This window comes from Podarcis filfolensis, assembly GCF_964270895.1.
Source record: "Podarcis filfolensis genome assembly, chromosome: 6".
Taxonomy (NCBI): Eukaryota; Metazoa; Chordata; class Lepidosauria; order Squamata; family Lacertidae; genus Podarcis; species Podarcis filfolensis.
The window spans coordinates 6,271,799-6,411,944 of NC_139609.1; the positions used below are offsets into that span (position 1 = coordinate 6,271,799).

Sequence of the window (140,146 nt, forward strand, 5' to 3'; positions counted from 1 at the left end):
GTTTTCCAGCCAAGTAATGTGCTAAAAAATGCATATAACTTATGGTTACCAGATGTCCCCATTTCCCAGGAACAGTCCCCAGATTTACAAATCTTTCCCCGGACAAAATCCGTCCCTGGAATGTCCCCAGATTTCATTTAATGTCCCCGGATTTATATTTTAAGTGTTGTAGATTTATTAGTAGGGAATGAATGTTGCATGATTGGTCCAATGGCACAAGACACATTATATGGGGACATCCAGCGAGGCAGAATGGTGGGTGCCATGGCAGCGAGCAGTTCCTGAAACCAGCCAGAGCCAAGTGTGCTACCAGGCTGGCTCTGGGCTGCTGAGACTGCCGCCGCCGCCACTGCCGAGGGGGAACCGGGCACGCCCGGTGTGTCAGCTGGGGGAACCACTGACCCCTCCTGCGACCCAAATTGAGCCGGGAGCGAGAGCACCTGGCCAACTGCCCAGCGGCACTCCAGGGCCAGAAAAACTCTGGAGCTGATGCAGGGAGAAGGAGGAGAGGAGAAGGAGAAGGGAGAGGGAGAAAAAAGGGGAGCCCTGATCTTGCCGAGCTGCTGCCACCGCTGAGGAGGAAAGGTAGGAGAGCACTGGGAGGGCAAGGACACGTGGCCGAACCCAGGCCCGACCCGAGCCTACTCCACGGTGGCTAGCGCTCCATGAGAGCAGGCCGGGGCCCAGAGGAAGGCTGCGTGACAGAAGAGACCACAGAAGAGAAGATATTAGTTCTTATTTTAAAAAAAAACAAAAAATATGTTAGTAATAACTTTTTTTCCTCTTTAAAAAAAAAAAGTGTCCCCAGATTCTTTGGAAAAAAAGATGGTAACCTTAATATAACTAGTTGAAAGTGTGCCTTCAAAATATTAGTGCAATTCACATGCAGATTAGTGTAAATAGCATGCGTTATCACTATCTTCTCCCTCTTCAGTCTTTGCAAGCTGAGTTAATATTTCTGTGGACTGAAAAAAGAAGTCGGGGGGAGGTGGATTGTACGGATGCCAAGGTTTCAACCTGGCTGGGATCCAGTGCAGAACTATTAACCGATCTGCCACAAGCATTCAAGATCCTCATTACCAGTGGTCACTGAGGTCATCAGACTTTGCTCCTCCTCTCCCTGCCCTCCCAAGGTGGCACAGGCGAATGAGGGAAAATTCTCACAAGCACAAACTCGACCCTGTGGGATAGATTTGTAATTGGACCCCCTGAAATATTCTCCCAGAATGTAGCACAGGAACGAGGAAAGGAAAGAACCACCATCACAAATAGGAACTTCTGAAATTACGTGGACAATAATTATGACAATTAGCTGTAACAGAACTAGAAATAATTACTCTGAGGAATGAAGCATTGCTGACAAAGACGATGCAATGTATTAATTCAGAATTATGTAATAATTGGGCTCATCCAACCCAGATTTAGTTATGCTGAAACCCATCCGCTTCAATGGGTTGGCGTGTGCCTAATTCTCTATTGGATACCAATCATTTTAACACCCCAAAGCTAAGAAATGCAATAGATAACTCATATTGACACTGCTAACCTTTTATTACCCATTAGACACCCTCCCCCAATGAGGAATTGCATACAGAAGTACCAGTATGCTTAAACAGGAGGGTCATCTCGTCATAGTGTTCAAAATGTAATCTGTCTGCCACCAACTCCTTCTCCGCCCCCCAATCTTTTTCCTTGCCCCATTTGTCTCCTTGTCGTTCTGTCTCCTTGTCCAAGAACATTTCTTCAGCCACTTTAGAATGGATCTTGTCTTTGAGATGAGCAAGTTTTTGGCATCAATGTTGCAGTATGGTGTAGTGGTTAAGAGCAGTAGACTCGTAATCTGGTGAACCGGATTCGATTCCCTGCTCCTCCACATGCAGCTGCTGGGTGACCTTGGGCCAGTCACACTTCTCTGAAGTCTCTCAGCCCCACTCACCTCACAGAGTGTTTGTTGTGGGGGAGGAAGGGAAAGGAGATTGTGAGCCGCTTTGAGACTCCTTAGAGTAGTGATAAAGCAGGATATCAAATCCAAACTCTTCTTCTTCTTCTAATGTATTCAGGTGAGCAAAGCTTCTTTTAAATATAACATGGAGTTCTGTGCCCACTGTGTTTTGTTTCTTCTAAAGCATCTGTAGTCTTTGATCACATTGACTGTGGAATAACAAAGGCGTTTTTGAGGAGCCTTCGCTAAATCATAGAGGGAAGGAGGGTTCTGTGGCCCAGGATCTATTACAGACACGGATGGGGAACCAGTGGTCCTCCAGACATTGTTGGGGGTCAACACTCATCAGGTCAGCAACCATAGACAAGGATCAGGAATGATGCGAGTTGCCAGTAAACAACATCTAAAGGGCCACAAGTGACCTATCCCTGTGTTACAGAACGATGGACTATGACCTGGGAGACCAGGGTTTGAATCCCCACTCAGCCATGAAGCTCGCTGGGTGACCTTGGCCCAGTCACAGTCTCTCTGCCCCATCTACCTCACAGGGTTGTCGTGAGGATGAAATGGGGAGGAGAACCATGTGCACCATCTTGAGCTCCTTGGGAGGAAAGGTGGTATACTATAAATGTAATAAATAAAAATAAACTCACTGAAGGACCCCTCTTCTGTCCAGTCCTCTACAAAGGACAGTTATCTGGTTCAGAATGCTTGGAGGTTAAATGGAAACTTAATAAATTGACTGTCCACATTTGGTTGGTGACCTTCAGCAAAGGCCTCGCCTGCATGGAAATAACCACTGTGCCCAGTTCACAGAAGCACCAGCCCCTTGTCAGTCTGGTGACCCTACTTACTTTGAATCATTCCTTCCTGCTAAGCAGTCCTCCTTTCTGCACCTTTCTTCCTTGAACTCCCTGCAGCCTGGGCCATAGTTAAACTTCTTTGTATAGATAATTTGGAGGTGGCATCTCTCTGCAACTCCAGGTGATAGTCCCACGCCCCCCCCCCTCTGAAACATAGGCACAAAATTGGGGAACACGCTAAGGTAAGGTTACCAGATTTTTTTCAAAGAATCCGGGGACACTTTTTTAAAAAAGAGAAAAAAAAAGTTATTAAAAAAAGTTATGTTTTTTTTTTTAAAGAACTCATATCTTCTCTTCTGTGGTCTCCTCTGTTGCGCAGCCTTCCTCTGCGCCCCGGCCTGCTCACTTGGAGCGCTAGCCACTGTGGAGTAGGCTCGGATCGGGCCTGGGCTCGGCCACGTGTCCTTGCCCTCCCGGTGCTCTCCTACCTCTCCCCCTCAGCGGCAGCGCAGCAAGGTCAGGGCTCCCCTCTTTCTTCTCCTTCCTCTTTCTCTCTCTTCCTTCTCCTCTCCTCCTTCTCCCTGTGTCAGCTCCGGGGTTTTCCTGGCCCCAGAGCGCCGCTGGTCAGTCAGCCAGGTGGCCGGGCGCTCTCGATCCCGGCGCGATTTGGGTCACGGCGGTGGGGAGGCAGAGGTTTCCCCCAGTTGACACGCCGGGCATCACTGGTTCTCCCTTGGCTGTGGCAGCGGCGCCAGTCTCAGCAGCCTGGAGCCAGCCTGGTAGCGCAGTTGGCTCTGGCTGGCTTCAGGAGCTGTTCGCTGCTGTGGCGCCCGCCATTTTTCCTCACTGGACGTCCCCATATGATGTGTCTTGTGCCGTTGAACCAATCACGCAACATTCATTCCCTACTAAGAAATCTACAACACTTAAAATATAAATCCAGGGACGTTAAATGAAATCTGGGGGCATTCCGGGGACGGATTTTGTCCGGGGACAGATTTGTAAATCCGGGGACTTTCCCTGGGAAACGGGGACATCTGCTAACCATAAGTTATATGCATTTTTGAGCACATTACTTGGCTGGAAAACTGCATTGCAAAATTCGGAGAAGTGCAAATTTCGAAAGATTGCTGTGTTTCACTTTGCCTGGGAAACGGGGACATCTGGTAACCATAAGTTATATGCATATGGTAACCATACGCTAAGGATTTGGGAGGGTAGGAAGGTACAGGCAAGGCAAGGCAGAGGCACCACAAGCCCAGCAAGTTAAAAGCCACACCAAATACAACAGGGCTCTTTCCACCACCATAGATTGAGCCTTTGCCTCTGACTCAGAAGCACCTTGGGTGGCTCCCTGGATCTCTGTTTCCACATTCAGCACACAAGACAGTAAGGACACCACCCTCATAGTAAAGGGCGACTGAAGCATAGTGAGAAAATGTGCTTCATGACAGGAACACATTAATCATAATGCTACTGATACGAGGTAGCAGAGTCTTTTAGTGAACAGTAGAAATTAACAAATGGTAGGTTTTTTGATTATTTGGGATATGAAAGGGGGGAAACAGCTGCAGGGAAATTCTTGGGCTAGCCTATGCAAAAAGGACCTGGCCAAGTTAGGACCATTAATGAACAATGCAGGGCCATTGAGGGCCATTGCAATGCAAGCGAGCTGTCGTTCCCCACTGGCCTGAGGTGAAGACAGAAACAGGGGGTTTGGGTGTGATGTCCCAAGAAGAGTTTGGGGTGTGGAATGGCTGAGAAAAGAGCAAAAAGATATTAGTTGGCTGGCTGAAGGCAGAAGTGGTCTGGATTCCAGCACTGCTGTGGGGAACAAGCTCCTCTTGAGATGACCATGCTGTAAGAACTGGACTCCTTCTATGTAGACTAAAGCTGTAAAGGTAAAGGGACCCCTGACCGTTAGGTCCAGTTGCACATGACTCTGGGGTTGCGGCGCTCATCTCGCTCTATAGGCTGAGGGAGCTGGCATTTGTCTGCAGACAGCTTCCAGGTCATGTGGCCAGCATGACTAAGCCACTTCTGGTGAACCAGAGCAGCGCACGGAAACGCTGTTTACCTTCCCACCGGAGCAGTACCTATTTATCTACTTGCACTTGGTGTGCTTTCGAACTGCTAGGTGGGCAGGAGCGGGGACCGAACAATGGGAGCTCACCCCGTCATGGGAAATCAAACCTCCGACCTTCTCATCGGCAAGCCCTAGACTCTGTGGTTTAACCCACAGCGCCACCCGCACAGAAGGCTATATCAAGTGCACCAAGTATTCTTCCCCCAGTTTCATTTTAATAATATAATATAATATAATATAATATAATATAATATAATATAATATAATATAATATAATATAATATATAATATAATAATACAATACACACACACACACACACACACACAAGAAAGCTCCATTTTTTTGTTTTGATACAATAAGATTGCTATATATCAATCCATATATATGTCTCTGTGTATATATATAGTATTAAAATGAAACTGGATACAAGAAAGCTCCATTTTTTTGTTTTGATACAGTAAGATTGAGGTCTTTTATATATATATATATATATATATATATATATATATATATATATATATATATCAGATGTTCTCCCTACAATTTGCAAAGGGCGTAGGAGTTGAACATGATCCAGCCAGAAGTGAGCAAGGGATCCCATTGATTTAGTTCTCCCATCGAAATCAAAGTGATCAGAAACTGCAACCTTACTTTTTAAGAGTCAGGCCCTTTGATTCTTAATGCTTTGGTAAAAGTGGTCGTAATTTTCTTGCGAGGTATCCTTGGCCTCAATTGCTCACCGTCGATGCGCTGGCTGTCGTCTTCATTCTTATTCACATGTGCCATAGCTTTTCAGTCTTGCGTTCATTAGCAGTGATTTGTCTTATGTAAAAAAAAAAAATTCTTTGCCTCCGGCATAAGTGGTGGGAAATAATCTTTTTTTTAATTATTATTGCTCCATTGATGTGTGTCTCATCTGCATTTTTGGGAAAACATTGCCTCCTGTAAAGGAAGTAATCATGCACTGGAGACAGACAGGTACAATTTGCCGTCTTCCTTCTGGGAATTTACTTTATTAGCTTCCTTGAGCTGGCCTTTACCCTTTTGGCCTGGTCATGTATTGCCTCACAGATCCCAGTTGCTTGTTGATACAGTTCCCAAACTGAATACAGTCATACCTCGGGTTACAGACACTTCATGTTGCGTTTTTTCGGGTTACGGACCGCCGAAACCCAGAAGTACTGGAATGGGTTACTTCCGGGTTTCGGGGCTCACGCTAAATCGCGCTTTGTGCATGCACAGAAGCGCCGAATTACAACCCGCGCATGCATCCCGCACGGATCATGTTCGCAACCCGAGCGTCCACTGTAGTCAATCCTTCTTCCCAGGGAACCCTGGGAATTGTAGTTCTGTGAGGGGAATAGAGGGTCCCCTAACACCCCTCAACACTAGGCATGGGCAAACTCAGCCCTCCAGATGTTTTGGGACTACAACTCCCATCATCCCGGACCACTGGTCCTGCTAGCTAGGGATGATGGGAGTTGTAGTCCCAAAACATCCGGAGGGCTGAGTTTGCCTATGCCTGCTCAACACCTTTAAGGAACTACATTTCCCAAGAGTCTTTGGGGGGGGAAGTCGTGACTATTTCAAGTAGCATGATACTGCTTGAAATGTTTAGCAAAGATATGGCCCAAGGCTGTGTGCACACTATACATTTAAGGCATGTTCTTTCCCCCAAAGAATTCTGAGTACCATTGTTTACTCCTCAGTTACGATTCCCAGCATCCCTTAATGTGCTGAGAATCCTCTGAGGGGGGAAATATGCTTCAAATGCGCTTAAAAAATATAGTGTGCACACGTCTAAAGAATGTAGGAACCCTCAAGGACCATGCGATGGTTACTATTATTAATATTATTATTCATTAAATTGGTATTCTGCCCTTCATCCGAAGATCTCAAGGGGGAAGACAGCATAAAAATGCAAAATAAAAACACAAAATACATAATAAAAACAAGGACAAACCAAACCAATAACCTCCCTCTCCCACAAACCCATTTAAAAGGACATAGGATATCAGTCAGCCAAAGGTCTGGTTGAAGAATGCTTTTGCCTGGTGACTAAAGGTGTATCATGAAAGTGCTTGCTGAACCTCCCTGGGGAGAGCATTTCACAAATAGGGAGCCACCGCAGAAAAGGCCCGTTCTTATGTTGCCATCCTCTGGGCCTCTTGTGGAGGAGGCACACAAAGAAGTGTCTCAGATGATTATCTCAGGTCCCAGATCTGTTTGTACGGGGAGAGGTGTTCCTTGAGGTATTGCGGTCCCTGAGCCCTTTAAGGCTTTATAGGTCAAACCTAGACAGCATCTTAAAAAGCAGAGACATCACCTTGCCAACAAAGGTCCGTATAGTTAAAGCTATGGTTTTCCTAGTAGTGATGTATGGAAGTGAGAGCTGGACCATAAAGAAGGCTGATCGCCAAAGAATTGATGCTTTTGAATTATGGTGCTGGAGGAGACTCTTGAAAGTCCCATGGACTGCAAGAAGATCAAACCTCTCCATTCTGAAGGAAATCAGCCCCGAGTGCTCACTAGAAGGACAGATCCTGAAGCTGAGGCTCCAATACTTTGGCTACCTCATGAGAAGAGAAGACTCCCTGGAAAAGACCCTGATGTTGGGAAAGATGGAGGGCACAAGGAGAAGGGGATGACGGAGGATGAGATGGCTGGACAGTGTTCTCGAAGCTACCAACATGAGTTTGACCAAACTGCGGGAGGCAGTGGAATTAGGAGTGCCTGGCGTGCTCTGGTCCAGGGGGTCATGAAGAGGCGGACACGACTAAACAAATCAACAACAACGTCAAAATCAACACTTTGAATTGGGCCTAGAAATGTGCTCAAACCATCTTGCCCGGGGATGGGGTGGGGGGAGCAACCTGGTCTAGAGGATACACAGTGAGTGATTTCTTCAGATTCTGTTCATTTCATACGGGGATGGAGGAATTTGACCCTCCAGATGTTTCTAAACTCCAACTCCCATCATCCCTGACCATCTGTTGATGGAAGCTGGAATTCCAGCTTCTGATACAAGGCAATTTGGAAGCAACTTTTAAACAACAAGCACTCTCTGGAAGTAAAGATTGTCTTTGAGGTGAGGCTGGAGCAAGGACAGATCTGGATCTTTCAAATTCCAGCGGCCAAAATTTGGGGCCCTCTGTTTTCCATTCTGTGCATCCCCATAGTTGTGGTGCCCTGCGACACCCCCCTCAGATTGGCACCCTGTGTGAGGGAACCAGTCGCGCTGCCCTAAATGCACCTCTGGCTGGAGTGTGGTGTAGTGGTTAAGAGCAGTGGACTCGTAATCTGGTGAACTGGGTTCGCGTCCCTGCTCCTCCACATGCAGCTGCTGGGTGACCTTGGGCCAGTCACACTTCTCTGAAGTCTCTCAGCCTCACTCACCTCACAGAGTGTTTGTTGTGGGAGAGGAAGGGAAAGGAGATTGTTGGCCGCTTTGAGACTCCTTAGGGTAGTGATAAAGCGGGATATCAAATCCAAACTGAATAAAGGTAAAGGTAAAGGTACCCCTGCCCGTACGGGCCAGTCGTGTCCGACTCTAGGGTTGCGTGCTCATCTCGCTCTAGAGGCCGTGAGCCGGCGCCGTCCGAAGACACTTCCGGGTCATGTGGCCAGCGTGACGAAGCTGTACCTGGCGAGCCAGCACCAGCGCAGCACACGGATACGCCATTTACCTTCCCGCTAGAAAGCGGTACCTATTTATCTACTTGCACTTAAGAGTGCTTTCGAACTGCTAGGTGGGCAGGAGCTGGGACCGAACGACAGGAGCTCACCCCGCCGCAGGGATTCGAACCGCCGACCATGCGATCGGCAAGTCCTAGGCACTGAGGTTTTACCCACAGCGCCACCCGCGTCCCTCTAACTGAATACATTCTTCTAATGTATTCAGGTGAGCAAAGCTTATTTTAAATATAACATGGAGTTCTGTGCCCACTGTGTTTTGTTTCACTCTGAAAAACATGCAATCTCTGGTATTGCTGTCAGCTAGATTGTTGCATGGGCATGGCCGGCTGCAATGGGAAAGTAAAAAACTTTAACTGTCCATCTGGAATGTTGCCCAGGTGTGCTGCCCATTGCCATGGAGCGGATTATGGGCAGCAGATGCTGCAGCCAGCAGAAGCCAACGAGAAACAGCAGTTGCATTTAAAGCGATCTTTGAATGAGTAAACCCAATCATGAGTCTTTTTTGTGCTTCACTCCAAAATAATAATAGTGCTTAGCACTGATATAGTCCATATACAGTGGTACCTCGGGTTACATATGCTTCAGGTTACATCCGCTTCAGGTTACAGACTCCACTAACCCAGAAATAGTACCTCGGGTTAAGAACTTTACCTCAGAATGAGAACAGAAATTGCATGGCGGTAGCAGGAGGCTCCATTAGCTAAAGTAGTACCTCAGGTTAGGAACAGTTTCAGGTTAAGAACGGACCTCCAGAACAAATTAAGTTCTTAACCTGAGGTACCACTGTATAGAGTGCTGAAAGAGCTTCGCCTTCATGATGCTACAACAGTATTGTAAAGTAGGCCAGAAGCATGATCTATGCATTGCAGATCATAGAAGTGGGGAAGGGAACATAAGGGGCTGAGGCCGACAGCGTCTTGCCCATTGGGGGAAACAACTAAATGTTGCAAAAATAATGCTGTGGGCTGCGGTCTCCTTTCAAGTATGTACAACAGGTACCCTTTCTGAGCATGTGAGCCTCAGAGCCCATGATTGACACCTACCCCACACCCAGTCTGTGGCAAGCAAAGACCAGGAATAGGGAGTGTGTAGGGGTGTGTGTGCACACTTTACCAGGTCCCAACCTCCAAGGGGTTTGGCTTGGACCACAAAGGGGAAAAACTACAGTAGTAGTAGTAGTAGTAGTAGTAGTAGTAGTAGTGGTAGTGGTAGTAGTAGTAGTACAGTGGTACCTCAGGTTACATACACTTCAGGTTACATACGCTTCAGGTTACAGACTCCGCTAACCCAGAAATAGTGCTTCAGGTTAAGAACTTTGCTTCAGGATGAGAACAGAAATTGTGCTCCGGCGGTGCGGCAGCAGCAGGAGGCCCCATTAGCTAAAGTGGTGCTTCAGGTTAAGAACAGTTTCAGGTTAAGTACGGACCTCCGGAACGAATTACGTACTTAACCTGAGGTACCACTGTGCAGTCATACCTTGGGATAAATATGCTTCAGGATAAGTATTTTTGGGTTGTGCTCCACGGTGACCTGGAAGTAACGTAGCGTGTTACTTCCAGGTTTCGCCGCTCGAGCATGAGCTCAAAATGACATGCGGAAATGCGGAAGTAGCAAAATGCGATCTGCACACACACAGTCGCGTCTTACGTTCTGTTCAGGATGCGAACGGGGCTCTGGAACGGATCCCGTTCGCATCCCGAGGTACCACTGTAGTAGTAGTAATAATAATAATACAGTGGAACCTCGGCTTATGTACTGTCCTCCCTACGAACGTTTTGGGTAACGAGCTCTGCTTACCTGGAAGTAGATGCTCCTGGTGGCGAACTTTGCCCCAGGATGCAAGCGGAAGTTGCGTGCCAGCGGCGTGGCGGCAGCAGGAGGCCCCATTAGCGAAAACGGGCCTCATGTTAAGAATGGTTTGGGGTTAAGAACAGACCTCCAGAATGAATTAAGTTCGTAACCAGAGGTACCACTGTAAGAATAATAACAGTAAATTATTCTGGGTGGCTTCCAACAAAATATTAAAAATACAACAAAGCATCAAACATTAAAAACTTCCCTAAACAGGGCTGCCTTCAGATGTCTTCTAAAAGTCAGATAGTTGTTTATTTCCTTGACATTTGATCGGACGGCGTTATACAGGGCGGGCGCCACTACCGAGAAGGCCCTCTTCCTTACACTGTAGCTTGTGTCTGGGGATGTTTGTGTCTGGGGATTTCCCTGTATCTGTGTTCTTGTGGGGAGGGTGTCTCCAGCGACATTTGTAAGAGTCAATCAGAAGAATACAAGCAACATACAGTGGTACCTTCGTTTGCAACCATTTTGGATTACAACCACGTCAAACCCTGAAGTGTGTGTCCCTTTTTTTTTTATTACAACCCCCCTTTTTTTTTGAAGCCCCATTGGCGAAAGCGCGCCTTGGGTTACAACCTGTTTTGGTTTATAACTGGACCTCCGGAACGTATTATGGTTGTAAATCAAGGTATTACTGTACTGCAAAATAAGCAGCCAGCCCTGGCCCTCCCCTGGAAGAAAAAGAGAGTATTTGCACAGGAAACTTGCTTGACAGGCAAGAAAGAAGCGCTGCTCAGCCATGAGACTAGACAGGACTGCTCTCAGACCAGGTGTGACTTCCCAGAAAGCAGCTCTTCTCTCTCTCTCTCTCTCTCTCTCTCTCTCTCTCTCTCTCTCAAACTCCCTGCCTTAGGTATAAAAGTACCCAAGCCTACGATACAGAATAATGCCAAGGGTGACTGTGGGTACCCAGGGCAGTTGCTTCCTCCAGGTGTTTTAGGCCCTCTACTGATTATTCCTCAGGACCTTGGGCCCTCCAGATGTTCACAGGATTGTAGAGTTGGAAGGGACCCCAAGGGTCATCCAGTCCAACCCCTGCAATGCGGGAATATTTCAAGGAACGTGGGGCTCAAACCCGCAACGCTGAGAGTTGGCACTCTCTGCCAACTGAGCTAGCCTGGGCAGTTGCTGAACAACAAACTCCCACCAGCCCTACAGAGAACAATCAAGGGCCAAGGCTGATGGGAGTTGTAGTTCAGTAACATCTGGGGGCCCAAGTTTCCCTACATCTGTTAGGTAAGGAAAGTACTGGATATATCTACTGCTGGGGCAAAAAGTACATCATGCTCTGCAGAGAGGGAAGCACTGTGATGTACTTTAAACTATGTAGTTGGACCCTGTCCTGTGTATATTCCCATGGGAGGGATAAGAGAGCAAGAAGAGCAAACAGACTGTGTTTTGTCCCTTGCAACCAAGAGACAGGTACTTTATACTCGCTTGGTTTTTATTTTGGAGCTGTGAACCCGTAAGGCAAGCACAAGAGATGACTATAGTTTGGCTTGCAACAGCATCAGTTAACCACACAGGTGCAGCTCAGGTAAACTGTAGAAAAAGCTGGACAGGACTTGCAAAATAGCAAAAAGAAGAAAAGTAAAGTAAGCTGTTGGCACCTGTCTGTCTCAAGAGACAATACAGGTCACCTTTGGGGGTGAAGCATCAAAGTGACCTCCCTGGTGCAAAAGCATATGGAGGTCCTCCTGGGCTGCCCAGACGACAAGACCTCTTGGCCTCGCTTATGTGGCCCAAAGGAAAGCAGAACAATAGGACTGGCTCCAGCTTGGCTGCAGGAGTTGCTGGAAGGAGGCCTACAAGGCATCATTTTAGGGACTCCACTCCAGACTTGTGTTGTGTTTACTCCTTAGCCTTTTCTTCTCCAGATATCCCGCAAGGCAGCAGAAGTTTACGATCAGATGGGTTGCCTTCCCAGGTGGAGGAGCCCCACCGGCCCCCCATGTCCCTCTAGCAGCCTGTGGGTCCCCAAATGTTTTGGGACTACAACTCCCATCACACAGCTAGCAAGGCCATAGCTCAGGGATGATGGGAGTTGTAGTCCAACATCTGGGGACCCACAGGTTGAGAACCACTGCACAGTCTACAGCATGTGCCGAAACTGCCCTCTTGACTGTTGAACCCTCTACAGTGGTACCTCTGGTTGCGTACTTAATTTGTTCCGGAGGTCCGTTCTTAACCTGAAACTGTTCTTAACCTGAAGCACCACTTTAGCTAATGGGGCCTCCTGCTGCTGCCGTGCGATTTCTGTTCTCATCCTGAAGCAAAGTTCTTAACCCGAGGTACTATTTCTGGGTTAGCGGAGTCTGTAACCTGAAGCGTATGTACCCGAGGTACCACTGTATTGGTCTTGTGCACTCAATCTGCCCAAATCTGTCTTTGCATGCTTGGCAAGTCCATATCTCACTCTGGGTTTAATACCCATCGCTACCTTCACCTGGTTCATCCGGCCAGTCGAAGCCGTTTCCCAGCTCCTAGGAGCCACAGGAGCTGAGTGCAGGGTGGGGACCAAAGGTGGACAAAAACAACCCCAGAAGGAGCCTAACGTGTCCTGCACTACCAGAGGTGATACCTGTCCCATAAGTAATTGTTGTTGTTTAGTTGTTTAGTCGTGTCCGCCTCTTTGTGACCCCTTGGACCAGAGCACGCCAGGCACTCCTGTCTTCCACTGCCTCCCGCAGTTTGGTCAAACTCATGTTGGTAGCTTTGAGAACATTGTCCAACCATCTCGTCCTCCGTCGTCCCCTTCTCCTTGTGCCCTCAGTCTTTCCCAACATCAGGGTCTTTTCCAGGGAGTCTTCTCTTCTCACGAGGTGGCCAAAGTACTGGAGCCTCAGCTTCACGATCTGTCCTTCCAGTGAGCACTCAGGGCTGATTTCCTTCAGAATGGAGAGGTTTGATCTTCTTGCAGTCCATGGGACTCTCAAGCGTCTCCTCCAGCACCATAATTCAAAACCGCATAAGTAATAGGGGCCCTGAATTCTGCGTTTTCCCTCGTTTCTTCTCTAGCTCGCTTTCATTTCCTCTCCGCTCGCCAGTCCGATCACCCGCACGCTTTACGCGGGAGCCAGCCCGCTTTAGCCTATGGGATTTCTCTCCGCGCGCTTCGCCCCGGTCTCGCCTCGCCGGCGCGGAGAGGGAGGCTGCGCCGGAGGCCGGCCGTGCGCTGCGCCGGGGCGGTTCTCCGGGCGGTTGGGCGGCGCGGAGGCGGCGCTGGCTGGCCGTGCTCCGCCCGCGGCTCCTCCTCCTCCTGCGAGAGGCCGACGGACTTGTCGGCCGGGCGGCGGGCACTGGGCACTGGACGGGCTCCTATCCGTGCGCCGCATCGTGCCCTTCGTCGCGTCTCGCTGCTCAACATGCCCAAGCGGCTCTCCCGGGCCCGGCCGGGGCTGCCCGCTGCCGGCGCCTTGCTCGCCGCCTCCTCCTTCCGGCTGTGGCTGCTGCTGCTGCTGCCCGTGCCCGGGGCGCTCGGCGTCGGCCTCTACACTCCCGACGACCCGCTGGTGGTGCTCTCGGCGGACACCCTGGAGCGCAGCATCTTCAACTCCAGCAGCGCCTGGGTGGTCGAGTTTTACGCGTCCTGGTGCGGCCACTGCATCCACTTCGCCCCCACCTGGAAAGCGCTGGCCAACGACATCCAAGGTAAGGACGGCGACTTGGTTGCCGGAAGGGTGGTGGGACACCTGTCGGTGATGGCTGAATGGGAAGGAAGGGCACTCTGCACGAGCTCAGAGGCGCGCTTTCTCTTGATGCGCGCTGCCCGGTGATGGTTCTTGGAGAGGACTTGGAGACGCAAAGAAGCCACTTGCGGATGCCCCTCTCCCTGCGGACCCTGGGGGCGCCGGCCCTTCTCCTCGTTGCGTGGGAGCTCCTTTGCGTTTTTATTTGCATTTAAGCCTTCCTTGTTTGGGCAGTTAGCCCTCGAATCGGCTTGCGCCTCTTGCAGCGCGCGCGCGCAAACCTCGCGGTGCCCAGGAGCGCCGACTTCCTGGTGCGGTTTTCCCCTTCCAGCGTTACTGCCTCCCTGCTCACTTCTGAGTCTCCCCTTCTGCGCCCACCCAGTATCGAACTGGCAACGTTGACTGGAGAGACACGGCTCTTCCAAAATATTCAAGGCTTCTCTCTTCTCTACCCCTGACGTGCTCGATAAAACTTTTTTTTAAATATAATTTTTATTAGTTTTTTTTTAACATATCATTTTCAACAGTAATTAAACATACTTTTACATCTTATTCAAATTTTTGACTTCCATCAATCCTGTCTGAAAAATTTCCAATCTAATCTCTCAGTATGCATTTCTTATCTTCCCTATTACATTTCAAACTCATAACCACTATCTCTATCTTTTTCTACTTTGTAACACTTCATATATTTCTCCTTACAAAACTTCTTGTAGTCCTACTAGCGTAATTTGTTGATTACAGTTGTTCTTCAAATAATTCATATACTTCGTCCAATCTTCTGTAAATCTCTGGTCCCGCAGGTTTCGAATCCTTCCTGTCATTTTGTCCAATTCTGCATAGTCCATTAATTTAATCTGCCATTCTTCTTTCGTTGGAATTTCTTCTTGTTTCCATTTCTGGGCTAACAATACTCTTGCCATGCTTGATAAAACTTAAGCAAAGTAGAAACCTGTAAGCGGTGGGGAGGGAAGTCAAGATTCACTTTTGGAGGGGAGCAAGGAAGAGCGAATGGTGAGGGCAGGCAGCCTTTTAATACGAATTGGGTCCCTCCACTTTCCCCAGCAGTTGGGGCAAAGCAGGAACATGACCAGAGAGAGGCCCTACATGTGGCCAGCTTTTCCCCTTTCCTGCTCCCTTGTTGTTCAGCAACTGCCCAGGCTAGCTCAGTTGGTAGAGAATGCGGCTCTTAATCTCAGCATGTACCACGTTACTTGAAATATTCCCGCATTGCAGGGGTTGGACTGGATGACCCTTGGGGTCCCTTCCAACTCTACAATCCTGTGAACATCTGGAGGGCCCAAGGTCCTGAGGAATAATCAGTAGAGGGCCTGAAACACATGGAGGAAGCAACTGCCCTGGGTACCCACAGTCACCCTTGGTGTGCCAGTGTGGTGTAGTGGTTAAGAGCAGTAGACTCGTAATCTGGTGAACCGGGTTCGATTCCCCGCTCCTCCACATGCAGCTGCTGGGTGACCTTGGGCTAGTCACACTTCTCTGAAGTCTCTCAGCCTCACTCACCTCACAGTGCGTTTGTTGTGGGGGTGGAAGGGAAAGGAGAATGTTACCCGCTTTGAGACTCCTTCGGGTAGTGAAAAAGTGGGATATCAAATCCAAACTCCTCTTCTTGGTATTATTCTGTATCGTAGGCTTGGGTGCTTTTATAGCTAAGGCAGGGAGTTTGAGAAAGAAAGAGGATGTCACACGCTTCTTTCTTGCCTGTCAAGCGAGTTTCCTGTGCAAATGCTCTCTTCCTCTGTCTGCTCTTTTTTTTTTTTTTGAGAAATATTTATTAAAGTTTTACAAAAACAAATATACAAAAACACATAATAAGAGAAAAAAAGAAATAAAAATAAACACACATAAAAAATAAGAAAAATTAAAAACAATTCCATTTTTGATATCTTTAAACTCATTTGCTTGTTTCCTTGACCTCCTCACACCTCCCCTTCTTGTATTCCCATTTAAATAATCAAATCAGCAAATCCTTACCCTCTTTCATTTATCTTATCTCTATAACTTAACATTTTATAACTCTGTATTTTCATCCATTATCAATTCATTTTTGCATATTCTTATTAACTTTGTTGCTAATACTACTTATTTCCAATCCAACATCATTTTAATTATGTTTTTACCTATTTATAACCCTTTTTCCATATTCTCTTAAAGCATTACAGCTGGAAACCACTTAATTTTTATCCAACATCATTCTAACATTCATTAATTTTACAATATTTCTGTAGATAGTCTTTAAATTTCTTCCAATCCTCTTCCACCGACTCTTCTCCCTGGTCTCGGATTCTGCCAGTCATTTCTTCCAATCCCATATAGTCCATCACCTTCATCTGCCATTCTTCCAAAGTGGGTAAATCTTGTGTCTTCCAATACTTTGCAATAAGTATTCTTGCTGCTGTTGTAGCATACATAAAAAAAGTTCTGTCCTTCTTTGGCACCAATTGGCCGACAATGCCCAGAAGGAAGGCCTCTGGTTTCTTCAGGAAGGTATATTTAAATACCTTTTTCATTTCGGACTTCCGGAGGCGGCGCGAAACCGTGATGGCGGACCTCTTCGAGCTCTGAAGAGGGGCACCGCAGAAAAGGGTTGTTCGCGACGGCGCAGCGGCAACCCATCAAGATAAACCACGGGCAGAGTGAGTCCGTGGCCGTGGGACCCGGCGGGCACCTGGAGCGACCCCGAAATCACAAAAGGAACCCCGTAAGGGGCTCCGGAGTGAAGGAGGGGGAGCGGTGCTGTGGGTTCATCGCTCTTTCTGCGGAGGCGAAGCCGCGCGGCTGTCACGGATGAGCGCTGACCTTTCTTCCAAGAAACATCGGGCTGAAACATCAAACCCGTGAGTAAGGACCCAAGATCCTACAAATTAATTTGGAAAATTTGGCTAAAAACGGGAGACGAGAAAGAGGAAGTCCGTCTTCCGGCACTGCCTTCAAGATCAAAGCAGACGGTCTAAAGAGCGGAAAGCGCTGTGAACAGGGAAGCTTTAAAGCTTTAAACTGGGACTTTCGTGCACATTTGAATTTTCCTTTTAAAGAATAAATACAGCATAAATTTGACCTGGAGCGGTCCCCCAAGGGGCAAGGGAAGATTCTAACCCCAAATTCCCGGGTGGCCGGGTAAAGTTGTTTAAACTGCGGAACTGTTGCAAACTTCCAGATACTTTTGTAACTGGAGAGTGTAATTTTGAGCTTACTTAGCTGAAGTGGATACAATTGCAGGCACCTTGCTGGAACTTTGTTACATGTTTAAAAGTGCCCTGCAGGACTTTTTTCTTAGTGTGCTGGAACTAATTTGCCTTTAAAATTGTTTTTAAAGTTGGAACAAAGGGACTTTAATGGCGGAAAAGTTATCTTCTTCTTACTAAAACTTTGGTGGCACTCCCCCTAGAGGACATTGGGAATATAGAGGCCTGGGAAAAGTTTTTCTGTTTATCTTCTCTCAATAGACTGTTTTTAATTTTGGGCTTGCCTTTCCCATGGGACTACAACATTTGACCTTGAACATTGACTGATGAGTGGCACAGGAAAGACAAGAGCAGCCAAAGCTAAAGAAGCTAAGGAGAAAGAGAAAGCAAAAAAGCAAGCACAGCTTTTGCAAACAACTTTAACTCAGGGACGTAGATTATCAGTTCCAGCTGTGCTTGCGACACAAAAAGTAGAAACCGAAAAGCCTGAAAGATCTGAAGAGGAAGATATGGCAGCAGGAGGAGCTGAGGGAATACTGAAACAAGTTTTGGAACAATTGTCAGCAATAAATCAAAAAATTGATAACCAATCAATAAAAATTGATCAAGCAACATCCTCGATCCAGAAATTGACAGATCAGGTTTCCCAACATAACCTAGCAATTGAAAAATTGCAAGGAGCAACAGAAGAGAATCGTAAACTGGCAGGGGAAGCCGCTCAAATTGCAACATCAGCTAAAAAAGAAGTCGAGGAAGTTAAAGCGGAAGTCAAGCCTCTCCATAAACAGATAGGGGACCAACAAACCTATCTCTCGTTGGTGGAATTGAAAAATCGCGAGACCAACCTCAGGCTAAGGGCAGTCCCAGAAATTGAACAAGAAGATCTGATTGGACTTTTGACAACAGAGTTTACAAAGTTCTGGGACTTAAAAGAAGAAAGTGATTTCAAAATTGTATCGGCTTTTCGGTTGGGAAGATTAGTAAGAAAAGACAGGTCCAGAGACTGCTTAATAGCTTTGAGATCAAGGGAAGAGAGAGACAAAATACTAGGCCTACATTTCAAAAACTCAATTGTGATACAAGAGAAAAGGGTGGAAATTTACCGAGATATTCCTAAACAGTTATTGGACTTGAGAGCCACCTATTCAGAATTGGCTAAGTTGCTGAGACTCAACACAATTCCTTATAGGTGGGAGTTCCCACAAGGGCTATCATTTACTTACAAACAGAAGAAGGTTAAAATAAGATCACCAGAGGACCTACAAAAGTTCCTGCACGACCACGGAGAAGATCTCCAAAAAGAAGCAGCAGCTAATCGGCCTATACTCAACCCAGGTGGAGCAACACCTGCACCTTCGGAACCAGAGGAGAAAGAAGACACACCGCTCTAGGTGTGGCAGAATAGTTCAGGATGTCTCTGCGGCTACTCAGTTGGAATATAAATGGCGGAAATTCCCCGGAGAAAAGAAGGAGGTTATTTCACATATTGAAGAAAGAACAATTGGACATTATTTGCTTACAAGAAACCCATGTGACCAGGCTCCACAGGAAGGTTTTGGTTAATAAAAGACTAGGCCAAGAATTTATTTCGTCTGACAAAGTAAAGAAAAGAGGAGTGGTGATTTATGCCAAGGAGAGCCTGACACCTAAATTTTTATTTAAGGATGAACAAGGAAGAATTTTGGCAATTGAAATTCAAACCCAAGGAGAAAAAATATTGATATTAGGAATTTATGCCCCAAATGACGGGAAATTAGAATTTTTCAAGAAGCTGCATGAGACGCTGCTGGACTATCTGGATTATGCTAACATCATAATGATGGGAGATATGAATGGAGTGGTGTCTACACATATGGATAAGTCTTACAACCAGAACTTAACATCAGACGGCAGACTGCCTAAAACTTTTTTCGAATTGACTGACAATCTGGATTTGATCGACATATGGAGGACAAAGAACCCCCTAGGTAAAGAAGGAACTTTTTTCTCTGAGGCCCACCTGTCCTGGTCAAGGATCGACCAAATCTGGACTTCCAGGGGGCTGGCACCTAAGACTAAAAAGGTGGAAATCTGCCCAAAAACATGCTCCGACCACAACGCCTTGAAAATAGAACTTAGATTAACTCAACCCGGTTCCTTCAGATGGAGAATGAATGACACACTACTAAGAGATCAAGAGATTGTGAAAAAGGCCCAAAAAACATTAAAGGATTATTTTGAGATAAATCTGAATACTACAGTTGAAAAAAGAACGATTTGGGATGCAAGCAAAGCTGTTATGAGAGGGTTTCTGATACAACAGAATATAATTAAGAAAAAACTCTGGAAAGGAAAGAAGGACAAAATACTGGAGAAAATACACCAAGGAGAGAAAAAACTGAGAACCAAACCAAAGTCCAAGGAGGTGCTGAGAGAAATTAAATTCCACCAAGCAGAATACTCAAAATTGATCAATCAGGAGATTGAATGGAAAATAAAACAGATGAAGCAAAGATCCTTTGAATCAGCAAATAAATGTGGAAAGCTGCTAGCTTGGCAGCTGAAAAAAAGACAAAAGCTAAATACGATAACAAATCTAGAGATTGATGGAAGGATAGTACAGAAACCAGAAGAAATTAGGAAGTGTTTCCACAGATACTTCAAAGAACTGTATGCACAGGGGCCCCAGAAAGAATCAGAGATAGATCAATTTTTAAAGATAAATGGACTATCAAAAATAACTCAAGATAAAAGATCAATCTTGAACTCTACAATAACCTCACAGGAAATTGAAGGTGCCATTCAGAACATGCAACTAGGCAAATCTCCAGGCCCGGATGGGCTTACCTCCAAATATTATAAGGTTCTGAAGGATTATTTGATACAACCTTTGTTGGAGGTATGCAACCAGATCATGGATGGGAAGAGGGCACCAGAAACGTGGAAAGAAGCCTTCATCACATTGATACCTAAGTCAGAATCTGAAAAGACTCAGCTTAAAAACTACCGTCCTATCTCACTCCTAAATGTGGATTACAAAATATTTGCAGACATTTTGGCAAATAGACTTAAAAAAGTTTTAAATGAAGTAATTCATAAAGACCAAGCAGGCTTTCTCCCTGGTAGACATTTATATGAGAACACTAGAAACATCATTGACATTTTAGAACTTTTGCAGACTAACAGGAACACAAGGGCGGTGTTAATTTTTATTGATGCGGAGAAAGCTTTTGACAATATATCTTGGATGTTTATGAAGAAGAACTTGGAAGGGATGGGAGTAGGACGGGGGTTTGAGAATGGATTACATGCAATCTATTCAGAACAAAAAGCTAAATTAATAGTGAACAATGTGGTGACGGAGGAATTTAAAATTGAAAAAGGGACACGACAAGGGTGCCCTCTATCCCCTCTGTTATTTATTTCAGTCCTGGAGGTGCTACTGAATATGATCAGAGAGGACCGGTTGGTACAAGGGATAGAGGTCGGAGTGAAACAATATAAACTGAAAGCTTTTGCAGATGACCTAGTTTTGACACTGCAGGAGCCAGAATCCAGTACAAAAAAAGTTCTTGAACTTATATCTGAATTTGGTCGGGTGGCGGGATTTAGGTTGAATAAACAAAAAACTAAGGTTCTGACCAAAAATTTAACAATTACAGAAATAGAGGGGTTTCAGAGAGAAACAGAGCTGAATGTGGTTAAAAAAGTGAAATACCTTGGGATCTATTTGTCCTCCAAAAATTTGAATTTATTTAAGGATAATTATGAGAAATGTTGGTTGGAAGTTAAAAAGGATTTAGAAATTTGGTCAAGATTGAAACTTTCCTTGTTGGGAAGAATCGCAGCTATAAAAATGAATGTGTTGCCGAAAATGTTATTTTTGTTTCAAACCTTACAGATCGTGGACAGAGTGGATTGCTTTGGAAAATGGCAGAAGGATATATCTAGATTTATCTGGCAGGGCAAAAAGCCCCGAATAAAGTTCAAAATATTAACAGATTCAAAAGAAAGAGGGGGGTTTGCCCTGCCGGACCTGAGGTTGTACTATGAAGCTGCAGCCTTCTGCTGGTTGAAAGATTGGTTTTTGTTGGAAAACACTGATGTCCTAGATCTGGAAGGTTTTAATAATGCTTTTGGTTGGCACGCATACTTATGGTACGACAAGGTTAAAGCACATAAATTGTTTAAAAGCCACATTGTCAGAAAAGCAATTTTTGCAGTCTGGATGAAATATAAAGACTTACTAGAGAGTAAAACTCCGAGGTGGTTATCACCAGTGGAGGCCAAGGCCCGAAAAAGACCCAATATGGAGGCCTACTGGCCGAAATATTGGGAACTAACTGAAAAAATTGGAGACAATTGGAAGTTGCAGAGCCAGGATAAACTAAAAAATAAGGTGCGAGATTGGCTACATTATGCTCAAATTCAAGAGGTTTTCAAAATGGATAAAAAAGTTGGTTTCCAGGTGGAAAAGTCGAAACTAGAGACAGAATTGTTAGAACCAAAGACAAAGCTGTTATCTAGAATGTATAACTTGCTGCTTATGTGGAATTTACAGGATGAGACAGTTAAATCTGCTATGATTAAATGGGCACAGGATGTTGGACACAACATTATGTTTGAAGACTGGGAAAGGTTATGGAACACCGGAATGAAATTCACGGCAAGTACTGCCTTGAAGGAAAACATTATGAAAATGATATACCGGTGGTACATGACCCCAGTCAAGTTAGCTAAGATACATCACCTGTCTGACAATAAATGTTGGAAGTGTAAGGAAGCAGAGGGGACTTTCTTTCACCTCTGGTGGACATGCCCAAAGGTTAAGGCTTTCTGGGAAATGATTTATAATGAGTTGAAAAAGGTATTTAGGTATACCTTTCCCAAGAAACCAGAGGCCTTCCTGTTGGGCATGGTGGACCAGAAAGTGTTAAAGAAGGACAGAGCTTTGTTTATGTATGCTAGTACAGCAGCAAGAATACTCATTGCAAAGAACTGGAAGACACAAGATTTACCCACGCTGGAGGAATGGCAGACGCAGTTGATGGACTACATGGAGATAGCTGAACTGACCGGCAGAATCCGAGATTTGGATGTAGAAACAATTGAGGCGGACTGGAAAAAGTTTAAAGACTACTTGCAAAAGTATTATAAACTGTATGAATCTTAAGATTGTGCATGATTTGGAAAGGATACGCTTTAGCAATCATGATTAAGTAAATAGTAAATCAAGTGATAAAAGAGAAAAGGAGATAATATGAATTGAACATGTTACGTTTATTTTAAAGGTATAAAAATTGTGATATAATATATTGAATTTAGATACATAACATGTAAAAGTTACAATAAGGTAGGACATAAGGTAATAAATTGCTGACAAGGTTAATATAAAGAACGCAGAATCGGAAGGGGTGGGGAAGTCCAAGTTGGGATTTATCTTTGTTTTGATTTTTATTGGTTTGTTATAAAAAAAAAAAAAAAAAAAAAAAAAAAAATGGTTTCTTGTAAACTCCTCATTTGCTTGCAATGTACAAAATTTGGAAAGAAACGCAATAAAAAATACTATTAAAAAAAAAAAAATAAATACCTTTTTCATTTCATTATATATCGTCTCCCAGAAAGCCTTGATTCTTGGGCACGTCCACCAAAGGTGAAAGAATGTACCTTCAGTTTCTGCTCTTAGGAATACGTTTTTGTTTTGTTTTTTGCCAACAACTGTATCCCCACACCTCTCTGGGTTGTGTAGATTTCTTCCCTTGTGGGCATATGTCCCCATGAACTTCGTGTTGCTTTACGGTGCGCTTCTCTTTTCCTTGGGGCTGATTCCGCTCTCTTCCTGGTGGCAGATAAGCTGCTTAGGTATTTCAGTGTTTCCTCCTCCTCCTCCTCCCATTGTCATGTCAGTTTCTGTGTATCTTTTTACATCTCTACAGAAAGCACGGGAGGATGCTGCGTTTAATTACCAGGATCTTATCAAAACTACCGCAAGGCCTCTTGCCGGCTGCTAGCCTAGCTTAGATGGCTTTCAACGGGCGTGAGACTAAATGTAGGGAGGACCAGTGTGTCATGGGCTACATGGAGCACCAAGGTTCCGGGTTCAAGTCCTGCTTGTGGACTTCCTGGAAGCGGCTGGTTGGCTTGCTGTAGGAAACAGGATGCTGAGCCAGGTAGACCTTTGATATTTCTGCCCTGCCAGGGCTTACAGTTCATTTCTCTGCATCCCAGAACCGCTCTTGCTGTTCCTGTGTGCAACTAACAGCAACTGGGTCCTTCAGCAATAGCAGATTTAAGTCAGGCAGCTGTGAACATGTACCAGTGCTGGTGCTATTACTAGAAGTAAATATAAAGTACTCCAAGGAATATATGATTTCAATCAGGATAGGCCCCCAGATGATTATGGACTCCAACTCCCAGAATCTCTTGTGCTTGTTCATGCTGGTTGGGCCTGGTGGGAGTTGGAATTCTTTTAATTATTATTTTAATAATAATTTTTTAATAATTTTTTTTTAAATTTTTTTAATAATAAAAAGGTTTAACTGAACAACATACAATTAAAATAAAAAGTAGAAAACCTCCAAAAGGTATGTTATGACATTATAAGAGTTAACAATTCCAATTCCATATATACTGATCTAATGCACAGGTGTTATTATTTTCCAAATACATATATATTTATAATCTATTGTATTTTGTATAAATACATTCCAGATATCATTATATTTCTCCAAAGTCTATGTTATCTATAAGCAATCCGTTCATAAGTTGCAAGTGTGGTCATATCCATTGATTAAATGGAGCTGTACCCTTATCACGCCCCCCCCAATCTTCATTATTATTTTATTTACAATTTTCAGTTTTATACATTTCAATGATTTTGCAATCATGTTAACATTTCAAAAGTCGACTTCCTTCCTCCTTTCTGCGGTTCCTTATTTTTTTAAAAAAAAACACTTTCTGCATATTCCAATTTAACTTAATTTACTCATTTATTCATCTACTTTAAATATATATGCTCTTATAAAACTGCAGGTTATTACAATAATCCTGCCAATGTTCTTATCTGTTTACAGTTTATTGGGTAAATATGCAACAAACCATTTCCATTCTTTTATAAAAAGTTTGTTATCTTGATTTCTAATTTTTTTCGGTAAGTTTTGCCATTTCTGCATGTTCCACAAGTTTTCGTATGCATTCTTCTTTCACCGGGACTTTTTCTTTCCATTTTTGAATAACAGTATTGTCGCTGTAGTCGCATACATGAATAAATTTCTATACAGTTTGGGTAGTTCTGTCCCTATAATTCCCAAAAGGAAAGGTTCAGGGGTTTTTTTTTACAAACGTTATTTTAAACATCTTTTTCAGTTCATTATATATCATTTCCCAGTAAGCTTTAAGCTTACTACAAGACCACCACATATGATAAAAAGAACCTTCTTTCTCTTTACATTGTAGCTGTACCCTTATCTTTCCAGGGCATCATTTTCCGTCTAAGAAACCATTTACGTTGTCAGCTTCCAAATAGTAGGTGTCCAGTTCAAAATAATTCTTCCCTCTGAAAATACTCTTTTGAACTCTGAAAATACTCTGTTGAAAATATAACCCTCTGAAAACACTGACATGCAACACCTGGAGGTTAAATTAAAGGAAGCAGCTGCAACCCTAACAAGGAGTTAATGAAAGCAATGCAGCTACCTGAATTTGCCAATTACCTTCTAGGTCAGGGGTCAGCAAACTGGGCCGGTGTCTCCAGCACCGATTGCGTGGCGGGCCAGAGGGTGGGGGAGCGCATGTCCATATACACTATTTCCAGCGCACTTCTGGGTCGGAGGAGCACCGGAAATAGCTTGTGTGCATGTGCATGGGCCTCCTCTGACCTGGATGTGCACTGGAAATAACGCCTGCGCATGTGCAAATAACGCTTGCGCATGCGCGGATAACGCTTGCGCATGCACACAAGCTATTTCCGGTGCTCCTCCAACCCAGAAGTGGGCAGCTGCGCCGCGCCGCGCCGGTAAGAGCGTGCGGCGGCAGTACTTTATTGGAAGGAGAAAAATAATCATTTCCTTAATAATGATTTAAACAATTTATTTAACTAAAGCAAATAACATTATAGCATATGTATCCATGTTTGTTAACTGATGTGGTTAAACTTTTTTTTTTAAACCAACTTAGACTAAGTTTTCAGCACACCTGAAAAACTTAGAACAAATCCTTATCTCCTGATGAATAGCCTTTGGACTATAATGTAACTTAAATAGAAAACTATCTTTAGAAAGATATTTCCTCCAAAAGCATTTTATTTTAAAAAATCTGATTTAAAAACAAAAACAAAAAAAAATTGTTAATTTAAAAAAATCCGTTGTTTTTTTTTATAAAAACAATCATTGATTTTTATCCACCCTGCTTTCCACAAACGATTCTCCTGAGCTGCTACTATAACATTTCTGCATCTAAAGAGATGGGTATCTGTCTCAAGAAGCTGCAGCCAACCAAGAGTTCCTTGGGGGGGGGGGGAGCACATGCATGTTTATTTATGATCAAGCACTGGCCATTGGCCATGATCCCCATGGATATTCTCCAGTCTTGTGTTCCTTCCCTGCAGCTTCTTTGCCGTGCTTCTTGTGTTGTGTTGTGTTGCTGTGTCCTTGTTCTGCTTTGGTGTGATTCGATAGGGCTAGAGCAGGAGAGCTTTCAACATGTACATGTTTTAATTATTAGCATTATCCATATGCACAACTGCAATTTAAACCTAATGACGACACCTCATAACAAACGTAGCTAATTTAATTCATTCCAACAAATCAGAATATATACAGGCAACTCCCAGTTTACGTGGGGGTTATGTTCCGGGGCACCGTAAATTTGCATTAAATCACATTTGAAACACGATCAGAGAAGCCTGTGAACACTCGCTAAAGCTCTGGAAACCCCTGAAAAGCCAGTTTAGGAAACCAGTGGCACAACAGTTAGTGCCGGGGGTCCTGGAGTTGCACTTGCAAAGGTTCGTGGGATTTCTAAGCACATTTTTCGCCCTTTCTGGGCTCTCTTAGGGCCGTTTTTGCTGTTTTAAAAGTCACTTCCGGGCTCGAGACGATATGTGCATCGACTGGACGTGCACCAATTGGTCTTTGCCTCTTATATAGCCATAGCTATATTAAAAGGGAAAGCGTAATGCTGGCGGTCAACAAAAGAGGTTTAAAGACTGTCTCAAGGCATATTTTTAAAAAATGTAGTATAAGCACTGACAACTGGGAAACACTAGCCTGCGAGTGCCCCAATTGGAGAACAGCTTTTACCAAAGGTGTCATGGGTTTTGAAGACACTCGAACTCAGGACACAAGGGAGAAACACACTTGGCAAACCCTCACCGTGATCAACTCCTGCCCGGAAACCAATGTCCCCACTGTGGAAAGACGTGTGGATCCAGAATTGGCCTCCACAGTCACTTACGGACTCATTGTTAAAACCGTGTTTATGGAAGACAATCTTACTCAGCAAAGAAAGAAGCAGATATATCAATGGACTTAGAACTTTTATAGTTGTCGTGTGATTATTTCTACAGGATAGGGTTAAACTGCATCATAAATTCTCTTTGAGTTATGACTTCATTAATTTAATGTGTAACACTGATTGTTCCTGCTGTGCTATTTCTGTTTTGGACTGCCATTCCTTTCCCTAACCTAGTTGAGCAGTTCTTACTTGTGTTTCAGTAAGTGAGTGGCTTTGGCTTTGCGGTTTGCAGTCTGTTGTGTCTCTTGTCATATCATATCAAGGTGTCTTCGCCACAATCCTTTTCCTCTTGTACTGAAACTCCTGTCTGGATTCGGCATGTATCTGGAGACAGTTGATGCTTGCAGGTTCTCTAGTGAATCAGTAGCCAAGGTGCAAGAAATGCATTTGGATGTGATTGAGGCATCCGATAGTGATCTATAGAAAGGTTGTGCATTTCTGTCTATGGAAGTGTGCAAACCTAACCACCATTTTGGCTTCTGTGTGTCATTTGACTGAACCGTGGTATCTGTTCGTATCTTGAAACTTTTGGATCTAATGCCCTATATGCCCTATACATTTAAAGCAGGATCCTACCTTTTGGCACGGGAACTGTAGTTTCTTCAGGATCCTAAGCATTGTTAGAAGATCCCCATTCAACTCGCAGAGCTACAATTCCCAAACTTCCCTTTGAAGAGGGATTGATTCTTCAGCCGCGCTGTTTAAAGTGGCATGATCCTGCCTTTAATGTATATTGCAGATGGGGCCCAATTGTCTTGTACAATGCCCAGAGAGGTATTGTTATTGGGCAGCTTGTGAACTGAATGAATGTGATCAGATCTTGAATTCAAATCCTGATATGATCTCACTCGCTGATCTCAGGCAAGCCACTGCGTCTCAGCCTCAGTTTCCCCTCCACCACCCTGATTTCTGTATGGAGAAAATATTGACATACCATGCGTTACTGAGATAAAAAAATTATGGCATATGCTTTGGACAAAAGCAGTTGACTTCTCTGGTCAAGAGTGAGCGACCAGGGGCTAAAGTTTGCTATTGTTATGCACAAATTCTAAAAGTGAGAGGCGCAGGATTCTGTCTTGGGGCTCGGCTATTCCCTTATCTCTGCTAATCTGAGCTAGCAGAGATTTCAAACTAAAAGCGATATGATCGCATCTACTGTCAAGTCATATACATAGTTGCATGAAACGTATTATTGTTGCTTTAGGCTATCACAAAAAAAGACAACCACATTTTCTTTGGGATTTTTCTTGCTCTGTCTAAAGTGATTAACTACTGTCATAAGACAGATGCGTCAACTCTTGCCAAAAAAACACCTATCTGGAAGTTTGTGAAATGTTTACAGTGACGATAGAAGTTAGATCAGCTGTTCTAACCTTACAGGTTAGATGATAGATCATCCACTGTTAACACGTAGTAAATAAAAAAAGGTCAGAGCTGGACTTCTAGGAGCAACCTGTTCTTCTTGTTTGATTAAAGCAGGCAGAACATTCACGTTGTCTGGAACACTGATTATTTTAGGGCCGGTTTGCGCATTCACCCCTATTGAATGGGAATGGACTTCCTGAATTGAACTTCAGGCTGCAGATTAGGACATTTTATGTTTAAAACACACACACACACACACACACACACACACACACACACGGGGCTTACCTTTGAAGGTGACCCGGAAACTGCAAGTAATCCAGAATGTGGCAGCTAGACTGGTGACTGGAAGCGGCTGCTGAGACCACATAACACCGGTCCTGAAAGACCTACACTGGCTCCCAGTACGTTTCCGAGCACAATTCAAAGTGTTGGTGCCGACCTTTAAAGCCCTAAACGGCCTTGGTCCAGTATACCTGAAGGAGCATCTCCACCCCCATCGTTCTGCCCAGACGCTGAGGTCCAGCGCCGAGGGCCTTCTGGCGGTTCCCTCACTGCGAGAAGCTAAGCTGCAGGGAACCAGGCAGAGGGCCTTCTCGGTGGTGGCGCCCGCCCTATGGAACGCCCTCCCATCAGATGTCAAAATAACATCTAAATAAGACATCTAAATAAATAAATAAATAAATAAATAAATCCATCCATCCATCCATCTAAATAAGACATCTGAAGGCAGCCCTGTCCAGGGAAGTTTTTAATGTGTGACATTTTAATGTATTTTTAATTTTTGTTGGAAGCCGCCCAGAGTGGCTGGGGAAACCCAGCCAGATGGGTGTGGTACAAATAATAAATTACTATTACTAGTACTCTCTTCACATAAGGCTGCCTCCTTATGTGATGTTTACTATATGCAGGCTGAATAGGTCATATTTTCTAAAGGGGAACTAGGACGCTCACCAGAGGCCTGAATTGCTGTAGTCCAAAAAAAAGTTCTACTGTTGGACTCTGCAGAATGCTTGAACCAGCTGGTGCAGGCCCTCTCAGGAGGCCTGGGAAGACTCCAGGACTAGAGGATTATTACTTCTGTATGCCGCCTTGTGTAGGGATCAGCAGGGTGGCTCCCATATTTCCCAGCACCCCATTTACCTAGCCAATGAGGGCCAGTTCGTGTAGTGGCCTGGTGCGTTCAGTTCTGCCCACACTGTGTGTGCTAAACCTCTCCCTAATAAAATGGGCTTTGGCACACGGAAGTTTATGTTTCGATAAATGCGTTAGCTTTCGCAATGTTGTGCGGCTCTCCTCAGGCTGACCTTACAAGTTATTTAAGAGGGTCGACAATTCTGAGCTAGGTGGCTCAATGGTCTGATTCGGTATAAGGCAGAATCTTAAGATGGAAGATTGGATGCATACACATTTCAAACCAAATTGAAGCTGAATTGGCAAACTTCCACCAGATTTCCACCGCAGTCTTGCAAATAATTATTCCTAATGGTTCCCCTCCCTGCTCTGTTTGACGGTGCTGTTCTCTTGCTGCATTGACAGTAGCCATCCATACTATATTCCCAATTCCATCTGTACTGGTACAGCTGCTACCTTGGTTCTGTCTTTATTTGTGGTTTAAATAAACCACAATCAACCTCTCTGCTTTGTGGCCTAGAAGTCTTCCCTTGAACCACGATACCCTCATATAAATCAGTCTACTTGTGCTTCTAAGCTGAAAGTCCTGATTCAGTTCATTAATTTTAATCAATTCAACTTGTACCACACTTAACTCTGAGCAAAACGACTCCGTCTTGGACCGATGCTGCAATTAAAACACGTGCCGTTAAAAACTTTGCATCCAGGCTGTTTCTTTTTACAAGGCTGCACTGCAACCACATTACTTTTTATCTGTGCAATCTCATAGCCTTCGGTTCCCTGCTTCATGATTAGTTATGTGTTTTTGGTATGCTGAAGCTAGCAGTTTTATGCACTCTTGGGATTAAAAAAAAACCTTTTATAGAATTCCCTTGAAATGCTTACTTCCTTCTTCTCTATGCTCTCAGCAGGCCTCAAATCTGGTGGTGTTGCTGCCACCCAGGATATAGTTTGGAGTGTATTTCCAGGGCAAATGCATAAGTTTTTACTCTTTTCATGTATGTTGTGTTTCAAAATGGAAGCAACCACCATGGTTATGAATTCTGCAGCCAGGGAATATGTTGTGTGTGCAACATTAACGCACCCTGTGTGCCCAGGACAGTCTCACACCCTTAATGCCTACATCCCCACTTCTTATCCTGCCATTCTTTGGTTTGGATATGTGCACAGAATACTTTCCACCCATATATACTTTTCTCACGGATTCGACTCTATTTCCAAGATTCGAATACATATATATTTTGGCTTTGAAATTCTTGTCAACTTGGTTTAAAGCAGTCACGACTGCAGTTAAACAGCCAAGTTTCAGTCATTTATCTTTATGCATTTTGACACACACACCCTGGCTTTGCACAACAAGGATCTACCAATAAAAGAAATGGGATAGATTACTGTATTTTTCGCCCTATGGGACGCACTTTTTCCCATCCAAAAATGAAGGGGAAATGTGTGTGCGTCCTATGGGGCGAATGCAGGCTTTCGCTGAAGCCTGGAGAGCGAGAGGGGTCGGTGCGCACTGACCCCTCTCGCTCTCCAGGCTTCAGGAGAGCCCCACCGCCGCCAGCCCCACAAGCTCGGGGGACAGCGGGGAGGCGCAGCGCGCCTTTCCCGTTGTCCCCCGACTTGGTTAGAAGGCTGGCGGGGGGAGAAGCCTGCTCCTCCCCGTCGCCAGCCCCGCAAACTTGGGGGACAGCGAGAGGCGCAGCGCGCCTTTCCCGCTGTCCCCCGACTTGGTTAGAAGGCTGGCGGAGGGTTTCCCCCTCCTCCAGCCCCGCAAGCTCCCAGAGCCATGCCAAAGCTGCACGCAGCTTCAGCATCGCTCTGGGTCCCATTCTGGGGGCTGGCGTCGGGGGAAGCTGGGGGGGGATAATTCCCCCCTTTATTCCCCTCCCCCAAATCTAAGTGCGTCCTATGGGCCGGTGCGTCCTATAGGGCGAAAAATACGGTATTCATTGTGGATGAAACAGAGCCTTTTCCTCTTGGACAATGAACGTGTGTTCGAATGTTGCAGGCGGAGCCATTGTACTTTGCCTGTCAAAAACCACTTGCTCTCGGACGCATCTTTCCCAACTCTTCCTGTCCTTTATCTGTAACATCTGTGAAGTGTGGTGAACTTTTACCAGATGTTCAGAAACTCTCCATTTAGACAGAAGCTACGCTGCCCATTTTAAAATGGCAAGCAGGCCTGTTTCCAAGGACATACCCACCCTGTGCCGGGAGACGGTTGTGGATTCCCTGTTCGAGACTTCAAGGTGATATGATGACACCTTTGCATTTGAGCGACAATGTCTCCGCCCTGCTATTTTCGGCTTTCCTCGACTAATGCCTGATTGCACCCAGAGAGACAGTGAATCAAGACACACGTTTGCCCCAGTGCAGACATATCTCCTCCCTCTGCCAGCTGCAATTTGATTAGGGACCTACACAGAACAAGGTGCTGTAGCTTTGTTTCTCTTGCCGCAGCACCCACTCTTAGAAACTTCACACCTGAGCAGCATAGCTGATATCGAGCTTATGCTTTGGGTGAATAAATGGCATTGTGGGGTCAAGGTGGTAGAGGGGCAACAAAAGGATTACGTTATTATTATTTACGGGACCGCCTCTCCTGGTATGCCCCGCAGAGGACCTTAAGGTCCATGAATAACCATAGTTTAGAGGTCCCGGGCCCTAAGGAAGTCAGACTATCCTCCACCAGGGCCAGGGCCTTTTCAGTGATGGCTCCGACCTGGTGGAATGCTCTGTCCCAGGAGACTGGGGCCCTTCAGGATTTCACCTCCTTCTGCAGTGAAAGCAGCAATCCCTCTTGCTGTTCTGGCTTCTGGGATAGCTGCGCAGCCTGCATTCGCTCTATAATACGTACATACATTTCCCCTTACTTTTTAGGAGGGAAAAAGTGAGTCTTATAGAGCAAAAAATACGGTAGTTTTCTTGCATTTCCCCTCTTCCATCCTACAGGTTTTGTTTCCCCAAAGGAGGAATGCATCTGTCCAAAACATGGTGGAGGAATTTGGGCATCAGGCTGCTGATGTATGGCTACATTATCATTTACCTCTTCCATTATTCTCTAAATTAAGAGGTGGCCTGGCGTGGCCTCAGATCTCGAGGCACCTTGCTTTATGGCCTAATAGCAGGGGTCAGCAAACTTTTTCAGCAGGGGGCCGGTCCACCGACCCTCAGACCTTGTGTGGGGCCGGACTATATTTTGGAGAAAAAAAGGAACAAATTCCTATGCCCCACAAATAACCCAGAGATGCATTTTAAATAAAAGGACACATTCTACTTATGTAAAAACACACTGATTCCTGGACCGTCCATGGGCCGGATTTAGAAGGCAATTGGGTTGGATCCGGCCCCTGGGCCTTAGTTTGCCTACCCATGCCTAATAGGTCCAGAAATGTGTTGCCAATCACTTTGTTATTTGATTGCCTCAATTAGGGCTGTCTGAACCACTTTGCAGCTGTGGAAATTTCGCCATCTCTGGGGTGGAGTGCATCGGCTGATCAAAAAGGTCCACTTCATTGCTGCTGTTCTGGGTCAGGGCAGGAAGTGAAGAACATTTCCATCCCTTTGAGGTGGCGAGAGGAGATTGTAAGCACGGTGACTTGATTCTGCCTTCGAGTGGACTGAGTCAGCCCTCTTTCCTTTACGGGAAGAGATCCTGCAGCTTGGCAGTACAGTGGTACCTCGGGTTACATGCACTTCAGGTTACATACACTTCAGGTTACAGACTCTGCTAACCCAGAAATAGTACCTCGGGTTAAGAACTTTGCTTCAGGAGGAGAACAGGAATCGTGCTCCGGCGGCGTGGCATCAGCAGGAGGCCCCATTAGCTAAAGTGGTGCTTCAGGTTAAGAACAGTTTCAGGTTAAGAATGGACCTCCAGAACGAATTAAGTACTTAACCCGAGGTACCACTGTATGTCTCAGCTGAGTGGCGGCAGGCATACGTCGCTGCATTTCCATCAATAGGGCAACTGGCGCTTCGAGGTGGTTTGAAACCCAAAGGCCTATGGCGATTCTTGTCTCGATCAAGTTTGTAATGCTGATTCTGAAGCCAGTGCTGGCCAGAACGTGGGTTTTACAGAGGCTTCTTCTGCTGTCCCTTCTGCATAAACCAGGGGTCAGCAACCTTTTTCAGTCGTGGGCCGGTCCACTGTCCTTCAGACCATGTGGTGGGCCAGATTATATTTTGGAAAAAAATAATGAACGAATTCCTATGCCCCGCAAATAACCCAGAGATGTATTTTACATAAAAGGACACATTCTACTCATGTAAAAACACCAGGCAGGCCCCACAAATAACCCAGAGATGCATTTTAAATAAAAGGACACCTTCTACTCATGTAAAAACACGCTGATTCCCGGACCATCCGTGGGCCGGATTGAGAAGGCGATTGGGCCGGATCCAGCCCACGGGCCTTGGGTTGCCTACCCCTGGCCTAAACCATGATCAAAACTCAACATAAATTAGCACCCAGTGGTACGTTAGGAAAAGGTGTTAATCACCACAATTCCTGCTGCCTACTTTAAGGAAGTGTCTGCTGTGTTGACTTCCTGCTAAAACAGGTGTGTGTGTGTGTGTGTGTGTGTGTGTGTGTGTGTAATATGCCAGCTTCTTTCAGTCCCAGCCAGCATGGCTCATGGTCAAGAATGATGGAAGTTGTAGTCCAATCACATCTTGAGGGCAACAGCAAGATGCCCCCCCCCAGTGCTAAAGGACCTAGCTTACTCCGTCTTTCCAAAGCCCCTGAGGGGATTGTATGAGTGAATGGGTTGCCTCAAAGAAGGGAGACAGGTTTTTCTCCCATTTTGCAGAACCGAGGGAGAATTGGGCATGGCGAACCCCCAGACTTTGAGGAAGACATATCTCTCTGCTCAGCACGGGGAGATAGGAAATTGCTGCTTGAGTTTAGCATAGCTGTGGGTAAATGCAAATGAGTGTTGCTTTGGGCACCAGGAAGTTTGTTGTCTTTGGTAAGAGATAGTTAACCTGCGGAACTTGCTGCCGGGGGATGTTGTGATGGCTGTAATTATATTGTATGGCTGGGTTTCTTTTCTGTTTCTTTTAAGTGTTGACATACATTTGTGGATGATGGGTACGTTTATGGTTTTGAAAGCCAGGATGACCAGGGACTAGATTTCTGTTTTATGGTGTTCCTGATCTGACGGTTAGAACCTGAGGAGAAGACATTCACCCTAGAGCAGACTTCCTCAACCTCGGCCCTCCAGATGTTTTTGGCCTACAACTCCCATGATCCCTAGCTAGCAGGACCAATGGTCAGGGATGATGGGAACTGTAGTCTCAAAACATCCGGTGGGCCGGGGTTGAGGAAGCCTGCCCTAGAGCGCTGAATCTGTATTTTACAGTTGGAGCATTGTGCCAGTGCTCGTCTTAAGATGATGAGCCCAAACATTTTCCAAACCTTTGCTTTTAGGCTTAGACTTCCTAATCTCACCCACCGGGAGTCTACACAGTAGTTTTTGTAGCCGATACATTTCTGCTTCCAGTTGGCTTGTCAGTCAGCATAGATGGTCATGTCTCTTTCAACCCACACTCTAATAACCTGTTTTAAATGTTATCTGCCAGACATACCATGATTTTGGACTTCAGGAGCCCACATCATTACAGACACAGGCTGTTGGGAGCCTGCTGTGATAAGGCAGGAATGGGATTGCCTCAGCAGCTTGGAACTGCTTTGCAGTGTTTTGGAATGATGAGATAAATTCGTTATGAGTGTTGTAAGCTGAAGCCAATTTAAAAACGGGCAGCAGATTTTTAAGAATAAAAGTTAATTGCATTTAGGTATTCAATGTATGACCAGTGCCAATTGTATTCATCCAGGAGGCAATGCTTGCTTTAAGATCATTTAGGACAGAGTCCCGCATTCCAGGGGTTTGTGTTAGATGACCCTAATGAATAGCCCTCCAACTCTGCTATTCCTGTTCTATGATTCTACGAATCATATTGACTAATATGTGGGTTCAGTCAGTCAATCAAAACTCACAGTACGAATCTCCAGGTGAAAGTTGTTGTGCACAAAAATGCTGCAATAAATGTGTTAGTCTCAAGACGTGGGTGGCGCTGTGGTCTAAACCACTGAGCCTCTTGGGCTTGCCGATCGGAAAGTTGGCGGTTTGAATCCCCGCGATGGAGTGAGCTCCTGTTGCTCTGGCCGGGCTCCTGCCAACCTAGCAGTTTGAAAGCACACCGGTGCAAGTAGATAAACAGGTACCTCTGTGGCGGGAAGGTAAACGGGGTTTCCTTCACGGTGTTCTGTTGCACCAGAAGCTGTTTAGTCCTGCTGGCCGCATGACCCGGAAAGCTGTCTGTTGACAAATGCCGGCTCCCTTGGCCTGAAAGCGAGATGAGCGGCGCAACCCCAGAGTCACCTTTGACTGGACTTAACCGTCCAGGGGTCCTTTACCTTTACCTTTTTACCTTTGCAAGACTCTTCGTTGCTCCAGCTTTCCAAAGTTTCTGTGGCTTGGACTTTGAGATCACAAGGAGAGGGTGTTCTTCAACTACAGAGGAGTCTCTGGACTTGTTCACACACCTCCCTAAGCCAAAGTTGAACCATAATTTAACTTTATTAAACCATAGTTTATTAAGCTAACCATGCTTAAACCACAAGACACTCCATAGACAAACAGTTTTTCTTGTCCCCCCTCCCCACCTGATACCCCAAAAGCCCTTTGCAGCACCCCCACTTTGCCATCCCCCTTCCCATTGGCTGAATGAAAGAGCAGGGGGATAGGAATCTTCTCACATTTTCTTTTCCCACGGCCATTCACAGTCAATTCCCTTCCTCCATTAAAGAAACACTCAAAAATCTTAGCAGTGTAGACCACAAAACATGATCTAACCAAAACTGAGCAAGGGATCCCATTGATTCCAGTGATCTCACCCTCCCATTGAAATGAATGGGACCAGTGACTGCTTGTGCCTTTAGTTTTTAAGAGACAGATTTAAAATTTTCAGTGTTTTGGTAGCAGATTATGGTCCCCACAAGTGGCTGTAATTTCCTGACCTTTATGTCTCTCCATTGATGTCCTGGTGGTGTTCATTCTTATTCATATGGGCCATACCTTTTCAGTCTTGCATTCGTTAGTAATGATTTGTGCTACATAACCTTTTATTTGCCTCAGGGATAACTGGCAGGGAAATAATCTTTTTTCTCTGCTCTATTGATGCGTGTCTCATCTGTGTTTTGGGGAAAGCATAATCTCTTGTCAAGGAAGTCAATCAATCGGTGCAACGAAGACAAACAGGTACAATTAGTTGCCTGCCTTGTAGGGCAGGGACCAGCAACCTAAGGCCCATAGGCCACAAGCAGCCCACGGAGGTTGTTTAACCAGCCCCTGAGCTGCCCCCAAACTGAGCTGCCTGCTCGGTGGGTCCCCCCGTGCTGCGCTAAACTGGCACGGGGACTCACTTCTGCGGCGCTGGAAATTGCGTCTGCGCAGACGCAGACACTGGAAATTGCGGGTTCGCGAGCTATCCAGTCCACGGAGGGATCTCCACTGGAGTGAACCGGTCCAGGCGAGGTAAACCTTGCTGCCCCCCTGTTGTCGGGAGTCCCCTTTTCAGTTTCCTTCCAATGGGATGTCAGTGAAACAGAGGGATCGGGTGCTGCTGAAACACCCTGGACTTCTCCACTGATCATGCCTTGCCCTACAGATTCAATTTCCACTCCGCGCTTCAGAATCTATGTTTCTGTGTGCGTGTTTCGAAAGAATCCATTGGTTAATTGCTTCTCCATTCAGCAACGGAAAGGTCCCACGAATCTAACTCTTGCAAATGCTGACTACTATTACTTTTAAATTGATGCTGTATGGGAAGAGGGGGGTGCACCTCTCCAGCTTCTCTCTCATCTGTGCATTTCATGGAGAAATGACTTCTAAAGTGACTTTAAAAGTCAGAGTTTACTCAGAGTGCGCCTACTGCCAAACGTCTCTGGTGTGAGCGGGCTGACCTGTAGTGTTTATTCTCCAACCCAGAATCTCTGAGGTCAGTTGGAGCTGGAGCTGGATTCGAGGTGTCGAGAGACTGGGGGCTCCATCTACACTTAAGGTTTGAAGGATGCCGTACCACTTTGAACACTTGTAGCCTCCCCCAAAGAATCTTGGGAACTGTAGTTTTTTCAAGGCGCTGAGAGTTACTAGAAGACCTCCCTGAGCTACGGTTTGCAGAGTGATTTAACACCCCAGGGAACTCTGAAAATGGTAGCTCTGTGAGGGGAGTTGAGGTCTCCTCAAAACTCTCAGCACCCTTAAGCAAACCACAGTTTCCAGGATCCCTTGGCGAAAGGCACGCCTGGTTAAAGGGGTATGACATTGCTTTCAACGTGTAGTGCAGATTGTGGCTGGTGTTTTACAGGCAGAATACATATACTGCCTTGCCCAGACAAGGTTAGGAGGCTGGGCTCCTATTATTTACTCTTCATAATGTTTCCCATTTGCTGATCTTTCAGTGTGGCGTCAGCTGTTGACACAAGGCAGAGGGAACCTTCGCTACCTTGTTTGCTTGCAGCAAACCTTTTTATTTCAGCAAGATTACACAGCCATAAAATTTAGTTATTTATGTTTGCTTTTAAAGTATTATCTATGTTTTTATTTAAAGTATTATCTATGTTTTTATGTCCCAGCTCCTGCCCACCTAGCAGTTTGAAAGCACCCCTAGGTGCAAGTAGATAAATAGGTACCGCTTTACAGCGGGAAGGTAAATGGCGTTTCCGTGTGCTGCTCTGGTGCCGGTTCGCCAGAGCAGCTTCGTCACACTGGCCACGTGACCTGGAAGTGTCTGTGGACAGCGCTGGCTCCCGGCCTCTTGAGCGAGATGAGCGCACAACCCTAGAGTCTGGCAAGACTGGCCCGTACAGGCAGGGGTACCTTTACCTTTACCTTTTATGTTTTTATTGATAATTTTACGTGTGTGCATTTTTCAGTTTTGGGGGATTAAAAATCTGCTTTATCAATAATTTTATTGTGTACAGTCATACCTCGGGTTACAGACGCTTCGGGTTGCGCGATTTTGGGTTGCGCACTGCACCGAACCCGGAAGTACCGGAACTGGTTACTTCTGGGTTTCGGTGCTTGCGCATGCGCAGAAGCACTAAATTGCACTTTGCGCATGTCAGGGAACTGCCATCGGAGCCCGAGGGAGAGGGAGGGCTCCAGAGGGGTTCCAGAGAGCGTCCCGGGAGGGAGAGAAGCAGCCCATCTTCTGGGGAAGGAATTCAGCGTAGCACCAGTGGAGAAGGGGGGCAGATGGGGGAATCGGCGAGGTGGCTCCATGACTCCTCGCCGGAGACCAGCGGGGAGAGTAAGGGTCCTCCGCTGCCCACACCCTCCTTGCGCAGAAGGCTTCCGTGCAGGGAGAGTAGGCGGCGACTAGGCGTCAAAGAGCTTCTTTGCTGGAAGAAGTTCAAGAAGCGCCCACTGACAGATTCTGCCAGCGATTGAGACAGCCACGGGTGAGAGGCTGTCCAGACAGAAAGGGTTCACCCAGGTAACCTAGCCAGGTGTGGCGTCGATTTACGCACGAGCAACCCCTAGAACCATTACAGCGCAGAAGCGCCAAATTGCGGTGTGCGCACACGCGGCACGGCGGGTTGCAAACGCTGTGGGTTGCGAACGTGCTTCCCGCAAGGATCATGTTCGCAACCCGAGCATCCACTGTCCTCTGCTTAAAAGTGCTTTGTGATTTAGCATCCTCTCAGTCTTTCTAAATTGACAAATACCCAGCCTGTCCAATCCAGGGGCTTCATTTTGCCTTCCAATTGTAGGGGGCAATGTTGCATGCACCTGTTTCAGGTAGCTCATCTGGACTTGACTGCTTCTTTGGAATTTCCCCAGCATTAATAAAGCTTCCGATTGCCTGTGCACCCCCACATCCCCCTGCCATCTACCCCCCACCCCAATTGGGCCCACCTAATTTCCACAGCTGCAGAGTATAAAATGTGCAGGTCTTGCTTCAAGGGGGAAGCTGGGACAAACATTCCGGGTTTGTTTGTTTTTAAAGAGATGTTGCCTCATTAGGTAAATTATCTTTGTGGCCCTGAAGGTCTTCACAAAAGCACATTTGGCATTTTGTGCCACTTTCCTACAATTTATCTTTTCCAGTACCATGCTGGTGCTTTGCCTTTCCTCTAGCTTTCCTCATTCTTGTGTTGTCCATCAGGAACTGCCTTGGTAAGCTAATAATTTATGGGAACCCCTCAAGTTGGGGACGATTTGGGGAAGGCTGAGTAATGTGTTGTGTTCAGAATGGCGCACGTCCGTGGTATGTTTCAAAGTCCTTTTTTACCGGCATCAGGTCATTATGATTACCCCTATTAGGTTAAATGAGGAAATGGAGATCAAGAGAGTTGCCCGACGTCTTGCTGAGTCAGTGGCAGAGATGGAAACGCAAATGCTTCTCCCGTAGGAAGTGATAATTGGCATGTTCTTAGTCCCAGGCTACAGCTCTCGTCATCTGTGGGAAGGACAGCTTGTATTCTGCATGGAATCTGAGGGAACAGAAGCGAAGCAAAATGACTCACGGTGGACGTTGCAATCTCCCTTGCCTCTCTGTAGTCTTGGTGTTCTGCCACTCTTGCCTTCTACTGCTCTCCTGGATGTTTCTCTCATCCCCTTGTCAAAATTTGGATTGTAAGCACCTGGGGAACAAACACCGTTCTTCCGTGTATGTTTATTGTGGACACCGAGGCTGTCTAAGTTATTGTTGGCATCCACCTGTCTTGAGAGATAATAATAATAATAATAATAATAATAATAATAATAATAATAATAATTTATTTGTACCCTGCCCATCTGGCTGGGTTTCCCCAGCCACTCTGGGCGGCTTCCAACAAAGATTAAAAATACATTAACATGTCACACATTAAAAACTTCCCTGAACAGGGCTGCCTTCAGATGTCTTCTGAATGTCAGGTAGTTGTTTATCTGATGGGAGGGCGTTCCACAGGGCGGGTGCCACCACCGAGAAGGCCCTCTGCCTGGTTCCCTGTAGCTTTGCTTCTTGCAGTGAGGGAACTGCCAGAAGGCCCTCGGCACTGGACCTCAGTGTCTGGGCTGAACGATGGGGGTGGAGACGCTCCTTCAGGAGCCGAGGAGTGTGCCTTCAGGGCTGAAGTCAAATTGCTGCATGGCCGCACTGAAGTGACCTCCCAAGGGCACAAGCCTGGGCAGTGTGTATGGAGGTCCTGGGCAGCCCAGGCAACAAGCCTCACTGTGGATGTGGTCCAGAGGAAAAGCACTAGCTTGGCTGCAAGCGTACAAGGCACAATCTAACCATCTTAGGGATGCCATTCCGGAATTGTGTAGGGTTTACTGCTTAGCCTTCTCTTCTCCCAAAGATATCCCACAAGGCAGTGGAGATTTAGGATCAGAGTTTTCCTTCTCCTAGATGGCCTCCTTTCCCAGGAGGACAAGCCCCATCTGCCCCTCACTTCCCTCTACAGCACATGCAGAAACCAACTTTTTGACCATTGGACGTGCCATTGGTCTTGTCCGCTCAACCACCAGAACTGCAGGAAGTCCATAACTCACTGAGGGTTTGAGTTCCATCGGCTGCCTTCACCTGGTTTAGCAGACCAGGTTGGGTCAGGGTCAGGGTCAGGCCGCCCCACGTGTCACCACTGAGGGGGGTGACACAATGCTTGGCGTCACTCACCACGGGGCCTGCAGCATGCCTGAGCCACGTGTCTCTCCTGGGAGTAACGCGGTGGCTTGAGCTCCCGCAGGCTCTGCACTGCCCCAAACAGTCCGCCCGCTGCCTCCCCCTCAGCTGTAGGGCGGCCAAGTGAAAGGAGGCAGGCAGACTCCTTGGAGGCCCCACGGTGTGTCCTGCCCTGGCACGCCCCACGGGCAGCTGACTCGATTGACTTGCTCCGCTGCTGGGTTGGGTCCTGCACAGTAGCCGGCCCTGTTCCTGTCAAAGTTGGCAGAAGTAAAAAACGCACATCAGAGGTGCTGCAAAGAGAAGCTCTTGCTTCTCACAGTAGCAATCAAGTCTGACCTGGCAGAATTAGTGGTATCGCTTGACCATGCTCCATTGGTGCATGGAGACTTCCTTGGCTAGGTGTGGTCAATCTCTCTCAGCAGTTCCTCTCAGTCCCTCCAGAGCTTTGCTGGTGGAAAAGGGGTAGAGTTCCTGCCTGAGGTCAAGGGTTTGAGACCTTCTGCTGCCTTCAGTTGTGCCACATGCTGGGTTAGTTTCTCCTCCTCATCCTCTGTGGCCAGGCTGTACTTCTGTATGTTTCCGAGCACAATTCAAAGTGTTGGTGCTGACCTTTAAAGCCCTAAATGGCCTTGGTTCAGTATACCTGAAGGAGTGTCTCCACCCCCATCATTCAGCCACGACACTGAGGTCCAGCACTGAGGGCCTTCTGGCGGTTCCCTCGCTGCGAGATGCCAAGCTACAGGGAACCAGGCAGAAGGCCTTCTTGGTAGTGGCGCCCGCCCTGTGGAACGCCCTCCCACCAGATGTCAAAGAGAACAACTACCAAACTTTTAGAAGACATCTGAAGGCAGCCCTGTTCAGGGAAGCTTTTGATGTTTGATGTATTACTGTATTTTAATATTTGGTTGGAAGCCGCCCAGAGTGGCTGGGGAAGCCCAGCCAGATGTGCAGGTTATAAATAAATTATTATTATTATTATTATTATTATTATTATTATTATTATTATTATTATTACTATTTTCTTTAACTCTCTTTCCTCCGCTCTCCAGCTGCCGCTGCTTCCTTTCCCACCCGAACGCTCCAAATTACACAAAAACCTAAGCGGGGAGAGGGGGAAGTGGCCTTTTTGCTTAGGGATAATGCAAAGCAACCAGTTCTGTTTATTTATGTTAGAGCATCAGTACCCTGCTTCTCAGCCAGAAAGGCTCCTGGAGCAGCAATAAATTAAAACAGCACAGTCCCTGCCCCACAGGCTTGCAAACTGAAATGACACAGAAGGGAAAGCGGAAATCAAAGCCGGGCACCAGTTCTTAAAACTGCTGGCAAGCTGCCACGTTTCAGGGGGAAGGAGGAGCCTGATAAAGCTGATGGATTGATCCCTCCTTCCCTTAGGACAGTTGAAGGGGCAGCCATCAACTTCTGTAATTTATTTTGGTTATAGTTGGACGGCAACTGAGTTGCCTTTGCCTTCCTACGCTTCTGGGCCTTGAAAATGAGCATGCCGTCAAAACAAGTAATTAGCGTAAAGACCCTCCACAAAATGCACAGTTTTGCATGAAGAGTAAAAGTTTATCTAGATCTGCTTCATTTGCATGATTATTGAGCCTTGTAGAATTGTAGTGAAAAGGTTGCGAGGGTCGTTCAACCGCCTGCAATGCAGGAATCTCAACTTAGAATCATAGAATCATAGAGTTGGAAGAGACCACAAGGGCCATCGAGTCCAACCCCCTGCCAAGCAGGAAACACCATCAGAGCACTCCTGACATATGGTTGTCAAGCCTCTGCTTAAAGACCTCCAAAGAAGGAGACTCCACCACACTCCTTGGCAGCAAATTCCACTGTCGAACAGCTCTTACTGTCAGGAGGTTCTTCCTAATGTTTAGGTGGAATCTTCTTTCTTGTAGTTTGGATCCATTGCTCTGTGTCCGCTTCTCTGGAGCAGCAGAAAACAACCTTTCTCCCTCCTCTATGTGACATCCTTTTATATATTTGAACATGGCTATCATATCACCCGTTAACCTCCTCTTCTCCAGGCTAAACATGCCCAGCTTCCTTAGCCGTTCCTCATAAGGCATCGTTTCCAGGCCTTTGACCATTTTGGTTGCCCTCCTCTGGACACGTTCCAGTTTGTCAGTGTCCTTCTTGAACTGTGGTGCCCAGAACTGGACACAGTACTCCAGGTGAGGTCTGACCAGAGCAGAATACAGTGGCACTATTACTTCCCTTGATCTAGATACTATACTCCTATTGATGCAGCCCAGAATTGCATTGGCTTTTTTAGCTGCCGCGTCACACTGTTGGCTCATGTCAAGTTTGTGGTCAACCAAGACTCCTAGATCCTTTTCACATGTACTGCTCTCAAGCCAGGTGTCACCCATCTTGTATTTGTGCCTCTCATTTTTTTTGCCCAAGTGCAATACTTTACATTTCTCCCTGTTAAAATTCATCTTGTTTGTTTTTGCCCAGTTCTCTAATCTGTCAAGGTCGTTTTGAAGTGTGATCCTGTCCTCTGGGGTGTTAGCCACCCCTCCCAGTTTGGTGTCATCTGCAAATTTGATCAGGATGGGAAACTTGGGAACCTTGAATGTGAGGTTCCAAAATCTCTGCACATACATTCGGTGTAGGGCCATTTGATGGGTGTGGTAGGTAGATAGATGATAGATAGATGATAGATAGATAGATGGATAGATAGATAGATGATAGATAATTTATTATGGTCGGAGACCAGCTTATAAAACACACTTGGGGGTACAGTCACAGAAGGAAAACAAACAATTAAAACATTGTACAATAAATTTAAAAACAATGTACAACAATAAACTACCGCAGGGAGCTGACCCAGAGTCACCCATAGAACAGAGTTTGGGGATTTTCTTAACAAACTAGTTTGAGTTGGGAGATGGTCTGCGCCTACACATCTGTACACAGAATCTGGCGACCATCTGGGTCGCCTTCTGATCTTTGCCTAACAGGAAAAGGTTCGAATTTTTGCTTTTCCGGGAGGTCAGCGAGCCTCACCAGTAGGGGATCAGTGGTCTTGCTACGGGCCTCTTCATAAAAGGGACATCTAAAGAACAAGTGCTCTGGGCTTCCTATCTCCCCCAATGAACAGGTGCAAAGTCTCTGAGCGTATGGGACTTTTTTAAAGGCTCCTTCCAGGACCGGTGAGGGCAAAGCCGAGTTTCTGGCGAGTGTAAAGAAAGAAAGAAAGAAGAGATAAGCTGCCGGTGCAGCTATATATATCTCGATTTCTCCAATTTTATTGTCGGGGAACCTTGAGCAATCCCATTGTCTCTCGGTGTCTATGATTCTTTGCCTGACTGTAACTTTAAATATATATATATATATATTATTAAGTTTTCCACAGTTATACCACATAACAGAACAGATAACACAAAGAGGAAGGAAAAAGAAAAGAAAAGAAAAGAAAAGGGGGGGGAGTACATCAAAAAAGAAAACAGTACAATAAGCATCTTATCCACCACCATAAAAGAAATAAACAGTAAAAGCGAACTTAATCCTTTAAAAGCCCACACTTATTTACATATTGGTTGACTTCCTCGATTCCCTCCCTTATGAATTTCCTTGTGTCTGTATGTAACAGCTTTCCAATATCATTCTTAAACCAAAATATTTCCAGTTATTATTTAACTTATTCACTTTTCTTAGTTTCTAAACCCCATTTATTTAGTAAATCCTATTTTAATCCTAGGCCTATTTGGTACTTTCAAGTGATTTCTAATTTTTTATATTACAGTATTTATTCAAATAGTCTTTAAATTTCTTCCAATCTTCTTGGTATTCCTCTTCTATCTGGTCGCGGATTCTTCCAGTCAGGTCAGCTAGCTCCAAAAAATCCCATCATCTTCATCTGCCAATCTTCCACAGTTGGTAATTCTTGTATTTTTCAGTTCTTAGCTAGTAAAATTCGAGCAGCTGGCGTGGCATACAAAAATAATTTAACATCTTTCTTGGGCAGTTTCAGACCTGTTATCCCAAGAAGAAAGGCCTCTGGTTTCTTAATAAATGTATATCTCAACATTTTTTTCAATTCATTATAAATCTTCTCCTAGAAGTCTTTCTGGGAGGTCCACCACATATGAAAAAAGGTACCTTCTTTTTCTTTACATTTCCAGCAAAGATTATCACTGTTGTGGTAAATCTTTGCTAGTTTTACTGGTGTTAAGTACCACCTATACATCATTTTCATAACATTTTCCTTTAACATCGTACATGCAGTAAACTTAACCCCTTTCTTCCATAACCTCTCCCAATCCTCCAACTTTATATTATGTCCTACATCTCCTGCCCAATCAATCATTACCGATTTAACTTGTTCATCCTTTGTATGCCACTCCAACAACAAATTATACATTTTAGACATATTCTGCCTGACCGTAGCTTTTGCCTGGCCCAACCCCAGGCTTAGAAAGGCTTGAGAGGCAATGGGTGTGGTAACTGAGGCCAAGTTCCGATGAGTTCAGCAAAGCAATTCCAGTAAATCTGTGCCTGAGCTGGGATTTGACCTCCAGCCTTGTAGGTCCACGTGCAGCCTCTGGCTTCAAGGTTGTCTGGGCCATGTAGTTTGGCCACGGATCAAGCATGTGGATGGGTGAGCATCTTTGCCACTCCCATGAAACAAGAGTAAGGCGTGGCAAGGAATGGGAATTTTAACAAGGGCTTCCTTAATCTCCAAGGCAGTTGGGACCAAAAGCCTAGGGTGGAGCAGCTGGGATTTGGGATGCTGTTGTGACTCCCTGCTAGGGTGGCGACTGAGAGTGTCTCCTGATGCAGTTGGTTCGCAATGTGCCATCTGGAAATAGTTCTCTTGGTTAACACCTTCTGCTCTTCCCTGTAGGAACATGTCCTGAGCCTGAATTTGCATTCCTTGTATTTGCTCAACACAATGTTTTGACTGATGTCGAGGGAATACAGTGGTACCTCAGGTTACAGACGCTTCAGGTTACAGACGCTTCAGGTTACAGACTCCGCTAACCCAGGAATAGTACCTCGGGTTAAGAACTTTGCCTCAGGATGAGAACAGAAATTGCACGGCGGCAGCGGGAGGCCCCATTAGCTAAAGTGGTGCTTCAGGTTAAGAACAGTTTCAGGTTAAGAACGGACCTCCAGAACGAATTAAGTACCTAACCCGAGGTACCACTGTAATGGAATGAAACTAAAGATGGCAGGGTCAAGACTGGAGGCCCAGAGGCAAGCAAGATGTTGAGCAAACTTGTGGGGTTGGGGGGGAAAGCAGTTCAGTCTGTGCCTGAGGAACCAGCTCAGAGTCAGCTCTTCTGGACCAGGGTATTCCTTGTAGATGCAATATGGCACATGTGGCTCCTACGATTTTATTCTTAGAACATCCCTGCAAGGTAGGCAGATTATGAGTGGTCCGAGGTTGCCCACTGGACTTCATGGTCCAAGCTGCAACTTGAATCCAGGTTTCCCTGGCCTTAGTTTAACATTTTAGTAACACATGAAATGAGCCTTATCTGGGTCAAGCCAACTGTCTGTCTGGACCAATATTCTTCCTCTGTCAGGCCCAAATCCTGATACTTTAGGATTTTTAAAAGTGCTAAGCACATATGGAGCACCACTGTATTTCTTGCTGTTCTTCTTAAGCCTCTTGCAAGTATAAGATATGGGGACAGTGAAACCTCATGAAAATCCAGGTCAAATAATCCCTGCAGTAATGTCCAAATTAACATATTTTCTAACAGATCGAGAAAGAAGACAATTTCTTGGCAAAACAGCAGAAGTGTATTGATTATAGTAAGAGATACGGTTTTGAGCCGAATAAGATTTATGGATTTATGATGTGCTAATATTTGTGAAGGAGCGTTATGGAATATATATCATTTCTTACGAGGTAGATCAAGGACCTTAGAATGCTGCTTTAGAATTATTTTAACATGGGATCACTGCCGGTAGGAAGATTAAAGCATATCTTTTGGGTAAGCGTTTGGTTAGTAACCTTATTGTTAAGTGGTTATTTAGAGATCATGGTTTTGTTGTTTAGTTATGATAAAGAATCTTATTCATTTTGTGTTATAATTACATATGCTGCTATGATAAGAAATAAATAAGTAAGAAATAAATAAGAAAATGGGAGGGACCCAGAAGGTCATGATAACAGTCGTGGGGTGCAGGAGCCAACAAACTTCCAATCCCCACAGACTTTTGTTCTTTTCAAAAAGTGTATTTCTGTTGCCCATCATCGGGGATTTTCTGGGTTATTGGTACTTCCTAAAATGTGGGTCTTTGATGGTTTGAACCTTTTCTATGCATTAGAATGGGGTTCTTGACCAACTTTATAAGTTGATCCCATCTTACACAACTCCTTATTAAATTGCCACACACACACACATGTCTGTCCATAGAGAGTGACAATTTCAATGTCTAGATAAATATATAGAGTTGTATAGTCTGTATGTGAACTTCAGCCTTTCCGGCCATTAAAAGCTCTCCAGTCATCTCCCAGGTCATGGTCTCCTCCTCCTCTTTGATTTCATCCTTCTCCTTACTCCTCTTTCAACCTTCACCTTGGTTGGCTTGCAGGGCCCCTCCTCCTCTTCACTTCTGTTCCTGCTTCTCCTCCTACCTTCTGTTCCCATGATCTTCCTTCCTAGCCAACTCTTTGCCTCTCTGGGACATTAGGGAGGCTCAGCCAGTCTCCGTCATAAGCTAAAAACCACATGGAAGATAATACTAGTCAACTTTGTTCCGGTAATTTTTCTGTACTGTGGAAGAATGTGCAGAGGAAAGGAAATAACGCCTGCTGTCTGTCTGTCTGTCTGTCTGTCTGTCTGTCTCTATCTATCTATCTATCTATCTATATCTATATCTATATCTATATCTATATCTATATCTATATCTATATCTATCTATCATCTATCTATATATCATCTATCTAAAATACAGTGGACGCTCAGGTTGCGAACGTGATCCGTGCAGGATGCACGTTCGCAAACCGCACCCCCGTGTCTGCGCATGCGCGAGTTGCAATTCGGCACTTCTGCGCATGTGCAAAGTGCGATTTAGCACTTGTGAGCATGCGCGACCGCCAAAACCCGGAAGTAACCCGTTCTGGTACTTCCGGGTTTCGGTGTGTCCATAACCTGAAAAAACGCAACCTGAAGCGTCTGTAACCTGAGATATGACTGTAATAATTTTTATTCTCCTGTCTGTATCTTATTCCCCCTACAGACTGGAGACCTGCTGTGACTCTGGGAGTCCTAGACTGTGCTGAGGCGAGCAACCAGAAAATCTGCTCAGATTTTGGGATCACCGGCTACCCAACACTGAAGGTAAAGTTGCCTTAGGGGTAGGTGAGGGCATGTTCAAGGGTGGCGGCACTGCAGCTAGTTCAGCTGGATCCTCCTATTGCGTTTAGGGTTGATGCTGAATGCCCTATGCCCTTGCAGAAGGGTAGCAGGAGAGCAGGAGCCCCCAAACTGAAGGAGAGGGCCCTTTCTGTAAAACCAGGCCTTTGTTCAGAAAGCAAAGCAGGAAAATCTGGTTTGCCTGTTTAAACGGAGAGATTTGATCAATCATGTTTCTATGCTGCTTTCTCAAATCGGCTTACAAACAATAAATAACAGCAGCATAACAAAACACAAAAGAACACCACAAATGCAATGTAAATAATATAAAACAATAGACAAATTATCAATAAAATAATTGCAATCTATAAAGCAAAACAGCAACTAAACAATAAGCCAAACATCACAATTACAGCAAGTCATGTTATATGATTAACAAATCATTTATAATCTATAAAACAACGTTAACAGCATTAACAAAATAGCAACTGGGAGGAAAAGCTAATTGCTGTTAAGTTCACACATACACTTCCCATGCCCCCATGATTCGTAATCTTCCACTCTGTTCAGTTCATTAAAATATGCATAGAATACACACAACACCCATTGCTAAGCCTTCTCAGTCCAACACTGCTCCTGCTGGGGTCCTCAGGCCATGGGGCAGACTGTGGGGCAGGGCTGGTGGGAGCCAGTGAGCTTGTAGGCACTGGGTGCTGGTTGAAGGTCCTGCTCACCTATCTCATCTCAGTAATGGAGCCGGCTCTTCTACTTCCCTGACAGCGAGGATGGATGGAGCAAATAGGGTTACCTGTGTGTACCTGCAGGAACCCTTCCTAAACAAAAGATCTCCCTTGCAACGATGTCGTCAGAAGCGCCTATAAACTTTTACTAGCCTACCTGCCCTCACATACCTGTGTTAGCCAATTGTGATGATGATGGCAGGGAGGAGAACCGTGGCTCTTCTGGTTTACAAAAGCTTCCCCACCTAGCTATCTGGAGAGGTTTCTGACTCACCTGCTTTGCCAGGCAAGCAGAGTGGATTTATTTTTATTTTTAGCAAGCATTTTTATTAAGAGGATAGAAGCTGAAAACAGCTGTGTTTAATAGAAAGCAACTGAACTGATTTTGAAGTTTAAGCACTTTGCTTGTATGCAAAATATTTTTTGAAATTGTTGCTTCCAAATTTTTTTTATTAGTTTTCCAAATTGAAAACAAACAAATAGAAAAAAGAATCAAAAAACAAACAAACGTTTATCCTAATTGTAATAGTTCCACTTTTTTTAACATTGTTGGGTGACTTCCTCGAAACCCCCTGGCTGAGTTTCCATATAGATCATTGTAGCAGTTTTCCGAAACTATTTTCACTAAAATTTACTTAGTCAATTAACATCTTTCTTTCTTTTCATTTTAACTTAACATAGTATTCTACAACATCACATATTTAAATCCTAGGCCTATCTGATACTCGCAAGTAAGTCTATTTAATTTATTTTAACGTATTTAGCTAAGTAGTCTTTGAATTTATTCCATTCCTCTTGGTACTCCTCCTCCTTCTGGTCGCGGACTCTTCCGGTCAGGTCGGCTAGCTCCCAAAAGTCCATCATCTTCATCTGCCATCCCTCCACTGTTGGCACTTCTTGTGATTAAAATTGTTGTTGTTAATATACTGCCCTTCATCTGAAAGTCACAGGGTGGTTTACAACATAAAAACGCAAAATACATAACATAATAACAAAACAAAAAAATCACACACACACCCCAAATTTGTTGCTTATAGGTAATCCTGTGTTTGCCTTCGTTCCCATGGTCTAGGAATGCAGTAAGCATCAGGGCTGGTTCATATGTGCAAATTGGCTTGTTTTCTGTTTCTTCCTCTGACCATAGCCTGACCATAGCACTGGGCTTGAGAAACTCCCCCATTCCCTTACTTCCACCTGCATAATAATAATAATAATAATAATAATAATAATAATAATAATAACAACAATAACAATAACAACAACAACAACAACAACAACAACAACAACAATTTATTTTTTTATACCCCGCCCATCTGGCTGGGTTTCCCCAGCCACTTTGGGCGGCTTCCGACAAAATATTAAAATACAATGGTCTGTTAAACATTAAAAGCTTCCCTGAACAGGGCTGCCTTCAGATGTCTTCTAAAAGTCAGGTAGTTGTTGTTCTCTTCTGGTGGGAGGGCATTCCACAGAGCAGGAGCCACCACCGAGAAGGCCCTCTGCCTGGTTCCCTCACTTCTCGCAGTGAGGGAACCGCCAGAAGGCCCTCGGAGCTGGACCTCAGTGTCTGGGCAGAACGATGGGGGTGGAGACGCTCCTTAAGGTATACTGGGTCCGTTTAGGGCTTTAAAGGTCAGTACCAACACTTTGAATTGTGCTCGGAAACGTACTGAGAGCTGGGAGGAGGATTTGTCCTTCTAAATGGACATTCATTTGCTGCCCCTACTGCTTCCAGATAATGGACTCAGATGTAGGGATGCTGCTACAGCAGTTCCACAGGAACGATTGTGCGAGTGTTTTGTGTGTTAGAAGTTAGAACTGGGAATCGGACACGGCCTTAAAAAGCCTGATGCAGTTGCACCAACAATGTCTGGTGTCCTTTTGTGCAGTATCTTGCCTCTGACCCTCTTTCTGTGTTTATTGTCAAGCCCCCATGACTGGTTTGTAGGAAGAAGCCAGGCTCATTCCTGCGGGGACCTTGACTACATTGCTGGGTAGGAATAATTAGTGTCTTTAGAAAACCTTGGGATAAGTGCCAAAACCTCACCAGAAAATGGTTAGGCTTGAAATGAATTGTTCCCAGCTCTCCTAAGGGAAGAATGTTCCTCAGATGCACACTCATTAGCATTTATATGGTCCTTTTCCTCGGGGCATGAAGATTTTCAGAGTATTTCAGCTGCTCTTGCAACATTATTGTAAGGTAAGGTAAGCCATAGCGCATTTGGAGTAAGCTTTCGGGAACAATGGCTTGCATAGTTAAAGCTGTTTTCAAGAATGAGGTGAGATTTGAACTGGGAACTTTCTGGACTCGTGCTCATAACTGCTATGATGATTTGATGGAGCTGTGTGATCTGTCCCGGAGGCATGTACTGGAATCCGCTGAAAGGAAAGTTAGGGCAGCCCCAAGGAATTCAGGCACAGAGAAACCATGGCTAGTCTAATGGCATACTAAGATGGATGCATTGTATCAAGAAATAGATGCAATGCATCCATCTTAGTGTGCCATTAGAATAGCCATAGTTTCTCTCCGCCCAGAAACTCTCCTTTCTACATGGGCTGCGTGGGGTAGCAATCCCTTCCCTAACCTTCCGGCAACATTATATGACACACGCCAGGGATGTGTGTCATTAGGTAGGGTTGTTCTGTATTAAACCTGGAATGTATTGGTGCACAAAAACGCAACCGTTGGCCTTCAGAGAAGAACCCGGGAACCTCCATTTCCATCTACAGCATGTAAAGTACAGTCATACCTTGGGCTGAAGTAACTTCAGGTTAAGCATTTTTGGGTTGCGCTCCGCGGTGACCCGGAAGTAACGGAGCGCGTTACTTCCGGGTTTCGCCGCTCATGCATGTGCAGACGATGATGTCACGCGCATGCGCAGAAGTGGCAAATCGCGACCCGTGGACGCGGGTTGCATTCGCTTCAGGATGCGAACAGGGCTCTGGAACGGATCCTGTTTGCAGCCAGAGGTACCACTGTAAACCATGAGCCCTCAGCCCTCGCGATTACGGAACAGAACCTTAAAAATTCCTGGGAATTTCTGCTAAAGAGCTAGGTGGCTTTTCAAGGTGGAACCCTCGGTGGAAAGAAATGCTCCCGACTCCAGTGTAAAGCTCACCCCCTCCATTCCCACAGTGTGGGGTGCAACTTGCCGCATGTCTTGACATTATAAAGCTGCTTTGTTTTCTAGCCAGCAGGAGCCAATGTTTCTGTCTGGGGTCGCAGCAGTCAGTGAGAAAAGGGACCCATCGCCCAGTGTGACCTGGGAGGGTGATGGTGGGGACTTGACAGGTCTTCTATAAACCTGCCACTTTAGCACGATTTTAATCTAATGACACATTAGATTCCCTGGGAGAGGGTTAAGGCCAAACTAGATATAGCTCAGGACATAGGCACCAATTCCTAGGAGCCAAGGCAGTCTCGCGCGCACCACCCCCCAGAATGTATTTTTTTAGGGAACAGAGGCAAATGGCAACTTAGGAGGGTGGAGACTGATAATAGGGGGGAAGACACTCACCCACCAGTGCTGGCGCCTAGACCCATCAGAGGAGTGTTAAATGATTAAATTAAACATCTTTTAAGTTATATACTTTTTTTTTTAAGTGCAGGAGACCCTATTCAGAGATCTCCAGCACTGGTTTCCTCCCTCCCTCTCTCCCACTTGCAAGTGCTTTTATTCTGCCGCTTGCTAGAAGCCTTCTAAGATCTCCGGGGAAACCTGCTGATGTGGCACTGACCTCCGCTTTCCCTTTCGCTCACGCACTGTCTACTCCTGCAAACAGATTTCAGGGCCAGCCCATTAAACAAACATTGACTTGGATACCTTGAGGCAGGTAGGAAGTAAACACACAGCTGGCAGGGAAAGCTTGAGGATGGAGTGAAAGCTGAACGAACCACATAAAAGACAGCAATCAGGGAGCAGAATAAACTGTCACCCAGGGAGGGCAGTCAAGGAGACCTCACTGAGCTGAAAATATTTCCCACAAAACAAACCATTTTCTGTAAGGGAAGAGCTAGCAAATGTAACAATTACCTTCCTCGATCGGACCAAAGCATTTCGTTTCCAAGGTAATTGCTTGGAGCGTGGGCTGTAGTGTCTGCTTTCGATGCTGCAGGTAAGGTCCAGGTAGAGCCTCTACCTGAAGCCCTGGAAAGAGCTGCTGCTTGTCAGTCTAGCCCAGAGGTCGCTAGCCTGCCGCTCTCCAAATGCTGTTGAACTACTACTCCCATCAGGCCCTGCCAGCATAGCCCAATGGCCAGGGTTGCTCGTCAGCAACACCTGGGAGGGCTGCAGGTTAGACCACAGTACTGGTTTGGACCGCAGTGAGATGGATGGGTTGGGAAGGAAGCATCTTCCTGTGTTCCTAGGCCTAATAGGGCAGGAGCAGATAACCTGTGGCCTCAGGCCTAATTTAATGAGGCTGTGCTCATTAATGAGGCAGTTGCTCGTCAGCAACACCTGGGAGGGCTGCAGGTTAGACCACCGTACTGGTCTGGACCGCAGTGGGATGGATGGGTTGGGAAGGAAGCATCTTCCTGTGTTCCTAGGCCTAATAGGGCAGGAGCAGATATCTTGTGGCCTCAGGCCTAATTTAATGAGGCAGTTGCTCATCAGCAACACCTGGGAGGGCTGCAGGTTAGACCACAGTACTGGTCCGGACAGCAGTGAGATGGATGGGTTGGGAAGCAAGCATCTTCCTGTGTTCCTAAGCCTAATAGGGCAGGAGCAGATAACCTGAGGCCTCAGGCCTAATTTAATGAGGCAGTAGGAGCATGGAGGGAAGCCCAAACGCAAGCAAGCAGTTTGGGCAACTGTCAAGAGCAGTCGGCCCTTTCCCCGGAAGCCTGAGTGTGAGAGAAGTGGGTCGCAGAAAAGGAGAAAGGATTTCTTAGCCCTCTCTTGGTTCTGGTCCTCTCTGCTGCTACCACGAGGCCCATTGATAGCTCACCCCTCGACATATAACATGCCCCACAACAACACTTTACCCACTCGCAGCTCCCAGCAAATGTCACTAACTGCCTTCAGCAGTTTCGGCAGAAGGCTCAGGTTTGTGTGTAATCCTAGTACAGTGGTACCTCAGGTTACAGACGCTTCAGGTTACAGACGCTTCAGGTTACAGACTCCGCTAACCCAGAAATAGTACCTCGGGTTAAGAACTTCACTTCAGGATGAGAACAGAAATCGTGCAGCAGCAGCAGGAGGCCCCATTAGCTAAAGTGGTGCTTCAGGTTAAGAACAGTTTCAGGTTAAGAAAGGAGCTCCAGAACGAATTAAGTACTTAACCCGAGGTACCACTGTAATCCCGGAAGGGAGAAAAGCGAAGGCAAGCACTATTGTTAAAATTCTTTATGTATGGTTTCAATATGTAGGGGCTGCAATATTCTGCCCCTTATTATTATTATTATTATTATTATTATTATTATTATTATTATGCTTTAACAGAGTTCTTTGGAGATGAAGGTTTCTCAAAATGTGATTTGTTTAAAAATTGGACTGGGGATATGAATAGGCGAAAAAGCCCCCTTTCAAACTTCTCTGTCTTTCTGGGGCCTCCACTGTGCACTCTGGGGCTCCTCTCAGCTTGTGCTGCTGCTTAAATATGTGGGGAGAAAGGAACTCAGCTTTGGAGTTCATTCGATTGTGTGCCTCTAGACGTGCTGTGTTTGTAGCTACAAGCTCTGTTTGTTCACTGGGACCTTTGCCAGGAGTTAGACCGCCAAGCGGATTTATTTCCGCCGCGCCCCCCCCCCCCCGCCTCCCTTTTGGCTCTGAGAGTTTTTGTTCTCTCTCTTTCTCTGTATTGTTTGTTTTCCCCCTAATCAGCCTGTGCCTAGAACCTCCAAGGCAGGATTCCTGCAGCGCTGGAGGAGTGTACAAAAAAAGAAAGGAAGATCTCCCTTATCTCGGACTGCTTGTTCCTTTCTGAAGGTCTCGGAGCACTGGCTGTCCTAGATTAGCTGCACTTGACAAAATTCCCACAGCCAGAGCTTGAAGGTTTTTACTCTGGCCAAAGCTTGTGGCCCATCAAGCCCACAGGCTACTGATTTTGGTTGCCAGCCCTTCCACATTTAGGTAAAAAGGTAACCTCTGGATGGTTATGTTATAAGAAAAATACCTCTAATTCCCTTGTGGGGTATCCAGAGCTCCTATAGAGACCCTCAGAAGATCTCTGTCGGTCGGAGAGAAAGCAAAGGTCAACCAGAGTATATTGAAAGCAAAGTGGCTAGTAAGCTTGATCTTTATTAAAGGAAATAAACTGTTGCAACAGGGTCCCCGCTCATGTGATGGGAATTTTGAGGTCTTAGATATATGTTAAATGTTCATAAGTGTACCAACCAAGTATGTACATAGATCATCACAGGAAGACCGAACTGAAACCATTTTGATTCCCAAACTGACCAGATGTTTTCTCTGCAATGTCAAAGGAAAATGGAAAAGCCTCCCTATTGTCTTTTCCTTCACAAATCCTGTCTTTAGGGCACATTTAAGGTATGAATAGGGTGTGAGCCTGTGACCTGGCTCAGGAATTAAGTATTTATCATTACAAAAGAATGGCCGGGCTCCCCAGGCAATCCAATCAAGTGACCATTAAACAGATAACCTGGCAGACAGGAGGTAAACAAAGCACTCAGATTTCTTCTGTAGACCGCCCTTTCTGTGATGTAGGTATGATGTATCTGGGGTGGTGGTCTTGAGCTACACCCCTTCTGTGATGTATGTATGATGTTTCTGGGGGTGGTCTTGGACTCCAGGGAGGGAATTTAAAATGTCTGTATAAGGGCAGGCACACTTTTGTTCTGGGTTCTTCCTCCCTCCTGCATGTGAGGGGAGCACCTTGTTGCAACAGATCAATAAAGATCAGGCTTACTAGCTGCTTTGCTTCTCAATATACTCTGGTTGGCCTCTATTATTTTCTCCTACCAATAGGGAACCTACGTAAGGACTCTATATGGGCTCTTGGATACCCCATAAGGGGGAAAGGGCAGATTTATTTGTTTACAACACTCGCCACACACAGGAGGGAAGAGAACACCTAACAATGGTGCACAAGCCCTTATAAAGACTTTTGAAATTGCCTACCCTGTAGCCCAAGGACCCCCCCCCCAAACATATATCACAGAAGGAGAGGCCTCCAGCAGAATCTCCTGTCTGCCTGATAATGCCTTGCTTGATTGCATTTTCTGGGTAGCCTGGCCATTCCTTTGAGATGGTAAATACTTTAGTTCCTGAATCTCTTACGCATATTGATAGTTTGCTCAGCTTAACAGATTCATGCCAGACTGTATTTGAAAAGGGAGAAACACTCTGTCCCAGCTCCTGCCACCCTAGGAAGTTTAAAAGCACGTCAGTGCAAGTAGATAAATAGGTACTGTTGCAGCGGGAAGGTACATGGCGTTTCCATCATAGTGTTCTGTTGTACCAGAAGTGGTTTAGTCCTGCTGGCCACATGACCCAGAAAGCCATCTGTGGACAAACGCCGGCTCCCGCGGCCTGAAAGTGAGATGAGCGCCACAACCCCATAGTCGCCTTTGACAGGACTTAACCGTCCAGGGGTCCTTTACCTTTTTGAAAAGTGAGGTGTAAGCCCCTACAGTCCAAAGACAATCAGAAAGCTTTTTCCCATTTCCTTCCTCCTTGCAGAGAAATATTTGAGGTCAATTTGGCAGAGTCAAAATGGCTTCAGGATTGTTCTCCTGTACTATTTCAGACAGGTGGTTTATATATTTATGTATGTGTTTGCCTTGTACATTTATGAACATTTATTCTATATTTGAGACCTTAGACTTATGATAAAAGTTAAGTCCCATCAAAGGCGACTATGGGGTTGTGGTGCTCATCTCACATTTCGGGCCAAGGGAGCCGGTGTTTGTTTGCAGACAGCTTTCCGGGTTGTGTAGCCAGCGTGACTAAACCGCTTCTGGCACAACGGGACACCCTGACAAGTGTCAGAGCACACGGAAACGGCATTAGGTTTCCTGAGGCCCTGCTTGGCTTGGCGGGTTGAGCTGGTCTGGTTTAACGGATCTGCTGCAGCTGCAGAACAGGATGGGCTCAGTTCCTCGCACCCTTGCTCCTTCTCTTTCCCTTTGCCAATCCTTCCTTCCCATTGGCCGAAGCAAACTGTGCGCTCTTGCGTTGCTCAGTGGCAGTTGGAGCAGGGTTTTGGAAAGCAGGGGTTTCGCCATCTCATTTTGCAACGCTTGATATTTCGTTCTGTATTCAGTGGTTTTGCAAAACCAATTGCTAGCAGTCAAACGGCATACCACCAAATTGCAATCTAAACTCTACCCAACCCCAGCCACCAATCTACTGGCATGTACAAACAGCAGCATAATGTATCCACATTAAATACCCGTATTTTTCGCTCTATAAGATGCACCAGACCACAAGACGCACCTAGTTTTTGTTTGTTTTTTTTAATAATTTTTATTAACTGGCCAATCACATCAAATTAAATCACATCACATAAATTCCAAATTACAAAGCCAAATTTTTAAATTTTGTTGGGGGAACCCATACTTCAAGATCCAAAGGGGGATTCAGATCATCTTCTTATTACTGTGTTAATGTCCAAATCAGTCCCAATCAGTCCAAACAAAATTCATAATTCTATCCAGTCTTATCTTGGTGTTTCCACATCATATCTTGTTCATATAATTTCTATTTTTCCTTTACGATCTCTTCTGTTAGTCTCCTTAAGCCGATAAGCAAAATAATAATCCTGTGTGGATTTCCCATTCCTCCACTAAATCCGGATGGTTTCCATATATCTCCTTCGTAGATAGCATCGCTCTTTCCATCATAAATTTGGCATTTGTCGCTCTTAAGTCCCACCGAGAAGTTGATCCACGATATGTAAACAACTCTATTCCTCTCTTTCTCCTCCCAGACCCAAGAGCTCCAACAATGCCTCCCAAAATGGCGACGGCATTTTTAACTGCATCATTCCAAAACTCTTAGCTTTCCAGCTTCATCTTGAAACATTGCTTTGGTTCGAAAGTTTATCTCCACACAGCCTTAAATCCACAGCTTAAGTCCTTAGTTTCTGACTCATTAGGGGAGGGGATTCTTGTTAAATCACATAAGAAAAAGGAAGGCAGGTTTTTTCCCCCCTCCCCCCTCAGTCATTTGTACCGTATCTTGACGTATCTTCTCATATTTTATTCTTGTCTTGGTATCAGAGATCTCTTCTGTCAGCAGTCTTTACTCTCCTTTTTCCTTGAAGCATGTGCAATTTATCTCGTCCAAATTGTTTCTTTTGAAGATGCTTGCAACTAGCGGCGCGAATCAGGGACGGCGTCCAGGAGTGCCGGAATCCCACAGGAGGGCTTTGTGCCTAGTGCCCCCACCCCCACAAATTCGGGGGTGGTATAGGGTGCAGCAGGCAAGGGCCGTCCCCCCCCCACAATCCTGGGGGGGTTAAGGAGGCTAATTACCCCCATCATAGCCTCCAAATTACCTTGTGTGGGTCGGAAAGATGTTATTGTCATTCATCTTCCAATGCGCCACCTAGTGGCCCCCCCAAGACGCACCTAGTTTTTGGAGGAGGAAAACAAGGAAAAAAATATTCTGAATCTCAGAAGCCAGAACAGCAAGAGGGATCACTGCGCAGTGAAAGCAGCAATCCCTCTTGCTGTTCTGGCTTCTGGGATAGCTGCACAGCCTGCATTCGCTCCATAAAATGCACACACATTTCCCTTTACTTTTTAGGAGGGAAAAAGTGAGTCTTGTAGAGCAAAAAATACGGTACTATACTCATACCGTACTCCAACACGCAGTGCTCTCGCAGAAAAAGTCAAATGGGGGCAGGCGAACTTGAGGAACTTCCCTTTTCTGGGGAAGAGGAAGAGGGACGCAATTTGCTGTTCTCGGGGGTGGAATCTGATAGTCTTTCATAATACAGCTCCCTGTGCGAGGCCAAAATTTGGCGACCCCAAATGGATCTTCTCAATTACGGACCTTCTCCATTTTACACCCCCTTGGCTTGGCACCCTGTGGGGGGCAAGGAACGCCTGCCCCACGTTGCTATTCTTCTCCAAAAAGTCCAGGGATTGGCTGCACTCATCCTCTTTTCTAGCTCCATATCTGCTTAAGAGGCGGGTGATCTCACCAGGTTTCAGCCTTACAACTCAGCCATTTAGGCAATTGGAGGCACAGTAACAGACTTGACAGAAGCGAATCTTTAAAAGCAAAACCTAACCGTAGGGTCTCTTTCCTTCCAGTTTTTCAAGGCGTTCTCCACGAAGCCCGAGGATGGCGTCAGACTTCACCGTACGTATCCTGAAGTCAATTCCTACCTAAGCTAGAAGCCAGAAGTTATGGCTGGAGTTTAGTTTACCAGGCTGGGCCTGCCTAGAGAGGGGTACCCATTCACCATCCTCCAAGCTCATGAATCAGAAGGCTTCTGGAGGAATTATAGGGTCCCGGTAATCAACGCTGGTGGTCACCCTCCATAAAATGTCCCCTAGGTCGTTGATGGGTGTGGCACAATCTCTTTGAACGTTCCCACCCTTTCCTCTCCGTGGTGTCTCTTAATTTGACCAGGAAATGTCAACATGTCCCGCATCTCAAAATCAGCAGCGTGAGACCAATTCCACGCTTTCGTTTTCATTTTTGTCTCAGGATTTATATTCCCCTCCAAATCAAACTTGAGATGGGGCTTCTTTGTCTCCCTCTGTTTCCAGGCAGATTAATGCATTTCCTGGAAGTCCTCCACTCTCGTACTGGGCCTGTGTGTCTGAAGGCACACACATAATCATAATCAAGAATCCCATAATCAAGAAAAGAAAAGCACCCAATAGGCCCTGGCTCATAGCTGTCAACTTTTCCCTTTTTTTAAGGGAAATTCCCTTATTCCGAACAGGATTCCTCGCAAGAAAAGGGAAAAGTTGACAGCTACGCCCTGGCTGCTTCCATTTGAACCAAAGGGAGGATAGGATCATGCTCCTGTTCTTCCTCACCTGCGGAAGGTTCATTATGGCAGAGTTTGAGAAATTCTGCATGAGGAAAGTCTCCAAAATGATTCATGCTTTCTGGAAAGGGAATCCCCATGCAGGCATGAAGACCGAAGATTGCACTTTGGAAAAAAGATAGTATCTGTCTGACATGAACCACGTAGGAGTTAAGTTGGGAGTGGTTCCCTGGCTGTGTTTAGGTCTAAGCGTAGGGCTGTGCATATGGGTGGCAGCCTGGCACAATGTTTATCTCGTATCCAGGCAGCATTTATTTTGTCTCGAGATTCCCAGGCCCAGGTTGCTTCCTGCCACCGAAAGGTAGAGTAAGGAGAACGCCTGACTTTGAGTAACACCATCCCATAATGATCCCAAGGAATCCGACATGAGAGAAGCTGCTGTTGTGCATTTCCTAGGATATGGCAGGTGCAGGGGGCATGTAGGCTGGTGCAGAGCTCCTGGCCGGAATTGTGACCTGATATGCTTTCTTCCTTGTACAGATAAAGGAGACGACATTCGGAGCCTCACAGAGTCCATCATCACCTCAATAGAGAGCCATAGAGACCTGTGGCCTCCTGCCTGCCCACCACTGGAGCCAATTAGGTAATTTGGGTGGAAAATGCATCATAGCATGAAAAACAATTATAGCAATGCAAAGCCTAGCATGGGCTTTCCCAGACTTGTGAGTTCACTCACCCTTTGCAAAATTTCCATTGACTCCCTCTTAGAGGGGTAAACTGAATAAAGTCAAGAAATATCAGTATCCAATTGACGTTTATTAATCCCTATTACTAGGAATCATAAAATGTAAAAAGTAAGGGAGGCAGCTCTAATGATACCATGCTTCTTCACCTCTGTGCTGAGATGGCTGCACCTGATGCACTTTAATAAGTGTATAAGGACTGGGCTTATGACTTTGAGAATACTGTTGTATTGTGGAATCTTAGGATCAAATACAGAGGTTCCTCATTGACAAGGGAGGTCCAGTGTGGACACCCATGCCCCTTAACTCTGAAGCTTATAGTTTCTATTTATTTTACATGCTATACCTTGTAAACTTATTTCCACCCCAGGTACTTTTTACCCCCTTTCAGACCCCCTAGGTCTCCATTCACCCCCTGCACAGTCCCAGCGACCCCAGGGGGTCAATATCAAGCACTTTGGGAAACCTTGTCCTGGTATGTTTAACAGCAGCAGCAGCAAGGCTCTACTATCTGGGATGCTTCTAACATTTCTATGTCAAGCAGGTTTTTATACCTTAAGAAGAAAGAGAATCAATTTCAGATTCAAGACTTTGAGGCAAGGGGATTACATCTGTTAAAAATCCCCCACAAACCTCCCAAATTTCAACCCATTTATCTTGACTCACCCATGTGGGGAAAGAAGCAGTAACGGGAGCTATGACACAGGTTTCTGTATATTTAGGTCCTTGAGCCATACCTTTTCCCACATGAGGACAATAACTATCTCAGAAGCTGCTGTTTACCAGAGGCCCATGTGCCTTTTGAATACAGCTGGAAACAGGAGGTCTAGATTGGTGCATATTCCACATGTGAGCTGAAGTAACAACTAGGAGGAGAGTTGTTTTTCTTTTCCATCCATCCTATCTCCCGCCTTATTCCCAGACAGGGACTCAAAGCAGCTTGGCAGCTTGCAGCTATAAACATAGAAATAAAAAATCTTTAAGAACCGTAAGTGAAACACTTGCGGAATCAAAACTATATATGAATATATATGATCTATTAGAAATATACAGATAATTGCAATAACAACAGCACCAGCCCTTTCATTAAAAGCAGTTAGTTCTCAAAAGACTTCCTGCTTGGTGTGTGGGACTGAATGTTAGACATAGGTGTTGCTGCAATTTAGGGTTGGCTTCTGCGTAACATTCCACGATGGTGTTTTGAATTGTACACACACACACACACACACACACACACACAGAGAGAGAGAGAGAGAGAGAGAGATGTAGATATAGATAGCTTACGTACTGTATATACTTGAGTATAAGCTGACTTTTTCAGCACATTTTTTATGCTGAAAAAGCCCCCCTCAGCTTTTACTTGAGTGAGGGTCCCTGGCGGTGGCGGCAGAGGAACGAGCAACCTGAAAGCAGCCCTTTCGGCAGCACCCTAGGTAAGCAGGGGGATGGGAGGGGCTGGGGGGGGAGAGAGAAACCCCTCTGTCGTGTGCACATGCGCGCGCACACACACGCACTCCAGCCCACCAGGAGGTTTGTGGTGTGGTGAACCAGCTTATACTCAAGTCAATAAGTTTCCCCAGTTTTTTGTTTTTTTTATAAGATATTTATTAGAATTTTCCATTTTATACAAACAAAGAAAAATTAAAAAGAAAAAATAATAAAAACTCATAAAGTTCATAGCTTATTTTTCAGTAACATATTTCCCTGACCTCCTCATACCTCCCCTTCTTGTATTCCAGTTCAAATTGTTTTTCCAGCAAATCCTTATCTCCTAACATTACAATTAAACCCCTTATTTTCTATCCATTTTCTTAAATTATTGTAACTTAAACTCTTAATTATATACAAAGAAAAAAGGGACCATTTTTTCATATTCTTGTGTGCCATTACAGCTAGAAACCACTTAATTTCAATCCAACATCACTCAACATTCATTAATATTGCAATATTTTTGTAAATAGTCCTTGAATTTCTTCCATTCTTCTTCTGCCGACTCTTCTCCCTGGTCACGGATTCTGCCAGTCATTTCTGCCAATCCCATAAAGTCAATCAACTTCGTCTGCCATTCTTCCAGAGTGGGTAGATCTTGCATCTTCCAATACTTTGCGATGAGTATTCTTGCTGCTGTTGTAGCATACATAAAGAAAGTTCTATCCTTTTTTAACACCAATTGGCCGACCATGCCCAAGAGAAAGGCCTCTGGTTTCTTCACAAAGGTATATTTAAATACCTTTTTCAATTCATTATAAATCATTTCCCAGAAAGCCTTAATCCTAGGGCACGTCCACCAAAGGTGAAAAAATGTACCTTCATTTTCTTTACATTTCCAACATTTATTATCGGGCAAATGATATATTTTTGCAAGCTTGACTGGAGTCATGTACCACCTGTATATCATTTTCATAATATTTTCTCTTAAGGCATTACATGCCGTAAATTTCCCCAGTTTTTTGTGGTAAAATTAGGTGCCTCGGCTTATATTCGGGTCGGCTTATACTCGAGTATATACAGTATTTCATTGATGGCTTCAGGCTCCCAATGAATCTGACTGTCATGCGTCAGCCCCAGCTGGCTTATGGAATCATAGAGGGTCATTTAGCCCAACCCCCTGCAATGCAGGAATCTTTTGCCCAATTTGGGGCTCAAACCCACAGCCCTGAATTAAGAGTCTCGCTGTGCAAAAGGTGGGAGGTTTCTCCAGTGCTTCCCCCCCCCCCGGGGGACGCAGGGGTACGCATACCCATAAACAGGGCCTAAACCCTGATTGAAATGGATCTAGAAAACCCGTTTCCTCTCAGAGTGCCTGGATCTGGCCCGTGACCAAAAACTAAAACAATAAAACCAGGTAAAGGAAAGAGCAGGAAATATTTCAAAACGACAAGAGGAACCAAGTGTCCACATACTGAAAGCCACACAGAACAGAAGTGTGCTTCACTGGGGTGGGAAAGTAAACGGCATTTGTTCATCGATGACTGTCAAGCCTTTGTTTTAGTGTTACCTGCTGCAGGCTGTTGAACTCCAAAGAGCAGCTGAGCAGTTCAGTTCCAGAATGCAGCAGCTTCCTGTTCCAGTCCTCCTTTGTGCATCTTAAGTGATTAGTCTTCAGTCCAAGTTTATGCGTTTGGTCTGGAGATACAATTATCCACTCAGCGTACATGTGCTGATGTTCCATTCATCTCCTGCAAGGAAATGGGTGATTAGAGGAACTGACCTGTTAACAGAGCGGAGCTATGCATGTTTTAGAAGGCTTATGGCTCACAAACTCAGAGCATGATTCTAACTTGCCCAGGCTGCATAGAGCGTTTGGAGAGGCTGGCTTCTAACAATTACCGTATTTTTTGCTCTATAAGACTCACTTTTTCCCTCCTAAAAAGTAAGGGGAAATGTGTGTGCGTCTTATGGAGCAAATGCAGGCTGCGCAGCTATCCCAGAAGCCAGAACAGCAAGAGGGATTGCTGCTTTCACTGCACAGCGATCCCTCTTGCTGTTCTGGCTTCCGAGATTCAGAATATTTTTTTTCTTGTTTTCCTCCTCCAAAAACTAGGTGCGTCTTGTGGTCTGGTGCGCCTTATAGAGCGAAAAATACGGTATTTACCGTTTACCGAAGCACCTAATAACTATCCGGTTTTCAGAAAATGGTCGGTTTCTAGGGAAATTGTTTGCAAGCCATCTTGAGGCTTTCACACATCACGTAAGCAGACCAGAATCGCCACCCCCTGGGGCTAATTTTATTTATTTTAATAAAGTATCCATCATCCCCCAATCTCATAAAAATATCAGGGTGCCACAACACAACTCTCTCTCTCACACACAATACAGTGGTACCTCGGGTTACATACGCTTCAGGTTACATATGCTTCAGGTTACAGACTCCGCTAACCCAGAAATAGTACCTCGGGTTAAGAACTTTGCTTCAGGATGAGAACAGAAATCATGCTCCGGTGGCGCGGCGGCAGCAGGAGGCCCCATTAGCTAAAGTGGTGCTTCAGGTTAAGAACAGTTTCAGGTTAAGAACGGACCTCCGGAACAAATTAAGTACTTAACCTGTGGTACCACTGTAAAACATAAAGCACCATTAACGATAGTGCAAAGTAATCATTAAAAGGACTTAAATTATAAAAATGTCCCCAAGAGATGCCCAAAAATCAGTATCAGGGGTACAATATCAGGATCTTTTTGTGGCTTTAGAAATCACAGCACTGACAGGCAATGGAGATGTAAGGGGGCGTATTCCTGCATTGCAATGGGTTAGACTAGATGATCCTCAGGTTCCCTTCCAACTCTACGATTCGATGAATCTATGATATTATGGAGGAGGAGAATTCTGCACTATTTTGGGCTGCAGCTCCGTATCTCTTGTAATGTATAATTCCACCCTGGCATGCACAGGCAACAGCTGTGAAGCCTTTTGCGCCACTGATCTCCACGCCAAGAAAACAACAACGAACCACCTGCTAGATTTCTCTATTGGGCTGCTCTCTTAAAAACACAAAAATAGGATCGGTAAAGAAAAGGTGTCAACCCAACCATCCCATAATAATCCCTCACAGGGCCATAGGTCCAGCTAGATTAAAGGATAGGTACTGTTCCATACTGTGCCCAAGGGGAAAATATGAGAATCCGGGAGGATCTCCTCCAACGGCGGGGAAGTTGAGATGTCTGAATCTGTGTGAAATAATTGTTTGCCCTGTACTTAAAGCAGAGTTGCTCAGCGTGTGTGTTTCTCTTTATCTTTTGCAGTACGGCAGAACTTCACGACTTCTTCCACACAAACAACGTGACTTATTTGGCCCTGATATTTGAAAAGGAGGACTCCTTTTTGGGCAGAGAGGTGACTCTTAATTGACTGGTTGACAATCTATGTTGCAATCTATGTTGCAGCAGCCTAGCTTTAGAGAAGAGGGTCCTTCGCTCATTTCTGCTGCAAATGGCCCCCTGCAGGTCTGCATGGAAATATGGGGTGACTTTTTCTTTTTAAAAAAGTAGTTTATTAATTATATGGAACTACACAAGATGTCCCTTATCGCAGAGCCTCTGGGAATGTTTGGCAGCCCTTCATGCCTTTTCCTGCACAGGCATCATTGGGAAGTGGAGCCAACGTAAAACCAACTGGATCTTCTCCCCCTTTTGTAACAGAATGGAAAATTGGAGATAACTGCATTCAGTGGGCACGCTTGGCACAAAATAGTCTAGCTGTCACTGTACCCCCAAAGCCCAGAATCTAACTCTCTCCTTTTCTGTTGAGCCTTCCCTTGTGGGTTTTCCACCTTTCCCCCCATTATGTTTTCTTCCTCTTTGGGGACAAGATCCCTCACCTAGTTACACACACAAACACACACATTCCCTCCTTTACAATCAGAGGTATACCTAGTGGTTGGTGTTGCGGTAAAGTGGTGTGTGTGTGTGTGTGTGTGTGTGCGTGTGTGAGACAGTGTGTAACAAATGCACAAGGGACACCTTTGTCTGCAACTGACAAATAGGAAAGATACACTTGAGCAGGAAGTCTGAACGATGCTTTCCTTTGGCTAGCATATTTCACTCCATGCTAGAAGGAAGTGTTTTGGTTGCTTCACAATACTTCTTGTTTCTTCAAGAGCATTAAGAGTAATCCCCTTTGCAAACTGTACGATTAGCAAAAGCAAACGTGGATTAAGCAAAACAACAGGGTCTTGTGCTTTCACAGGGAGCTGCTTCAGCATCCTTTTCCTGACAGGCTAAGCTAGAACTTCTGGCTTCAGGTCAGACCCAGGCAAGCCAAGTCACACAGGCCTTTTATACCAAAATAATATAAATATAGACTATGCGGGTGGCACTGTGGTCTAAACCACTGAGCCTTGGGCTTGCGAATGGAAGGTCAGTGGTTTGAATCCCCACGACGGGGTGAGCTCCCGCTGCTCGGTCCCTGCTCCTGCCAACCTAGCAGTTCGAAAGCACGTCAAAGTGCAAGTAGATAAATAGGTACCGCTCTGGCGGGAAGGTAAACGGCTTTTCTGTGCTCTGCTCTGGTTCGCCAGAAGCAGCTTAGTCATGCTGGCCACATGACCCAGAAAAACTGCCTGCGGACAAATGCCGGCTCCCTTGGCCAGTAAAGTGAGATGAGCGCCACAACCCCAGAGTCGTCTGTGACTGGACTTAACAGTCAGGGGTCCCTTTACCTTTTTAATATAAATACATGACAAAAGAATCTACCCTTCTACAACACTCCCAAGTGTGGTGGCCAGGACCATGATGTGAGAGCTCTGCCTTTTGCCTCAAGTCAGCAAGCAGAGAAAAGTACAGAAAATTCACCTGTATGTGCGCACAACACACACAAATATCCACACACACGCAGCCTCAACTCACCCCGGCTCACTTTCTGAGTCTGTTGATCTCTCCCTTATTTCTCTCTTTTGCAGCTAACTTCCCTGAAGACTAGGGGACGCGGGTGGCACTGTGGGTAAAACCTCAGCGCCTAGGGCTTGCTGATCGCATGGTCGGCGGTTCGAATCCCCACGGCGGGGTGAGCTCCCATCTTTCGGTCCCAGCTCCTGCCCACCTAGCAGTTCGAAAGCACATCAAGTGCAAGTAGATAAATAGGTACCACTTTGTAGTGGGAAGGTAAACGGCGTTTCCGTGTGCTGCGCTGGTGCCAGCTCGCCAGAGCAGCTTCGTCACGCTGGCCACGTGACCCGGAAGTGTCTTCGGACAGCGCTGGCCCCCGGCCTCTTAAGTGAGATGGGTGCACAACCCTAGAGTCAGACACGACTGGCCCGCAAGGGCAGGGGTACCTTTACCTTTACCTTCCCTGAAGACTTGGGAGTGGGGGAGGATGAGGAGCAGATAAAGTTAGAAAAGAGATCAGTAAGGGATGAGAGACCCCCTTTCATTGTGCATGCACACGGTTTTCAGTGCATGCCAGCTTTCTCTGCCTGCTGGCAGGAGAGCCTTCCAAATTTTGCCCAGGCAGAGCTCTCACAAGGTAGGTGTAACCTGTAGCCGGGCTGTCAACAGAGCAGTTTTCCATGACTAAGGCATTGGGAGTGTTGCACATATAGTACTGGGAAAGGCGGGCAGATCCCTGGAAAAGAGGTGGGAAGCAAGCATATGGCGAGGAGAATTTCTCATTCCGTTTGTGGATGTACTTAACATTGTTGACTCGCCAGTCCTTTTAGCAGTTTGAAATTCAGCAAAATTACTCACACTGGGCAAGTGGTTTCGGAGGCAGCTGGAGTTCCACCCAGTTTGGTTCATGGTTCTCTTGGAGAAGGGCAGGGTAAAAGTGATTCTTTGACAGCTGGCACACCTGTGCCAGTCCTGCTTCACCTATACCAGGCACGTCACCTATACCGGTAGATCACTGGACAGCTGTGGTAGATCACTGGTAGATCACTGGCTCCCCCCCCCAAAGAAGCTCAACAATTTTGGCTCCCCTAAAAAAACAACTTTGACCGCAACTGGACTTAACTGTCAGGGGTCCCTTTACTAATCTTCCAGTAATTGTATTAAGATGACTTCCTGTTAACGATGCCGTTGTAGAGCATGAGTGGAGGCCAGAGTACGGTAGCAGCCCTGCCCTTTTCCAAAGCCCTATTCAAATGGCACATCTCCTGCACATGCACTCGTTGCATAGTGGCGGGAGTGGGCCTGCAGCAGCTACTCACCTCAACACTGGCAAGTTTGGCGGGGCGTTTGCAAAATCGAGCCTTCATGCATAGTCTCTCCACGCGATAGGGAGCCTTGTACGGTGAGGTTTCCCAAATGTGGAATGCGGACGTAGACTTTGCTTTACAGATATCCTGCCAAGTGCTCAAGATCTGGGGTGGCCCAGGTCACAAGCGCCTCCGTTTCCCATTCCGCATCTTCTGTGTGTGGAACGCCCTCCCAACAGATGTCAAGGAAATAAACAACTATCTGACTTTTAGAAGACATCTGAAAGCAGCCCTGTTTAGGGAAGTTTTTAATGTTTGATTACATTGGGTGCCTCCCAGAGTGGCTGGGGAAACCCAGCCAGATGGGCAGGGTATAAATAAATTATTATTATTATTATTATTAGTAGTAGTAGTAGTAGTAGTAGTAGTATTTGTATGGGTGGGGGGAGAGAGCGGGTGCCTTACAGCCAGGGTTTTGGTAAAATGTCAACAGCAGAGAAGAGTCCAGCAACACTTCTGGAAGAAACAGATTTTTGAGATGGAGGGTTTAGAGGCAGAGGAGAAAAATAGATTGTTGCGTCCCTCTATTAAAGTCCAACTCTATTCACAACACTAACTAAATGTGGTATCTGGTTTTAGGTCACACTGGACATGCTCCAGTTTGAGAACATTGCAGTGAGGCGAGTTGTAAAGAGCAACGAAGAGCTCGTGAGGAGCTTCAACATTACCACCTTCCCTTCTGGCCTCCTCCTTGTCAAGAACGGCTCATGTAGCAGCATCCCTGTGTGAGTTGCCGCTCTTACTGTACCTCCTTATCTAGCAATATTTTTAGCATGCATAAACTCTCTTACGATCCCTATTCATTTTCTTTAAGACTCCAAATATGACAACAACCTAGTTCACCATACAGTCGCGGATCTTGGGGGGTGGGGAGTCCAAAGAAATACGTACTTATTTGTACCACTTGTACAACCTGGGAACGCTCTGCATTAATGGGTCTTAAAAAACCAGTGCAAAAGAGTCAGCTGCTCCACAAGCCCCATAGCTATGATTTTGGGTTCTGCTTTAGTAGATTGAATGTTTTGTGTCAGAGGGACTCCGGATTTCTGAACAGTTCTGAATTCAATCATCAAGGTAAGGCCCAGTTCTACCATTGCAATCAATGATGCATGCGGGACAAATTTGCATAAATGTGACTAACATGTTGTGAGCTGCCCTGCTTGTTCGTTGGTGTGTGTTTTGAAGGCATGCAATGATTGTGGGGGGAGGGCGTGCAAGCACTGGAGATGATAGGAGATACAGTAGGGTTACTGGGCATGTTCTTGTGGTCCAGATGGTTGTGTGTTGCTTGTCCTGGCCAGTTAAGTTCAGTTGCGAACAACTCTTGGGTTGTGGCGCATATCTTGCTTTACTGGTCGAGGAAGCCAACGTTTGTCTGCGGACAGTTTTTCCAAGTCATGTGTCCAGCATGACTAAGCCGCTTCTGGCGAAACCAGAGCAGCGCACAGAAACACCATTTACCTTCCCGCCACAGCGGTACCTATTTATCTACTTGCACTTTGTGCTTTCGAACTGCTAGGTTGGCAGGAGCAGGGACTGAACAACAGGTGCTCACCCCGTCGTGGGGAATCGAACTGCCGACCTTTGATCAGCAAGCCCTAGGCTCAGTGGTTTAGACCACAGCACCACCCGCGTCCCCTGTCCTGCCCTTACCCTACTACAATCAGTGAAAGTACCAGCTTCTTTGGTAGTGAGCTTCAGCTCTGGCTTTTATGCTTGGGACTAATGTTGGTGTAGGTGGCTGTCCAGGGAATGGATGACCCAGGCTTTCAAGGCATCCCAGTTAACCCCTCTGGGATATTTCCACTCAATTGCTACCTAGTTTGAATTACGCTGGAGGAAAACTATTCCCTCTCAGGCCCATAGCTGGGGTGTATGTGCGCAAAATCGGCTAAAATATGTCCATAAATTAAAAAATTGATTATTGCCTCATAAGAAAATTTTAAATAGAGGGTGAATTGAATGGGTAGGTGGGTGGGGGTTGGAGGAGAGGCAGAAATAATTTGTCCATGACTAAGGGGCGCAATCTGGACTGTTCTGCAAGGGGCGCAAGATCACCTAGCTATGGCTCTGTTCCCTGTCCTCCTAGGTTTTGCTCTGTAACAATGATGGTTAGAAATTTGGCAGAGTTCCCCCTGCCACAGGATTCTTTTCCCCAGTTTTTATAACTTTCTTTGTGGGATGTCACATTTGGTCAACCCGCAAAACAACAAAAGCTATCCAGATTCCTAGATAGGCCCTCTTCCGGTTGATCTTTGTGGTAGGACATTGGTTCTGAAGCTCCATCTGCGCAGATGGGCAGGACTCTGGCAACTGCATTGCCGAAGGCTGTTCTTAGCCAGATGCTTGGGCTTGTGAGCGCTTGTTGGGAAAAACATGGGCTGTCTGCGCTCGGCATGACAGACTCTCCACTGGAGGGAGGATCCTGTTGCATCTGAAGCCAGGAACGGGAATGTCTCTTTGGGTGTTTCTCAAGCATGGATGTCTCCTAGCGATGAAACCAATGAGCAAGGAGGCCTCTCGCTTTATGGAGGGTGTGGAATGTGTCTTGGAATGTTCCTATGGGAAGCACCAGTAGAGCAGCCATTATGGATAGGCAGTTGGACCAGATAATTGCATGCCTGTCCTTCTCTTGCTGTTTTGTCCCACAACCTCCTACACTAAAACCTACAGAGTCCTCTAAAGTATTTGTCTGCAAGCTTGAGACCTTAGAAAAGCTGGACTATTTGGGCAGAGGAAGCTGGCAGCACCTCACAAGATTTTTCCATCCCTACGCTGAGATACCAGTGATGGAACCTAGGACCTTTTGCATGCAAAATACATGCTTTTGTCACTTAGCTATAGTCCCACCTGAACTGGAAGGCTCTGTGATAAGGCAGTATATTGTAATACGCTTGTTGTCCCAGTGGCCTTGGTAGCTGCCACCTGTAGCCAAGGAGCTCTCATTTTCTGTTGTGGATTTCTGTCTTTTTCTCCTTAATGAATTGCAGATTATAAGACTCCACCTAGACTGTGAAGAGGAGCCTTTACTTGATTTATTTTTTGAAACGTTGAATATAATCAAGCACGGTGTTCCAAGTCTGGCAAGCGACTGGCTCTCGTTTCCTGACCCTCCTCTCACCCAGCTGCTCTGCTCCTCTGCTTGCTTTCTTGTTGCGGAAAAGTTCATTAGGAGCCACACAATGGCTGGTTCGGAGATGCTGGCGGAGAACAATAGAACCTGGGCTTGGACCCTCTGGTGGATTCTTGCTGCTGAATAGGGCATGAAAATAACAAGCAGATGGTCTCTCCCTCCCTCCCTCCCAGCCCCGCAACCTCCGTGCAGTTTGATTGATGTCCACCTGGCAGCGAAGGCATTAGTGCGGCAGGCAAAGGGGCACATGGGCACTGTGTCTTCCTCAGGAATGGGGCTCGGAGAGGAGACGGTTCTGCTCGCCCCCTTGCCAAAGAGGGGGGAGCCTCTTCCACGCTCGTTGTAACTGGCTTCCTAGCTGGTGCACATGGGATTTGCAAGAACAAATCAGGGAGGCGGCGAGCCATGCCGCAGGAGGCTGCCTTTGTTCTTCCATGCCAGCTTCACCCAACAGGAGAGCCATTGTTTTCCTTGCTGGTAGAGGAGAAAATTGTTTGCCTGATGTTGACGTCTCCTGACCATCTGCTTGCAGGGAGGCACGCGGCTGAGAAAGCAGAGCGGCTGCTTGTTGGCTGCTGTTGCCTTCTGGACTTCGTTGCCACTGCCATCGCCTCCCCCCACACGGGTGGGCAGCTTTCCTTTCTTTATAATAATATTTTTTATTAAATTTTCCGAATATTTTTTAAACATGGCACCCATCTTATATATAATACATCAAAACCGACCATCTCGGCCTGTGACTTCCCTCTTCCTCGGCTAATGGTTTTCTTCTTTATACAGTGGTACCTCGGGTTAAGTACTTAATTCGTTCCGGAGGTCCATTCTTAACCTAAAACTGTTCTTAACCTGAGGTACCACTTTAGCTAATGGGGCCTCCTGCTGCTGCCGTGCCGCCGGAGCACAATTTCTGTTCTTATCCTGAAGCAAAGTTCTTAACCTGAAGCACTATTTCTGGGTTAGCGGAGTGTGTAACCTGAAGCGTATGTAACCCAAGGTACCACTGTACTCTGATATTGCATTTTGTTGTTGTAATTATTATTATTATTATTACCCTTATATCCTATTCTTAAATAAACATTCAATTAAAAATCATACTTAGTAATAAGTGATAAATTTAATCTTACAAAACTTATTGTAACCCAATTATTATTATTATTATTATTATTATTATTATTATTATTATTTATTATTTGTACCCCGCCCATCTGGCTGGGTTTCCCCAGCCACTCTGGGCGGCTTCCAACAAAGATTAAAAATACATCAAAATGTCACACATTAAAAACTTCCCTAAACAGGGCTGCCTTCAGATGTCTTCTAAATGTCAGGTACTTGTTTATCTCTTTGACATCTGATGGGAGGACATTCCACAGGGTGGGTGCCACTACCGAGAAGGCCCTCTGCCTGGTTCCTTGTAGCTTTGCTTCTCACAATGAGGGAACCGCCAGAAGGCCCTTGGAGCTGGACCTCAGTGTCTGGGCAGAACGATGGGGGTGGAGATGCTCCTTCAGGTATACTGGACCGAGGCCGTTTAGGGCTTTCAAGGTCAGCACCAACACTTTGAATTGTGCTCGGAAACGTACTGGGAGCCAATGCAGGTCTTTCAAGACGATGTTAATTGTTTACAATCGTCTTTCAAATCCAATGGGCAGGTAGCTTTCCTGCTCATTTCGTTCCACTTTGGGCTGCGGGCAGAGTCGGGTTTTCTCATCAGGATATTCATATCCTGCTCTGTGCCGCCTTGCCTGAAAATGGGTGGCTGGCTGATGTGGAGCTCGTTCCCTCTTGGATTCTATGTGGAGGGTGAGATTTATTCCATGGGGAATCCGGTGAAAGAGAGAGAGGCAGCGAGACACAGAAAACCTAAGACGGTGGGAAAGAAGTCTAGGCTACAGCTCCCATCATCTCTGACCATTGGCCAGGGCTGATGGGAGCTAGAGTCAAACAATTCAGGGCCAATTCAGGACCGGGGTGTGTGCAGCTTTCAGCGCATAAGGGCACATAGGAGGCAGCATGGGAGGTGAAAGTCAGGTTTGATGTTGCAGAACTATTAAGACTGGATCAGCCAGCACTATCACAACCACGGTTATTGTTCCAAGCTCATAGCAAGAGCACCTTCTCCTTCTCTCTCTCTTTAAAATAATAATGTTACTAGTTTTCAGTTACAACCCAATAATAGCCTCATTATAACAATACCAATTTATAATACAATTATTAAGACCAAATTATATAATTTAGACAAAGTGTGCTAGAATTTATGGTTTGATGATTTTCTTTACTTTTGCGTTCCAAAATCTTATTAATTTCAATTATATTCCAGTCCTCATAATAATCCCTTATACAACAACTGCAATATTAGTAACTTCTATTTGTAGTGACACATTAAATGATTTATAAAACTACAAGTGAGGCACTCAGAATTATATCCTTGTTCTTCCTGTGTGTGGCAATTATTCTGTCTGTTGTGTTTCTTTCTGTCCTTGTGAAATGTTATGTCTGTCTTTTCCCTGGTTGTTGCTGTTACCCATCATGCCTTGGGCGGAGCTGATATCCCATTGTTGCTCCAGAAATTTCTCCCTCACTCTGTCCCAGATTCCTTGGCCCAACATCTGAAATTTACTTCTGGTAGTGATGTGGAAAAGTTGCAGCTGTGCATGTGTATGGATTAATGATTCAGGGGGGAGCGGTCAGATTGGTTCGCCTTTGCGTGCAAGTTAAGCTGACTTTCTGAAACCCGGACGGCTATGTGATGCCAGGTAGAAGGGTGAAAGTACCCAGGATCTCAGTTGGTCTCTCAAGGTCTGCCCTCTTTCCCACACATGACAATAAGTAACCAAACAATTAAACCCCTGTGTTGCAAACAATTATCAGTAATATCCAAAGCAACACGATGACCAAGTACAACAATGCAATATCAGTATAAACTCTTTATATAATCTATACGGAACAGAAATCTTATAAATCTCTGAAAGAACCAAATAAGTAAAGGTAAAGGGACCCCTGACCATTAGGTCCAGTCGTGGCCGACTCTGGGATTGAGTGCTCATCTCGCTTTATTGGCCGAGGGAGCTGGCGTACAGCTTCTGGGTCATATGGCCAGCATGACTAAGCCGCTTCTGGTGAACCAGAGCAGTGCACGGAAACGCTGTTTACCTTCCTGCAGGAGTGGTGCCTATTTATCTACTTGCACTTGATGTGCTTTCGAACTGCTAGGTTGGCAGGAGCGGGGACTGAGCAACGGGAGCTCACCCCATCACGGGGATTCAAACCGCCGACCTTCTGATCAGCAAGTCCTAGGCTCTGTGGTTTAACCCACAGCGCCACCCGCGTCCCTTGTGAGAACCAAATAAACATAAGTCTTATAAGTCTCTGAAAGTCTTTGTAGCCTATGCAAGTCTCTGAAAGAAGCAATAGGTCAGATACTTATCCGGTGAAAACAAGCCATAAAGCTTTGTTTTATGATGTCCAATGCTACCGAAGTGGTCCACAAACAGAGGTTGTGAACAGTGATTCTGGATATACCCACCGTTTCGTGGAATTGTTTTTCAGCACAGCAGAAGGATACAGAAATGCTGTGTGACGCCAGGTAGAAGGGTGAAAGTTCCCATGATCTCAGTTGGTATCTCAAGCTGTGCTCTCCTTTCCACGCAGGCATGTTGACTCGAGACCACTTTACACAGACTTCCTGAAGAAACTGCCTGGGGTTGTTAGAGGAGACACCTTCAAGCCCACTGTGCTGCCACCTGTACCACCTACTACACCTGGGCCCTGGAAGGTGATAGACAGGTGAGAACCACCTTTGATGCTTCCAGTTCTTCTGCTCTTTCTTCTCGCTCAGCACTGCTTTGTTTTTGCAGCACCTCCATCACTTCGTGGCTTATGAAGGCCCTGTCAGGGTTCAACATCACAAGCTCATTAGCCAAGGGCCCTTCCTTTACAACACTGTAGCTCTGCTGAATACAGTGGACGCTCAGGTTGCAAACGTGATCCGTGCAGGATGCACGTTCGCAACCCACACAGTTCGCAACCTGCAGCATTCGCAACCCGCAGCTGCACGTCTGCGCACGTGCGGGTTGCGATTCGGCGCTTCTGCACATGTGCAAAGCACGATTTAGCGCTTCTGCACTTGCGCGACCGCTGAAACCCGGAGGTAACCCGTTCCGGTACTTCTGGGTTTCAGCAGTCCGTAACCCGAAAAAACGCAACCTGAAGCGTCTGTAACCTGAGGTATGATGGGCAAAGGTCCCCTTTCCCCCTTCTCCAAAGTGGATTGTTGGAAATTCTGTGGCTACAGCTGGGCTGAAGGAGGAGCTGGATTTAGCCTTAAGGTTGATGCTTCCTGTGTAAGTTATGTACCTTGGTTTTCAAACAGCTTAGTTCTCAAATGTTTTGGCTCCCGAACGATCGAAGCCCGGAAGTTCCGGTTTTTGAATGTTCTTTTGGAAGCCGAACATCCGACGGGGTTTCTGCAGCTTCTGATTGGCTGCTGGAACTTCCCGCAGCCAATCGGAAGCCATGCTTTGGTTTTTGAATGGTTTGGAAGTCGAACGACTTCCGGAATGGATTACTTTCAACTTCCAAGGTACGAATGTAGCTGCCATGTTGAACTCTCTCTCTCTCTCTCTCTCTCTCTTTCTTTCTTTCTTTCTTTCTTTCTCTCTCTCTGCCACAGGAGAAAATTGTACATGGCTGACGTGGAATCGGCAGTGCTTTACACGCTAAGGAGAGAGGCAGCACGATACGATTTCCTTGAGAAAGAGCAACTCTCCGCAATGAAGCAGTATGTGGCTGTATTGGTCAAGGTGAGCTCTGATGAATTCTTTTCCTTCCTCTCCTCCTCCTTCCTCAAGAATCTTAGCTTCTGCATATATACAGACTTGCCTCCCTGTTATCTCGGTAGTGACTTTGTTTTTAAATGATATGTGAGAGCTACTAATCTTGTTCTGGGTTTCTTTCTTTTATTCTTTAAAAATCACATGTCAAATGTCCTCTTTTCTCAAAAACAATAACTTCTCAGTTATCATTATTATTTTGTAGTCTTTCTGAGGGGTGTGTGGACTTTGACCTGCGAGTTTGCATAATATGTCGGTGGTGGTTGAACCTACAGAGCGGAAGCGAGGGAGAGGGGCGACAAAGGTCTTAAACCAGATTGGGTGAGTCTTACCAATCTAGTCTGTGGTTGAGGGAAATCTGAGACATGGGATGTGTATGTTTCTGTTGAAAACAAAACCACAAAAAAAGGAAAGTAGAGGTAATATGAAGCGATTTCCTCAAGCCTCTGAGAATTTGTAAGGAATATTTTGAGGGTGGGATTAAGGCAAGGGAAGTTCCTTGCCTGTCCACAGAACTGCTTGCTATACAATATTTTTATAGCTACAACATCTTCAAATTTAGGGTTGGCAAATTTCTAGCACGTTACAGCAGAGCAGGGGGAGCAACATATAGCTGTGAGTTCTTTAACCCGTCCCCTTTCCTGAAACTCCCCCTTCAGGAGGCCTGAACTGGGAACAAGATGCACTGCAACATTTTGATGCAGATCCCATTTGTTTGTTTGTAGTCATGATTGTTCCATCTCCGTGGTTCCAAACATGGAGAGAATCGTATCAGCTTTGTTTTATACCACAGAATCTGGAGTTTTGAAAACTTTAGCTCCATTCCTTTTTAAAAAGAAAAAGGCTTCTAGACCTTGTATTCCTTGGGCTTCAGCATTTAGAGAGTAGAGTTTTTGCTATACATTTTCTTCCCCGGCCTTCAGTCTTGTCGCGTTACCCAAACTTCTCTACAGTCTCTCAGTTACCCTCTTTGCCCCCGAAGCCTCTTCCATTGAGATTATCACACAGGGGGTTGCTCTGGTTTTGACAAGAGTGTCGTAATAACAAAACCACAGAAGGGGTAACATGGCTTCTGAAAGGCACTTTTTGGTTTTGTTTCTTTTGCTGCAATAAATCTTTTAAACCCTGGTATCGAAAGGCCATAAAGCACAAGAGGGTACAGTCTGTGACATTTATTTTCAAAGATCTTAAGTTATAGCTCAGGTACATTTTGTTTCTGTTTGACCTTTGCATATGAATGTTACAGGCTGCATGCTCTTTTGCTCTGAGTGCTTTCTTGCGTTTCTCTCTCTCCCTCCCTCTCTCTCTTTGTGCCTGTGTTATATGAGTACAGTGGTGCCTCGCAAGACGAAATTAATCCGTTCCGCGAGTCTCTTCGTCTTGCGGTTTTTTTGTCTTGCAAAGCACGGCTATTAACGGCTTAGCGGCTTAGCGGCTATTAACGGCTTCGCGGCTTTAAGAAAAAGGAAACAAACTCGCAAGAACTCGCAAGACGTTTCGTCTTGCGAAGCAAGCCCATAGGGAAATTCGTCTTGCGGAACGACTCAAAAAATGGAAAACTCTTTCGTCTTGCGCGTTTTTCATCTTGCGAGGCATTCGTCTTGCGAGGTACCACTGTATTTTGACATTCTAGCCAGAGCCAACCCACCAATGAGGCAGGGTGAAGCACCTGCCTCAGGCGGCAGAAGCACAAAGTCAAATCATTTATTGATTGATTTAAATAAGGCAATAATAATCTTAAGACTTGAGACAGAGAATCTACCTGCAGAGGGGGATAAGGGGTCCAAACGCCAGAGGGGAGATGGTGAAAAAAAGATGAGTTAAAGCCACACCTTTCGCAATGTTTGTGTCCCTGTTTTTGCCAACCCGAATGTGATCTCATTCTCTCCTTCCCTCTGGAAGGGAAGGGAAATATCTTCTATCAGATATTTCTGGGATATTGCAGTGGTCTCCCTCTCTGCAATTTGGTGGCAATACATCGCCTGTGTCTGAAGTTGTGAGGTTTCAAAGCTGAAACCATAAATCACGCGAGGCCAAATAGTACACTGCATGCCTCTTTTCTGGTTACGAAGCAAAACGGGGAGAGGAGGGGAATTGCTGGCAAGGCTTTGGCTGGATGGAGCCTTGTCGCAGAAGTTAAATGCCTGTCACCAGCCTATGTAGTCTCTTACAGAAACTGTGGCGTACATGTTGAGAGAAGGAAGGATGCTGCCAAGGGAATGGAGATGGGAAAGGATGGGGCTGGGATGCCTTAAGAGACAGGTGGTGTTGGGAGGAAAAATAGGTGCAGAAAAAGAATTTACATCCATCAAGCTATCTGTGTGTCCGTTCTCCCCTGCGCACACCGTCTCTACAAATGAATGCCATTCTCTCTAACCCAAATATAAGCAGGAATGGAAACAAGGGGCCTCTGTAGTGCCCTGAGCATCAGTTTGTCCCTCTCCCCCCACCATCTGCAGAGTAAGGGGACAGAGGCTGAAAGATGGAAGGGAGGGCATGGAAGCAATGTTGCAGGTGTTCACAATATGTGAGGCCGCAGCACACGGTTTGCTGCTTATTGTTATTTACTGAAGTTCTCACCCTGGGCCAGCAGGGGGATACTGTAGATAGTTTCCACTCAGGTCCACATATGCAAATAAGGGATTGAAAGTGACGTTCAGTGATTGGATAGTTACAGAAAGTTATTACAGTTGCGTTGTAGTGGAGCTCTATGTAAGCAGGCTGGCTGAACCCTTCAGTTCAGTTCTGTTCTGGCCTGTGAATAAACAAGAGCTGTTTGAAGAATCACTGTGTCGTCTGATATGTTCACCCACAACTTAACACTTACGTTGTGTGGAAGGTACAAGCAGGTGCCTTAGTGTACGACTTCGACTGGGTGGGGGAAGTTGTAAGACTGTTAAGTCTTACCTTAAGCAAGGGATGGCGAACCTGTGGCGCTCTCTCGCGCTCTCTGCATATTGCTAGACTTCCACTCCCCATCACCCCCAACCACTGACTGTTCTGGCTGGTGTCTGAAATCCATTGAGAATTGGAAGGTAACAGATTCTGCATTCCCTGTCTTACCGTATTTTTCGCCCTATAGGACGCACTTTTTCCCCTCCAAAAATGAAGGGGAAATGTGTGTGCGTCCTATGGGGCGAATGCAGGCTTTCGCTGAAGCCTGGAGAGCGAGAGGCGTCGGTGCGCACCGACCCCTCTCGCTCTCCAGGCTTCAGGAAGCTCTGCGCAACCCTAGGGAGCGCGGCGGGAGTTGCCGTGGGCTCGCAAGGCTTGCGGGCAGCAGCCTGCAGCCCGAAGCACAGGGCACCCTCCGGAGGGTGCCCCGTGCTTCGCGCAGATGTCCGCAAGCCTTGCCAGCCCGCAGGAACTCCCGCCGGGCTCACAAGGCTTGCGGATAGCAGCCTGTTCTGGGGGCTGGGGTCGGGGGAAGCTCGGGCTTCCCCTGCCCCAGCCCTGTGGCTGGGGGGGGGGAATAATTTTTTTTATTCATTCCCCCCCCCAAAAAAACCTGAGGTGCGTCCTATGGGCCGATGCGCCCTATAGGGCAAAAAATACTGTAAATTAAGGGTTTTTTTGGCCCTAGAATGAAAATACGCCTATGCACCTGCCAGCTGTGGATTTATATTAGCTTTGTTCTTCTGGCAAGGAGAGCTGGAGTCCACCAAAGTTTATGCCGCAAACAGATCTTGTAGACAATAAAGTGCTACAAGATTCTTGCATAGATTTATACACACACACACACACACTACCTATAAAAGATCATGCACAGATTGTTACCATAAAAATATAACGGCACCTGCCCTTTCCTTAAAAGTAAGCGGTCATAACAGAGAAGAAGGAAGTCCCAAAGGGCTGATTGCAGCAACGTGCCGATTCTGTAGATTCCCCTTCTCCATACTTGAAAACAGCCATAAATACAGGAAGAATAAAATTGCAAGAGAATAAAATAGCAACCGTAATAATCTTAGGAAGCTTTAAAAAAATAATGAATGGCGCAAAATAAATTCCATTGTGGAATACAAGGTTCATACCAAATAGTCATGCATGCCGCCAAGTAAACTCATATTTAGTGGGGACGTGCAAACCATGAAATTGTTGGGTCATATAAATCGCAAAATAAATAAATATTTATTTATTTAGTAACAGGCTCTTTAGCTACCCTTCCGGAAAAGCGCAACGGAGATAAAAGCAACAGTTTTGTGCCTGATGCAAGATCTGGCCACAAGATGGAGCAGTCTTACTAGGATCCAACTATTAAACTAATTATTGCTCTTGGATTTTCTCTCATCCAATAGTCGTGTTTCTCTCTCCCACCTGCCCCAATGCACCCAGCCGCTGTACACGCTTGAAAAATCTAAAGCTCCGGAGGACCCATAGCTTTGCATCTATAAGATCCTAGGTTCAGACCCCAACATCACTGCCTCAAAAGACATTTAGGTAGCAGGGTGGGGGAGAGCTGAGCCTGCGACCCTAAGGCAGCTGCTGCCCTCATCTGGCCCCACTTCAGTCTGATTCTGCATGGGGCAACTTTGCATGAATGGAGGGAGAGCTGTAGCCCCACGGCAAGTGCTTGATCCTCCTATTCTTCTTGCAGACTACGTAGGAAAGGTAGAAATCAAGGGAAAAGGAGTATTTCCCTAGGTTGGTTGGTTGGTTTTTAAACCCACCATGAAAGTAAAGGGACCCCTGACCGCTAGGTCCAGTCGTGGCCGACTCTGGGGTTGCGGCGCTCATCTCGCTTTATTGGCCGAGGGAGCTGGCGTACAGCTTCCGGGTCATGTGGCCAGCATGACTAAGCCGCTTCTGGCGAACCAGAGCAGCACACGGAAACGCTGTTTACCTTCCCGCCAGAGCGGTACCTACTTATCTACTTGCACTTTGACGTGCTTTCGAACTGCTAGGTTGGCAGGAGCAGGGACCGAGCAATGGGAGCTCACCCCATCGCGGGGATTCGAACCGCCAACCTTCAGATCGGCAAGTCCTAGGCTCTGGTTTAACCCACAGCGCCACCTGTGTCCGTAAACCTACTGTATTGGAAGTTAATGGCTGCTCTCCCATTTAGAGCAAGTTGCACCCCATGACTTCAGGTATATCTGCGGAGCTTTCATGAATAGCAACAGAGCGTCCTTAATATCCTTTTATTCATCCTCCCAATCAATTTTCCTGTTTCCTTTCCTCCCCCCTCCCCTGTTCAACCTGTCAATTTCCCACTTGTCTGTCTTCCTTCCTGTGACATGCCCCCCCAGTCTCTCTCTCCCCCCTCTCCATCGCCTCTTTGAACGTATGTAGCTCTTTGGCCCCCTCTCCCTGGAGTGCTTGTGGTTTTAAAGTGCTGATGCTAATCGGATTTGAGTTGACTTATTGTCAAAGTAGCTTTGTGTGTTCCTTGGAGACTATTTTGGAGTTACGACCAAGATTTGGATCTTGGCCGTTGGCCCGCAGGGGCCGGCTTGTTTGCTTATTGCAGCATCTAAGGATACAGAATGAACAAAAGGATCTCCCGGTATTAGCAGGGGCTAAGATGAATTCGGACAGGGAATTCCCACATCGCCCACAGGAAAGCAGAGGACGCAAACAGAGAGCAGCTCCATGCCTTTTGCCGCACCAAATTTGAGGAATTCCAGCTTCCAACAGTTGGACAGGGAGGAAGGAATCAGCGGGCAGGCAGAAGGGAAAACCCAAGGATAGGTTTGTGGCTTCCATTGGTAATAGGTAAAGGTAAAGGGACCCCTGACCATTAGGTCCAGTCGTGACCGACTCTGGGGTTGCGGCGCTCATCTCGCTTTATTGGCCGAGGGAGCCGGCGTACAGCTTCCGGGTCATGTGGCCAGCATGACTAAGCCGCTTCTGATGAAACCAGAGCAGCGCACAGAAACGCCATTTACCTCCCTCCTGGAGCAGTACCTTTTTATCTACTTGCACTTTGACGTGCTTTCGAACTGCAAGGTGGGCAGGAGCTGGGACCGAACAATGGGAGCTCACCCTGTTGCGGGGATTCGAACTGCCAACCTTCCGATTGGCAAGCTCTAGGCTCTGTGCTTTAGACCACAGCACCATCCCGCGTCCCTTAAACACACACAAACACACACACTGGGGAATATATATATACAGTGGTACCTCAGGTTACATACGCTTCAGGTTACATAGGCTTCAGGTTACATAGGCTTCAGGTTACAGACTCCGCTAACCCAGAACTTTGCTTCAGGATGAGAACAGAAATCATGCTCCGGCGGCGCGGCAGCAGCAGAAGGTCCCATTAGCTAAAGTGGTGCTTCAGGTTAAGAACAGTTTCAGGCTAAGAACAAACCTCCGGAACTTAACCTGAGGAACTAGTGTGTGTGTGTGTGTGTGTGTGTGTGTGTGTGTGTGTGTGTGTATATATGTGTAAAGGTAAAGGGACCCCTGACCATTAGGTCCAGTCGTGACCGACTCTGGGGTTGCGGCGCTCATCTCGCTTTATTGGCCGAGGGAGCTGGCATACAGCTTCCGGGTCATGTGGCCAGCATGACTAAGCCGCTTCTGGTACCTATTTATCTACTTGCACTTTGATGTGCTTTCGAACTGCTAGGTGGGCAGGAGCAGGGACCGAGCAACGGGAGCTCACCCCCTCGCGGGGATTCAAACCGCTGACCTTCTGATCGGCAAGTCCTAGGCTCTGTGGTTTAACCCACAGCGCCACCCGCATCCTTGCCACCCGCATCCTTCCAGCAAATATTGGGACTATTCCCATTTGAAGGGTCTCCTTCGAGACAGAAGCGTAGGAAGGTCAGGTGGTACTCGGTGCGGAACATTTCTTGTCACCCATCCTCAGAAACATTGGTTATTATTATTTGCCTGCAAAAATGATTTTACGTTATTTCATATTTTCTTACAAAGGAATGTGGATTCTGAGCCTCTGATAACAAGTAGGTGACTATGGACAGATACTTAAATCTACAGGATGGATTGTGTTTTGGCTTGTGTTATTTTATTTATATTTATTGTTTATTTATTTAATAAAATTTATTTTAAAAAACCTGCAAAGTGGTTTACCAAAACAAAACACCACAGCAGTAAAATCAAGAAAAATTAACAACCCTGCTTTAAAACATACAAAAGCTAAAATGTTAAGATTAAAATTACTTCAACTTCCTAAGCATCTAGGTATGCTTGCCTAAAGAAGGGTGCTTTTAGCAGGTGCCCAAAAAGAGTCTAGCAAAGGCACGTGCTTTGTTGAAATTTCAGCCTTCACGACAAAGGAAAACGGCTAAGTAAACAGCTGTTTTCGTGGAGGAGGGTCAAGATATTAACTGATATGCATGAAATTTCATATGTAGCTCTATAATCCCTAGTGTAGTAAGATAGGACCTTTGGAGCAGGCATTTTCTTAAAAAAGTTTTTTATGAACCGCCCTAGTAGGGCAGTAATTGTTCCTTGATAATTTGTCACCCCCCCTCCATGATGGTACCTGCCCCCATCCCCCCCTTCCTGCACCCCTGCCTCGAGAGTGTCGGAATCAAGCCTTAGTCAGAGGAATTGGCCACTCTCCAGGTGCCCGGCTTGAGTTCCTTGTTGATCTCCCCGTCAGCGACTCCCGGCAAGACAAGGCGAGATCTCAATTGGCGATCCTCCTCAACGTGAGAAGAACACACCACCCCTCCCCTACCATCCCCAGGGAGGGGAGAGAGACAGACAGAAATGTATTTACATGCCTTTATTCCTGTCTTTTCAGCAGTGCAGAGAAAACGTGTCTGCACTCTCTTAACATCAACAGCAGAGAGAGAATAACTCCTCCCATGTACTTCCAGTACAGGGTCATGTGACACTCTGAGCTAACATCCGGTGCTCAGTGGTGTGAATAGACTGTTCCTTTGTTCCCACGGTACAGTCCCAAAACATCAACACCCTGTTTGGCTTTCCAGCCATCTGGAGCACTCAGCAGCATTGCTCCTTTTTCGTAACAGAGAGATGGTGGACTCTCCTTCCTTGGAGGCTTTTAAGCAGAGGTTGGATGGCTGTCCATCATGGATGCTTTAGCTGAAATTCCTGCATGGTAGGGGGTTAGACTAGATGACTCTTGGGGTCCTCCCAACTCTACCATTCTAGGATTCCATAGGCTGTGGTGCAGGATGAGCTCTCTGGGGTCCCCAGATCCTCAGGACTGGAAAGATTTTGACCTGTGGAGTCAAATTGCCTGTCACCTCTGCTGTGACTGGCAGGGCTCAGTAGCTGGACCTCTGCAATATCTGACACTGGGCGTAAATAGCAGCTGCAAGCAGCCTGGGGCTCCTTCGCCATGAAGATGGGCGTACAGAGACTTTTGACCCCTGCCAGGAGGATGCAAAGCGACTGGATTGATAGCGGCAGCAGTGAGTGAGGGGTTGGAGTACCAGTGGAGGCACCATAGCGAGGTCAAGGGAGCTCTGGGGTGGCAGAAACTGCAGGCGCAGATGCCGCCAACCCAGAGCTCCTCCGACTTCTGTATCTTCGCCCTCCTCCCCCCCACCCCACCGAAAACAGCACCCCCACTTTTGGGAGGATGTCACAAGAACTCTTATTTCCCATCTCCCAATGCACTGCTGCTGTTTGGTCTGCATATAATAATAATATTAATTTTTTTCAAAATTTATATCCTGCCAGTTCCCCAGCCACTCGGCGGCTTACAACATGTACAAAAACACAACAAAGCATCAAACAGTAAAAAACAAAATATCCTCTACGAGCAACAAACAAGCCAATAGACACCACCAACAACAACAGTAATAACAAAATAGTGGTACCTCGGGTTAAGAACTTAATTCGTTCTGGAGGTCCGTTCTTAACCTGAAACTGTTCTTAACCTGAGGTACCACTTTAGCTAATGGGGCCTCCCGCTGCCACCGCGCCGCCGGAGCACGATTTCTGTTCTCATCCTGAAGCAAAGTTCTTAACCCGAGGTACTATTTCTGAGTATAGGAGTCTGTAACCTGAAGCATCTGTAACCCGAGGTACCACTGTAATAAACAGTTTACAGTTACAGTGATACCTCAGGTTACATACGCTTCAGGTTACATACGCTTCAGGTTACAGACTCCACTAACCCAGAAATAGTGCTTCAGGTTAAGAACTTTGCTTCAGGATGAGAACAGAAATCGCAATGCGGCGGCAGGAAGCCCCATTAGCTAAAGTGGTACCTCAGGTTAAGAACAGTTTCAGGTTAAGAACGGACCTCCGGAACGAATTAAGTACTTAACCCGAGGTACCACTGTATACCCAAATTAAAATAACCACCAGGAACCAAAATTAGAACCGCTTAAAATATTTTAAAACATTTTAGCCAGTTGCCCCAACCCAAGAGTGCGTGCCTGAGAAAATAATGTGGAGGCAGATGGAGCCTGAGGACTCCTGACGACTGTTCGGGAGATTCCATTTTAACACCTGGCAAAGCTCTGGTCAATTTCTGGAATATGACTGTTAGGCATGACCACACGTCCCATTGATCCAAGCTAGATTTGCTCGTTGGAGCGTAGGTTTTTGAAACAGCAGTCCATGTCCATCCTAACAAACTTAGAAACCTCCTTCAGGGACTTCCCCCCCACCCCCAATGAAGACAAGAGGGTGTGAAGTGAAGTCAGTGCAGGAGGGATGTTGGGGGCTGGGGTTGTATGTATAACCCACCTCCTCCCTTCTCTCCAGATGCCTGAAGAAGACGAATGACAACAGGAAAAGCAAAGGAACTTGCCTCACTTCATATGTTCATTTCAGTCACCTGGTGCATTGACCTGACTCTCAGTGCAAAGCTATAGAGACTTTTAGGGACGCAGGTGGCGCTGTTGTCTAAACCACTGAGCCTCTTGGGCTGGCTGATCAGAAGGTCAGCAGTTTAAATCCGCCAATCTAGCAGTTCAAAAGCATGCCAGCGCAAGTAGATAAGTAGGTATCGCTGCAGTGGGAAGGTAAACGGCGTTTCTGTGTGCTCTGGCTTCCGTCACAGTGTCCCATTCTGCCAGAAGCAATTTAAGTCATGCTGGCCACATGACCCAGAATGCTGTCTATGGACAAACGCCGGCTCCCTCAGCCTGAAAAGCGAGATAAGTGCCGCAACCCCACAGTTGCCTTGACTGGGGTCTTTTACCTTTACCTTTTGCCTTATAGAGACTTCCCCTGAGAGGAATTGCCGTCTTGAAGCAAACTACAGTCATACCTCGGGTTGAAGTTGCTTCAGGTTGAGCGCTTTCAGGTTGCGCTCCGCGGCAACCCGGAAGTAACGGAATGCGTTACTTCCAGGTTTCGCCGCTCACGCATGTGCAGACAGTCAGAAGGACATCACGCGCATGCGCGGAAGCGGCGAAGCGCAACCCGCACAATCGCAGACGTGCGGACCCGGGTTGCGTTCGCTTCAGGATGTGAACGGGGCTACAGAACGGATCCCGTTCATATCCAGAGGTACCACTGTTCATGAATAATCTACTCCTCCTCTGTACCTGTGCATATATGGTAATTCTGTACCTGAGGATAGAGGAAGTTTGATCCAATTTTTTTGTCCGTGAAAAAGAAGACGTCACAAGAATTGAATTCTCTCCCCATACTATTTATTCTGCACTACCACATGATTGGTATTATACACTTTTGGCCCCTGGAGCGTCATGGTCTGTGGCCACCCCCTTCATTTTCACCTGCCACAAGTAGACATTAGTTGGCTTCTGTCACTTATCCTTCCTGTTTTCTGTCTGCATTTTTCTTCTTTACACCAGTACTTTCCTGGACGCCTGCCGATCATGAACTATCTTCGCAACCTGGACTTTTGGCTGAGGCCAAAGACAAACGTTTCCAAGAGCGAGTGGGAGGAAGCGCTGAGGAATAAAAATGAGGTATATTTCACTGGCCTTGCTTCTGCCTCAAAAGCATGGGTGGTCTCTTCTGTTTTCTGCTCAGGTGGTTTTGAAATGTTCTGTCTTCTGGGAACTTCGTCCACACTAAGCTGTGGAAAAACCCCCGGGTCTGCCATGGAATACCCCGGGAGCAGGCTCTGAGGTATCTTTAGTTCATGCTGTGGGTTAGGTGGGGGGTTGGAGCTCAAATCCATTGGGCCTGACCATTGCCCTGAGTGGCTTGAATGTGGATCTAGAATAGCCCCAACCCCTTTGGACCTGTGGGCACCACCACAAAATGGCTCAATTATTTTTTTAAATAATAATATTTTATTATTTATACCCTGCCCATCTGGCTGGTTTTCCCCAGTCACTCTGGACGACTTACAGCACATAAAAAATTATAAAACATCAGAGATAAAAACTTCCCTAAACAGGGCTGTCTTCAGATGTCTTCTAAAAGTCAGAAAGTTGCTTATTTCCTTGACATCTGATGGAAGGGCATTCCACAGACTGGGCACCACTACCGAGAAGGCCCTCTGCCTGGTTCCTTGAAACCGCACTTCTCACAGTGAGGAAACCACCAGAAGGCCCTCGGAGCTGGACCTCAGTGTCTGGGCAGAACGATGGGGGTGGAGATGCTCCTTCAGGTATACTGGGCCAAGGCCATTTAGAGCTTTAAAGGCCAGCACCAACACTTTGAATTGTGCTCGGAAATGTACCGGGAGCCAATATAGGTCTTTCAGGACTGGTGTTATATGGTCTTGGTGGCCGCTCCCAGTCACCAGTCTAGCTGCCGCATTCTGGATTTCTGTCAACCTCTTTTTCTTATTATTTCTGGTTACAATCAAGGAGATTTAATTGTTCATTTTTTTACATCACTTTGATTTAAACTTAGCTGCTACCAAAGGTAAAAGAGAGAGGGAAATGTTATAGACAAATTTGGTGGGCGTCGAGGGAGGTGCATTGGTGCCCATAGGCATCACTTTGGGGAACTCATATCTAGAAGCTTCCCAGAGATTTAGCTTTTTTGAAAAAATGACCTACTGGTAGTGGTGCAGCAGTAAAACTGCTGACACATTTGCAAAGCTAAGCAGCGTCCGATATGGTTTCTAATTGGATGGGAGACCACAGGTTGAGATTCCTGCATTGCAGGGGTTTGGACCAGATAACCCTCAGGGTCCCTTCTAACTACGATTCCATGAGCACTAAGTGGTATCTCTTTCCTCATAGATTAGGCATAGGCAAACTCGGCCCTCCAGATGTTTTGGGACTACAACTCCCATGATCCCTAGGACTAACAGGACCAGTGGTCAGGGATGATGGGAATTGTAGTCCCAAAACATCTGGAGGGCTGAGTTTGCCTATGCCTGTCATAGATTAAAGTATACCTACACTGTCAATGTAATTCATGTTTCTCTTTATCACTTTTTGGGGCAGCAGGTCTCATGATTAAAATTCACTGGGCAACTTTTTAAAATCTCAATGAACGTATGGCTAGCTTAGATATTCTCTGTGATCCATAGATTGTCCTATTTAAAAGGGGTTATTGAAACATTGGATGTTAAATTAAGTTTGTTAGCCTCAAAATTAAACATAGCCTCCATTTGGATTGTGTGGGGCAGGCAAAGTTGGCTTTATTATTTTTGAAAATTATTTTAGAAACTATGGAATATATCATTCGTGGTGAAGATAAACATTGGTTTGTTTCCAGTTGTGTCCTTCTGCTGGTGGGGTTTTTTTTGATCCAGCAGAGGCACCTGTGAGAGGGGAGAGATGGTTTGTGCCACAGCTGCTACCCCTCATTCAGGGTAGAGTAGAGGGAAGGGAGAATCTGCAGAAATTGTGCTTCTCCCAAAGCCTGTGCTGGATCAAAGAGCCCTTCCATCAGGGGAGGGACAAAATTGGACGCATTATGTAAAACAGTCTCTAAATCCTGCATAGGATTTAGCTAATATTTCTTTTCCAGGAGCTAGTCAGTGGTCAATAATGGGTTAGAATTAGAAGACACGGATTGCCTTGTTCTGTATTAGTTTTGCATAATCTTAGTATGGGATTTTTTTTTAGTGTGTGTGTGTACATATGCGTACACACATATGCATACATATGCGTTCTCTCTCTCTCTCTCTTTCTTCTTCTTCTTCTTCTTCTTCTTCTTCTTCTTCTTCTTCTTCTTCTTCTTCTTCTTCATATGATACCCACCTGGGCGGCGTCTAGCAAACAAAACACATTAAGCACAGCAGAACAACATTAAAAACTTCCCTATACATATTCACAGAGAGAGAGATGTCTAATATTCACCTTGTTTTTGCATTCTCCCTTTCAGCTTCCAAATGCCTGGCTGCCAGAGAATCCAACCTGGGTAGGGTGTCAAGGGAGCAAGAGAGGTTTCCCATGTGGCCTCTGGACTCTCTTCCATCTCCTGACGGTGCAGGAAGCACTGCTTAGCCCTCAACCTCACAGTGAGTAATGCAGCCCCTGCTCAATGGTCTGTAGTAAACCCACAGCCCAAGTCATGTCCAGGTGAATTCAGGTACCATTTTCTTCCCCCATACATACAACACATACAACACGGCAGTTTATCATCTGTATTGCCCTCTAACCCCCAGCCAATGTGTAGGAGTGTATTAGGCTAATGGACTTGGCAGTGGAAGGCCTGGATTCACACCCCGGCTTGGCTATCTTTGGTTTCTCTTGGGTCAGTCCGTAGAATCATAGAAATCACAGAGTTGGAAGGGATCCAAGGATCATCTAGTCCAACCCGCTGAACTGCAGGGGTCTCAGCATCCATGATAGATAGCCAGCCAACCTCTGCTTAAAAACCTCCAAGGAAGGAGAGTCTATCACCTCTCGTGGGAGTCTCTTCATCCGCCCCATTGTTGGTTGGCTGGTCTTTTGCCAAAAATTACAGCAATGAAATGAGTATTTAAAATTGAGTGTCGTTGCCCATATTCAGTTAAACAGTCATACCTTGGAAGTTGAACGGAATCCGTTCCAGAAGTCCGTTCGACTCCCAAAGCGTTCAACTTCCAAATTATGGCTTCTGATTGGCTGCAGGAAGCTCCTGCAGCCAATCAGAAGCTGTGGAAGCCCGTCGGATGTTCAGGTTCCAAAAGAACATTCACAAACCGGAAGACTCGCTTCCGGGTTTTGATCAATCAGGAGCCAAAACGTCTGAGTTCCTGGCCATTCGACAACCAAGATACGGCTGTACAGTCATACCTCGGGTTACAGACGCTTCAGGTTGTGCGTTTTCGGATTGCACATTGCGCATTGCGCCGAACCCGGAAGTACCAGAAAAGGTTACTAAATCTCCCCCCAAAAAGCCACTTTCCTTCTGGCAAAGGTTTGTCTAGAACCCCAGCGGTCGGGGGCCGGGGGGGAGAAGTAGTACACAAGTGAAATATTAAGCATCTCCTTATTTCGCCTTGAAAAAAATGGCCTTTCCTCCCAACACTTTGCAGTTGGGCAACTGAGGTTTGCTTGCAAACATTTAGGTTTGACTAGAGTTTACAGCGTGGACGGTATGGAAGTGAAGTACCGTATTTTTCGCTCTATAGGACACACTTTCCCCCCTCCAAAAGTTAAGGGGAAATGTGTGTGCGGCCTATGGAGCGAATGCAGGCTCCTTGGCTTCAGCGATAGCAGCGCGAAGCCTCCGAAGCGCAAAGGGAGCGCTCCCTCCGCGCTCCAGAGGCTTCGAGTTGCTTTTGCTGAAGCCTGGAGAGCGAGAGGGGTCAGTGCGCACCGACCCCTCTCGCTCTCCAGGCTTCAGGGATAGCCGCCTGAAGCCTTTGGAGTGCAGTGGGACCTCGCGCTGCGCTCCAAAGGCTTCGGGTTCCTTTTGCGGAAGCCGGGAGAGCAAGACTCTCCTGGCTTCAGCAGAGAGGGAGAGCTGCGCAGCACCCCTTCACCGAAGCGGGAGGAGAAATGGAAGGGGCTCCATTTCTCCTGCCGCTTCACTGAAGGGGCGCTGAGCAGAGAGGGGGAGATTTTTTCCCCCCTTGTTCTCCCACTCTAAAACAAGTTGCGTCCTATGGTCGGGTGCGTCCTATAGAGCGAAAAATACGGTACTTTACTCCACACAGTAATACTTTCAGCAAACAGCACCTGAATTCATCTCAAGAGGGCTCAAGGTGCATGTGGTTGGTCTGGGTGTTTTGCCCACTCACATTTTAACGGGTCTGCCCCTCCCCTCCCTTCTCTCCCCCCAGCACCACCAGAAGTCCTCCCTACAATGAGAGGGTACGTCCACTACTTCTTTGGCTGCCGGCAGTGCGCAGACCACTTCGAGGCCATGGCAGCAGAGTCCATGAACAAAGTGAGGAACAAAGATGGCAGTATTCTCTGGCTTTGGTCAAGACACAACAGAGTCAATGCTCGCTTGGCAGGTAAGGGCACTGCTGTTGGTTGGCTGCATGTAGATTGCTGTCTGTCTCAGGGCAACATGGAAGAGTGCTCCCTATTGGCAGACTAACAGAAACCTGCTATTTCATTATTATTATTCTTTCTTCTTTGGTGATCCCTCATAGCCGAGTAAAATTGTCTTCCATGAACACGGTCTTAACAGTGAGTCCATAAGTGACTGTGGAGGCCAGTTCTGGATCCACGCATTCTTCCACGGTGGGGACATAGGTTTCCGGGCGGGAGTTGATCATAATGAGGGTTTGCCAAGCGTGCCTTCCTCATAGCACATTTCTCCCTTGTGTCCTGAGTTCGAGTGTCTTCAAAGCCCATGACACCTTTGGTAAAGGCTGTTCTCCAACTGGAGCGCTCGCAGGCCAGTGTTTCCTAATTGTCGGTGTTTATACTAAATTTTTAAAGATTTGCCTTGAGAGAGTCTTTAAACCTCTTTTGTTGACCACCAGTATTACGCTTTCCATTTTTAAGTTCGGAATAGAGTAGTTGCTTTGAAAGACAATAATCAGGCATCCAAACAACATGACCAGTCCAACAAAGTTGATGTTGAAGAGTCATTGTTTCAACACTGGTGATCTTTGCTTCTTCCAGTACACTGGCATTAGTTTGCCTGTCTTCCAAAGTGATGTGTAGCATTTTTCAGATACACTGTTGATGGAATCTTTTGAGGAGTTAAAGATGGCGTTTATAAGTGGGCCATGTTTCACAAGCATAGAAACCTGAAAATGAAATTGGTAAAGGTACCCATTAGGTCCAGTCGTGACCGACTCTGGGGTTGCGGCGCTCATCTCACTTTATTGGCCGAGGGAGCCGGCGTACAGCTTCCAGCTCATGTGGCCAGCATGACTAAGCTGCTTCTGGCGAACCAGAGCAGTGCACGGAAACGCTGTTTACCTTCCCGCCGGAGCGGTACCTATTTATCTACTTGCACTTTGACGTGCTTTCTAACTGCTAGGTTGGCAGGAGCAACGGGAGCTCACCCCATTGCGGGGATTCGAACCGCTGACCTTTTGATCAGCAAGTCCTAGGCTCTGTGGTTTAACCCACAGCGCCACCCGCGTGAAATAGAAACCTGCTATTTCATTAAGTCACTCCTGAGTGGGCACTGAGAAACAGTGGCTGTCTGAAAATGCTCAGCCTATGAATGTTCAGAATCTCGGTATTCTGGTTGAATTCCATCTTCCACAGCTTACCTCAGAGTAAATGAACTAGTCAACAGTCTGCAGGTTTCCTGCGTTACAGAAAAGCTGCTCTGTCTCCACATTTGATGAGTAGCTTTCCTTTACCGCAATACTTCAAGGACTGCCATATGAACCTACCAGAACCCTTCTTTGTGTGCCTCCTCTGTAAGAGGTCCAGAGGATGGCAACATGAGGATGGGCCTTTTCTGTGGTGGCTCCCCACTTGTGGAATGCTCTCCTCAGAGAGGTTTGGCTGGTGCCTTCATCACACACCTTTAGGCGCCAGTCGAAAACATTCCTTTTTAACTAGGTCTTTGGTTGATTAACATCTAACACTTCTAAATAAGTTGGGGGGCGTTTATTGGCTTGTTTTTGTTCTTATTTTATTATTTACCCTGTGTTTTTTATATTGTATTTTTATGTCATGAACTGCCCTGAGATCCATGGATAAAGGGTGGAATGCAAATATAATAAATAAAGTAAATAAAAATAATATACTTGGGAACCCTGAATGCAGCTGACTGGTTCAGAACTTTTGAAGGTGGGAACTTCCCATAAATAGATAGTGTATTAAGTAGTTTCTTTTCCAGAAAGAACATTTATGTTCAGAACGTGCTGATAAATTTGGACTGTAGCTTTATAAACCTACCTTGCACCCACAGATTTGGTTGTTAAAGCCACTGGCCTTTTCTGGCCAGATTCTTTGCTGCAATTACTGGACCACGATTCAGAGAGTGGGGAGTGGGCAGCTGGAGAAAGTAAAAAGAAGGAGCAATTTTTTTTGATACAAGATACCCTCATCTTCTCTGTTGTGTTGCAGTCAGTGACTGATTGAGGGAGAAAGTGTTCCTGAATTAAGATAAATCGCCCCTCATTGATGGAAGCAAATTAGCCTTTCTTTCTCTCAGTAGTTTGATCCTGTACTCTGTCGTGCTTTGGAGGAAAAGACACCCAGCAACGTGCCATATTTCTGGTTCTGGTGTCCCTATAACTCCCTGCGTGTTAACCAGCCTGGAGGCCCTTGCAGTTTAGAGAAGACAGCCTTACCACCCACCATTCTGGAGAGAGCTGTCCGCCTGCCTCCTGGAAAGGGAGGGATTGAAGCAATGTAATGCAGCCAAATGCATCACTAATACGGTAGTTAACCCCCTGCCGTACGCACAAGTTCAGTTGTGAGGCAGAAATGCGGGCCAACCGCAGTCCTTGAACAAGCAGCTGGTGGCGATGTACCTACTAAATCTTCTCTGCCTTTCCTGCTGCGGGGGGTTTCTAAAGGCCGACACGTGCCCTGGGAGGACCCTCCTCCCGAGACGGCTGCCCACATGTTCAGTTTTTTGCAGACAGATGCAATCCCTTGTTCCCCGGGCCTGTTTCCTTTGACATGGGGAGGAGGGGGTGATTCCTCTTGACAGATGATTGTGGCAGAGAGGAGGGGCACATTGGCCCAGCCAAGGAATCAAAGGAATTATTCCTTCTTTGTCCCTCTTGGGCTTTTATACCTTCTCTTCCCTCCCCCTGGGACATAATCTCCCTTTTTCTAAAGCATGTACTTCAGCCTCACAATGCCTCTGAGGTTTGTTTATCTGATATGGTTCTCTCCTACCCCCCCTCCCAAACCTATTTGTTTCTTCAAGCCCACCGTAGGTAACAGCCACTTGAAACATGCTAAATCCTTTTCGGAATTTCACCACGGCATTCGGTGGCTGCGTGTTTTGGTTAATCTTCTAAATGCTGGGACTGTCAACAAGTGCAAAGGCACATCTGTCTAAAAATATAAAGACAACGCAGCGAACACGGGCAAATCGCCATTGTCAACATTCACTACTGCGGTAACACCGTAGTCTCAGACGTTCCCTTCAGACTGCTGGCGTTCCTTTGTAGTTGTCAACGGATTCCACATTTAGGATATGATTTGTAACACAGTCATGCAATGCATGTAAAGCATACCAGCCTCCATACTTTCACGCTAACCTTCCACTTGGTTCAGAAAATTGGACGCACCTAGAAGGCAAATTCCCTGCCTCTCCTAGGCAGTGTTGGCAGTGTTTGTGCTAAGGATTTAAATGCTGACTTGGTATACCTGGATGCACAGTCTGCTTATGAATATCAGCTGTGTGGGGACCAATGACAAGGGCTGGCCATCTCCTGCATGCCCTGTGCCTGTGAGTTTTCAGAGGCATTTGACTGACTGGAAACAAAATACTGGGCTCAGTGGTCCTTGGTGATCAAGCAAACATGAGGTGCGTCATTCATAACTAAAACTGCAATCCAGTGCATAATTCCCTGGGAGTAAGACCTGATGAACTGAATAGTACCTAATTTTCATAGAATCATAGAATCATAGAGTTGGAAGAGACCACAAGAGCCATCGAGTCCAACCCCCTGCCAAGCAGGAAACACCATCAGAGCACTCCTGACATATGGTTGTCAAGCCTCTGCTTAAAGACCTCCAAAGAAGGAGACTCCACCACACTCCTTGGCAGCAAATTCCACTGTCAAACAGCTCTTACTGTTAGGAAGTTCTTCCTAATGTTTAGGTGGAATCTTCTTTCTTGTAGTTTGGATCCATTGCTCCGTGTCCGCTTCTCTGGAGCAGCAGAAAACAACCTTTCTCCCCCCTCTATGTGACATCCTTTTATATATTTGAACATGGCTATCATATCACCCCTTAACCCAGCTCCCTTAGCCGTTCCTCATAAGGCATCGTTTCCAGGCCTTTGACCATTTTGGTTGCCCTCCTATGGACACGTTCCAGTTTGTCAGTGTCCTTCTTGAACTGTGGTGCCCAGAACTGGACACAGTACTCCAGGTGAGGTCTGACCAGAGCAGAATACAGTGGCACTATTACTTCCCTTGATCTAGATGATTTTGAGTAGACATGGCTAGGATTGCACTATGGGGTACTGTTCACGTGCACATATAGAATTGTGGTCATTGTACTATGATTTGCTGAATAATTTCTGGCATTGTTTCCAATGAACTTTAAAAAATTGAGCTTAAAATAGTTTTAAAAACTCTTCTGCAGAGCCTAGACAGCTAATGATTTGATTTTCAAAAATTGCTGCCCTCCTTTTGTCCTAAGAGCAAAATTGCTTATAGATACTGCTAGTTTCCAATATAGTTTACTGGTAATATGCACTGATGGTAATATCTAAGACTTCCCTTGTTATCTTCCTTGTTTAGGCACTGCAAGTGAGGACCCCAAATTCCCCAAGATCCAGTGGCCTCCCAAAGATTTGTGTTGGTCATGCCAGATCACCATCAACGGAAAGCTGATGTGGGACGAGAGAGCCATCCTGAGATTCTTCAAGAGTCATTTCTCGCGGGGCAACATTTACCTGGATTTCCTGAAAGTTGAGAAAGGGCTTCGGGTCAGACAGGGCCGAGATGTTGAGGAGAGAGACTACGAAGCTGACAGGAAGCTGGAAGGAGGAGGAGGAGGACAAGAGACTGGCAGAGGAGATGGAGAGGCCTTTGAGGAAGAGAAGAAGAGGACAGAAAGGAAGAAATCTGGTTTTGAACGGTCAGGCTCCCTGGAGGCCCACAAACCCTCTATCGTCAAGATGAACACCAAGACCAAAGAGCTGGAGGAAAACATTGTCGATCTGGATACCTTCAGTGAGCAACACTTCAAGAGCAAGGCTCTGAAGATGGCAGGCCAGGCCGCCATCAGGAACAGCCGCAGTAAGAGGGACGTTGGGCTGGTGCGGATGGAGGACCGGGGCCACCAGTCTCTCGATTATGATGCCGCCTGGCGGCTCCTGCAGCAGAAGGGCTTGGGAGCCCAGCACATCGTGGGCATCATGGAGGAGTCTGAGAAGGAGGGCGGGGTCATTCAGAGGAGGAGCCAGTGGTTCCACATCCTGGGGGCGGGCTTCTCCAGGTTGGACGTCAGCTTGTGCATTGTCTTGTACTTCCTCTCCTCCATGTGCCTGTTGGGCATGTACACTTTCTTCCGCATGCGCATGAGGTACCGCAAGGGCCGCCCAGGCTTCCTCCAAGCCTGAGAGAGACAAGCAGAGCGTCAGCAGATAGCGGGTTGGAGAAGGGGTGTGTGTGTGTGTTTGTGCGCATGCGCTGCATGCCCACGATGCTTGTTCCTCAGCAACAATTCCTACTCTGGTTTATGGATGCACAAATGCAAAAAACATGCAGGTATCTCAGTTGTAAAAGCACATATATGTGGTGTGGTGCTTGACCCAACTGAGTGTGCAACAGTGGCAACCGGCAGGTAAGGAATCGGCAAGCCTGTGTGTGGAGGGAAGTAAGGGGTGGTATTCAATTGAAGTTTTGCTCAGACTAAACCTGTTGAAATTAATGGGCTTGACTTAGTTCTGTTCATTAATTTAAATGGGTCTGTTCTGAGTAAAACTTAGTTGAACACCACCCACGGCAAGTGCTCATTATGCCACCAGTTCCGCAGTGTGTATGTGTGTGGGTGTTTCATTTCTGTATCTATAATGGAGTACGAATTGTTGAGCAACATGTTGACTTTGTTGTTGAAAGGGGTGTTGGCTTCCATTTCAGACCACGTATGGATAGTGTGATTGTCTGGGGAGTGAATGGGCTTAAAAAAATAAAAATGTCCTCGCCTTGTGGGATCTTTAGCTGAACACATTCTGACCCCACCATGGAAATGTAGCATATTCCTTCTTCAGAATATCAGAGTGTGTAACAAGGTTCTTGCAGAGCTTTTATGTGGATGGTTTGGGAGCAGCGGCAAAATGACTATTTTCAAATATGAATCGGAGACCTGTATAATTTGTAAAAGCTGGTTTGTTCCAGGTTAAAGTGACATGATGGACTTTGTGGATACGAAGCTGAACTTTTTGTGCCTGGTGTCTTGAGGTATATCTGAGCCCTTTCCTACCTGGAAGAAAACTCAGTCCTGATTTCTTGAATTTAGGCGTAGAAGCGCAGTTCCACGATAGCCCGCCGGAGATACTTTGATTTCTTTTTACTAAACTGGATTCCAAAGCTTCTGAGCCATTGTGAAACTACCTTCAATAAAGCCAATGTTTGCATCTGTTAAAAAAAAAGAGAGTAAGAACTCTTATCTCCACCAACAACCTCACCTGTACTTTTGGGTATATATGAGTGGCACAGGCATTTTAAAGGTTTGTCTCCTTCTTCTGCAGTCCTTGCTATGAGCCTGGCGGTAGGGCATAGTCAGGCCTTGTTGTCTGCCTCACCCATGCGGCACCACCTCCTGCTCCCTGGATTAGGAGAGCAAAGGCTAAAAACTGCCCCAAACGGTCTTGGACTTGAACGATGTTGTAAAGAAATGGAAGGGTGCTGGGGATGGCAACAGGCACAGATGCTATTCCTAACAGTCATGGCTGAGCAATGGAGAGTGCAGATCCCACGCCAAAGAACCTCACAGCAAGCATTTGCCTGTTTTCCCACCAGCCAACCTGCCCGCTACCTCCCTTTCGTCTTATTTCCAAGCCAGCTTGTGACGTGCAACCCTCACCTTCACCCCAAAGGGACACCCCTATCTTCCATGCCGCCCTTGTCACTATCAACACCCAGCAGCCTGTGATTTCCTTGCCAATAAAAGAGAAAAGATTTGTGTGTGCAAATCTGTTCCTGAGACGCAGATTAACTATCTCCATTTGTTCAGAAGGGAAGAGACTTCAAACATAGGAGGGCTGTTGACTGAACAGACCATTCCTGACCAGTTCCTCAGACTCTGCCAGTTCTGGTCCACGCCATCCCTTTTAGGTAACTAACTAGCATGCCTTTTCCAACTTAGCTGCTTAGGCTCCTGAATTCAGAGGAAAACTGCTGGGTTTCAGTTTTAGAGACTGGAAGAGATCCCTGACACGTATATTATTGGTGGTTTTAACACCCAGAGTGGAAACGTAACAAGTGAATGAGCCTGGCTCTTCACTAAGAATACGAAGCAAAGTTAATAATAGCAGAACCGTCATCCCTATAATAGAACCTAGTTTTCAAATAGAATCTAGTTTTCAAATAAGACATGGTAAATATGCAGTTTCTTACTGGTGAGAATAGCAGGTAGCTGTGCTCTGGAGAAGTATGGAAATAGAGCCATGTTGAAATAAAGCACAGGCAGATAATTGAAGAAGACTCATTCCTCAAAAGATCCGCGATCCGCCAACCCCCCAACCCAGGTTGCATTACTGCCACCACTCCCTTTCATTGCTGTCTCCCCGCTCTCCTTTGAAAGTTAAGCTGCTCATTTTTTGCACAAGGGCCTTGCACCATCTCATCCTGCCTTTGAGTAGCCCCATTGGCCTGGGGTAGCATGGTGGCTTCAGTGGCGAGGGGTGAGCTTGGAAGTCCATGATTCACATCTTGCCTCTGTCCAGAACTTACAAGCTGGCCTTAAGCAAACCATCTTCTCAAAACCTCAACCCCACACCTGCAGCTAGGGAATGGTAATACTGTTTTACAAAACTGGTCAGGATTACTGAGGTGCTTAACGTATGTGAAATGCTTTGAACACTTGAAACCCACTTACATAGATGTGCATTAATATGATTGGGACTGACCTATTTTTCCAGACGCATCTAAATGCTTTTGTTCATTGCTGGGAGACTTCCTCCTGTTACCTGTTGGTGTTTGGCTTGGCCCCTTCTCCTTTGTTCCTCTCTTGACTCCAGAGAGATGCTGGCAATTTTATTCAGCTACATTATGTTCAGTTAGGGCATCTAAATGCTTTGGAAAAAGTTAGGAAAGGAGGGATATTCTGACAAAACACCTGAAGGGGGTAAATCATCACTAGCTTTCACTAGATGTGGGGACTGGACTGATCTAACCCCTTTCTGGATAATACGTTAGCTAAAATTATACAAAACCTTTGGAGCAGTGTGTGTGCATCTCAAGGAACTAATGTGCTTCTTTCAAGCTCCCTTGAAAAAGACTGGCCATTCCTGCAGTCATTTGCTTGAGATAACAACATGGCTGTCAACTTTTCTCTTGCGAGGAATCCTATTCGGAATAAGGGAATTTCCCTTAAAAAAAGGGAAACGTTGACAGCTATGGATAACAATGCAGTAAAAAAAGAAAGAAAGGAAAAGGAGAGTTCTGTGGAACAAATAACCCTGCTGAGCGTTAACTGAATCATATGGGTGGCACTGTGGGTTAAACCACAGAGCCTATGACTTGCCAATCAGAAGGTCGGCAGTTCGAATCCCCGTGACGGAGTGAGCTCCTGTTGCTCAGTCCCCGCTCCTGCCGACCTAGCAGTTCGAAAGCACATCAAAAGTGCAAGTAGATAAATAGGTACCACTCCGGCGGGAAGGTAAACAGCGTTTCCGTGCGCTGCTCTGGTTCGCCAGAAGCAGCTTGGTCATGCTGGCCACATGACCCGGAAGCTGTCTGCGGACAAACGCCAGCTCCCTCGGCCAATAAAGCGAGATGAGCGCCGCAACTCCAGAGTCGGTCACGACTGGACCTAATGGTCAGGGGTCCCTTTACCTTAGAATGCAAACATAGGCCTCTGTGCTGCCGATTGTGCAGAGAAGCCTTTCTGTGTGGTTGGGAAAACAGCTACATTTGTGTGTAAAAGAACAGGATTGTCTATCCCTGCCTGTGGGCTGCTCTTAGATTCTCTCACGTTTAAGTATGCTTATCAATGACCCTGAAAGCCTTAGATTACCTTTTCTCTCTTCAAAGGGGCCTGGGGTTTTCTTTCAGATGGTATGAATGTCCCTCTTGCTACTAGCATCTCTGCACCCCACCCCCCAAAATGTACTTGTATGTCTTTTAACAGCAATTGCAGAGCCTTAAGTATTAAATTGCTTGTGTTTAAATGGCAGCTTTGAGAAGCTGTCAATCCTTCTCAGGTATCACTACTGAGGAGGCTATGGCATATTTTCTTAGTAGTAGTTTGCAAAGGAATTGCATGTGGGGTGTTCTGCTAAGAGACTAGAAATGTGTTTCACGGCACAAACTGACTTCATAGTTGCTCGGACTCTGTAATAAAGTTGGCAGAATTTAGGGGACAGCTGCATATTCCTGCATTGTGAAGGATTGAGCTCGATGACCTCCAGGGTCCCTTTCCGACTTTACAATTCCATGATTCTGTGCAGTTTGGCATGATTCGATTATTACAATATGTACAAAATCTGATGATATAAAGTGTGGGACTTGCTTCCATCTCCCACTGAACTGCTTGAAGGTGATGGGCTGCTTCTTGTCCTTACGAGTGAAGCCGGAGGCATTTTCCCTCCAGATGAGTTTGAAATCTGGTTCAATGCCACTAGAGGCCTGATAAATACTATTTCAGTGGACCTGCCAGTTGGCCATCCTTGAGGGAGGAGCTCCGTGCCTTTTCGACCCCATCGCGAAGAAAAATAATTTAGTTAAGAGTAGGAACGTAGGCCCATCTCCATGCTCAATTTTCTTTTGCCCTATCTGCCCGAATGACTGGCTAGTAACTCCACAATTCATTTGGGGCAAGTCTGACCCACTTCATTTCCATAATACTACATGAGAGAAACAGGCCTGTTGATGATCTCCTTTTGACATACTGTTCATATGCTGATTTCTAACAAAAAGTGTGAGGTGGGGGGCGGGGAAAAGGAGAAAACCCAGACCTATATATTTGGGCCACACTCTGAACTGGGGAAAGGGAGGGTATGAACTGGTGACTTGTGGATAGAGCAGGTTGCCGGTAAGTACCGTATTTTTCGCTCTATAAGACGCACCAGACCACAAGACGCACCTAATTTTTGGAGGAGGAAAACAAGAAAAAAAAATGTTCTGAATCTAGGAAGCCAGAACAGCAAGAGGGATCACTGCACAGTGAAATCAGCAATCCCTCTTGCTGTTCTGGCTTCTGTGATAGCTGTGCAGCCTGCATTCACTCCATAAGATGCACACACATTTCCCCTTACTTTTTAGGAGGGAAAAAGTGAGTCTTATAGAGCAAAAAATACGGTATGTGTTTTGTGTTTCTCAAAACCCTGTTTTTACAGCAGTTTACCTGGAAGCCATTTTGGAAACAGGCCACCCCTCCTTGTTTTACACCAGACTAATAAATGCATATGCTACTTATTCTGTACCCCCTTCTCTCTGCACTCCCAGACCCCTGAAGCATTTTATAATGGAACAGTGAAGAACCAGCTTCTTTAAATAAATGAAAGGAAAGTTTGCTGTCACTTCTTTAGATCCAAATGAGTTTGGCACACTGCCTTTCCTCCATCTTTCTCCATTTCTGCTGCTGCACAGGAATGATCCAAGGAGCACCTGATCTCTCCTGCTGTCATTGTGTCTAACTACATTAGTGGAATAAATGTATTTTTGCTAATAAATATTGGTGTGCGTCTGACCAAAGTTTTTGTTTCTAAGTATGCATTGCAGAGGAGGGGGGGGCAGCTCACAAAACTGTTCAAATAAATTTGGAATAGCCTTGGAATATCTCCTAAAATGAATTTGCTCCTATGAAACCTTTGTAGGAATTTTGGGGAACACAAAGAGGATTCCAGCAAGATTAGTAAAATATATTGGAAGCGTTCTTCTGGGGGGGGGGGGGGCGTGTCACATCCTGTTTTGGATATTTTTGCCCGTCTTGTGGCAGGCTTCAACTGCCAAGTGTTGGTTTGCTTTCTGGACCCTTTTTGGGGAAATTCCTCACCACTAAAGCCATTTTTCAGCCAATACTCTAGGCACTCCTGAAATATCTTTGCCATATTTCCAGCAGTAGGGGAACACCTTGCCCCCTTTTCTTGACATGTTAAGGGTTGGGGGTTGTTTGTTTTTATTTTTTTGGTAAAACAAGTGGCGGGGGGGGGGCGCATTTCAAATCTAAGCTGCCCACAGTGTGAACCAGACAATCTAGTTTAAAACAGTTTGTGCCACATGGCGCTTCTGACCACAGGATCAGTCACTGGGGACATGACTCCCTTGTATTTAAAAAGCTTGCCTCACCCGTTTTAAAACAAAATTTATATTTCCCCTCACACACACCACCACTGTTAGGAAAAAACAAATTCCTAATAAGGTGAAAAATAACAGCAGCAGTTGACATGCCTTGGAACATTTCTCCCTAATAGAATGGTTCTTTTGCTTGCCCTGTGCATTTCACTCGGAGGATTATATTCACAAATGCCGACTCTGTTTGCTATATTTTGTGCGCCAAACTCAAGCCACAAATGCAGGTTCTTCCACGGGCATTCAAATTCTTGGCAACAAACAACCTTTTCTCCACCTTTTCTTGTGTTCGGCCGGGCCCTTCTCCCTTCAGGCTGTTGCAAAGCCATGCATGAGCCCTGTCCATTGCCCTGTCCATTGCCAGGAATATGGCCAACTTCCAGGGGGTGCACCCATGTCCAGGCCTTTCCACTTCAGACCCACCCATCTGAAGTGGAAGGGCATGGGTGTACCCCCATATTCCTATCAAATGGAAGGCCCAAAAGAATTTTATCCATAGAGAGAACTAGAATATTAACGAAGATCGGGGCCTGCCCAAGACATTTTGGCACCTGAGGCAGACCCCAAAATGGCACGCACGCACACCCCACACTCCACCAGGGAAGAAGGGGTTAGGGGCGATCTACATCAGGAATAGGGGCGAATAGCGATCTACATCAGGATCTGCTGCCCCTGTGGTTCCTGTGGATCCTGCCGCCTGAGGCATTTGCCTCACTTTGCTTTTCGTGAATGGCTGGGCCGGCTGTGGGGAATAATAATAATAATAATAATAATAATAATAATAATAATAATAATAATAATAATAATAAATTTATTATTTATACCCCACCCATCTGGCTGGGTTTCCCCAGCCACTCTGGGCAGCTTCCAACTGAATATTAAAAACAGTACAGCATCAGACATTAAAACGTAGAACTGAGCTTCTTCTCCCTAACACACCAGTTTTGTGTGGGTGGACTTTCTCTCTCCCCAGCCCCAGCAAAGGCACTTTGGATCATAAGACCCCCCCACACTTACAAGGGGGCAGGAGTGGCATAGGTTTGATGCCAGGGTGAGAAGTAGACCAAAATCCCATTTTACAAGAACGCTGCAAAGGTTAGAACCTGCGAAGCTTCCATTCTGAGTGTCAAGAGTTCCTTTTTATTTTACTTTTTCCTCTTTTTATTTATTTTTTTTTTTTTTAGGATATGGCAAAAGCTCGCCTCCTTTCATTCAATCCCCCACGCCCCACCCCACCCCCCAAAACAAAATCCAGAACTGCTGCTCCCGTTTCTCTTGTCCTTTTCTCCTTGTTACAAATCATTAAAGAAAATGGTTGTTTTCCATAGCTGGGACTTTGGCCATCTGCTCCCCTGGCACTAGCTAAATCCTCCTGTAACCAATTCATTGGGATTACATTGACCTCCCCTAATCCCAGCCCTTCCCCCGCTGCAGGGGATTTAAAGGGATTACAGACCGCTGATAATAAACTTTATTAAGGGGGGTAGTGGGTGTCAATCCGATTTGGACTCTTTCCCCCCCCCCCACCTTACATCTTCACTTTACAGGATGGAGTTGGGGAGGGGGCCATCAGGAGACCCAGATGTACCAAGACAACAAGGGAGATCTCGCTGCCCCTGTTTAGAGGGATCTATTTTGATGCATTTCAGCCATCACATGCTAGAAAGAAAGAAAGAAAGAAAGAAAGAAAGAAAGAAAGAAAGAAAGAAAGAGGTGTCAATGAAAGGTTTAGATGTTTTCCCCATCCCTTCCTTCTAAAAGCTGCCACCAAATTTCTCCTAAGGCAAATTTTGAGGCAAGTTGTGAAGGCAATTAAATTGGTTTCAGTAAAGTTTTGGCACATCTCAGAGGGGTGGTATTATGTAATTATGCAACCGGGTTTTTATTTCTCTTTCCCTTGTTATATTTTCCCGCATCCTCCTCATCTCCTTTATGTTCTGTCCCTGACTCGCCCTCCTTGTCTCTTTTGCCTTTCTAATGAACATGACCCGTACTTAAAAATCCCACAGAGCTCTCTGCCACAGACTTGTTTGTTTGGAGCTGGGAGGCATGTTAAATTTCAGGATATGGCCTGACATAGGATAGGATACAAAGAAGATCTTCCCATATATTTTGACCACACCCATGTACTACATCAAATCAAACGTGTGTGTGCATGTGTGTATCAGGATTTAGTCAATTCCAATTTATGCTATTCATAATCCTAAAAACAATTGCTTAACAGTGCTGTGGTTCAGACTCCTATCGGTAAAACCTTTCTAGGTATTAATGTATTTCGATGTCTTCCTTTTCTCCATTTCACAGTGGAAATAGCAGCACTATGAAGTAGCTTACACTAAGGAGTAACAGGAAAAAACCCCACATTTGTGGCTGAGCAGGCATTTGACCATAGGTCTCTCAAACCATGACAGAATCCAAAGAGAGACATTTCATCAAGCATTATAATGGCCAACTCATCTGTTTGACAGGTGCAGTATTTTCTCCCTCTTGGTGACACTGAAAAACCGTGCTGCTGTTGTGGCTTCCATTTTTATCAGCAGCATGGCAACAAGGGCACACAAGAGATAATATTGGGATGGGGGAGCAGTTATTGAAAGCCAACATATCTAAATCCAAGCCAGATGTGTGAGGAGGAAGGGGACAGCCCTGGGCCATGGAGAAGTTCATATCAAACATCTTAACTCCCACCTACCCCTAGTGGTGACGCAGGTGGCGCTGTGGGTTAAACCACAGAGCCTAGGACTTGCCGATCAGAAGGTCGGTAGTTCGAATCCCCATGCTGGGGTGAGCTCCCGTTGCTCAGTCCCAGCTGCTGCCAACTTAGCAGTTCGAAAGCACACAGTGCAAGTAGATAAATAGGTACCGCTCCGGCGGGAAGGTAAACAGCGTTTCCGTGCGCTGCTCTGGTTCGCCAGAAGCGGCTTAGTCATGCTGGCCACATGACCCGGAAGCTGTACGCCGGCTCCCTCGGCCAATAAAGCGAGATGAGCGCCACAACCCCAGAATCGGCCACGACTGGACCTAATGGTCAGCGGACCCTTTACCTTTTTTACCCATAGTGGTAATAACTTAGGACTTTTGTGCATTTTTTAAAAAAAACATTTTATTAAGGCTTTTCTTGTTTTACAGTGTAAGTGTAATGCCTCGTATTTTTTTCTTCCATGTAACATTTTTACAAATCCGTTTCATTTGTTGAGGTATTAGGGAGAGAAGAAAAAAGAAAGAAAAGAAAAAAAGAAAGGGGGGTGGAGGGAGGGGAGATGGATGGGGGTGGGGTCTGGTAGCGGTGTTTCTATTATGCTTAATGTATGTAGAGTTTGGTGTCAGCGTGCTTGTGGTGTTCACTTGTGTTCCTTTGGTGGTGAGAGAGGTTGGGGTTGGCCTAGGGTGTGATTGTTTGTTTGTGATTGGCTGTGGTGATCTTTGTTTTCGTGTGTGAGTGAGGTGGGTGGGTGTTTTGGATCAGGTTAGCCATATTGATTTGTATGCTGTTGGTGGATTATTGTTGTTGTCCTGTTGGGCTGTGTATGTGATAAAGGGGAGCCATACCGGGGTGAAGGTGTCTTCTTCTGTTTGTCCCCGTGTCAGTTTCAGTTTATTAGTTAATTTTTCTAGTAGGGCTGTTTCCCATACTATTTGGTACCATTGGTCCATGCTTACTCCTGACAGGTCTCTCCAGTGTCTGGTTATGGTGTTTCTGGCTGCTGAAAGTAGGTGGGTTGGACAACAGCCATACAATAAATATGTAAAATAACTAAGCAAGTATTAGACTTCACCCCAGAATTGGCCCTACTAAACATCTTCCAAGACTTTTGTGCATTTTGTAAGAGTTCTGTGTTCTGCAAGGTGATTTTTTTTTTTTACAGCAATGTTACATAAAGATTTGCACCATGGCTTTCCCCCCAAAGTCTCTGCAAAAGTAATCGCATTCTGTATCTCATTAATCACCCCTGAAACACTATGAGGTAGGTGACATATTATTCGCATTTTACAGGCTCACAGAATGAGAGGTTGAGGGAGACAGCATCAAGCCACTCCCTGAGTCTGTGGTCAATTTGGGATTTGAGTTTGCCCAACTCCAAAATATCATGAGGTGATGATGCACACTCTCTCTTGAAATGAAATCATAAAGGGCCTTATGGCAGCCTAAAACTATAAAAATTCATCAAAGCATAGCTAAACAGAAACCTTAAACTCTCTGTGGAGATGTACGATTTCCCCCTCCTTACAACTTTGTCCCTTGCCTTAGCTCTTGAAGGAGCTTTAAGAGAGAGATGAATTCTTGTGTAGGTAGCAGAAGGAGAAGCTTTGGCTGGGCTTTTGACCTGAGTTTATCTGTGCCAAAGGTTGTTGGAAGCCAACAGCTGAAATTCTGCACCAGTAGGAAGAAGCTGAGATGTACGTTTTCCTTGCCCAGAACTGTTGCCATTGTCTCTTTCTCTGGAATAGATCCCTTCCATAATTTTGCCTCTTACAACCTGAAAATGTGCCCCCACCACAAACATATATCCTTTCTCCGCCCCCCCCCCACTTCCTCTGTAGTGTTATGGGTTACTTGGGTTACTCATCTGGGTTCATTTGATCTGATATCACCCTCTGCAATATCGAAGCCTGGCTTTTATAAACTGTATAGGTAAAGGACCCCTGGATGGTTAAGTCCAGTCAAAAGCAACTACGAGGTGGTGCTCCTCTCACTTTTCAGACCAAGGAAGCTAGTGTTTGTCCACAGACAGCTTTCCGGGTCATGTGGCCAGAATGACTAAACTGCTTCTGGCGCAACGGAACACCGTGACAGAAACCAGAGCGCACGGAAACGCCATTTACTTTCCCACCACAGCAGTACCTACTTATCTACTCATGCTGGTGTGCTTTCAAACTGCTAGGTTGGCAGAAGCTGGGACAGAGCAACGGGAGCTCACCAACAGTCAAGCAGATCCGAACCGCTGACCTTCCAATCAGCAAGCCCAAGAGGCTCGGTGGTTTAAACCACAGTGCCACCTGCATCCCCCCAAAATAAACTGAATAAGGTATAAATTGATGCTGTATGGGTCTGGGCATTTTGACAGTTGGGTTGGAAGGTCCCTTTTTGTACTTTCCACCCCTATGATTCTATGAATTATTTCTAGCATCCGTTTTGTTGTTTTTTATAAAATGGGATGCATTGTGCTGCAGACTTACCAGGAGGCCTCATCTGCTGTTTTCCAGCAAGGGAGCAATTTGCCAAGTCTGGTATTAAATGCCACAGCAGCTTTTGTTGTAGCTTGAGAATCATTGAATCATAGAGACAGAAGGGACCCCCAAAGGTTGTCCAGTGTAGCTCGCTGCAGTGCAGGAATCTTGCCCGTGGCCTGAGCGGCCTCAAACCACAAACCTTCCAGTTAACAGCCAGAGGCACTGACCCGTTGCGCCACAGTCTGGCCAGCTCTGCATATTTTCTCTCCAAGGTTGCCTATACACACAGAGAGACTCTGGGTCACAAAAAATTAGCAGATGAAGGTGTTTGCTTTTTTCCTGGCACAAAGGGTAAGTCGTGGGGAAAGCTTCACTTGCTTAATGTCTTGTGTTGACCTGACTAGTGGAAAGAAGGTACAGTGGCACCTCTAGTTACGAACTTAATTGGTTCCGGAGATCCGTTCTTAACCTGAAACTGTTCTTAACTTGTTGTTGTTGTTTAGTCGTTTAGTCATGTCCGACTCTTCATGACCCCATGGACCAGAGCACGCCAGGCACTCCTGTCTTCCACTGCCTCCCGCAGTTTGGTCAAACTCATGTTGGTAGCTTCGAGAACACTGTCCAACCATCTCGTCCTCTGTCGTCCCCTTCTCCTTGTGCCCTCCATCTTTCCCAACATCAGGGTCTTTTCCATGGAGTCTTCTCTTCTCATGATGTGGCCAAAGTATTGGAGCCTCAGCTTCACGATCTGTCCTTCCAGTGAGTACTCAGGGCTGATTTCCTTCAGAATGGATAGGTTTGATCTTCTTGCAGTCCATGGGACTCTCAAGAGTCTCCTCCAGCACCAGAATTCAAAAGCATCAATTCTTTGGCGATCAGCCTTCTTGATGGTCCAGCTCTCACTTCCATACATCACTACTGGGAAAACCATAGCTTTAACTATACGGACCTTTGTTGGCAAGGTTCTTAACTAGAGAGGTACTTTCGCTGATGGGGCCTCTTGCTGCTGCTGCACCACCAGCACACAATTTCCGTTCTCATCCTGGGGCAAAGTTCGCAACTTGAGGTAACTCTTCCAGGTTAGTGGAGTTTGTAACCTGAAGCGTTTGTAACCTGAGGCGTTTGTAACTCGAGGTACCACTGTATTCCTTTTTTTAAAAAAAGAAAGCTGTGTTTGTGGCTGGCAGGTCCTAGTGATTTTGGCTCTCAGAACTGCCCTCCCTTTAGACAAGTCCCTCCCCTGCCTGAGGGTATGTGGTGGGTGCCCAATATCTTTGTGACAATTCCCATTGTACAACCGGTTGTTTTGCGGACTCTGAAGTGCCCTGTCCCCTCCTCAACCCTTAGATTGATAAATGGTGTGTGTGTGTGTTTGTTCCTCCTTCTCATTAGCAAAGCTCCGCTGCTGCCTTTCACCTTGATTTCCCCTGGGCACATGTTAGAAATTGTAATAATGAGCCTAAGGTTTTACATGCCCACCCAACTGTCCTCCTTTCAGCAAACTGGTCTCCTCCACTACCCGACCCAGCCCTTCATAAAAAAAATGGGGCAGGGGGGGGAAGAGAATTCTCTCAATTATAATACCCCCACTTTAGCTGTATGTGGTTTTAGTTTCCTTATGTCCTACAAACTTACATTGTCTGCCACCAGCAGTGAAGTTTACAACAACAACAACAAACCCCACCAACCCCTGGCAATGCAAAGGTGGAGAATATTTGCTAGAAAGTCTTTTTTTGCACAATCCACATCATAAAAGGGATTACACTGGCCTTTTTGACAACTGAGAGGCATATGTATTGTTTCTAATGCTGCATTTTAAATTGTTGTAATTTGCTCTGGGACTGAAGATTGGGTAATAAAACAACAACATTTTTTTTAAAAAAAAACTAAATATAATAAATAATAATCAATTTTTATTTATACCCTGCCCTTCCTGGTTTAAAAACCTGGCTCAGGGCGGCTAACATTTTAATATTTTAATGTTTCAATATTTTAATGTTGTATTTTAAGTTTGTTTTTAAGTTGTAATCATTTAACTTGTTTTTATTATTGCTTGTAAGCCGCTCTGAGCCCGGCCTTGGCTGGGGAGGGCGGAGTATAAATAATAATAATAATTATTATTATTATTATTATTATTATTATTATTATTATTATTAACAGCAAATATAAAACATTGATTAAAATGCGACTTGAAAACAGCATAAAATACAACATAAAATGCAGCATCAATATCAATAAAGTTCAAAAATTCAGGGGTCATTTTGGGAGGGGGAGAGAGAAAGAAAGGAAAAGGAAAAACCCAGTCAGTAGACATCAAATGATCACCACGGCTAACTGGCCAAGTTGGTCCCAGTGGCGTAGCGTGGGGGGTGCAGGGGGGGCCAGCCGCACCGGGCGCAACATCTGGGGGTTAGGGTTAGGGGGCGCAAATCCATGGGTTAGGGGGCGCAAATTACTTGCCTTGCCCCGGGTGCTGACAACCCACGCTACGCCACTGGTTGGTCCTACTAGGGCCAGCAAGGAGACCAGGAAAGAATTGAAATAAAGAACGCTTGACTGCTATGGATTGAGATCCCAGAATTCCCTGGGAAGAGGAATTGGCTGTTAAACCACTCTGAGCATTTTAGCCCTGTGAGGGGAACAGGGAGTCTCCTAAAAACTCCCAGCACACTTAGGTCATGAGTTGCAGGACATCAGGGAAGGGGAGGAGGGTCTCAGCAAGGGGTGTAGCCGTGATTGGTACACATCGGGACAAGTTCAAGACGTGGGACTTGGAAGTTACTCAGAGGATGTTGCGGGGGCAGGGGGCAGTTCATCGGAGCCAGGGGAAGGAGACGTAGCACCAGAACCAGAGGTGCCCCTGTCTCCATGGACACGGCGGGCTCTGAGGCATCAGGAAGTGCACTCCGGGAGACTGAGGCAGGCAAGGGAACAAAGCCCAGCTCAGTAGTGCACCAGATGAAGGTGATGAGGCTCATTAGGTCTTGGTGGAGGTCATGAGGCTCAGGGCAGGTGAGGATCCCAAGCTGAAGTGCCCCTTCAGCTGTTCCATTATTGTTTTGTATGGAACAGTAGCAACGTCTTCAGGCGCAAGGAGAGCCCGGGCGATTTCAAACGTCTCCTCTCCGCAGACGCTGAAGAATATTGCCCTCTTCTTGGCGTCTTCTTCATCGGTGACCCCTTTGGCTTCTAGGAGGAAGGTGAAACGGGAGGCGTACGCTTCCCAGTCTCCAGATGCTGGGTTGAACGGCGAGAAGCTGCTGTCGGTTGCCATTCTGAGCTCCTTGTGTCCCGGAGCTGAAGCCTGGATACACGGTGCGAGGCAGCGGTGCGGCAGGTGGCGGTGCTGCGGTGCTGTGTGTGGCAGTCAGCTCAGCGGGATCCCACCTTCGTCGCCAGTGAAATATACTCAGAGTCGCGAAGTGATTTCATGCTCTTTATTCAGCTCATAGTGGTGAGGAGGAATGAATGAAAGTCCCCTCAAAGTATCTGCTTTATATACATTATTTACACAATGGGCTGCACATGATTGGCTAATTCCGGAATTCTACTGTAAGCCAATCAGGTTGTGGATTCACTTCTATCTGGAGCATGATTGGGTGGTTCCTGCCAACCAATCATACTGCTGCATTGTTCCAGGACCAATCAGACTGCTGCCTTTTGGATCCTATTGTTCTAGGACCAATCAGACTGCTACAGTTTAGATCCTATTCAACTCAGTACATAACACCCAAGTAGAGAGGCACAGCTGGAGCAAACTCAGGTGCATCATTCCAGACTGGGAAGGGTAAAACGGAAGCAAGACAGAGAGATGCTCTCTCTGCTCCACTTCCTGCTTCAGGAACTGCCCTGGACGGTGACTTTAGGACTGGCCCCCAGGTGTTCCAACCCTGGATCTTCTGACCTTACAGATTGACTTTGGAACTTGCTCTTTGGATTAGACCTGGGCCGGTATTTGACCATTTGGACCGTCTGACTGCAGGTAAAAACCGCTTTCCGTGGGGGTTGCTTTCCTGAGCCCCACACCTGTTGTCAGAGGCCATGTAAGCCTGCCCCACTTCCTTTTCCAGCCACTTATAGGGTTGGCCCAATGCACACATGTATGGTCACATGTCAACTGGACGCGCCTAAAACAGTCGTTGCCTGTACCCTCTAGCGGTGCTCTTGGGACTGTGTATACCAGGTATACCCCAAACTCAGCCCTCTAGATGTTTTTTCCAGAATGCGGCAGCTAGACTGGTGGCTGAGAGTGGCTGCTGGGACCACATAACACCGGTCCTGAGAGATCTGCATTGGCTCCCAGTACATTTTCAAGCATAATTCAAAGTGTTGGTGCTGACCTTTAAAGCCCTAAACAGCCTCGGTCCTGTATACCTGAAGGAGCGTCTCCACCCTCATCATCCAGCACAGACACTGAGGTCCATCACAGGGATGGGTTTTCACAATAAATTCTGTGTCACAGTTCTTCTCCAGCACCGAGGGCCTTCTGGCGGTCCCCTCATTGTGAGAAGTGAGGTTACAGGGAACCATACAGAGGGCCTTCTTGGTAGTGGTGCCCACCCTGTGGAACACCCCCCCTTCAGATGTGAAGGAAATAAGCAGCTATCCTATCTTTAAAAGAAATCTGAAGGCAGCCCTGTTTAGGGAAGTTTTTAATATTTAATGCTGTATTGTTTTTAACACTCGATTGGGAGCCGCCCAGAGTGGCTGGGGGAACTCAGCCAGGTGGGCGGGGTATAAATAAATTATTATTATTATTATTATTATTATTATTATTATTATTATTATTATTTGGCTTACAACTCTCATCATCCCTAGCTAACAGGACCAGTGGTCAGGGATGATGGGAATTGTAGTCCCAAAACATTTGGAGGGCTGAGTTTGGGGATGCCTGGTGTATACTAACAGGACTTACCTCTGGGTATGCTGGGATTCAGGTCCCCTTCGCAGATTCCAGTTCTCAGCATTGTGTGGGGAAGCAGGATACTGCTTTAAATGTGCAGTATAAATGGGGCCTTAAGAGTATTGGTGGGGAACTTTTGGCCCTCGAGATATTGCTAGTCTGCAATTGCCATCCGCCCTGACAATTGGCTATACTGGATGGGTCTGATGCAAGTTGGAACTCCAGCCACATCTAGAGGGCCACAGGTCAGTCACCCTTGGATTAGAGATTAAACGAGAAGGAGAATATACCGTATTTTTCGCTCTATAGGACGCAACTGACCATAGGACGCACCTTGTTTTAGAGGGGGAGAACAAGAAAAAAGAAATCTCCCCCTCTCTGCTCAGCGCCCCTTCAGTGAAGCGGCAGGAGAAATGGAGCCCCTTCCATTTCTCCTCCCACTTGGCTGAAGGGGCGCTGAGCAGCTCTCCCTCTCTGCTGAAGCCAGGAGAGTCTTGCTCTCCCAGCTTCAGCAAAAGGAACCCGGAGCCTGCAGAGCACAGCGGGAACTCGCGCTGCGCTCCGAAGGCTTCAGGCGGCTATACCTGAAGCCTGGAGAGCGAGAGGGCCTGGAGAGCCCTCCAGGCTTCAGCGAAAGCAACGCGAAGCCTCTGGAGCTCGGAGGGAGCTCTCCCTCTGCGCTCCGGAGGCTTCGCGTTGCTATCGCTGAAGCCAAGGAGCCTGCATTCGCTCCATAGGACGCACACACATTTCCCCTTAATTTTTGGAGGGGGAAAAGTGCGTCCTATAGAGCGAAAAATACGGTAGGTGTTGTCAGGTGCTTTCTGTTTATAAGCATCTGGGGGGGGGAAAGGTGTGTGTATGTATGTGTTTCAGCTGGTAATGACTTCAGATAAAGGGTTAGTAAAAGAGAAAGGGTGGCATCGTGTAACTGGAGTAGCAATTTTAGTTTTAGATCGGAAAAGAGTATCTATCAAGAAAGCAGAGACCATACAAACAACTTTGCAAGTAAGAGGACTTAGTCCCTGAGGCTTGTCATAAGCGCACAATAAATAAGAAAGATGTCTGACAATGGTCAGAATTATTGCAAAAAGGCTTTAGCCAAAGGAAGTAATGAGCAACTGTTTTTAGTGCAGATATCTGGAGACCTTTGTAAAATAATTACAAAATATTCCTGCACAACTTTCCCCCCGCAATTATTGTTTAAGGCATGTTTCATTCTTATATCCCAAAAGGATTATCTACCCGCAATGGATAATAAATCTGGGTGCATCACGTGAGCAGATGGAGACAAGCCTAGAGCAGAGATTCACAAAGAGGTGCAATGACAGCCCCTTTTGAGGGTGAGTAATTCTGCTGCAACTCTGCATTGAGAGTGATTGAATGATCTGATCATTCCCAATGGCTGATGCAGAGACTCAGCTCAATTTCCCCCTCGTGCAGAATCTGATTGGAAAGAGTCAAGGCCAGACTAATAAATCTTACAGAGACACAGTGGGCAATCTGCTCTGTGGGTGGGGAATTGGGCTGACAGAAGCCTTTAATTATTTCATTCATGGACACCTTACAGCATGCAGTTCTTCTACAGCACACTAATGTTACCCTGCATCATGTGATAATTCCGGAAATGTATTGCATATTACATTTATATCTTGCCATTCCTCCAAGGAACTCCAAACAGTGTTCATACCTCTCTCCTCCTTTCCATTTTAGCCTCGCAACAACCCTATATTGCTTCCATCGAGATACAGCAACTGGCCAAGAGTCGGCTTGTGAGCTTCATGGCTAAGTTCTCTCCAGTAGTGGCCCAGTACGCCACACCGGCCCATAATCGCTTCGCTGCCCTCTTTCCTCTGAGGCCCTGCCCATCTTAACAGTGCTGCTTCATTCTTTCTGCTCAGTTATGCACTTTTTCACTTCGGGAAAACATGCTGTTTTTCCTCACCCTTACAGAGCCCAACTTCACACCGGTTCATGCAAAAAAGAAAGAAAGAAATTGAAAACCAGCTGCTACTTTTTTCTAGAAATGGAGTACAGTGGAGTACAGAAATGGATGCTCTTTAGCTTGGCTGATTGTTCTACCCACTGATGCCCCAGTGATACAGTGGTACCTCAGGTTACAGACGCTTCAGGTTACAGACGCTTCAGGTTGCAGACTCTGCTAACCCAGAAATAGTACCTCGGGTTAAGAACTTTGCTTCAGGATGAGAACAGAAATCGTGCTCCGGCGGCGCGGCGGCAGCAGGAGGCCCCATTAGCTAAAGTGGTGCTTCAGGTTAAGAACAGTTTCAGGTTAAGAACGGACCTCCGGAACAAATTAAGTACTTAACCCGAGGTACCACTGTACTCATTTGCATGATTGTAGGTTCACAGAATGTGGGTTTTTCTTCAACCCCCTCCTCTCTCTCTCTCTCTCTCTCTCTCTCTCTCTCTCTCACACACACACACACACACACACACATCCTTCTGCTGCTGCCTTCACAAACTTTCTGATGCCACAGTCCATGCCTGTCCCTGAAAAGTCTTACTGCCCTTTCAATGGTGTTCTTAATTGTCTTTTATTTTTTCTCTCCTTGTCACATTCACAGCACAGGCCCATACACAGTACAGTGGCACCTCGGGTTACATACGCTTCAGATTACAGACTCTGCTAACCCAGAAACAGTGCTTCAGGTTAAGAACTTTGCTTCAGGATGAGAACAGAAATCGTGCTCCGGCGGCGCGGCAGCAGCAGGAGGCCCCATTAGCTAAAGTGGTGCTTCAGGTTAAGAACAGTTTCAGGTTAAGTACGGACCTCCGGAACGAATTAAGTACTTAACCCGAGGTACCACTGTACCCCATCACTCCTGTCTTGATCTCTTTACCCTAACATCCTGGTCCTCCTCAAAACCTGACTACCCCCCCCTCTCTCTCACACACACACAAACCCTTTTGTGGGCCAAATGCAACACATTCCCCCTGACTGAGTCCTGTGTTTTCCCCACAGCTGTCCTGCCATTTAACCCCCATCAATCTTTGTCCAGCTCTGCAACCCACCCTACCGACGGCCGCTCTTATTTTTGCCTGTCCCTCTTGGACCCTTTCACAATCGCCTGCCCTGCTCTATATTTGCATCCTGCCCCTTGCCTTGCCTTGCCCTGCCCTGCCCCACCCCCACACTGAACGGCTCTCACTTGCAGAAACCCAGAGAAGCATCTGCCCCTTTTGACCAAATATTAAAATGGATGTGCAAAGCAGAGAGGAAGGACCAGAAGGAACGCAGGAGGAAATGATGAGAGCGACTGAGTTGGCAATACGGAGATGTCTCCTGTACCTTTAACAATTATTTAGAAGAGAGCGTTTTGGCAGGTACAGCTTGTCACGCAGGGATGAGAACAGCCATAGTTGCAGGAATGGCCTCTTTTGCCAAACTACTGAAAGTACAGGGTTCCTGCTCTCTTTTGCATCCTATTTCTGGTTTTTTAGGAAGGAGGGAGGGAAGGGGGGAGAGTGAACACACAGCACAGAGAATCCTGGGACTCTCACATTTTGTCGATGGTGATCACCTTGTTGGATAAAACATGCAATGTGTTTTCAGGTAGTAAATAGAATTGTTGATTGGCAGGGTTTTGGCGGCTGACCTGACCTGCTCATGTGCCTTCAACAGCATCTTGAAGGCAAAAAGCAGCAGATGAAGATTGTCTTGGCAAGGAGATAAAACCCACTGTCTGTTAAATGAGAGAGTGACCTACTCAAATGTTGGCAACCCTGTTGACAGAAGTAGTAGATGAGGATCTTGTCCCTTTCATAGCTGGGTAGGAAATTTGGCAACTGCTGCTTGCCGTGTCACACAGCTTAGGGAGAGAGAGGTTGGAAAAAACAAAACCTACACCTGCCAATATTATCTCTTCTGCACAACCATGAATTATCAATAGGGGGGTGCTATTGGTCCAAGTGAGTAAGTGTTATGTACTGAGTTGAATAGAATCCAAAATGCAGCAGTCTGATTGGTCCTAGAACAATAGGATCCAGAATGCAGCAGTCTGATTGGTCCACAGGAGCCACCCAATCCAACTCCAGGTGGAAGTGAATCCGCAACCTGATTGGCCTACAGGAGAATCCCAGAATTAGCCAATCACGTGGGGCCCATTGTGTAAATAATGTATATAAAGCAGACATTTTGGGGGAACTTCCATTCCTCACTACTAAGAGCTGAATAAAGAGCATGAAATCCACACTCGACTCCAAGTATATTCCAGTAAGATAACCCAACTCCTCACCCCCTCTACCCCCAGATTCTTAAGCCTTTGCCAAGAGTTTAGCACACAAACATTTCTTCAGGAGACGGTTAAAAGCATGGAAACATGTAACCTGCTAAATTCTTGTATGTTGGGTGGTTGGAAGCACATAGGTGAGCTGGTTTTTTTTAAAAAAGTTTCATAACAGTGACATCATTGTCAAAGAATTGTTTCTAAATTTTTGTGCTGGTGTGTAGGGTGGTTTGCGGGGGGGGGGAGAGAGGAGTGGGCAAGAGAGAAATAATGAATGGGCAAGTACCCCTTTTGCCCCACCCCCACCCGGCTACTTTTCTTAGGAGGTGCTGTGTGTGTGATGTGAAAAAAATGGGGTTGGGGATTGCGTATGTGTGTGGATGTAATTAAGAGCTACAAAATGGTACGTAGAGTCATTTGCTCCCTAGTGCCCTCTCCACCAGTTCTCTCCCCTAGAGATAGAGAGGCTTATGGTACACAATTAGCACAGTGTAACCTGACCCAAGTGTGGCGCTGTGGGTAAAACCACAGAGCCTGGGACTTGCCGATCAGAAGGTCGGAGGTTCGAATCCCTGCGACGGGGTGAGCTCCTGTTGCTCGGTCCCAGCTCCTGCCAACCTAGCAGTTCGAAAGCACGTCAAAGTGCAAGTAGATAAATAGGTACTGCTCCGGCGGGAAGGTAAACGGCATTTCCGTGCACTGCTCTGGTTCGCCAGAAGCAGCTTAGTCATGCTGGCCACATGACCCAGAAGCTGTACGCCGGCTCCCTCGGCCAATAAAGCGAGATGAGCGCCGCAACTCCAGAGTCGGTCACGACTGGACCTAATGGTCAGGGGTCCCTTTACCTTTTTAACCTGACCCAAGTCCTCAGGATGAGACAGGCTATGTAAAAAAAAAAATGAATAAGTTAATTCTATTATTGAAATGCTTCTCAGAGTAAGTTTTGACTTGCATTTACTTCCAGGAAGTTTAAATGTGTACTTTCTGTTCTAACTTGCAGTGAGCAATTTCCCCTCCTCTTCCTTGCATTTTAAAAAAACTATTTTAATTATGTCAACATATTTTCCCCATAACCTTCCTTCCTCTAGCAAAGCATATTTCTTTCAGTTCTTTTCTCTGTGCTACATCTTTTTAAACACCCTTCTTCTTGCAACTCACATCTGAGCCTTTTTCCCAGTGTCTCTGCATCCCCATTGAAGTATGTGGAGCCCAGAACCAGACATCGTAACTTCAGAATGTGGGTTTTCCAATTACTGTTCTGTTACAACTAGGCTGCGCTTCTAATCACACGTATTGTGGAGTAAGCCCCGTTAAATTAAATTGCCTTACTTCTGAGTAGATATGTATAGATCTGTGCTGCATTAGGAATGATGATAAGAGGCTGCTGCCTATTTGGGGGGTGGGGCACATCCTGTGAAGATCTGGACACTTGTCAACTAGGAAATGAGCAAATAACAAAAGACAACCTTCTTTTTTTTATTATTTTCCCCATCTCCCTACCCCCAGGCCATCAGACACCTGCCAAGCGACAGTTTGCATTCAGTAATAACCCAGCTTGGCTCTCAGCCAGCAACCTAAAAGGTCCAGGAACTAGATCTCATTACCAAACCTCTCTGATCTATCCAGTCTATCCCCCTTTAACTCTGCCCCCCCTCCAAATATTGAGCTGCTTCCCCCCACCCTTTTCTTGTCACCAAAGGCGGAGGACTGCAGATCCACACATTCCAGTCAGTGCAGGAAACCACTGGTGTTTCCTGCAGTAGTAGTAGTAGTAGTAGTAGTAATAATAATAATAATAATAATAATAATAATAATAATAATAATAATAAATTATTTATACCCCGCCCATCTGGCTGAGTCTCCCCAGCCACTCTGGGCGGCTTCCAACAAAACACTAAAATACAATAACCTATTAAACATTAAAATCTTCCCTAAAGAGGGCTGCCTTCAGATGTCTTTTAAAGATAGGGTAGCTGCTCATTTCCTTCACATCTGAAGGGAGGGTGTTCCACAGACTGGGCGCCACTACCGAGAAGGCCCTCTGCCTGGTTCCCTGTAACCTCACTTCTCGCAATGAGGGAACCGCCAGAAGGCCCTCGGCGCTGGATCTCAGTGTCTGGGCTGAACAACGGGGGTGGAGATGCTCCTTCAGGTATACAGGACCGAGGCAGTAAACTTGCAAAGTTTGTTCCCCACATGTGTGTGGATATTTATCTATATAAACAGTTGAATCTGTGCATTTTGGTGCTGCACTTGGTTCAGAATTGCCTCAGTTGATTTCCCAGAAAGTAAGTGCGCACATGTGTGACATCTGCGTTGGTTATGTGCACAGTTGCCTTGAGTGCGTTGAAGTTGCTCTTACTGTAATTTACAATTAGCATATTAACTTCTAACTAAACCACCATCTGAATAATTTTCACAATAATTTTAAATCAAGCAAAAATTATTGGATTTAGCTGAGATGGCAAAGTTGAGGTGTTCAATCAGAGAAAAATCATTGGTAATACAGTGGTACCTCAGGTTAAGAATTTAATTCGTTCCGGAGGTCCGTTCTTAACCTGAAACTGTTCTTAACCTGAGGTACCACTTTAGCTAATGGGGCCTCCCGCCGCCGCTGCCACACAATATCCGTTCTCATCCTGAAGCAAAGTTCTTAACCCGAGGTACTATTTCTGGGTTAGCGGAGTCTGTAACCTGAAGCGTCTGTAACCCGAGGTACCACTGTATTTACTAAAGATTGGAAACGCCTTATAGACTTTTTGCTTAAAAAAGAAAATGAACTTAGAATGTCTGGGTTTGAGAATTGAAGAAAATACTGGTTTTATAGAAAGTGGAATTGTTGGGTGTTATTTTGGAGTGGATGTTTTGAATAATTTTGTATATATAACTGAAAAACGAAGAATCAGAAGTTCTGGGGGGTTGCTTTCTTCTCTGCTTTTCTTTTTTCTTTTTCTTCCTTTTGGTTTGTGTTTTTATTTATATTAGTTTCTTTTATCTTTGATTATATTTGATATTAACCTTTCCTTTCAAACTTTAATTACTTTTTTCCAATAAATTTTAAGCGCAATCGCAAGATGATTTACACACAGGATAACTAAGAACAATTAAAAACGCAAAACCAGTACATTTAAAACATGACTTAAAACCCTAACAACAAGCTTGTAGAAAAAAACCATTTATCCAACTGGGAAAGCCTGTCGGAAAACAAAAACATCTTCAGCTGTTTCCGGAAAGTACAGATAGTGGACGCCTGTTGTTTTTCGACAGGAATTCTATTCCACCGAACAGAGGCAGCCACACCAAAAGCCCTGCTCTGACTTCCTTTGGAGCACCCGTCTGAGATCTTTGGAACTTGAGGAAGATACTGTCCTTTCAGTCCACAGTGAATTACTGGGTGTATTTGTGATGAGGTGTCTCTCAAGTAACCTAGTCCTGAGCTGTATCAGGACTTATATTCTTTGGCGATCGCTCGTAGCCAAGTAAGATTGTCTTCCATGAACACGGTCTTAAAAGTAAGTGACTGTGGAGGCCAATTCTGGATCCACACATCCTTCCATTCTGGGGACATAGGTTTCCGGGCAGGAGTTGATCATGCCGATCGGAAGGTCAGCAGTTCGAATCCTCGCAACGGGGTGAGATCCTATTGTTCTGTCCCTGATCCTGCCCACCTAGCAGTTCAAAAGCACGTCAAGTGCAAGTAGATAAATAGGTAGCGCTCTGGCGGGAAGGTAAACGGTGTTTCCGTGCGCTGCTCTGGTTTGCCAGAAGCGGCTTAGTCATGCTGGCCACATGACCCGGAAGCTATCTGCGGACAAACGCCGGCTCCCTTGGCCTATAGAGCGAGATGAGCATGCAACTCCAGAGTCGTCCGTGACTGGACCTAATGGCCAGGGGTACCTTTATCTTTACCTTTATTCTCCAATTGGAGTGCTCGCATTGTTTTCCAATTATCTGTGCTTATACTGCATAGATTGGCCTTGAGGGTGTCTTTAAACTGGCACTTCGCTTTCCATTCTAAAGTTGGGAGTAGAGTAGTTTCTTAGTACTAGGTCCAGTAGCAAACTGGCAGCCAGTGCCAAGCAAGGTGTTAAATGCTGGTGGTAGTTCTCCCCCACCCCTCCACCCCAAGCAACCTACCATATTTTTCGCTCTATAAGACGCACCAGACCACAAGATGCACCTAGTTTTTGGAGGAGGAAAACAAGAAAAAAAATATTCTGAATCTCAGAAGCCAGAACAGCAAGAGGGATCGCTGCGCAGTAAAAGCAGCAATCCCTCTTGCTGTTCTGGCTTCTGGGATAGCTGCGCAGCCTGCATTCGCTCCATAAGACGCACACACATTTCCTCTTACTTTTTAGGAAGGCAAAAGTGAGTCTTATAGAGCAAAAAATACGGTATTTGCCACGTTTTGCACCAGCTGCAGCCTCTGGATCAACGCTAAGGGCAGCCCCACATAAGATGCATTGCAGTTATCCAACCATGCAGTTCCCACTGCGTGAACCATTGCGGCCAAGCTATCCCGATCCAGATTAAGAGAGGGGTGGCCCTACTTAGCGAAAAGGGGGATGAGCCAAGCGGTCAGCAGCAGCAGCAGCAGGGCAAAGCAGCTAAGTTGAATCATCCGGCAAGGTGGCTTGGATTAGTATTTTACTATCAGGCAGAGTACAGAGATTTAAAAGAGTGCGGGAGATGCAGCTGGCGGGAAAGGCTGGAGAAAGAGTGTCCCGTAAGTGGCCTTTCTGTAATCCTGTTTGGTACGTTCATTCCCAATCCTCTGGAACACCTGGTCTGCGTGGTAGGGGCTGGTCCAAGTGCACTTTCAGATCCAGCCACATGCATGTCTCTTCTCTTTGGTGCAGATCGTGCCCCCTGTGACCCTTTGCTGCCATAGCTCTATCGGTAAGGGCTGTTCCTCCCTGCCCCCCCCGCCAGCCGCGGGCTTTTCCTATGCCAGGCAGTATTAACAGTGCCACGTTTCAAGCTCAAGAGCTGACCAGGATGTTGTTTTCCCATTTATTTTCATTTCAAACAACTGTTGTGTCTTTATTTCCAGCCCTCTAGGGTGGCGCTGTGGTCTAAACCACAGAGCCTAGGGCTTGCCGATCAGAAGGTCAGCGGTTCAAATCCCCGTGATGGGGTGAGCTCCCGTTGCTCGATCCCAGCTCCTGCCAACCTAGCAGTTCGAAAGCACGTCAAGTGCAAGTAGATAAATAGGTACCACTCCGGCGGGAAGGTAAATGGCGTTTCCGTGTGCTGCTCTGGTTTCGCCAGAAGCGGCTTAGTCATGCTGGCCACATGACCTGGAAAAACTGTCTGTGGACAAACGCTGGCTCCCTCAGCCTGTAAAGCGGAGATGAGCACCGCAACCCCAGAGTTGTCCGCAACTGGACTTAATTGTCAGGGGTCCCTTTACCTTTTTTGATGGGCTGCTCATCTATGTCATGACAATCACTGCAGCCCCAGCTGGAATCCAGGGTGTATCCCTTCGCCCCCACCCCAAAATCTGCAAAGATGCTTCTGTGCACCTCCTCAAATTGTCTCTTTCCCCAGTACATCGGCCTAGGATTTTGCGGTTCCAGGTGATGGTGCCCTCTTTCTGCCTTTATATGGCTGGGTTGACTGTTGAAAAAATATGTTTTAATGTGCTGTTTTAATTTTTTTTAAGAAAGTGTCAAATGTGTGCCCTGCCAACTAACACCCACCCACCATGAAGCGTATTTTCCCATGTAACGTTTTGAGAGATCCTAATAATGGTGAGAATAAAAAATATCCAGTGCTGGGCAGGGGGAGCTCATAAAAGCAGGAAGGATGCTTGCTGCTGCTTACTACAGCAGGAAAGATCGATACTATATTTAAAATAAAACAGGATGGAGTTCAAAGAAGTGGCCCCTCCCATCCAACACTCTCAAAGCTGTCATTCATTTTAATACTTCTTACATTAAAGAACAGCAAGCTCTCGGGCTCAGCATCACTGCCATGCCCATTTTGCAACTTGGGGGTATTGTATTATTATTATTATTTCTGTCAGGGTCTCTGCTCCCAGCATATTAGTGCACAAGCACGGACAGCCCCTTCTTTATTTTGCATGTTAGTATTTCAATTATTATCCATGCTGCAGGCTTGCATTGAATCAGGCTCTGATGACCACAAACCACAGCTGTTCCGACTTAATTCCACCCACTAGTGGTGCTCTTCAGCGCGTAAAGCAGTGGTTTTCTAACATTCCGCCTTCAAGGAATATTTTTCTTTGTTGAACTGTCTGCCAAGGAACCCTAGGACCTTTCGGGATTCAATCTCTCCTCTTCTGGATTCGGTCTTCACCTGTGATGGAGGATTGTAGCAGATCAGGAGGCTGTAGACAAACTTACTTCCGGAAAGCTTATCCAGAATTACTGATCTTCTCATTAAGACAACATCTATAAGGGTAGTCAAATTCAGCAAGGACAACAAAGTCTTATGGTACCTTAAAAGCTAAAGGTACCCCTGACCATTAGGTCCAGTCGCAGACGACTCTGGGGTTGCGGCGCTCATCTCGCTTTATTGGCCGAGGGAGCCGGCGTACAGCTTCCAGGTCATGTGGCCAGCATGACTAAGCCGCTTCTGGCGAAACCAGAGCAGCGCACAGAAACACCATTTACCTCCCTCCTGGAGCGGTACCTATTTATCTACTTGCACTTTGACGTGCTTTCGAACTGCTAGGTGGGCAGGAGCTGGGACCGAACAATGGGAGCTCACCCTGTTGCAGGGATTCGAACTGCCAACCTTCCGATTGGCAAGCTCTAGGCTCTGTGCTTTAGACCACAGCACCATCCCGCGTCCCTTAAACACACACAAACACACACACACTGGGGAATATATATATACAGTGGTACCTCAGGTTACATACGCTTCAGGTTACATAGGCTTCAGGTTACATAGGCTTCAGGTTACAGACTCCGCTAACCCAGAACTTTGCTTCAGGATGAGAACAGAAATCATGCTCTGGTGGCGCGGCAGCAGCAGAAGGTCCCATTAGCTAAAGTGGTGCTTCAGGTTAAGAACAGTTTCAGGCTAAGAACGAACCTCCGGAACTTAACCTGAGGAACTACTGTGTGTGTGTGTGTGTGTGTGTGTGTGTGTGTGTATGTATGTGTATATATATATATATATATATATATATATATATATATATACACACACACACACACGTATATATATTCTGTAACTCAATATAATTCTTAAAGCATCTGTTGAAGGGGACTGTATTCCATAAAGCCTCATGCCGTAATAAAAGTGTTAGTCTTCGAGGTACCACAATATCCCATTGTTTTTGTTTCATACTGAAGCGTTGCTGAGAGTCTTCTGAGGAACCTCAGGCCCCCATGACAGTTTGAAAGCTACTACTAGGTCAACACTGAGACATACAGAGAGAACAGTGGTCTGTTTATTATGGAGTAATAAGCAGTAGTTTATGCAATAATGAATTTGGCAATCTTCAAGGTGCTGCAAGACTCTTTGCTGTTTTCAAATATGAAATGGCAGATTCCTCCGCTTTCTCAGATTGTCAGGATGCAGCTCTCCAAAGAGATGTTTGCAGGATTTTTCTATTTGCAGTCAATAGTGCCTTTGGGGGCAAATAGCAGCTGGCGGGGAGGATTTTTGGCCAGGGACCTGATCTGGGTCAGGAGAACAGGGCCAGACCACCCTCCATCTACGACAGGAAGTGGTACAGTCCAGACATGGCATTACTTTGGTATGAACAAGGTCCTGCACTTTTGAATAGTGACACAGCAGAGGAAATATCAACCAGGATAGCTCACGTGACAGGAGCCACTTTCCCTTCTCGGTAGTTCATGGGGAACTGCAGTTCAGCTTAGGGAGTAGGAAGGAAACTAAGAGAAAGGACACAGTGGTTGGCAAAGCCATGGAGTTGCCAGGGCTGGCTACAGTCAAGCTTCATTTAGCACTGGAGCACCTGCTGTTTTATTAACCTGTGGCGGCTCCTGAGTCCTTAAAAACTTTCTGACTGGTAGGAATGTTACATGTGCTGCTGCTCCCAGTACGTTTCCGAGCACAATTCAAAGTTTTGGTGCTGACCTTTAAAGCCCTAAATGGCCTCGGTCCAGTATATCTGAAGGAGCGTCTCTACCCCCATCATCCAGCCCGGACACTGAGGTCCAGCGCCGAGGGCCTTCTGGCAGTTCCCTCACTGCAAGATGTGAGGTTACAGGGAACCAGGCAGAGCGCCTTCTTGGTAGTGGCTCCTGCCCTGTGGAACGCCCTCCCAGCAGATGTCAAGGCAATAAACAACTATTTTACTTTTAAAAGACAACTGTTTAGGGAAGTTTTTAATGTCTGATGCTGTATTGTTTTTTATATTTGGTTGGAAGCTGCCCAGAGTGGCTGGGGAAACCCAGCCAGATGGGCGGGGTACAAATAAATCATTATTATTATTATTTCACCCAGTGGCGTAGCGTGGGGGGTGCAGGGGGGCGGGCCGCACCGGGCGAAACATCTGGGGTTAGGGCAAATCCACGGGTTAGGGGGCGCAAATCCACGGGTTAGGGGGCGCAAATTACTTGCCTTGCCCCGGGTGCTGACAACCCACGCTACACCACTGATTTCACCATTACTGCCTCTCTATACTGGTAGCAGAGAGAGCTGTTACTTACAATCATAGAATCACAGAGTTGGAGGGGACCCCAGGGGTCATCCAGTCCAACCCCTGAAATGCCGGAATCTTGGCTAAAGCATCCATGACAGATGGCCATCCAACCTCTGCTTAAAAACCTCCAAGAAGGAGAGCCCACCACCTCTCATGGGAGCTTGTTCCAATGCCGAACAGCTCTTACTGTCAGAAGGCTTTTCCTGATGGAATCTCCTGATGGAATTTAGTTGGAATCTCCATACTTGTAACTTGAAGCCATGGGTTCAAGTCCTGCCCTCCGGAACAGGAGAAAACCAGTTCCATAGGACAGCCTTGAAGATATTTGAAGATGCCTGTCTTTCTTACTTACCCACCAGGAGTGTCGCATTCCCCGATAATCCCTGTGGCTCAATGGGTCAGTGCGTCTGGTTGTTAACCAGAAGGTTGGTGGTTCATGCCCACTCAGGGACAGCCATGGGCAAGATTCCTGCATCGCAGGAGGTTGGACTAGATGATCCTTGGGTTCCCTTCCAACTTGACAATTCTGTGCATCTAAGCCTTTCCCATTTAATGCTGACATGGCCACACCTGATTCCCCGAGCCAACTTTTACCTGGTGCCCTCCAGATGTTTTGGACTTCAGCTCTCAGCAGCAGCACACAAGATCTGGAGGGCAACCTGCGGGTGAAGACCGCCATAAACCAGAGACACCTGGGCCCTCCCTATGTGAGGAACCTCTGGAGGAAGCCTAGTTCTGCCGTCTGCAGTAGGAAAGGAGGTGGGTCACAGCAGACCTGCAGGAAGTCCTGCTCCAGCATGGCGATTCCTATCCCGCAGCTTAATTACCTAAATGGACGCAGGCTGTTGAGAGACAGTTGCTATTCCCTAATAGAATTTGCCCTCAAGTGCAATTTAATTTTCTCTGAGGTTGTTTTCCACCATCACCCCCTCCTCCCCTGACCCACAGACGGAGTCACTTTCTCGGCTCCACATTGTGGAGATCGCAGTACCTTCTCTGCTCAGAGATCTGGCACCCTTAGCCTCTTCCCCTTTCACTCCTGCTCTTTTCAGTTCCTCTTTCCTTTTCCATTTGGGAATCTCCTTTACGCGTTCATTTTACTTTCCATTCTTTCTCCTGTCGGACACAGGCCCTGCCCAGGGGATGAAGGGGAATTAGATGCCAGACAGTGGGGGCAGCTGCTTACAAATGGCTTTCATTGTTTTCAGGTCAGGTTAACTTCCTCTCCATGTCTTGAAATGAGAGACCCACCTTGCTTTTGCCTCTGGTAAGTACAGCCATTCTTATTTATGTGTCAATATTTATGGACAAAATCTGCCAAGAGGTTCCTGCATGCACAAGCCCCCTTAAAAGGAATTGAAGTTGCTATTGAGTTCAGCACAATCACACAATCGCACTCTTACACAGCACAGCTCCTGTGCATTTTGAGGGGACTTGTGCTGCTGAACTTTCTGGTGGATTGTGTCCCGTATTTCTATCAGCTTATAACTGCACATATGGTATATTCCTCTCTTACGAAGAAAGACGGAGGCCGCATTAAGTTAGCGATATATAATTCCTGAATGCCTTGCGAGTGTGCAACTACTGTATTGCTTCCTGTTTTGCAAAATAAAATCCCCTAATATATTCTCACAAGAGCAGAATGAAAAAGGGCAAGGCTGCAGATCGGGGTTCCTTGATTTTGTTGATAACTGGGCATGGAATGCACAGTCTTGGGCGGTTTTGATTTTTCCTAACAGCCGGGATTTATCATTTTCTGTTTCTCTGCACCAGAACTGCACAACTTGCATACTGTATACTCTACTTGGTTTATTTGTTTCCCCTGTTTAAGAGAAAGAAAAAGGTCATCTCTTCAACTGAAGTGTTGGAATGATCCCACTGAGCTTCAAGGCCTTTGTACCAAGTCCTTCTAAATTCTCTCTCTTGGTGTTGATAATTGGTGTTCTTTTGGCAGATGTCATAAAGTCAGAGGAGATTTCAAGGGGTGTAGCTTGCATGAGAAGCCATACCTGCAGGGATTCTCCCTGACTTCAGTTCAGCTGTCAAAGATTGCCCAGGCCCTTTCTATGTCCAGTGTGGATTTGGCAAGTGAGACACAGCGTTTTTGATAATGACACAAAGTGAAAAATATTGTCAGATGTTGCTGCTTCTCCTGCCACAGGACTGCAGGAGTGGAAAAAGCGTTGCCTCCCAACCTTTCCTCTTCTGTGCAGCTGTTAAAAGACCAGGAGCTCCTGTCCTATAGCCAGTTCAGGACTTGCTCCCTCTGTTAGGTGTGGGAGATTCTCCTTCAACCCCAGTAGAATCTAGGTATGTGTTGGTTTGATTTCTCAGTGTGTACACATTGTTAGTTCCCATGCTTTGATTACAAGTTTTTAATCGTAATCCCAGATCCTTAGCATCCCAAATTCTAAAAAGGTGACAGCTTCACTTTTTAACTCATTTTTTAAATAAATAAAAAAATACTTTCTAGTTACAAGAGAGGAAAAAATCAAGATTGGCACCATTAAATAAACTATGGGATTTATAGTTGGCCCCAACAGGGTTTATATATTCTTTTTGAAATTTACTGATTATTTTGAACATGGGTGTATATAAATGATACAAGACTGTGGCCAGATATTGGGTGGGGGGAGAGATGAGCAATGATGAATAAATTAGACATTTAAACTTTAATTCCTGCTGGATCTCTAGGTAAAATAGACAAGAGTCTATTATGTCCCTGGCTCAGAATTTAGATTCTTCAGGAAGTAGTGCATGCAAATTGTGGTTGGGGAGATTCCTTTTACATCATCTAACCAGGGCTTTTTTTTAGCTGGAACTCGCCAAAACTCAGTCCTGGCCCCTCAGGTGGGCGCCGTTGCCATTATAACAAGAGAGGCATACACAGTGAGTTCCAGCACCTCTTTTTCTATAAAAACAGCGCTGTATGTAACTGATGCTTGCAAAAGATTCCAGTGGTTTTTAGAGTTCATGTGTGCATTCCATTGTGGCCCTCGGTCATGTGCCCCTACTCAAACCTCTGCAATTCCCATTATTGTCAATTCTTTCTTCCCCTTCCTGAACAGCTAATATTTGTTTTTAGAAAGAAGCACAAATAATACAAAACAACATTGCTTACAAATACGTCATTGTCTGCATGATTTCTCCTTAGCCAAGAGCTCCGATTCCTTTTAGGAACTAGAGAACAGCTTTGCTTAATCAGACCCAGGGCCTGTTTAAGCCAGCATTCAGTTTCCAGACAGCTGTGCAGAAGAGGAAATTCCAGCAGGTGTAATGTATTGTGTTTACTTTTTCACCTGGCCACCCTATCAGCCAAATACCTCAGCTCACAAAAACAAGGCAACTGTTTTATTATTTTATTTTATTTTAGGCATCTGGTAAACTGCCTCTGGTTATGGAGGTTTCCTTTTTCACTAACATGGCAAATAGCCAGTGAGCGACGTACCATCATGGATTCCTGTTGTCTTACGTAGCTGCCATTAACATACATTGTGGAAGTGAGCTCTCCCAGTGTAAATTGTTCCTGGGGCAGCATCTGAGTAATTCTGTCTTGTCATACACTCCTTATTATGTCCATGGTTTCCCCTTTCATCCTGATTCCTGTAGCCAAATTAGGGCTTGCCTTGCCTTCATTCATGGTGAAAGCGTTGGCAGACAGCTGTTCCAGAAATGAGAGACATTGTTGAAAGACCAACGTACTATTAGTATCCTTCTCTTTACCTCTGTGGGGGCAAAACCCTCCTCCAGTGCAAGTGAGAGAAGTTCTAGATTCCCCCCTCAAAGTACATTTCTTACTTCTCAGCCTAAGGGTGAGAACAGAAACGCAACATCAAGACAGGATGTTGGGACGGCCTTAATAAATGCGCATTTATTGCACACACATGCAAACTAGACAGGGAGTCCCTTATTCTCTGGGATCAGCCCAGAAACAAAGTGATCAATGTGTATAGAGAATGCCTTTATTTTCAGTCTTCCCCCCCCATAATATAACGGGGGGCAGGGGGCAGGGGGCAGCGTGTGTGCCATGGTACGCCTTACCTGCTTATTTGGGGAATCACTTCTTGTGGGTCTAATACGTGTTCAAAACAGGGTTTCTGGAATCTCCTGGGTAAATATGTTTTGCTCTTCTATGGCACACGGATAGGCTGTCCTCCCAATCTCTCCACTTTCCTGCACCCTTTGCCTTTCCAACCTGTTCCCCTAATTATTCCATTCTGACGGAGAGCTGGTTCATCACTCTTCTTCCTCCCCAGCATCCTTTGATTTATCTTTCTGTCTGGAGCACAGCTCTCCCTCCCTCCCCCCCTCCCAAGGGAATTCAATTTTCATTCATTTTTCTGCCTTGCTAGATTGATATAGACCCTCTGCCCTGGTCCATATTACTCAGTGCTGCGATGCAGCAGCAAGGAGAGCAACACAGAAGCCCATCTCCGAAGGGAGCTTTATCCCATACACAAAAGAAAACAGCAGGAACATTCCCTGCAGAAAGAACAGGGAAACTGCTGTGAAACCCTGTTCCCTTCCCATTTCTGCTCTGCTTACCCAACCTGTCACCTCCTTCACAAGGTAATTTCTTGGGTCCTGTTCATAGGGTGGTTTTGTTTAAAAAATGTAAAGTTTTTTAAAAGGAGACTTTGGTCTGGTAAAATAAAAAATAAAGAATTCCAAGAACTACATTTGTGATTTGGGGACCCGATCCCCGCTTGGGGAATAAAGACACGTGGACACAGAATGTAAGGTTAATGGGTAAGGAAAAGGCCACAACTTTATTGATTACAGCATGTGAGAAGGTATTGGCTTAGGCACTGGACCACGGAACATTAGACTCCACCCACTCGTAGAGGGGTGAGTCTGAGGAGGGGTTAACCACCAGTAGGGGAAGCCTGTTTTTCTTTTTTTAAATAATGTTTTATTAAGTTTAACAATAAAAAAATACATCCAGACATAATACAATAAACACACAGAAAAATAAAAAAAACAGAACAATACAGAAAAGAACAATCAGTAACACCACAAATAAGATAACATAAGGCAAACACAAATCACTCTTTTCTAGTTATTCATCTTTGATTAACTTGTTTTCCTGACTTCCTCGCACCTCCCTTTTTTGTATCCCTCTTTAACAGTTAGCTCAGCAAATTCATATCGTGCTACTTTGTCCTTAAATATTTTATCTCCCAAATTTATAGTTTCCAATTTTTATCTCTTGTTACTAGAACTTCTTCTTTCTATTTCAATATCATCCACATTCATACATTTTACAGTACTTCTGTAAATAAATTTTAAATTTCCTCCAATCTTCTTCCACCAACTCTTCTCCCTGGTCTCGGATTCTGCCAGTCATCTCAGCCATTTCCATATAGTCACCAGTAGGTGGAGCCTGTTGATGCTAATCCAACTATAGGCTCTCTCCTGATGTCACCGAGGGTCGTGCCATGGCCCCCCGCCACACGGGCATCGGACAGGATCCACGACCGCTGGATTCCTTTAGCGGAATACCCAAAATTGTCGGGGAAGGCGATGGCCACACCTTGCCCCCCGAAACACCAACAACACATTCCAACGCCTAACCGCCAAATACCACGAAAGTTGTGACGGTTGCTACGAGGTAGGCGGAAAAAACCAAGAGGCCGGGCCAATTTAGCCAATTGGAAAAAAACTCCTACCAGGCCCCCTGGTTAAACAGGGCGACCAACCAGAGGTCTATAGCAAAGCCTCAGGAACAGCTAATCTAAAGGGAGTGGAGGGTGAGTGACTCGAAGAAAATGTGTGTGCAATGGTGGGGATCGCTGGCGCGGCTGCGTTTGAGCAGCAAGCCACACCCCCGCCGAGCTTCCCTATTGGGTCCCCAACTGGGGAGGGGCGTGGCGCCAGCCCTGGAGTTGAAGCAGGGGGCGGAGCACCCCCTGCATGACGTGGGAATCATCTCCCGATCACAACCCCTCCCCTCCTGGGAGGAGGAAAGGCTTTCCCCAATGTCACTTGTAGGCCTAGGACAACACACAAACACACACACACACACACACGGTCCTAGCACCAAGATCTCACCTCAAATTATGTGGGGTAAATAGGCAGAGAAGCTCAAAATGTAAAATGCATTACCTCTACATGGACTCCTTTGGATTACTGTATTTAAACAAAAAACTGAGGCAGGTCAAGAGTGATTATATATATATTTACAAACCGCCGTGCTGCTGTGAGATCTGGTTTGTCACTCATAAAGGCTACTCTGTCTAATGGCTAAAAACAGCTAATTATTCAACAGTTGAAAGTACATTTTCCATGTTAAGAGATTGCACAGACACTAGCTAAAAAGTTTAAACACAGGTTGCTGTGACTGGCCTGTTACCTGGTCGTTCATTTGCTTCTTTTGAAGACTATATTATTATTTCAAATTGGAAATGAAAATTCTACATAATTGGATCTTCTTATAAGAATTGTAAATATACCATATTGCTTTGTTCTCTTCTGACCTGGGGTACTTGTATGTAAAGTTAGATATGCCTCTCCAAGCTTCCTCTAGGGAATGCCTGGAAGTTTGAAAGCGCAGTTGCCGTCCTTCACAAAGTGTTCATGGTTGTGAGCTCAGTTTGGAGGGAAACTTAGGAGCCTCGGACAGATGGGGAATCCCTTTTTAAAAACAAAACAAAACTCAGAAGCCTGGAAAAAGAAGTAGCTTCCTCTTCAGTTCATTGCTCCTCCTTGCAGCTAGAAGAATAAAATAAGCTGCATAAGCACATACATGCAAATGTTCTTAATTTGTATGATTTGTTTTGGCCATGGCTTTGGGTGCAGAATTTTGGTTTAACTTTTTGTTTTATTTTTAAGCAATTGCATATAGTGGCTTGGCATATCCTCATAAGCCAACAATGGCTCTCAAGCGGCTGTCTGATTCTCACAGCTGTTGCTTGCATTGCTTTTAGGTGATTGATTTGCAGCCGTGCTGCCAAGATGCAGCTGCATTAGAAAGACCTCGTTGCAGGTAGCATGTGCATGCGAGCGAGCGAGAAAGAGATAAATTAAAATTATATAATATGTCTTAATGCACTTAAGGGAGGGCTGAATGCTGCTTCTTGCCAAACAGGAGAGACACTGTGGTTTTGCTTTCCCCTGGAGAGGCGACTTCTAGATCTCTCCATGCTTGGAAAGGCTGCAGGTCGATTCCCAGTGGATCAGAGTTCCAATCTCTGGGCGCTCTGCTGGCATGCTTTAACCCTCAGGTTGACTGGAGCAAAGAGTCGTGAGTGTTGACGCTCTTGAGCTTGGCTGATTGTTCTACCCACTGATGCCCCAGTGATACAGTGGTACCTTGGGTTACAGACGCTTCAGGTTGCAGACTCCGCTAACCCAGAAATAGTCCCTCGGGTTAAGAACTTTGCTTCAGGATGAGAACAGAAATCGTGCAGCGGCAGCATAGCAGCAGTGGGAGGCCCCATTAGCTAAAGTGGTACCTCAGGTTAAGAACAGTTTCAGGTTAAGAACAGACCTCCAGAACGAATTAAGTTCTTAACCCGAGGTACCACTGTACAGTACTTTCTTTTTCATTAGGAAGCCCTTGAATGAAAGACTTGGAGAGCGGATCTTCCTAATGTTTGACTGCTGCGTTAAGTCTCCGTTCCATGCAGAGCTGTTCCACGCAGTGAGCTGAGGAGGTCATCTTTTTGAAAATAATAGTGGTAGTAATAATAATAATAATAATAATAATAATAATAATAATAATAATTAATAAAACAACTTATTATTTGTACCCTGCCCATCTGGCTGGGTTTCCCCAGCCACTCTGGGCGGCTTCCAACAAAGATTAAAAATACAGTGGTACCTCAGGTTACATACGCTTCAGGTTACATACACTTCAGGTTACAGACTCCGCTAACCCAGAAATAGTGCTTCAGGTTAAGAACTTTGCTTCAGAATGAGAACAGAAATCATGCTCCAGCGGCGCAGCGGCAGCAGGAGGCCCCATTAGCTAAAGTGGTGCTTCAGGTTAAGAACAGTTTCAGGTTAAGAACGGACCTCCAGAACAAATTAAGGTAGCACTGTACATTAAAAGGTCACACATTAAAAACTTCCCTGAACAGGGCTGCCTTCAGATGTCTTCTAAATGTCAGGTAGTTGTTTATCTCTTTGACATCTGATGGGAGGGCGTTCCACAGGGCGGGCGCCACTACCAAGAAGGCCCTTTGCCTGGTTCCCTGTAGCTTTGCTTCTCGCAATGAGGGAACTGTCAGAAGGCCCTCGGAGCTGGACCTCAGTGTCCGGGCAGAACGATGGGGGTGGAGACGCTCCTTCAGGTATTCTGGGACGAGGCCGTTTAGGGATTTAAAGGTCAGCATCAACACTTTGAATTGTGCTCGGAAAGAGCGAAGGTCCCCGCTCCAGTAAGAAGGAGGCCCACAGCATAAAGGTGAATACAGCACCTTCCCATGGTAGAGAAATCGAAATCAATTTCAGGATAATTTGAACAGAGAGAGATAATGGCAAAGGAGCTATACAAACCTGTGTGACTCCACACCTAAACAATTTTGCATGCAATTTGATATATGATAGGAAAGATTGATTCCTGCACATCTCAGTTTTTAATGGTAATGTTTCAAGTACTGCTGCATTGTGCAGATGTATTCAAAACTAATGCCTTTCTTGTGGCCTTCAGGTACGTTTCCCTGCCCATAAGCCCAGCTGCAAAAGACAAGGAAAGAGAGCTTTTATTCTTAATCCAAACAATGCATTGCTATCTAAAATCATGCATGGATGTAAATGTACAGGATATAAATAAGCACACCGTTTATCATAATAGTTGGCAGATGCTAATGCCCATAATCATCCGGACCATTAACCTTTGTAGCCCTAACAGAGGGCAAATTACTAACCAGGAAATGCACTGAGATGGTCAGGGACATGTTGTAATCAGATTAGATAATTTCAGGGTCTGCAGCCACACTGGGATTTACTAGGAGCAGATCTGAAACCTTGCTCTTTCCTTGAAAACCATGGAGCTCTGAATCTTCAGGAAACTCTACTGCACGGGGTCTAATCCCACTGTGGTTTGACATTTATTTTCAAGTATACTGAACGCAGCCATTTGAGTGGTTACCCGTGCCAGGCAAGTAAGGTTTGCTCCATGGATGTGCAGGCGTAGAAAACGAATTTAAAAGGCTTTTACAAGGATTAGACAAATTCAGGAAGGTTCAATCTATCAGGAACTGCTAGCCATGATACCTAAGTGGAACACCAAACAAGGTGGACATCACAATTGTGCCTTCCTTTCTAGATTCATAGGGCAACTGGATTTTCCCAGTAGTGATGCATGGAAGTGAGAGCTGGACCATAAAGAAGGCTGATTGCCGAAGAATTGATGCTTTTGAATTATGGTGCTGGAGGAGACTCTTGAGAGTCCCATGGACTGCAAGAAGATCAAACCTGTCAGGGAATCAGGAGCAGGAGCACTGGGGAGAGAGGAATTGGAGAGCGAAGGGGAAGAATCCGAGGGCAGCGTAGGGGAGTATGACAGTGGCCCGAGAGATTCCATGAGCTTCTCCAGCGAATCAGAAGATTCCCAGAAGGGGGCGCCGATGGTCAGAGCAAGGGGGGTCCCAGGGGGGACGCACCAGAAACAAGGAGCCAGAGGGGAACCCCAAAGCAGCAGTGGGGGATCGGGACCAGTTTCCCCACCAGAGCGTAGTGGGGGGGAAGAGTCACATGTGTCAGGGCCAGCGTCCCCTCCAGCGGGGAGAGGAGGTGAGTCAGGGCTGACCACGCCTCCATCGGAGAGTGGGGGAATGGAGGGGAGGTCAGTTACAGCTAGCCCCCCCCGAAGGGGGAAGCAGTGACAGCAGCAGTGAAACGGTCAGGAGGAAAGCTGCTGGCTGGGCGCGCGCGCCAAGTTCAAATGTGCAGGTGCGGGGGACAGCAGGAGACCCGGATGGGGAACCAGCTCCTAAAGCCCGCCGGAGGGAGGGAGAAGGCTCAGGGGAATCAGCGTCAGAAGAGGCTAGAAAGGGCGAGACCCCGGCGGGCAGGCGGACCCAGAGGAGGAAAGAGCAGCGGAAAAGGTGGAGCAAGGCGAGGGTCTTAAACTGGTGTACGGGGGGAGGAGAGTCAGAGGGATCATCAGCGGTCTGACAGTGGAGACGTAGAGCTGCGCGCTGCGGCTCTGGAAGTGAAACTGAACTTCAATAAAGACTTTTGTACTTAACAACGAAGCAGCGTTGGTCCTTTGTGAGCTGGGACCTTGGGCAGCTCTGACAAAACCTATTCATTCTTAAGGAAATCAGCCCTGAGTGCTCACTGGAAGGACAGATCCTGAAGCTGAGGCTCCACTACCTTGGCCACCTCATGAGAAGAGAAGACTCCCTGGAAAAGACCCTGATGTTGGGAAAGATGGAGGGCACAAGGAGAAGGGGACGACAGAGGACGAGATGGTTGGACAGTGTTCTCGAAGCTACCAGCATGAGTTTGACCAAACTGCAGGAGGCAGTGGAAGACAGGAGTGCCTGGCGTGCTCTGGTCCAGGGGGTCACGAAGAGTCGGACACGACTAAATGACTAAACAACAAGGGCATCTGGAATATTCTGTTGGAGATGGAGTGCTGGGTTAGATGGACTTTGGTCTTATGCTGAAAGACCAATTCTCATGTTCTGTGCAGAATATAAGAACTGTAGAATATAAAGAATATTCAGGTTGTTATATTAATAATAATACTTATGATGTTGATGATGATGATGATGATGCCCCACTTCTTTCCCTGATGGGACTCAGTACTCGATTGGAAGCCACCCAGAGTGGCTGGGGAAACTCAGCCAGATGGGTGGGGTATAAATTATTTATTTATTTATTTATTTATTTATTTATTTATTTATTTATTTATTTATTTAATACTGGGGCTCAGTAACCTACCTGCAATGGGCCATAGCAGCTTTTTAATGTTCTTGGGACCTTAAAGCTCCTCCTCCAAAACCACTTCCTGTAGTTATAAAAAGGTAAAGGTAAAGGGACCCCTGACCATTAGGTCCAGTCACGGATAACTCTGGAGTTGTGGCGCTCATCTTGCTTTACTGGCCGAGGGAGACGCTGTTTGTCTGCAGACAGTTTTTCCGGGTCATGTGGCCAGCATGACTAAGCCGCTTCTGGCGAACCAGAGCAGTGCACGGAAACGCCGTTTACCTTCCCGCCGGAGCGGTACCCATTTATCTACTTGCACTTTGACATGATTTCGAACTGCTAGGTTGGCAGGAGCAGAGACCGAGCAACAGGACCTCACCCCGTCTTGGGAATTTGTACCACCTTCTGATTGGCAAGCCCTAGGCTCAGTGGTTTAGACCACAGCGCCACCCGCGTCCTTTTACTGTAGTTATAATCAGGCTTAATTTCTCAAGTGCAAGGATTCTGAATAGAAGTGAAGCTTTCTGCTCTGGAAGTTCTTAATACAGTGGTAGCTCAGGTTACATACACTTCAGGTTACATACACTTCAGGTTACAGACTCCGCTAACCCAGAAATAGTATCTGAGGTTAAGAACTTTGCTTCAGGGTGAGAACAGAAATCGTGCTCCGGCGGCATGGCGGCAGCAGGAGGCCCCATTAGCTAAAGTGGTGCTTCAGGTTAAGAACAGTTTCAGGTTAAGAAGAGACCTCCGGAACGAATTAAGTACTTAACCTGAGGTACCACTGTACTTATTATATGCTGCCTTTACTTTGCACAGACTCGTGTGTGTGTGTGTGTGTGTGTGCATGAGTGCATACGTAAGTGTGTGAATGAGTGGGAGAGAACACTGTGTGACTATGCCTCGCGAGTGTGTGTGTGTGCTGTATTTGTGGTGTATGTGCACATGTGGTGAGCGTATGTAGGGTCTCTATGTACAGGGTATATATGCATTAGCCATGCATGCTGCTGGCTTGGTGCCCTCAGAGAGGTGGGTGAGCAGCAGTGCAGTCCTCAGGCTGAAAAGGGTTAGCCACTCATAATCTGTCCCTTCATTCTCCCACATTGTTGATACAAATCTCCTACTGTGTCAAGCTTTACTGAAGGCAAGATTTATGGGCATTCCCCTTATCCACTAACTGCTTTCCCCTGACCTACCAAACCAGCTCCTGCGTCAAGGAAAGAAATGGAATAAGTAAGCTTGATTGCTTTTGCTTGGAAGGGGGGGGTACCTGTATTTGGTACCAGTAATATTTCCCCATTCCCCCCCCCCATGTTTACAGATGAGTTGTTTTATTACAATGATCTATCTAGCAGCATCCCAGGAATAGAAATCAGGCCTATAATTTTTAAGGTTCCTCAAATGGCAGTAAGCCATTGACTTGCCCACAGGTCTCCAGTATCCTGAAGCAGCTGGATAATTAGAAAGTTGGATGATTGTGTAAGAGTGTGTGCACATGGCATAAAGGTAAAGGGACTCCTGACCATTAGGTCCAGTCGTGGCCGACTCTGGGGTTGCGGCGCTCATCTCACTTAATTGGCCGAGGGAGCCGGCGTACAGCTTCCAGGTCATGTGGCCAGCATGACTAAGCAGCTTCTGGCGAACCAGAGCAACGCACGGAAACTCCGCTTACCTTCCTGCCGGAGCAGTACCTATTTATCTACTTGCACTTTGATGTGCTTTCGAACTGCTAGGTTGGCAGGAGCAGGGACCGAGCAACGGGAGCTCACCGCATCGCGGGGATTCAAACTGCCGACCTTCTGATCAGCAAGTCCTAGGCTCTGTGGTTTAACCCACAGCGCCACCCGCATCCCTGCATATAGCATAGTTATATTAATACAGGAGCTACATTCAAATAACTGACTTGGGTAATGATTTTCCAGAGGAATACATAAGGAAGCTGCCTTATCCTGAGTTGGGCCATTGGTCCACCCAGCTTAGGGCCAGCTACTAACAACTGGCATCCTTCTGTCTCAAGAGACAATGGAGTGTGCCTCTGCTGAAGTCAAACTGCTGGAGAATCACAGCGCCTGCTGTGGCTGCAGAGACCAGTAACTCATAACTGCTGCCTCCAGCATTGTTTTTGCTAAGTTGTTGTTGTTGTTTAGCTGTTTAGTCGTGTCCGACTCTTCGTGACCCCCTAGACCAGAGCACGCCAGGCACTTCTGTCTTCCATTGCCTCCCGCAGTTTGGTCAAACTCATGCTGGTAGCTTCGAGAACACTATCCAACCATCTCGTCCTCTGTTGTCCCCTTCTCCTTGTGCCCTTAATCTTTCCCAACATCAGGGTCTTTTCCAGGGAGTCTTCTCTTCTCATGAGGTGGCCAAAGTATTGGAGCCTCTGCTTCAGGATCTGTCCTTCCAGTGAGCACTCAGGGCTGATTTCCTTCAGAATGGATAGGTTTGATCTTCTTGCAGTCCATGGAACTCTCAAGAGTCTCCTCCAGCACCAGAATTCAAAAGCATCCATTCTTCGGCGATCAGCCTTCTTTATGGTCCAGCTCTCACTTCCATACATCACTACGGGGAAAACCATAGCTTTTACTATACGGACCCTTGTTGGCAAGGTGATGTCTCTACTTTTTAAGATGCTATCTAGTTTTGCTAAGTTAGTAGCACCCAAGTGACCTCACTGGGACGCAAGCCCTGGGCTGCCCAGACAACAAGACCCCCCTCTCAGCTTTGCTGGTGTGGTCCAAAGGAAAGCAGTGCAATACATTTGGCTCCAACTTGGCTGCAGGAGTTGAAAAAGGAGGCATATAAGATGACTCTCCAATATTTTAGATTTAAAAAGAGGTCTCTCCCAGCCCTGCCTGAAAGTATTGAGAATTGATCCTGGGACCTTTTGCACACAAAAGAGATGCTCTACCACCGAACTATGGCCCTTAGCTGCTCACAGTGTAACAATTCAAGGCCCTCCAGAATCAGCCTGAATGTGTTGTGCCTTGAGCACCAAAGCAATAAGTAAATAATTCAGCATCTTTTTATCAGTGCAACATTTATGTACCTCTAACACAACACCATATTGCCAGATAGCATATCATAGCCATTTTCTACACAATTTCCCCCCCGCAGGCTCTCTTCCCCTTTCTATCTTCTCCGTCAGCAATTGTTGTGTTAACAGGAAGTCCTGCCTGTATTTTATTTCTAGGACATTTCCCCATACATAGCATTCTAAGAGGGGAGTTGGTCCTTTTGTGCACAGTCCCTCCACCTAGCCTCTTGTTAGACTTAAGAACGAAATGATGCAAATTTCTGCCTCAAGGAAAAAACTTAGAAATGTAAATACTGTACTGGGTTGGTGGTTTTTTTTTTTTTTAAATGTTTCAGGGAAGTCCAAAGCAGAGTGCTGTCCATGGTGCTGAAAGCCTAAGAAGCTGTAGGGTACCTGCACGGTTTCTAATGTGCATGTTAACTTATTGCCCAGCAATGAAATTTCCCCTTGTGTTCTTGTGAGCAATTTATCACCTTACTCTAAAATTACTGGGTCCATTCCAGCCACAGTAAAGTATTTTAGGACAATGGTTTAAATGGAGAGATTTCATCATTTGCTTATCTCCGTACTTCTCGAACTTTGTGAATTAAAATAGGAGGTGTGCTTCACTC

At 46.0% G+C, this 140,146-nt stretch overlaps 1 protein-coding gene across 1 annotated transcript; it reads left to right on the forward strand.

The window, feature by feature from the left end:
- The first annotated feature begins 13,498 nt into the window (after positions 1-13,498).
- QSOX1 (quiescin sulfhydryl oxidase 1) lies at positions 13,499-97,787 on the forward strand. The gene is made up of 12 exons (XM_083621597.1): positions 13,499-14,033; positions 48,157-48,257; positions 59,238-59,286; positions 60,467-60,569; positions 65,410-65,500; positions 68,937-69,082; positions 75,139-75,273; positions 76,160-76,289; positions 87,032-87,148; positions 89,475-89,610; positions 91,363-91,539; positions 95,932-97,787. Exons 1-12 carry the CDS (start codon positions 13,748-13,750, stop codon positions 96,753-96,755), a joined length of 2,295 nt encoding a protein of 764 aa, XP_083477723.1. The 5' UTR covers positions 13,499-13,747; the 3' UTR covers positions 96,756-97,787.
- Positions 97,788-140,146: the final 42,359 nt, after the last annotated feature.

Coding starts and splice junctions, on each gene's coding strand:
- QSOX1 (XM_083621597.1), top strand. CDS start 13,748: ATGCCCAAGCGGCTCTCCCGGGCCCGGCCGGGGCTGCCCGCTGCCGGC. Junction 65,501..68,936: donor ACTCCTTTTTGGGCAGAGAG/GTGACTCTTAAT, acceptor ATCTGGTTTTAG/GTCACACTGGACATGCTCCA. Junction 69,083..75,138: donor TCATGTAGCAGCATCCCTGT/GTGAGTTGCCGC, acceptor CTTTCCACGCAG/GCATGTTGACTCGAGACCAC.